Source organism: Marmota flaviventris, chromosome 13 (assembly GCF_047511675.1).
Source record: "Marmota flaviventris isolate mMarFla1 chromosome 13, mMarFla1.hap1, whole genome shotgun sequence".
Taxonomy (NCBI): domain Eukaryota; kingdom Metazoa; phylum Chordata; class Mammalia; order Rodentia; family Sciuridae; genus Marmota; species Marmota flaviventris.
Window position 1 is genome coordinate 66,896,060 of NC_092510.1, and position 109,340 is coordinate 67,005,399.

The window sequence follows — 109,340 nt, forward strand, 5'->3', positions numbered from 1 at the left end:
TGAGTGATATCCCCAGCCCCATTTTGTATTTTATTTAAAGACAGGGTCTCACTGAGCTGCTAAGTTCCTCGCTGTTGCTGAGGCTGGCTTTGAACTCGTTATCCTCCCATCTCAGCCTCCTAAGCCTCTGGGATTACAGGTATGTGCCACCATGCTTGGCCAAATATGAGACTATGTTGTACATGGTATTAGCTCTATTTTTTTTTTCCTGGTACCTGGGATTAACCCAGGTGTGTTCTACATTTAAGTTACATTCCCAACCCTCTTTATTTTTTTAAAAAATTTTACTTACTTATTTATTGAACCCAGGGATTGAACCCGGAGGTGTTTAACCACAGATCCACATCCCACCTCTTTTTATGTTTTGGTACTGGGAATTAACTCAGGGACACTCAACCACTGAGCCACATCCCTAGCCCTATTTTGTATTTTATTAGAGACAGGATCTCACTTAGTTACTTAGCACTTCATTTTTGCTGAGGCTGGCTTTGAATTTGTAATCCTCCTTTCTCTACCTTCCAAGCCACTGGGAATAGAGGCATGTGCCACTGCGCCAGGCTCCCAGCTCTTTAAAAAAAAAAAAAATTATTTAGAGGCAGGGTCTCATTAAGTTGTTTAGGGCCTTGCTAAGTTGCTGAGACTGGCTTTGAAATTGTGATCTTCCTGCCTCAGCCTCCCTAGCTGCTGGGATTACAGCCCAGCCCTTTTTAATTCTTATATTTTATTTTTCGACAGGGTCTTGCTAAATTCCTGCGATTGGCCTTGAATTAACAGTTTTCTGGTCTCAGCCATCTGAATTGCTGGGATTATAGAAATGCACTACCATGCCTGGCTTTATTTTTTATTTTGAGATAGGATGTCTCTAAATTGCAGAGGTTGACCTTGAACCTGTCATCCTCTTGCCTCAGCCTCCTGATTCACTGGGATACAGGCATGCACCACTATGCCTGAGTGACTACTTTGGTTTTTAGTCTGGGGCTTATGATAGGAGTTCATCCAAACTAATGGCCTCCTGCAGTTTTATTTAACATTAGCTTAAATCCACAGTTTAAAGTTCTATCTTTGTGTTATATAGTTCTGTGGATTTACACAAATGCATAATATCACACATTTACTTGCAGTATCAGGTAGAATAATTAAACTGCCCTCAAATACCCTATACTTCACCTATTCAGCCCACTTCTTCAATCCCTGGCAACCACTGATCTTCTCACTCTGTATATAATTTTGCCTTTTTTTTTTTTTTTGTGGTACATGGGATTGATCTCATAACCTACACCCCAGCTCAAATTATATCTTTATATAACATCCTTTTTAATGGCTGCATAATATTGTCATAGTGGATTATTCAGTCAATCTTTTTTATTGAAAACCGGTAGATATTAAGTTACATGACTTAAGACTAGAATGGTAACTCCAAATCTGGCATTCACATAGCATCAAATAAAATTTTGTTCACTTGGTACAGGATTCACTAGCCCATGTATTTATACTTAACTGTATAGTGACATTTCACTATCTTTTTAAAAAAATATTTTTAATTGACAGTGGGCCTTTAATATTTATATGTGTGCTGAGAATTGAACCCAGTGCCTCACACATGCTATGTGAGTGCTCTACCACTGAGCCACAACCTCAGCCCAATATTTCACTATCTTTGGGCAAAGGAGACTTTTAGATCTAATCCTGTATTGGAAACCAGAAGAAAACATCTGGCATTCGTCCTAATAAGAGAACCAAAGCATATCTGTAAACACTGTCTATTTTTCCTTCCAAAAGAGCCTTTCCAAATTTCTGGGAGTTTTCTTTGCCAACTTCTTGTCACAATTAGAGGCATTAGAAGCAAAAGTAACCTTTGAGGTCTCTCATAATGTTCTGGGGTGGGAGGCTGGATTCCCAGAACTTCCTGCTGTCCAGGAGCAGGTTATCATAGGATAACTCCACCCCACTTCCATAGATGCCAGTCTCTTCTCCCTCAAGCAAGGCAGCTGGGATGTGCACTTTGTCCTCTGCACAAAAATGCCTGACTGAGGGGTCCTGAGAGGACTGAAATCCTGTTGCAGTCAGCTAGTGAAGTCGTATACCCTGGCATTGAATCTACTCAAATGTCTTTTTTTCTGTCATGTACAAAGGCATAATTTAGTCTAATGGCTGACCTTGTCTTGGAGCTCACTGAGATTATTTAACTCTAATATAATTGTGTGTTTATGTGCTTCCTCCTGAGATTCTTGATTGCTGAAACCTAGTCTTATTTGACCTTTGTTCCTTGGCAGCACAGGGCTTGGTGTATAGTAGACCTTGTTATATTAATCTTAATGAAATTCTACAGATGAGTATTTTGTCCTACTATCAGGACAATCTACTTACTCCATTTACAAAAATTTAATAAAATTAATTGCTCTTAACCATTTTACAGGAAATGATTCTTTCTAGGCTTCCTTTTTACCCCCCTTTCTTTTACTAGGTTTTTTTCTTATCTTTCATATCTAGTTCTGCATCTCACTGACTATGAACTACCCAATAAATTTTTCTCTTTTTTTTGTGTGTGTTACTGTGGAATTGAATCCAGGTCTTCTTGCTAGGCAAGTGCTCTATCACTGAATTATATCTTGGCCCTAGTCAGTACCTTTTTAGAGGTTACTACATCTTGTTTTCATACCCAGTCTCTGCTCCTCTTCAACATCCCTCAGCTCCTTTGCCAAATGGATGTGTACTATCTGATTGAACTATGGAGGCACTGGCAGAAGACTGAAGGTGGCAGGAAGAGAGAAGTCAATGTAGTTCTTCCTCTCTTTTGTCTTTGGGAAATGTCCAAAATGTTCCAGCAGGAGCTACATCTCCTACATGGTTGCCACTTCCCCTCCTTTCTTGGTCCCAGATCCTGCCACCTACCTTACTCTAGTCAAGTTCTATTCTCTCTAAAGCCATGATAGATTGGTGTGTAGCCTTTCAGTCTTTTATCTGTGCACAAACACGTATCTCTATAGGTAATATCCACACACATATGTGTTTCTTCTTTGGTAATCTGCTTCTTTTTTAAATTTTTTAATATTTATTTTTTTAGTTGTAGTTGGACACAATACTTTTATTCCATTCATTTATTTTTTATGTGGTGCTGAGGATCGAACCTAGGGCCCCATGCATGCTAGGCAAGCACTCTACCGCTGAGCCACAATCCCAGCCCGGTAATCTGCTTCTTGACATGCTACATCCATTCTTTCTCTTCTACTGAGTCATTCTACTATTAATATGTAGGTGCCTTTTGTATATTGGGAAAATTAACCCTTTTTCTGTTACATAGGTTATAAATATTTTTTTTCTGGTGTTGAGGAAAAAACCCAGGGCCTGGAACATGCTAAGCTAGCACTCTACTACTACTGAGCTGCATCCCCAGTCCTGCAAATATTTTCTTCTAGTTTATTTTTTCACTTTGTATATGCCAACTATTTCCTTTAAGGCTTCTGAATTCAGTGTTATGATTAGACAATTTTTTTTTCCTGCTACTGGATATTGAACCTAGTGTTGCTCTACCACAGACCTATATCCTAGCAACCCCCCCAACCTTTTTTTTTTTTTTTTGAGATAGGGTCTCACTACATTGCCAAGGCTGGCCTGGGACTTGCAATCCTCCTGTCTTAGCCTCCTGAATTCATTGGGAATCATAGATGTGTGTCACCACCCTTGGCTGTGATTTTTTTTTTTTTTTTTTTGCAAGGGCAGGGGAGGGGGTTGGGGGGTACTACTGAATGCAGGACTGCATCTCCAGTTTTTTTTTTTTATTAGTTGTTCAAAACATTACAAAGCTCTTGACATATCATATTTCATACATTTGATTCAAGTGGGTTATGAACTCCCATTTTTACCCCGTATACAGATTGCAGAATCACATCGGTTACACATCCACGTTTTTACATACTGCCATACTAGTGTCTGTTGTATTCTGCTGCCTTTCCTATCCTCTACTATCCCCCCTCCCCTCCACTTCTTTTTGAGACAGGGTCTTGCTAAAGTTCTGAGGCTGGCCCCAAACATGTGATATCCTCCTGAGTCGCTGAGATTATAGAAGTGCACAACCTTGCCTGGCTGTGATGGTTAATTTTAAGTGTCAATTTAACTGGATTATGGAATTCTTAGAAACCCGAAAGGCATTATTTTGGGTGTGTCTTCGAAGGTGTTTTCAGAGGATATTAGCATGTGAGTCTGAGTTGACTAGATGAGGCATACTGCCCTCAGTGTGGATGAGTACCAACCAATTGCTGAGGGCCCAGAGAGATAAATACAGAATCTCTGTTATGTCTGTCCCCTCTTTGCTGAGAATGGGGACATGCTTAGCTCCTGCCTTGGACATCAGAACTCCAGGCTTACTGATCTTGAACTCTAGGACTTAAACCAGTGGTCCCCTCATTTTCAGTATTGGGGATTGAACCTAGGGAGCTCTACTACTGAGGCACATCCTTAGTTATTTTTATTTTTTAAATTTTGAGACAGGGTCTTTATAAATTGTAAAGGCTGACCTTGAACTTGTAATCCTCCTGGCTTAGTTTCCTGAGCAGCTGGAATTACAAGATTGAGCCACCAGGTCTAGCCTAGAATCAGTGTGTGTGTGTGTGTGTTTATATCTTCATTCTTCTGGATGTAAAAGTCATCTTTATTTATTCATGGTCATCAGAGTAATTTCATCTTCATATGATGGTCATCATGTAGGTCTTAGAATTGGAAAGAACTTCAGAGGTGACCAGAGACCTAAATCCTTCATTGTAACTGTAAGCTTCTGGGGAAGGGCACAAGGTTTCAACTTGACCTTCAAGGTTCTAAGAATTCATTCTGACTTTTCTCTTAGTTTTCCTCAGATAAAAGATGCCTTTGCCAAGGATTCCAGTGACTGTATTTATAGCCTTAGAACTGTTAAACCCAAGCCAACCCTCCTCCCACTTCCCTCCTGGTTTCTCCAACCTTATCTCCCTCTACTATTCTACATATATCCTTTGTTCTACTTACTGATTCTGAATTTTCCTAAAACTTCCCTATATCCATGTCTTTGCTTAGACTACACTGGACACCCTTCATTCTTCTTGTCCTTTAAGCCTAACTTAAATGCTTCAATTTTTCATGAAGTCTCCCTTGATTTCTCAAGTCTGCCTGAACTATTTCTCCTTAGTCCTTGTGCATGAATTATGCTACTTAGGGAGCTCACGAGATTATTTTTTGTCAGATACCATCATTATCTATTCACATGTCTGACCTCTCATTGGACCTTTGTAACAGTATCTTTGTAGACTCATGCACAGTGCCTGGCACATGGTAGGACTTAGTGAATGCTGGATGGAAATACGAATTAAAGACTACAGGTACTTGTCTGTCTTTCGTATCTCTTTCCTTAGACATCTCAACTGCATAGTGTATGAAAGGAGGGAAAATAAAGTGAGAAAGAGGAAGGGATATAAGCTGGTGTCCCTTGGTATGAAGTGCTATTGCAGGCCAGCAGCAGCAGAAGAGGATTTGACATTTTCTTCAGTCTCTTCTGGCTCCAGGTGAGTTACCTGAGATTCACAACTAGAAACTGAAGAAGTATGAATCACTTGTAGGAAGGTCAAGAGTTTTTTTTTTTTTTCCCAATACTGGAAATTCAACCCAGGGGCACTCTACCACTGAGCTACATCCTAAGATTTTAATTTTTTGAGACAGGGTTGTAATCCTTCTGCCTTAGCCTCTGAGTAGCTGAGATTATAGGTATGTACCACCACATCTGGCTGGTATTTGTTTTCCTAGGGAAATGTCCCCATTTTCTTTTTCCGTTTGATGCTGGGGATTGAACCCAGGATCTTGTTGCATGCTAAGCATATACTCTATTACTGAGCTATACCCCCTACTCCCACTTCCTTTCCATTTCTTAAAGATAGGCAACCCCCATGGAGGGTGGTGGGGGTACTTAGCAGCCTGATCCTCACTTAAAGCAAGAAGGCAGAAAAGGAAAAATTATTGGATCAGGAAACATAGGCTGATAGGGAATCTCAGAAAGTCCCTGTCTTGTGGGGGAGTCTTGTCCTTGGTCTCTGAGAGGCACAGGATTGGCTTCTGAGGTTTTTTCCTGTCCTATTCCTTCCTGGCACAAAAGTCTTCTGATTTCTGCTTCTGTAGCCACTACTTCTCCATCTTTTTCTCTTCTCTTGCTCTATTTGTCAACGTTCCAGAGTCCTATTTTCAGAATATATATATATATATATATATATTTTTTTTTTTTTTCCCCAGTATGGGAAGGTTGTGCACTTCTATAATCTCAGCACTCATCATACTAGGTCTTATGTATGCTAGGCAAGTGCTCTACCACTGAGCTACCTTCAGATTTTCCACTCATTCAGCCAATCCTGGTAAAATGTGACTCAAGTTTAAAGCCTTAAAGACAGGTTGGAATCCTAACTCAGTGGTAGAATGCATGCATCTCTTGCCTGGATTACTACAGTAATAAAGATGGCCTTTCTTCCACTTTTCCACCTCTTTATTTTATTTTATTTTAATCTCAACCCAGATCCTGGCACCACATAAAAAATAAAACAAATAAAGTACAGTGATTGTTCTAGTCAGATTTTTCATCTCTACAACCAAAAAGACTCAACAAGAATAATTAGAGGAAGAAAATTTTATTTGGCTCAAAGTTTTAGGGGTCTCAGTGTGTACAGACAGCCAACTCCATAGCTCTGAGCCAGAGGTGAGGCAGAACATCATGACAGAAGGGTGTGGTAGAGGAAAGCAACTCATAACACAGTCACCAGGAAGCAGAGAATTTGGCTTATCAGGAACAAAATGTAAACCCTAAAGGCACGCCCCCAGTGACCTATTTCTTTTAGTCACATCCTACCTGCCTACAGTTGCCACCCAGTTAATTCATATCAGCGGATTAATGCTCTGATTAGGTTAAGGCTCTCATAACCCAATCATTTCACCTCTAAACTTTGTTGCATTGACTTACACATGAGTTTTTGAGGGATACCTCATCTAAATGATAACTGTGATCCTGTAAAAAACTTGGACCTTGTCCCTTCTCTGCTCAAAACTCCTGTGGCCTTTGTCTTATTTAAAGTAAAAATCAAGCCAGGCACAATGGCGACCACTTGTAATTCCAGTGACTCCAGAGGCCGAGTCAGGAGGATTGCAAGTTTGAAGTTAGTCTCAGCAATGTAGCAAGACCCTGTCTCAAATTAAAAAATAAAAACAAAAAGGACTGGGGATATGGCTTAGTGTTTAAGGGCCCTTTGGTTCAATACCCAGTACCAAAACAAAACACACAAATAAGTAAAAGTCAAAATCCTTAGGATAGCTGGGCATGGTGGCTTAGGTCTTTTTTTTTTTTTTTTTTGGTGGTGGTGCTGGGGATTGAACCCAGGGCCATGTGGTGCATGTGAGGCAAACACTCAACAAACTTAACTATATCCCTACACCTCTGATGGCATAGGTCTTAATCCAACTCCTCCCTGAGGCAGGACAATTGTTAGTTTGAGGATACCCTAGACAACTGTGTGAGATCTAGTCTCAGGAAAAAAAATTCTTAAAATGATCTACCAGACTTTATTTGCTTTAGCTAGCTGTTATCTCTCTGACTTCATCTCTCATTATACTCTTTGCTCACTCCATTCCAGTCACCTTGGGTTACTCACTGTTCCTACATCATAAGAGGTGATCTTCTACCTTAGGGCCTTTTATACTTGCTGTTCCCTTGCCCTGGTATTATCTTCTAGATATTTGCATGGTTCATTTCTTTACTTCTTCCAGGGTTTTTTCTTTCTTTTTTTGTACTGGAGACTTTTTTTTTTTTTTTAACCCAGGGACATTTAACCACCGAGCCACATCCCCAGCCATTTCTTATTTTGGGATAGGGTCTTACTAAGTTGCTTAGAGCCTTGCTAAGTTGCTGAGACTGGCTTTAACTTTGCAATCCTTCTATCTCAGCCTCCTGTGCCACTGGGATTATAGCCATGTGACACAGCATCTGGCATCTTTCAGATCTTTATTTAGATGTTACCTTTCCAGTGAGGCCTTGTCACCATTTCTAAATTTCAACCATGAATATTTTCATGTTTTGTTCTTCCTAGCATTCATCATTTTTTTTTAAAGAAAGAGAGAGAGAGAGAGAGAGAGAGAGAGAGAGAGAGAGAGAGAGAGAGAGAAGTTTTAAATATTTATTTTTCAGTTTTCGGTGGACACAACATCTTTATTTTATTTTATGTGGTGCTGAGGATCGAACCCAGCGTCCCGGGCATGCCAGGTGAGCGCGTTACCGCTTGAGCCTCATTTTTATCTATTAGCTATCTTCCTCTAGAAGAAGAGTTCCTATAAGAACATGGATTTTTTTTTTAAGAGAGAGAGAGAGAGAGAGAGAGACAGAGAGAATTTTAATATTTATTTTTTAGTTTTCGGCGGACACAACATCTTTGTTTGTATGTGGTGCTGAGGATGGAACCCGGGCCGCACACATGCCAGGCGAGCGCGCTACCACTTGAGCCACATCCCCAGCCCAGAACATGGATATTTTTAATTTGCTTTATTATGTTGTCATACCCCCAGTGCTGAGAACAGTGACTGGTATAGTAAAGATACTCAATAATAAGTATTTATTGAATGAATGAGTAAAGTCTATTTGTTCAAGGAGTACCAATATAGTACACATCTATTCCTTACCTTTATCCTGATTTCCAGGCTCATATTCCTTCTTTTACATCCCTCCAGAAAGTTCTGCCATTATCTTAATCTCAGTGTGAACTCATTATTTCCCTTACCTAAGCAAGGCTCTACTTCAGTTCCAGGTGATTCTTGTTTCTGTTAATAAAGGACCCTCAAAACATCACCTTTTCCCCTTATATTGCACATTAAAAAATTTTTTTTTCATTGTCAATGGATCTTTATTTTATTTTTTACTTATATGTGGTGCTGAGAACCGAACCCAGTGCCTCATACATGCTAGGCAAGTGTTCTGCCACTGAGCTACAACACCAACCCCTATATTGTACATTTCTAAATCTAGTTGAATCTATCTCCCAGATTTCCCTCCAGTTTATCAACTAGTCTCCATCACCCACTGCTTCTGATTTAGTTTAGGTGTGAATATTTTACTCAATATAAGTCTACCAATAATCTACTTTATTCCCTGCTATCATTTTAATTCTAATGATGAAAAGTTTACTCAGCTTGGGCTGGGGTTGTGGCTCAATGGTAGAGCACTTGCTTAGCATGTGTGAGGCACTAGGTTTGATTCTCAGTACTGCATATGAATAAAGTAATAAAGGTCCAACAACAACAAAAATTTTAAAAAGTTTACTCAGCTCACTGTTCTTTTCACAAATTTGTGCCTGACCATTACCTGCTTAACTAAGTAAGCAGATAATTCAGAATTGTTGTCCTGTGCTCACTTTGACCCTCCTTTCTGGAATGCTGCATCCAGAGTTAAAGTTGCGCATTCTTACAAATATTATTTTCTCTGCTATTTAAGTTCTGGAGAAAAAAATACACTGGAGAAGTAGACATGGGAGTGAACATATGCCTTCTGCACCCAGAGTGATGTAAATCTTTCCTAATCCCTTAGGCAGAAGTAAATTTTTCAAAGCAAAAATGGGGGCTGGGATGAAATTCAGTGGTAAAGAGTTTGCCTAGCATGCACAGGGCCCTGGGTTTGATCCCACCACCTGTGACCCTTTTACTGGATTTAACTATTTATGTTTCTATTCCTCCCTTTGATTAGAAAATTTTGAGAACAAAGATTCATCTTATTCAGATATGAATCCTCCTTGCACCTAATTCTAGCAGACATGCAAAAAAGTACAGAAGGCAGTGAAGGCTTGGGATTGGATTATCTGGTTTAAACCCACTGAAAGTCAAAACTAGAGATAGATTTATTCTTTTGTATTTGTGGTATTAGGGATTGAACCCAGGGCTTTGCGCATGTTAAGCAAGTACTATATCACTGATCTACATTCTCAGCCCTTGGAGAGAGACTTAGTGGTCATTTTCTAGTTTATTCATTTATAGAGAAAAATGAGGCCCAGAGAGAGTATGACTTGCTGACCCAGGAAGAGAAGTTAGACGTTTTGATTTTCAAGTAGGACTCACTGCTACGTCTTTGTGCACCTTCAGCGAGTCAATGTTCTTGGGCTCTCCGCTTTAATAAGTCTTACCCTCTTAGTGACCCCTCTATTTTTCCTTCTCCTTGGGGTCAGCACAGCTCATCCACTCCAATTTCAAAGCTCTAGGTTGCGGGAGTAGCTCAGCTCTAGAAAAAGGGATTAGTTACGTCACCGTCGGCTCCTCCCATTGGTCCCGGCGGGTGGAGCGCGGCGCCATGACGTCGGACGCCTAAAGGGGAGGAGCGGTGAAGGGGAAGAGGAGGGAAGTAGGACTTCAACATGGCGGCCGAGGTACTGGCGGTGGCTACGGCCTGGCCCGGGGCGGACAGAGTTGGAAGTGGTGTCTTTCGCTTTCCCTAGGGGCGTCGGGAACTTAGCGGGGACTGAGCCTGGGAGGTCGGCTGGTGCCAGAACCTTTCGGCTTTTGGGACGGCGGCGGCAGCAGCGTTCAGGTGAGGGGGCCTCTCTGGGGGAGGAGGAAAGAGGGGCGGAGTTGGGGGGAGGGGGCCGGTACTGAGCGACCTACCGTGGAGGAAACCTGGGGAAAGACTGGAGGCCCTGCGGGTTAATTGGAATTAATGGGTGGGAGGGAGAAGGGGTTAGACCAAGATCCGAGACTTGGGAGGATTCTGGGAGAAGGGTCGGAGTGACGGGAAGAGAGTTAAAGGGGAGGAGGGCAGAAGAGATGTGGGAAAATGAGTTCGGATTACAAGCACTAATACTCTACTAGAAAGATGGGCGTATTGGACACCTATCGGGTTGAAGGGAGAACTCGGTGGGAACTAGAAAATGTTGAGGAGAGGGACCCAGGTTTTAGTAAAGAAGCTGAGCGCTGGGGAGTTGCGAGTGAGCTGGAAATGTGTAGATTTAGATATCTGTGAGGCAGTGAGATTAGGGAGAAATGGAGACCAGACCAGGGTTGAGTGTTTTTTGGGTATATCTTTGGCATCATCTGGTCTTCTCCAGGTATTACTTTTTTTGTTTGTTTCGCTGGTGGAGATTTATCTGAACAGCCCCAAATCTTTCTTGTGACACCAAGTTACAGTTCACTTATTTGATTTATATCTGTGATCTCTGACCTTTGTGTTCTTGCCACATGTAATTGTTTACAGACTAACGTGTTAAAAGTTATGGCTGGGCGTAAAAATAGACTTTCTGTTAAACTAGATTAACATTTTGAGAGTCTTTAGACACCAAGGAGTGCAGCAAAACCAGATTTGGTAGTTTACTTACTAAACATCTTCTGTGCTAACCTTACATTGTAATGCTTTATCTCTTTCCTCAGTTCTCATTATTAGTATCTGAGAATTTGAATAGATGTGATGGATATTTCTCTGCTGAATTTTATTAGATTTGATGGTGGGGGGAAAAAGACACTTAGTTCTCAGGGACAGATAGCTTTTTCTAGTTAACGTCCAAACCTAGTTAAACTGAAAATTTTAATTTTATCCTATAGGAAAGAATGTGAAATGTCCAAAGTCTAAAACAATTACAGTGTTTGCATCAAAGTAGAATTTTATATATTAAATTTTGCTTTGGTCTATTTTATTCAGTTTCTTATTTATTGAATGCCTACTTGTGCTTCATTAATGAGTCATTGTAATTATGGAAGTGGGAAGTTAGAAAATTAATGTTTCTCTAGTGAGCATCTCTTACAGCACAGCAGATGTGCTGATAACTTATTAACCACGCTGTGGCTTCTTTGGAGTGGGGGGAGTGTTAGAAATGAAAGCAAAGGAGAAAAATTAAGTATATGTATATAAAAATGTCTTGAATGTCTTTTGCTTAGTATTTAAGATTCATTACTACATTATAACATGTTTTATGTTTGTAACACATTATCATTATTTTTGCAGCACCAGGGATTGAACCCAGGAGCATTCTAACTTTTATCTACATCTGCCACTCTTTTTTTTTTTTTTTTTAATTTTGAAATAGGGTCTTGCTTAATTGACCATACTTTCCTCTTAATTTGTGACCTTCTGCCTCTTGGGTTACTGGGATTACTGGCATGTACCACCATGCCTGGTCTGATATTTCTTTTTACTTTGAAAAAGGTAGTAACAGTACTCTGATAAGATAATATTAGGTCTGTAAACAAGTCTCATCAATGGTTGTTAAGTGCACTTTTTTGACTGGCAACTTCACTTTATCTTGTGTGTCTTGTCTTTTGTCCTCTTTACTAAGGTATTTAAAAGGAGAATCCTATAAGTTTAATTTAGTGACTAAAATTCTTTTCAAGTAATTTGAATTAGCATAACTCCCGGAGTGTACATACCAGTATTCTAGTTTTTCTTGTTGTAGTGTTGAATGCATTATGATTGTTCAAATGTAGATATTTCAACATAAACTAATATTTTCCCCCATAAACTAATCAGAAAAAAGGATACCATTCATTGGTCATTAGTCAGGTGGTTTTCTTTAAATAGTCTTTCTCAAGAAATGTATTTCTCATTAGAGACCATTATATTAAGTGAAATAAGTCAAACTCAGAAGATCAAGGGTCATATGTTTTCTTTCTTGTGGAAGCTAGAGAGGACAAAGGAAAAGAAAGGTGTGTGTGTAGGTGTCTCATGAAATTCAAAGGGAGATCAGTAGAGGAAAGGGTTAGGGGATGGGAGATGAGGAGGGAAAGGAGAAAGACTAGGGAGTAATATGGGCCAAATTATATTGTGCATGTATGAATATATAGTAGTAAATCCCATCATGATATATAACTATAATGCACCAATAAAAAAAGAAATGCATTTCTCTAAGAAATGATTGTTTACAACATTAAGTTTTTCTTAGAATCCTAGAGTGAAAAGAAACTTAGAAATCACTTTGGTTTTGTTTCCCACACAGCATGGAAATTAAAGATCCATCTTTTTTTTTCAGATATTTTGTAGAAAACGATGGTGGGACGCAGGTGTACTTTACCAGTGAAATACATTGCCAGCCCTTTAAAAGAAATTTTTTTTGAGAGAGTGGCTTTGAACTTGTGATCCTCCTGCCTCAGCGTTTGGGATTATTGGCCAGTACCTCAACTCTAGGCTCTTTTTTTTTTTTTTTTTTAAATGAGTAGCAGAATAAGAGATTTATTATAAAGGGACAGTACACTAATGGGGAGCAGGCAGTCACACCAGACAGTGAATCACTGAGAATTTCTTATGGGAAAAGTACTTTCAGTTAGAAAAAGAACAAAATGTTTTGCTTTTCCAACAGTAATGTGTAGTGTACAGGTTCCTGTAATAATGGAAATAACTTGAATATAATAATAATATTTTTGATCTGGACATAGTGGTGTATGCCTGTAATTCCGGTGCCATGGGGAGCTGAGGTAGAAGAATCCCAAATTTGAGGCCAGCCTAGGCAATTTAGTGAGACTGCCCCTCAAAATAAAAAGGGCTAAGGATGTAGCTGAGTGGTAGAGTGTCCCTTAGTGAATCCCCAGTACAACCCAAGGCAGGGGAAAGTATTTTTTTGTGGGGAGTAAGGCCTGTGGGATGTAGCTCAATGGAAGAGTGCTTGCTTAGCATGCTTGAGACCTTGGGTTTGATTTCCAGGTGAGGGACAAGAGGGAAGGTGCTAATCCTGGGTATATATTAATTAGCCAGTAACACTACATAATCTCACAGTTTGAGGGGGAAGTAGGTTGATTATAATATATATATTTTATGTTTTGAGGAATCTGAGGATCAGAGAATTGGAGTAACTAAGTTTTTTTTTTTTTTTTAAGAGAGAGAGAGAGAGAATTTTAATATTTATTTTTTAGTTTTCGGCAGATACAACATCTTTGTTTGTGTGTGGTGCTGAGGATTGAACCCAGGCCGCATGCATGCCGGGTGAGCGCGCTACCTCTTGAACCACATCCCCAGCCCGAGTAACTAAGTTTATAGCTGTAAAATGATAGAATTTGAATTTAGATCTGTCTGATTTGAGTGCTCATGCTGCACATGAGCTATGGAATGGTCACAGGGCCATAAAGTATAAGTAGTGGTTACAAAGTAATGCCTTTTAAAACTACTTGTTTTCACTGAACTACTGTAACTGGAATGAAAATGGCTCACTGAAATTTTAGTACTTCATAATGTCATTAATATACTCGGAGGAAATAAATACCTGAATATTTTATTCTTCACAAAATAAACTGGGTAAGTTTTTTTTTTTTTTAAATGAGCTGTGTACAGTGTCATTCTATTACTTTATTTATTTTTCTTTTTGTGGTGCTAAGGATTGAACCCAGAGCTTCATGCATGCTAGATAAGAGCTCTCTATCTACTACTGAGCTACATCTATAAACTCCCCCACCCCCACTTTTTCTCTAAAGGGCTGGGGATGTAGCTTAGTGCTAGAGTGCTTGCCTAGCATGCACATGAACCTGGGTTCATTAATCAAATTGGATTTTACTTTTGTATTGGTGAGTCAGATTGGACTTAGTTCATTAAGGGTCAAAATTTGTATTTGGCAGTAATTTGCATGTGTTCTCAAAATGCTAGATTGGTCATTATTAGTTGCTTAATGCTTACCAAACACTTCTAGTGTTTGAGTCACTGAATTGGCTCATGGCAGTTGTCCATCTTGTGGTTACTGAGTCAAGCAAGAGCAAGGTGTGTGTGTGTTTTTTTTTTTTTTTTTAAGGTTTCACTTCCTCCCCAACACTTGAAATTATGGACTTTTACATATTTTCTTATTTTTTTTTTTTTTGTTACCAGGGATGGAACTCAAAAGAACTTTACCACTGAGCTACACCCCCAGCCCTTTTCATTTTTTATTTTGAGATAATGTCTTACTAAATTCCTGAGACTTGCTGTCTTTCTACCTCAGCCTCCCAAGTTGTTGGAATTATGGGTGTGCTTCACTGTGTCTAATGATTTTTACATATTTCTGTCTGGTGGGTTTAAAATGTTGTGGGGTACATGGGTCCATTCCTGTAATGCCAGTAACTTGGGAGATTGAGGCAGGAGGATTGCAACTTTGAGGTCAGCTTGGGCAACTTAGCAGATCCTGTCTCAAAAAATAAAACAAAAAGGATTGGGGATGTAGTTCACTGCTAAAGCATTTGCCTTGCATGTGTGAGGCTATGGTTTCAATCCCTAGTATTAAAAAAAAAAAAAAAATCTGATGTGTTTTTTGTATTTCCTGAAGCTGAACATAGGTTTTTTTTTTTTTTTAAGAGAGAGGGATAGAGAGAAAGAGAGAGAGAGAGAATTTTAATATTTATTTTTTAGTTTTCGGCGGACACAACATCTTTGTTTGTATGTGGTGCTGAGGATTGAACCCGGGCCGCACGCATGCCAGGTGAGCGCGCTACTGCTTGAGCCACATCCCCAGCCCCAAAACATAGGTTTTCATAGGTTCATTGGTCATTTGTGCTATTGTGAAGTGTGTATTAAAGTCATTGTCTTTTTTTTAATATTTATTTTTTGAGTTGTAGTTGGGCACAATACCTTTATTTCACTTATTTATTTTTATGTGGTGCTGAGGATTTTGATTATGGTGCTATTGAATCTGTAGATTCTTTTGCAGAATGTTAACATATAGTGTTCCAATCTATAAACATGATACATCGATTTATTTAGGTATTTAACTTCTCTTAGCATTTTTTATAGTTTTCATTTTATACAAAGGTTTTGTATATTATTTTTATGCAGTAAATCCCTAAGCGTTTAATAATTTTTGGTGCTATTATATTATTAAAGAAATGTTAACATCTGATTGTTTATTGTTTTTGTGTGATACACACACACACACACACACACACACACATACAGACACTAGATGTGTATGCAAGTATGAGAGGAAGCAGAGAGTCAGTGTACTTTGTGGTCAGTATACAGTATTTTTGTGGTGCTGGGGCTTGAACCCCAGGCCTTGCTTGTGCTAGGAAAGTACTTTACCACTGAGCTACATCCTTACCCCTTTCATTGCTAATATGTTAAAAAACATTTTTTAAAATAACTTTTATTTATTTATTTATGCGGTGCTGAGGATCCAACCCAGGGCCTTGCACATGTGAGGCGAGTGCTCTACTGCTGAGCCATAACCCCAACTCCTAAAAAACATTTTTTAAAAATGTTTTTATTGTATATCCTGCAATCTTGTTGAACTCATTTATTAGTTCTAGTACTTTTTTTTGTAGATTACACTAGGTTTTCTACAGGCCATGTCATCTGTGAATAAATATAATTTGTTTCGTAATCTGAATATCTTTTGTCTTTTTTTTTAATCGCTGGCTAGCTCCTCCAGTATAATGTTGAAAATAAGTGATGAGAATAAACATCCTTGCCTTATTTGTAAACTTAATGGGAAAGTATGATTTTTTTTTTTTTTTTCCTGGTACCGAGGATTGAACGAACCCAGGGGTGCTTAATCACTGAGCCACATCCCCAGCCCTTTTTATGTTTTTATTTAGAGACAGGGTCTCCTGAAGTTGCTTAAACTTTCACTAAGTTGCTGAATCTGGCTTTGAACTTGTGATCCTCCTGCCTCAGGCTCCTAAACTGCTGGGATTACAGGTGTGTGCCACTGCGACTAGTGGAAAGTATGATTTTAACTGTAGTTTTTTATGTGTCCCCTTTGTTGAGTTGAGTAGTATACCTTTTATTCTTGGTTTGTTGAAAGGTTTTTGGTTTTTGTGGGGTTTTTTGGTACTTGGGGTTTAACCCAGGGCACATTTATGCTAGGCAAGGGCTCTGCCACTGTAATAAATCCCCAGCTTGTTTTCATATTTTTTTTATATCTTTATTTCATTTTTACATGGTGCTGAAGGTTGAGCCCATGAGCTAGGCGAGCGCTCTACCACTGAGCCACAACCCCAGCCCTCAAACTTTTCTTTTGAAGCCATGCATGTACCTGTAAACCCAGCAACCTGAGGAAGGAGGATTGCAAGTTGGAGGCCAACTTTTAGCCGTTTAGTGAGACCCTTAGCAACTTACAGACAGGCTGTCTCAAAATTAAAACAAAAGACTCGGTTTGTAGCTGAGTGCTCCTGTGTTCAATATATAGTAGTAGTAGTAGTAGTATTACTTTTTAATTTTTTTTAAGTATTTATTTTTTAGTTGTAGTTGGACACAATACTTTTATTTTATTTATTTTTATGTGGTTCCGAGGATTGAACCCAGGGCCTCACAAATGCTAAGTGAGTGTTCTACCTCTGAGCCACAACCCCAACCTCCCCCCAGTCCCACTTAAATTTTTTTTTTTTTTTAAGAGAGAGAGAGAATTTTAATATATATATATTTTTTTTTTTTAGTTTTCGGCAGACACAACATCTTTGTTTGTATGTGGTGCTGAGGATCAAACCCGGGCCGCACGCATGCCAGGCGAGCGCACTACTGCTTGAGCCACATCCCCAGCCCTTAAAAAATTTTTTAAAAAATATTTTTTAAATTGTCAGTGGAGGGGCTGGGGTTGTAGCTCTGTGGTAGAGCCTTTGCCTAGCGTGTGTGAGGCACTGGGTTCGATTCTCAGCACCACATATATATATCAATTAAGGTCCATTGACAACTAAAAGAAATATTTAAAAAAATAAAAAAATAAATTGTCAGTGGACCTTTATTTTATTAATTAATTTATTTATATGTGGTGCTGAGAATCAAACCCAGTGCCTTATACATGCAAGACAAGTGCTTTACCACTGAACTAGAACCCCAGCCCCACTTTTTAAAATTTTGAAGCAGGCTTTCACTAAGTTGCCCAGGCTGGCCTTGAACTTGGCAGTCCTCCTGACAGCCTCCCAAATAGCTGGAATTACAGGCATGTGCCATTGTATGTCTCTCTTTTTTTCCCCCCCAGTGATACTAGGGATCGAACTCAAGGTCTCCTGAATGCTAGGCAAGTGGTCTACCACTGAGCTATATTGCCAGCCCATTTTTGTTCTTTTGTATTCATTTCTTGCCCCCTTTTTCCATCCTTTCTCTGTAATTGTCAGATGTTTGTTTGAATCAGAATTTGGTACTTACATTAGAATTGTGTTTTGCGTGTATGTTGCTGGAGGTTCTACCACTGTGCTGCATCCCAGTTTCTTATAATAAATATTGAATGATCAAGTAGAAGGTACTTATAGTTTATAATTGAAGTAATTTATTTTTTCACAGTTTGGCCAATTCAGTCAACTTAAGGTAGCTGAGGCGCATTATTTATCTTAATCAGCTTTTGTTTTAATTTCCTGAATAAGCTGTTATTATGTGGAAAAATTAGGAAAAAATCATCTTTATTTTACCACCCAGAAATGTTCACAATGAACTTCTTTTTGTGTGTGTGGGAGTGGTGATGAACCAGGACTTTCACATGCTAGGCAAGCACTCTACCACTGAACTCTATCCCCAGCCCTGAGAATGAAACAAATGATTCTTCTCCTTATGAGGTAAGATAGGTAGAAAGGAGACTAACAAGGAAGGGAAAAGAAAATGTAATTTTAAATTTGGGAAGCATTATGAGCATCCTCATCTTTATTCCCCAAGCCTTTTCCTCCGGAGGTAAATTTTTTTTTTTTTTTTAAATATTTTATTAGTTATTCATGAATCTTTATTTATTTATTTGCTTATATGTGGTGCTGAGACTCGAACCCACTGCCTCACACATGCTAGGCAAGTGCTCTACCACTGAGCCACAACCCCAGCCCCCGGAGGTAAATTCTTAAAAAACCCTTGAATCTTAGAGTACTGTGAGTTTAGTTAATTTATTTATATATCTATTGCCAGCTTACACAATGTATTTTCTTTATACCTAAATAAAACCAAGTGAAAATATTGCTGGAGACTTATGATATGGGTATATTCCAGACATTATCTATTGACTGGATGACATTAGCTTAGTGATCCTGAAAGAACCAAACCACCATGACCTGCTCTGTGTATTTAAAGAATTGTGTTCACCAGGCTGACATCACCCTTTATGCACTTCTCATTCTCTATGTGTTAAGTTTCTTTTAAAATGAAGAACCCACAGTTCAAAAGTGCATCTTAACTCGGAGAGTACTAGTTCTTTCTTCCTTTGAGTGTGTATACTGCTCTGTTATTTGCTTTCCAGAATAAAAATTGCTTTTCTAAATAAATGTTTGTGCTGGGTGCAATGATGCTTCCTGTAATCATAGCTAATTGGGAAATATAGGCAGGAGGATGACAAGTTCGAGGCCAGCCTGGGGCATTTAAGAAGATTCTGTTTCAAATTAAAAAGGCTTGGGGATGTAATTCAGTAGAGCACTCCTGGGTTCAATCCCTAATACTGTAAAAGAGGGAAAAACAAAACCCCCCAAACCTTTGTGCCTATTTTTTAAAATTTTTTGTTCTGGGGATTGAACTCGGGGGTATTTAACTACTGAGCCACATCCCCAGCCCTATTTTGTATTTTATTTAGAGTCAGGGTCTCATTGAGTTGCTTAGTGCCTTACAGTTGCTGAAGTTGGCTTTGAACTCTTCATTCTCCTGTCAGCCTCCCAAGTGACTGGGACTACAGGCATGTGCCAATACACCCTGAGCCTTTTCCTCTCTGGGTGACCTCCTGGGACCACGTATCTGGTGCTAATTAATAGTGACTAAAGTGGAAGACAGACAGTAAATTCCCTATATAAATATGAACTTCAAAGGTATATTTGTTAGTTTTTGTTTTATTTGTTTAGATAAAATGGAAACATAGAACCTTAAATAGATCTGGTATTTGTATTAACATAAAAATATTTTACTTTCTTGTAGAATTATTTAGCCCTTATATTCTCATTTTAAATCCTTGACATTCTGTGAAGTTGTTTAGTTTTTGTATTGTTTGTCCCCTGGTATTTTACAGTGTTCCCCAGGAGTTTGAGTTTCTTATTTGGTGAACAAGGCTCTGTAACTTGTTTCTACAGGAAAAAATCATTCAGATTTCACGTGACTAGGCCAGTCAAAAGAATGTAATTCACTGGGTTTGGAAGACTGCTGTGAGAAAGAAAAGTATATTTAATCTTTAGTTTTTTTTATTTTTTAATTTAAATTTATTTTTAAATTGTAGTTGAACACAATATTTTATTTATTTATGTTTATGTGGTGCTGAGGATCGAACCCAGGGCCTCTCACGTGCGAGGCAAGTGCTCTACCGCTGAGCCACAACCCCAGCCCCCCCAATTTTTTTTAAAATAGTTATTTTTTTTAATATTTATTTTTTAGTTGTAGTTGGACAGTACCTTTATTTCACTTATTTATTTTTATGTGGTGTTGAGGATCGAACCCAGGGTCTCGCACATGCAAGGTGAGCGCTCTACCGCTGAGCCCCAGCCCCAGCCCCTTAAAATTATTTTTTAAGATAGAGGGACAGGTGTTTTGCTGGGTTGCCCAAGCTAGTCTGAAACTCCTGGACTCTAGGGGTCCTTTTGCCTCATCCTGCTGAGTGCTGGGACTACAGGTGTCTGCCACCACACTGGGCTAGTTGACCTCTTTTTATTTTAAAATCAACCAATTAGTATTTCATTAGTTGCTTGTAGAGTGAAATAGCATCAGTAGTATCAAACATCAAGCATTTTCTTCTAAAAAGCAAAATGGATGTGGACTGCAAAGTGATTTCATGTGCTTATGTGTTCTTACTAAGTTAGACTTAAAGGTCTTGCAATATCTTTTATTTATTTATACAGGTATTGAAACCAGGGTTGCTTAACCACTGAGCCACATCCCCAGCTCCTGGCCCTGCCCCCACCCATCCCCCATTTTTTGGAGACAGGGTCTAAGATGCTTAGGGCCTTGATAAGTTGCTGAGGCTGGTTTTGAACTTGTGATCCTCAGCCTCCCGAGCTGTTGGCATTACAGGTGCACCCGGCTCTTTTTTGTAAGATTGTAAAAACTATTGAAAGCCATAGTTAGAAAAAAAATGAATCTGAACCTTAATTCTGAAAAGGAGGCCAGATTAAAATTTACTTCAGGCTGGCCTACAACCTCTGAGCTCAAGTGATCCTTTTGCCTCAGCGTCCTGTGAACCAAGTAGCTAGGCTTACCAGCATGTATTGCACATCTGGCTCCTTGGAAAAAAATTTTCCCTTTCAGAGTTTTAAAAAATATTTTTAGTTGAGATGAACACAATACCTTTATTTTGTTTATCTTTATGTGTTGCTGAGAATTGAACCCAGTGCCTCATATATGCTAATCAAGTGCTCTACAACAGAGTTATGACCCTAGCACATCTTTCAGAGGTTTTAACTGCTTCTAAATCATCCCATGTTGATGGAAACCAGGACTAGAACAAAGTCTCTTTTTTTTTTTTTTTTTTTTTTTTTGAGAGAGAGAGAGAGAAATGAATTTCTTTTAATATTTATTTTTTAGTTTTCGGTGGACACAACATCTTTGTATGTGGTGCTGAGGATCGAACCCTGGCTGCATGCATGCCGGGTGAGCGCGCTACCTCTTGAACCACATCCCCAGCCCAAGAACAAAAGTCTATAACTGTGTGGGATGTCTTGGTTTTTCTTGCTTTTTGGCATAAGTTATGATTTTTTGAAAGATTTTGAAGGAGATGTTATTTTTGAATTAACTTCTTGAATTTTTTTTTTTGGACACAGGTTCTAAGTTGCCCACACTGGCTTCAATATGTGATCCTCCTGTGTTAGCCTCCTGAGTAGCTGGGGTTACAGGCATCGGCCACTATGCGCAGCTGAACAACATTGTCCCCCCACAGTGTTTATTCTGTTAGAAAAGTTAAACTGATAGGATTGTGGTTAGATTTCCACCTGAGAATATTGTGCTCTTACTCTCTAAACTCTAAGTCTCATTGAAGAAAGCATGTTAAACTTTGAATTATAATAAATTGGTTAAAATTCTGACTTGAAATTTCGAATTGGCCAATGATTCTATGTCATGACTCCCATTCTCTCTCTCTCTCTCTCTTTTTTTTTTTGGACTGGGGAGTAAACCCAGGGGAGCTTTACCATTGAGCTATGTCCCAGTCATTTTTTGTTTTTGTTGGTAGTTGTAAATGGACAGAATGCCCTTTATTTTATTTGTGTATTTTCATGTGGTGCTGAGGATGAACCCAGTGCCTCACACCTGCTAGGCAAGGGCTCTGCCACTGAGCTACAGCCTCAGCCCAGTCATTTTTAATTTTTATTTTGAGATGGAGTCTCAATAAGTTGCTAAGGGCCTTGCTAATTTGCTGAGTCTGGCCTCCAACTTGTGAACCTTTTGTTTCAGCCTCTTCAGTCACTGGGATTGCAGGTGTGTGCCACTGTGCCCAGCTCCCATTCTTCTAACTAACTAGTCAGTACTTTCCTGTTCATCTGTTCATTAGTCTCACAGGCTTTATAATTTTAGACTTTTCTTTTTGATAACTACAAGGGACTCTTATTATTTTCATTTTAAGGGGATTAGTTGTATTTCTGAATTATTTATTAGCCAGAATTAGTTATTCTAATAGTAGAATTAATAATATGTAATTTCTAAATTATTTTAACTTAGAATTATTATTTTTAGGATTATTGATTTAAATTTTCAGAAAATTTGAGGAGAGAAATTATTAGGATATGAAAAGCCAGTGCTGCTAAAAAGATTAGACACTGTACTAGGTAAGTGAAGGATTAAGAGGAGTTTCCCAGAGTTAAGGAAAATCTGTGGGATTAGCTAGAATTTTTTTTTTCTTTTAAGTTGTTGATGGACAGCATGCCTTTATTTTATTTTCTTATTTTTGTATGCGGTGCTAAGGATTGCCACTGAGCCCCAGCCCCAATCCCAGCCCCAGCCCCAATCCCAGCCCCAGCCCCAATCCCAGCCCCAGCCCCAGCTAGAATTCTTCACTGTAGTTTTGTTTTTTTTAGTTGTAGATGGACACAATACCTTTATTTTATTTTTTTATTTATCTTTATGTGGTGCTGAGAATTGAACTCAGTGCCTCACACATGCAAGACGAGAACTCTACCACTGAGCCACCAACTCAGCCCCACTGTAGTTTTTAACAAACCTAGATGGGTCAATAATTTACCTTATCTTTGTATGTATGGTTTGTCACTTCTTAAATTTTAGTGAGATGCAATTCAGCTTTAATCAGTTTTTAATGAACTATATGAAATGGTCTTTTGAGTCACTAGTTGGATTTCTTGGTTTTGGTTGTGTCATGTGTTGTTATCCATTGTCCACCCCTTCCTACCTCCCCAGTAGTGAGCATTGAACTCAGTCTGGAGCATACAAAGCAAGCACTCTGCCACTGAATTACATCACCAGCCTTTTTTAGAATTTTGTTTTGGGACAAGGTCTCACTAAAATTGCCTAGGCTATCCCTGAACTTTCAATCCTCCTGTCTCAGCTTCCCAAGTAGCTGGGATTACATGCATGTGCCATTGTGCCCAGCACTTCTCTTGGTCTCGAGTGTGTCTTATAATTAATAACTTAGGGTATTACAGCATCTTGACTTTTAAAAATAACCTTCATTTTCTGAGTTTTCTATAAGGCATAAGTCTCAGAAAGTTATTTTAGCTCATTAGTTTTCATGTAGTATGAAATAGGATCTGTACATTTGGTTAGTTGCATAATGTTACTAAACTTCAGATCCATCTGGAATTTATTTTGGTACGGAGTGTAAGGTGAGTATCCGATTATACTTTTTCCTAGGTACTTTTTCCTTGTCATCTTTCCTTTTTTGCTACTTGTTTTTTTTTATTTTATTATTTATTTATTTTTTTTAGTTCTTGGCGGACACAACATCTTTGTATGTGGTGCTGAGGATCGAACCCGGGCCGCACGCATGCCAGGCGAGCGCGCTACTGCTTGAGCCACATCCCCAGCCCGCTACTTGTTTTCTATATAGAGCAACCATCTATACATCTATCAACTGATCAGGACACACAAACATATTTTGTTCTATCACTTTAAGATTTTAAATAGCAGCTTTAATTTATGTCAGATTTTCATATTTTAATAATTTCTGAGCTCTTAAACTAAGCTCTAATTTTTACTGGTTTAGAAACCACTGATTTTTTTCTTTGTTCTTTTTTTTTCCTCTTAATTTCCTTTCTTTTACTGTGGATAGAATTTAGGGGCACTGAACCACTGAGCCACATCCCTATTTTGTATTTTATTTAGAGAAAGGGTCTCACTGAGTTGCTTAGAGCTTCGCACTTTCTGAGGCTGCTTTAAATTTGTGATCCTCCTGCCTCAGTCAAAATTCTGAGTCTCTCTGATTATAGGGGTGTACCACCACACCTGCATTGTGTTTTTTAGTCCTTTTATAGGTACTTGTTTTGTTTAGTTTCTTTGCCCTATTTTACTATTTTTCACTGTCATTACAAAGTATGTTTGTGTGTCCTGATCAGTTGATAGATGTATAGATGGGTGCTCTATATAGAAAACAAGTAGCAAAAAAGGAAAGATGAGGGGCTGGGGATATGGCTCAAGTGGTAGCACGCTCGCCTGGCGTGTGTGTGGCCTGGGTTCGATCCTCAGCACCACATACAAACAAAGATGTTGTGTCTGCCGAAAACTACAAAATAAATATTTAAAAAAAAATTCTCTCTCTCTCTCTAATCTCTCTCTCTCTTAAAAAAAAAAAAAGGAAAGATGACAAGTTCAATTTATAATCCCACCAATATGTTTACATGGGTTGTTTCCATATCCTTATAAACATATTCCCCACTTTTCAAAAATGTCAGGATCTGATCTTGTTTCTGCAGGTTAATGACTCAAATTTTCTTTTGTAGTTTTCCATAAAACAGTGGTACTCAGAAAAGATCTAAATATGCAGTATTCTGCCTGAATTGAAAGAAGAAATTAATGCATAAAAAGACTTTCCTGAACCAAATGGGTTGGCGTACAGCTGTAAGTTTTAAAGAGTGAGGCAGGAGGATCATAAATGCAAGGTCACCCTGGGCAATTTAGCAAGAACCTTCCACAGGATACATTAAAAAGGGCTGTCGGGCATAGTGGTGCATGCCTTTAATTCTAGGAGTTTGGGAGGCTGAGACAAGAGGATCACAAGTTTGAGGCCAGCCTCAGCAGCTCAGCAAGACCCTGTCTCAAAACAAAAATAAAAAGGGCTGGGGATATAAGCAGGAGTAAAGTATCTCTGGGTTCAATCCCTAATACCAGAAAACAAACAAAAAATGCTGGGTGTGTAGCTCAGTGGTATAGTTCTTTCCTAGCACTGTGAGGGCCTGGGTTCAATCCCCAGTATTGGGGCGGGGGGAAAGAAAGAGAAAATGCTTATTGGGGTCATTGAGTATTCCTCAGTATCTCAGTATGAATCAGGACTTTATTTTAATGGCCTTCTACCTTTAGCCAAATATGCAGATGTGCATGGGGCATCCAGTAATAGGGGGCTTACTTTGGCAAAACAGAGTTTGTAGTCTAGACAGTGGTAGATTATGAAATTAGTATCTAATTCTCAGATCAGTATAAACTGAATGTAAGGTCTTACAAACTCAAGTTTTCACACAACCACAGTCTTTTAATTCACAGTTCTAATACACTGTCAATGTTCAAATAAAAATTTAAGTTTTTTTTTTTTTTTTTGTATAGGTATACTAGTGTAGTAGTAGCAGTAGTACTTGGTGAAATGGTTTATTCTCTTTTAATTTATATTCAGTTCAACTTATGCTGAGCTCTTATTGCATGTCAGGCAGTATGAAAACAGATGTTTTCCTAATAATGAGATTATTATTTTACATGTGGTAGGAGAAAATGTTTCCAGGTTCTGAGTTTCAGGGATTAGTAAAATTAAGGAAAAAAATGTAGGGAGTATAACCAATATAATTCTGCAACCTGTACACTCAGAAAAATGAGAAATTATACCCCATTTGATTCAAATGTATGATATATCAAGATCATTGTATTGTCATGTTCAACTAATAAAAAAAATATAGGGAGATTAACATGGTTGCCAGTTTTTTGCTTTGTCAATAAAGACATTTAAAGGGCTGGGGTGTGGTTCAGTGGTAGAGCATGTGCCTAGCTTGCATGAGGAGCTGGGTTTGATTCTCAGCACCACATTAAGTAAGTAAGTAAATAAAGATTAAAAAAAAAAGACATTTAAAAAATGTTACTCTGAGGTGGGTGTGATGGTACATGCCAGTAATCCCAGTGGACTCCAGTGGCTGAGGCAGGAGTATCGTATCACAAGTTCGAGGCTAGCCTTAGCAATTTAGCGAGGTCTTGAGCAGCTTAGTGAGACCTTGTCTTAAAATAAAAAAAATAAAAGGGACTGGGGATGTGACTCAGTGGTTGAGTAACGTTGAGTTCAATCCATAGAACCAAAAAAAAAAAAAAAAAAAAAATTACTCTGTGTATAGTAAATGGTTGATCATATCACTTACCTTGAATACTCAGCATTTAATTCGGAAACATGAATGTTTTTCCTTCATTATAGAGATCTCAGAAGGAACAAAAAAGTTCTTTTGCAATGAATGTAATGTAGCCTAATATTTATTAATAGTGATTACACATGTAATTTTTGTCTTATGTGTGTTGGTTTGAGTTGTAGGGGTGTTAACTTTGTTTTCAGACTTGAAATGTGATGGTTCTCAAAGCATTTTTTCTATAAATTAGAGAATTTCTTTGGTTAATTTGTATCTTGAGAAATTCTAGATTGCAACTATTATTGTAGAAGTGTGCCTGATAGCTTACTGATATATTGAATCATCTGTATTGGGAAGTTGTTCATAGAGTGTAATTTCATATTGTTGTTATTTGATGATATGGGAATAGGAAGAAATAGAAAAATTAGAACATTAAAATGATTGCCCTTGGGCTTTCTTTTCTTATGGAAGGGCCTAGGCCTTGCCAAAGTGTTTGTTTTCATTTTCCTGACTCCTCCTTTAATTTTTATTCCCCTGCCCTCTTGACCTTTTCTTTTTTCTTTTTGATAATATAGATTGAACCTAGGAGTTCCTTACTACTAAGCTGCATCCACAATTCTTTTTTTATTTTTTTAAATTTTGAGACAGGGTTTCACCAAGTTGCTTAGGGACATGCTAAATTGCTGAGGCTGGCTCAAACTTGTAATGTGTGCCTTTCCTTTTTCCATTCCTTAACCTAGCTCCAGTTCTTTCACTGTTTCTCTTCCTCTTTCCCTCTTCTCCTTGCATTTCTCTTCTTGTTGCCTATTCCCCAACTTTCTTATTTTTAGATGTCTGTTATAAAACTTCAGATTAAAACTTTAAATTATTATATTTTGTTCCTGTATTATTTGAACTGAAGTGAGACTGAGCTGCAAAAGATAGAATTATAGGGCTGTGGCTGGGGCTCAGCAGTAGAGCGCTTGCTGTGCACACGTGAGGCACTGGATTCAATCCTCAGCACCACATAAGAATAAGTAAACAAAATAAAGATATTGTGTCTATGTATAACTAAAAAAATATTAAAAAAAAGAGCTATAACTTAATTGCTATCAAGGTCTTAATTTTTTCAAGTCTTATTAGTATAAAAAGTCCCAGCGGCTCCTGAGGTTAAGGGAGGAGGATTATGAGTTCAAAGCCAGCCTCAGCAATATATTGAGGCATTAAGCAACTCGGTGAGAACTGGTCTCTAAATGAAATGCAAAATAGGGCTGGGAATGTGGCTCAGTAGTTGAGTGCCCCTGAGTTCAATTCCTAGGACCAAAAAAAAAAGTGGGCTGGGGTTATGGCTCAGAGGCAGAGCTACTTGCCTGGCACATGTGAGGCACTGGGTTCAATCTCCAGCATCACATAAAAATAAATAAACAAAATAAAGATATTGTGTCCAAAAATAAAAAGATACTTTAAAGAAAGAATATGTATTATGGTTAATTTTGGCTTTATGTTTTCCTTTTTTTAAAAAAAGGATTAGGGGTGTTAGCTTAGTGGTACAACACTTGTCTAGCATACATTAAGCCCTGGGTTAGATTTACTGTGCCACAAAAAATGGCTCTAAATTGAGTAAACTATACAAACTAAAGAATACTTAGGTGTAATAATAATATTGTGTAATTGGCAATTGAATCCAGGGCCTTACACATACTAGGGAAGCACACACAACCATCAAGTTATAATTCTAGACTTTAAAAAAATTTTTTTTGAAACAGAGGCTTGCTAAATTGCTCAGGTTGGCCTGGAGCTTGTGATTCTCTTAACTTGGCCTTCTGAGTAGCTGGGATTATGAATTGCCCAGGTTGGCGTCAAATTTGCAGTCTTCCTATCTCAACATCATGAGTAATTAGGATTATAGTTGTACACTGCCATGCGTGGCTGAGACTTTTTTTTTTTTTTAAAAACAGCTGTATTGATATAATTTATATACAGCTCATCATTTAAATGTGCCATTCAGTAATGTTTACTACATTCTCAGATTTTTAGAACCATCACCACAGTCAATTTTAGAATATTTTTATCACCCTAAAAAGAAATTCAGTGCTTGGCTAACTATAGAGGACTGCATTTTGAAAACTGTTTTAGGCTTTCTCTTTTTTCTTTTTGTGGAACTGGGCATTGAATCTCTACCACTTAGCTATATCCCAACCCTTTTAAATTTTTTTGAAAATTTGAGACAGGGTCTCACTATGCTGGCTTGGAATTTCTAATCCTTTTACCTCAATCCCAAATTGCTGGGATTACAGGCATCTGCCACCAGGCCCAGCTAGGATTTATTTATGTCTGCTAAGTTCAGCAGGTATTTTAATACTTCTATATAGTATTAAAATAATGTTATTTCAAATCTGCATTTTTCAACTTTGTGTGTGTGTGTGTGTGTGTGTGTGTGTGTGTGTTTGTTTGTATCGGGATTGAACCCATGAGTGCTTAACCACTGAGCTACATCCCCAGCCCTTTTTATTTTTTATTTTGAGACAGGGTCTCACTGAGTTGCTTAGGGCCTCACCAGGTTGCTAAGGCTGGCCTGGAGTTTGCAGTCCTCTTATCTTAGCTTCCCAAGTTACTGGATTACAGGCATGTGCTACCACACCTGACAGTTTGTAAACTTTTGAGTCTTTTTTTTTTTTTTTTTCTTTTTCTGAGGTAATGGGGATTGAACTCAGGGTCTCACCCATGCTAGGCAAGCACTCTATCCTTAGCTACAGCCCTATCTCTCATCTGTCTTCATTTTACTTTCCTGATGTATTTGAGATTCTACACCTTGTGGTGGTGTATTTATCAGTGGTTCCGTGCTTTCTGTTACTAAGTAGTATTTCATCTTATCCATGTATTACTTCAGTTTATCTTTTCACTGGTTAGAAGGACATTTGGCTTATTTACAGTTTTTGGCAAGTACAAATAAATTTGTTGTTAGTATTTGTGTATAGGTTAATTTCACTTAAGTGACTTGAAGTTATAAGAATTTTGTCATTTTTTTAGGAAGTTTTATAGTTTAATTTTTTTTTGCATTTAGGTCAGTGATTTCTTTTGGGTTAATTTTAAAAAAGATTGATATAATTAATATACCATAAAATTCATCTACTAAGTCTATTTTAGTGTATTTGCAGAGGTGCAGTCATCCTATACTCACTTTGAAACATTTTCATCATCATCACCAAAAGAAACTTCCACATAAACCATACTCCCTCCATTCCCTAGTTGTTGGTGCAAGATATTTACTCAGGTTTACTTAGTTTTTGCATACAATTTGTTGAAAAGACTATCCCTTTCTTTTATTTTTTATTTTCTTTTATTTATTTATTTTTTAAAATATTTATTTCTTTAGGTGTAGATGGACACAACACAATGCCTTTATTTTTATGTGGTGCTGAGGATCGAACCCGGGTCCCGCCTGTGCTAGGCGAGCGCTTCACTGCTGAGCCACAATCCCAGCCCCTATTTTTTATTTTTATGTGGTGCTGAGGATCGAACCCAGTGCCTTGCACGTGCCAGGCAAGCGCTCTGCCGCTGAGCCCCAGCCCCTATCCCTTCCTTTTTGAATTGCTATTTCATCTTTGTTGAAAATCAGTTGGCTGTGTCTATGTATATTTATATGGATCTATTTCTGACCTTTGTTCCATTGATTTATATGATAGCCTTATGCTATTGCTACATTGTTTTAATTACTGTAGCTTGGTAGTACTGAAATTAGTCGGTGAATTTTTCAACTTTATTCTTTTAAAAAAAATTTTTTTTGGTTGTTGATTGACCTTTATTTATTTACTTATATATGGTGCTGAGAATCGAACCCAGTGCCTCACACATGCTAGGTAAGCATTCTACCAACTGAGCCGTAACACCAGCCCCCAACTTTTTTCTTTTTTTTTTTTGAGAGAGAGAGAATTTTAATATTTATTTTTTAGTTTTCGGCAGACACAACATCTTTGTTTGTATGTGGTGCTGAGGAGTGAACCTGGGCCGCATGCATGTCAGGCGAGCGCGCTACCGCTTGAGTCACATCCCCAGCCCCAACTTTATTCTTATCTTAAAACTTTTCATTATTTTCTTTGCCTCTCTGTAAATTTTTTATTATTTTGTTTGCTTTCTTAATGTAAATTTAAGTCATCTTGTCAATTTCTGGAAAAGAAATCCTGTGTGGATTTTAATTTTTTTATTTTTGTGTATATGTGTGTTTTGTTGTTGCTGTTGCTGGGGATTCAATTCTGGTCCTGGAGAATACTAAGCATACATTCTACCACTGAGATACACTACCACACTCTTTAATTCTATTTTGAATGACTTTTCACAAGATGGTGCAATGTGCTTTTTGTTTTTTTACTTATAGTAGAAAATAACTTTTTCCGTATGATATCTTATAATGTACTGTGATGCAGGCTAATAGACACCATAACCATAAATTCATGTAATTGTTTAATATTTTTCTTGCTTATGTTTTAGATAAATTAAATATATAAACATGGGCTGAGTGTTATAGTATGTGCCTGTAATTGCGTCCACTCAGGAGGCTGAGACAAGAGGATCATAAGTTCTAGGCCAGCCTCAACAATTTAATGAGAGCCTGTCTTAAAATAAAAAAAGAACTTGGGATGTAGCTCAGTGGTAAAGTGCCCCTGGATTCATTCCCAGTACCCTTCTCCCCAAATAAATGAAAGAAAGAAAGAAAAGAAAAAGATAGAAACATCATATAAAGGGAGATAAACATTTAGGTTGAAGAGCTCATACTAGTTTGTATGTGCAGGAAAGGACTTTGTGTCTTTTTTAGTTTGTTTTGGGTACTGGGGATTGAATCTAGGGGTGCTTTACTACTTTTCTACATCCTTAGCCCTTTTTTAAACTTTGAGACAGGTTCTCTTTGTTTTTTAGGGTCTTGCTAAGTTGCTGAAGTAAGCCTGGAATTTGGAATTCTCCTGCCTCAGCCTCTTGAGTTTCTGGGATAATAGTTGTGTGTCACTGTGCCCAGCTGTGCTTTTTCTTTTTCTTTTTTTTTGGTACTGGGGATTGAACTCAGGGGCACTTGTCCACTGAGCCACATCCCCAGCCCTATTTTGAATTTTATTTAGAGACAGGGTCTCATTGAATTGCTTAACACCTTGCTAAATTGCTGAGGCTGGCTTTGAACTTGCCATCCTCCTGTCTCAGCCTCCCAAGCCACTGGGATTACAGGTATGCACCCCCACACCTGTTTTGTGCTTATTTTTGAAGAGACTGAAAGTACAAAAATAATATTGAACTAAATGTTTGATCTTATGGGGATTTCCCCTTCATTTTTTATTTTTGAATTTTATACAAAGTTGAAATGGTTCATAAGATTATTCCCCATTTTAAAAATTTGTCTAAATTATAACTAATAATTAGTATTTGCTTAGCTGAATACAGTGAGATCTTTTTCTTAGTATTTACATATTAGTCATTTTTAGCAGGAAGATATGTACCCAGTAATTTTTTCATTTGGTAGTGAGCATATAAATGGTGTACTTTTCTCTGATTTTTTTTTTTAGATGTAGATTTAAGAAATATTTAAGTTTTCTTTGAAAAACTCATTTATTTTTCTCCATTGTGTCTTTATGAGACTTTAGAGCCATTGTCTTTTTTTTTTTTTTACCAGGTATTGAACCCAGGGGTGCTTAGCCACTGAAATATACATATTTCCAGCCCTTTTTATGAGACAGGATCTCTCTAAGTTGCTTTGGGCCTTGCTAAGTTGCTGAGGCTGGCCTTGAACTTGTGATCCTCCTGCCCCAGCCTCTTGAGTTGCTGGCATTACAGGCATGTGCCATCACGTTGGCCCTATTATGGGACTTTGGGAATGAGATGTGAGGACCATGTCAGTCCTGAAATTGGTCTTTTGGTTTCTTTTTTGTTGTCTTTATTTTTGTATTTGTTTATAGTCCCCTAAAGCATGTGCCTAAGAAATATTTCCTTGTTTTTCAGGTTCTAAATGGCTTCTAAGAAGTTGGGTGCAGATTTTCATGGTAAGTGGACTATTAAATATGGTTTTGGTTATGATTTGATCAGAGAATTTGAAATCACTTAGCATAATTTTCAGTGCCGGCCCTCTTTTTGCCCCTTTAAATGAACAGGTTGAGGAAAATAAAGTTGTATAGCATGTAAATATACATACCAGGGTCTTCAGATACCTTTAAAGTATTTCTTCAATTGGATATTTAGATTCTCTGTGGTTATTGTAGTTGAAACTAATAGAAATGAATAATGGGCTTATTTTTGTTGTTCTTCAGTGTTTTGAGGGAGTTGTCCTTCCGATTTCTGTCCCTTGGTCATAGCTCTTCTCATCATCTCCATCTGTGTGTATGAAAAATTTTAACCCTTTATTTAATGTTTGTTTTGGTTTCATTCTCCCATTGGCCACCCCTCTGCCAAAAGGAAATAATTAAGTTACTAGGAATCACTATTATTAGAGTGATATCAATGGTAGTAATTATAGTTTTGTACTTGAAACTAACAGTTTCTATATCATCTTTTCCTAAGATATATCCTTCCAAATGTAATTCAATATTAATACTTTATTAACTGCGTTTGGGATAAATTGAGGTGTCTTAAGAAGTTTAAGTTAGACCATCTTTTCATACAGTAAAAGAATTATACATCAGAAAGATCCAGACAACACAAATTGTTTTAAAGCTGATCTTCCACTCTAAAACTGGTATCATAATATTATAGGAATGATTTACGAGACTATCTAGCAACCTGTATTGGTATGTTTTCTGAGCTAAAAGTGGTTGCTTAATAGTAATCACTCAACTAAGTCAGGGTGATGTAGCAGTTGTTGTGTGTGTGTGTGTGTTTTTTTTTTTTTTTTAATTGTACCAGGGATTGAACCCAGGGGATCTTAACCACTGAGTCACATCACCAGTCCTTTTTCTATTTTATTTATAGACAGGGACTTGCTAAGTTGCTTAGGGCATCACTAAGTTGCTGAGGCTGGCTTTGAACTTGCTATCCTCCTCCCTCAGCCTCCCAAATGGCTGAGATTATAGGTGTGTGTCACTGTGCCCAGCAGTCATTGTGTTTTTAACTTGTTTGTATATTTTATACAATAACTTTAAAAGTTTGAATTGCCATTATTTACATACCAGTATACATAACTTACATATATTTTGTTAAATCTTTATGGAGTTAAGTTACTCAGCCTCTGGAATTAGCAGTCTGTAACAAGTCAGGTACCAGATCTTCCTGGAAAACCATCTCCTGTTGTTTAAGGTTCATTGTAAGGCTCTTTCACAGTATTTGAATGATAATAAAGAGGCATATCTGAAGTTGCCTGTGGATCACTTTTTCAAGGGAAAAAGAGGACAGAGCCAAGAACAGAGAAAAGGCCTAGAGAGAAAATTGCACAAATGAAAATTCTAAACTTATAATCTTATTTCAAAAGATAAGCTTTCAGTCTTTGGAAACTCCAAATCAGTTGGATCCCAGGTTATGTGTCCCATCTAAACAATCCAGAGAAAAAATATTATAATTCTGAAGGTATCTGAATAACAACTTTTTTTCAAAAATCATTTTCTCTGTCTCCTTAAATTCCTAACCATCGTTTAAATGAAAACCTTAACTTGAGTAAGAAGAAAGATGATCTTTTGTTTCCTTTCAGGTTTCAATAGGGCTCTGCTTGCTGAGCTCTTGGTTTAATTTCAGTGGCTTTAGTTAGGTTTTTATTTTTCTTTTTTTGGTACTGAACCCAGGAGCACTTTACCACTGAGCTACATCCCCAGCCCTTTTCATTTTTATTTTGAGACAGGGTCTCACTAAATTACTTAGGGCCTAGCTAAGTTGCTAAGGCTAAGCTTGAACTTGGGTCCTTCTGCCTCAGCCTCCTGAATTGCTGCACTTACAGGCATGCGTGACCATGCCTGGCTAGTTGGGTTTTTAGAGTAAAGAATTATATTCAGGTAGTTTAAGGAATAGAAATTAAAAGGAATAGGTGAATAATTTTTTATAACAATTTTCTAGGCATATAAATACAGGAAAAATCAAGTTCAGAATAGTTTTTACAAGACTGAAATTTGAGAGCCAGGAAGCTAAGGCTACTTCTTCCTTCTCTTGGGAAACTGTTTAGCTTTTTCACACTGCTTTTCTCTGTGACTGTGCTACATTTTTATTCTTCTATTAATATACTTGGATTTTTGCTCTACTTGTATAGAATGTACAGGGCCCAAAATGGCCACTGCAGTTAGGGTGCTGCATGTCATTTGATCTTTGTTTAAGTGGCCAATATCACAGAGCAAGAGTGTTTGTATCTTTTGGTCAAGGAAATCTGATGGCCTGGCCTAATATATGAGCCTATGGCTTTGGTTTTCGTAAAGTTAGATATTATCTGGTTAATCCATTAGGGGTTTGGTTAACGGTTATATAGGTGTTATTTTTCTAGGGCACTTGGGGTGTGGATGAGGAATAATGACTGCTTTTATGATTGGATATTAGAATGCCCTTTTTTTTGTTGGGTGTTGTGGTGCACACCTGTAACCCAGATGACTTTGGAGGCTGATGCAGGAAGATAGCAAGTTCAAAGCCAGCCTCAGCAATTTATCAAGGTCCTAAAGCAATTTAGCGGACCCTGTCTCAAAATAATGAATAAAAAGGGCTGGGGCTGGAGATGTGGCTCAATGGTTAAGTACCTTTGGGTTCAATCCCTGGTTAACTCTCTCTCCCCTCAAAAAAACCTTTTTTAATTTTCTGTTTAAATATTTGGTCTAGGTCTTGAGCTATGCTATCTATGATTACCATTTGATTTACCTTCAAGTTTATTCTTTTAAACTAAATTTCTTTTACTATTTGTAACACATATCCCTAAGTAACAAAATAAAGACTACAAAAGTCTTAAAATTCTTTTCTGTTGGTGGTGTAGGGATTGAATCAGGGCCTCCTGTCGCACATTCTAGGCAAGTGCTCTACCACTGAACCACATATACTCCTAGCCTCTAACAAAGAGTTTTAGATACATTGTCCATATATAAATCACAAACTCTTGGCTCAGTTTAGATTAGGATTTTTTGGATGCTGGTGATTTAATTTTTAAATTAAAATAATTTTTTAAGGTGTTGATAGACATTTATTTAATGAATTTCTTTATATGTGGGGCTGAGAATCTAATGCAGTATTCCACACATGCCATGCAAGCGTTCTGCCACTGAGCCACAACCCCAGGCCCCTAATTTTAAAATTTTTAATTCTTTTGTTCTATATATATAAAAAAGTTGTTTTCAAAGTGTTCTTTCTTTCTTTCTTTCTTTCTCTGTCTCTCTCTCTTCTCTCTTTCTTTCTCTCTCTCTCTGTCTCTGTCTCTCTCTCTTCTCTCTTTCTCTCTTTTTTCTTTCTTTCTCTCTCTCTTTCTTTCTTCTGGGGATTGCACCCAAGGGTGCAATCTATACCCAACCCTTTTTGTTTTTTGAAACAAGGTCTCATTCTCACTCAGATTGGTCTTCAACTTGGAATCCTCCTGTTTCAGCTTCCCAAATTGCTGGGATTACAGAGATGCATGCCTGGTGATTTTTAAAGAATTTTTAAAAAAGTTTCAACAAAACAATTCTTTTTATATCTGAAAAAATATCTTCAGATTCTAATTCAAGAAAAAAAATAGGTCTTTGCAATAGGACTTTATAATTAAACTCCCACTCTTTAATCCACTTTATTGGGATATATTGGCATAGGAAAATGTATACATACTCAACATAATGCATACATACTCAACTATGTATACATACTCAACTGAAAATAATTTTTGTTTTTTGAAACAGGACCTCACCAGACTACCCAGGCTAGCTTCAACTCACAATCCTCCTACTTCAGTCCCCTGACGTAGCTGGAATTATTAGGTGTTCACCACCATGCCCAGTTGTTGTAGATTATTTAAAAAGTGAATCTATAATTGCTTTGTAGTTTAATGTGTAGAAGTTGGCCATCATTTTAATCATCATTCTATTTATGTATCATCCCTCTTACCCACTGTACCTGCTTTCAAGGTTTTCCCTTTATTTTTTGTTTTCAACATTTCCTTGGTTTGAATTTCTACATATTTATTCTGCTTGGGTTTGGCTAATTTCTTAGATCTGCATGGTTGATGTCTTTTTATTATGTTTGGAAAATTCTCAGACATTATCTCTTCTCATATTTCTTATGCCCCATTTCTCTTCTTTTGAGACTCACCTATACATTAGGTTATTTGGTATTGTTCCAGATGTGTCTTAGCACTCTGTTTTTTTTTTTTTCCCCCTAACTTTTATGCTTTTTTTTTTTTAAAGACAGAGTGAGAGAGAGAGAGAATTTTAATATTTATTTTTTAGTATTTGGCGGACACAACATCTTTGTTTGTATGTGGTGCTGAGGATCGAACCCGGGCCGCACGCATGCCAGGCGAGCGCGCTACCGCTTGAGCCACATCCCCAGCCCACTTTTATGCTCTTTGAGGTTCCATTTGGTTGCCGTTTTTTGGGGTTGTGGTTATTGGGGATTGAACTCAGGGGCTCAGTCACTGAGCCACATCCCCAGCCCTATTTTTAAAAAAACATTTATTTTTTTAGTTGTAGTGGACAAAATACCTTTATTTATTTATTTTTCCCTGTGGTGCTGAGGATCAAACCCAGTGCCTCACGCATGCTAGGAGAGCACTCTTCCTCTGAGCCACAACCCCAGCTCCCCACCAGCCCTATTTTGTATTTTATTTAGACACAGTCTCACTGAGTTGCTTAGCACCTTGCTTTTGCTGAGGCTGGCTTTGAACTCCTGTCTCAGTGGTTGTCCTGTGACCTAACTTCACATTCACTGAGTCTTTCTTCTGCTAGGTCTTGTCTTCTTGAATAGCCTAATTTATGAGCCATTAACATTTTTCTTCTCTGATATTACATTTTTCATTTTTAGCATTTCCATTTATCTCTTTACCTTTCCATCTCTGCTGGCATTCTACATCTGCTCATACTTGATCTTTTCATTAGATTCTTTAACATACTTATTATAGTTAATTTAAAAGTACTTGTATGAAAATTACAGTGCTTGGCTATCTTTGGATTTGGGAGTGATGCCTGTTTCTTCTCTTGATGATGGATCACATTTTCCTTGCCTATTTTTTCTTAGAATTTTTAAATAAATGCTAGATAATATGTATTAAAAAGCTGATTTTGTGGGTCATTTGTCTTGTTTTGTATTAGGGTATAACATTTCCTTGTGACTTCACATCTTATAGATATATCTCTGTGTTTATAATTTTGCAAGTTTTACTGGACTTCTGGTTTTAAAATAGTGATGATTAGCCATGAAATTAGTTTTTCACTTAATTTTAGGTTTGATCTGTCCTAGTCTTCTTTCTCAAAAACCTTTATTTGTATCCTCTCATAGTAAAATCTGAATTTAAACATAATCCAGTTGCTCTCCATAGTAGGATTTTTTTCCCACCGTCTGTAATTGTACCCCACTCCCCCACCCCCAAAAAAATCACATAAGAGAGAGGATCATAACATACCCGTAAATTAGAAAGAAAACAGAACCAGTCTTCCCAGAATTTTTCCTGAGTCATTACACATTTATCCCAGTCTACTCCATCATAGCATAATGCAAAGTTATGTGCAAAACCTGGCTTCAGGAAATTCCCACAGAAATCAGAGATGCACTCCACCACCTCCTCAATAGAACTTGGGAAAATAGGTTCAGATATTTAAGGAAGAGTTTCAGAAATAGGAACTGAAACTAAAAGGTCTTTGGAGTGAGTCACAAAATTGTTAGCTATGTTGCTTAATTCTGTGAGCTGAGCGGCTATTGAGTTTTTATTGAATTTGTTTTAAAAAATGTATTTAGAAACAAGAGAAGTTGATAACTTGTATACTTATATACTTATATATCCTCGTGTGTTGGATAAAAATGGATAATTCCTAAGACATAGTAGGTTACATTGGGGAAAAAATAATTCTTTGATCCTCACAGCAGCATCATTAATAGTATTTATGGTGATCTTCATTATTTAAAAGTTCTTTTTGTTTGTTCCCGTGTCTTTATTCATTCATTCATATATATATATATATATATATATATATATATATATATATATATATATATATATATATATATAATGTTGTAGTTGGACACAAATTTATTTCCTTCCTTCCTTCCTTCTCTCCCTCCCTCCCTCCCTCCCTCACACATGGTAGGCAAGTACTCTTATCACTGAGCCACAACCCCAGCCTTTGTTCCCATGTCTTTACACAACTTTTTGCCTTTATCCCTACCATTTCTTCCCAGTAACCACACAGTTTGTTCATTACCTGTTAACCAAGTTTTTAAAGGACTAAATATGATCTTGGGTAAGAAATATGCTAAATCACCTTGGCATTGGCTTTGTTAGTGAAAGGAAACTGCTTTTTATTTTTATTTTTGGTACTAGGGATTGAACCCAGGGGTAGTCCACCACTGAACCACATCTCCAGCCACTGTACTACCTGCTTTCAAGATTTTGAAAGGCCCTAAGCAACTCAGTGAGACCCTGTATCTAAATAAAATACAAAATAGGGATTTTAACAAATATTTTATTTTGAAACAGTGTTCACTAAGTTGCTGAGGCTGGCTTTGAACTTGTGATCTTCCTCTCTCAGCCTCCCTAGTCACTGTGCTGGGCAGAACTCCTTTTTAAAGCAGGTATTTGTAATTGGTGCTAATGAGTGGAAACAGCAGTTGTTTAAAGGTATTCTATTTTAATCTTGTCTGTACCTAACCCTAGAACTAGTTCCATTTATAGAATATGGGTCTGTCAGTGTATTTCACAGTGTGTAATAGTTTCCTAACTGAAAGGTAGGTGAGGAAATGGAATACCTTTCTTGGAAGGACATTCACATTTGGTTCAGATAATCTTTAGCCCAGTACCTTTTTGTAGATGCCCACCCCCCTTTCTCTAGTCAACTCTTTACACTAAACTGCAGAAGAACTATTTATTTAAGAAAATATAGTTAGTGTTAATGTGATAGTTTTCCTCTCTCCTTCCCTTATTTCACTTTGTGGTATAATGGATTGAAGCAATGGGTGATCTATCACCGAGTTACATCCCCTGCTCTTTTTATTGTTTATTTTGAGACAGGGTCTTGCTAAATTGCTGAGACTGGCCTTGACCTTGTGATCCTCCTTCCTCAGCCTCTTTTTTTTTTTTTCTTGGTGGGGGGGAGGGGGATTGAACTCCAGGGCACTTGACACTGAGCCACACCCCCAGCCCTGTTTTGTATTTTATTTAGATACAGGGTCTCTCTGAATTGCCTAGCACATTCTTTCGCTGAGGCTGGCTTTGAACTCAAAATCCTCCTGTTGCAGCCTCCTGAGCCACTGGCATTACAAGCATGTGCCACTGTGCCCAGCCTGCCTCAGCCTCTTGAATCTCTGAGACCATAGGCATGCGCCAACCCCCTGACTTAATAAACCTACTTTAAGTGAATCTTTTTATTCAGCAAAAGACTTAATATTTAAGGGCTGGGGTTGTAGCTCAGTGGTAGAATGCTTGCCTAGCATAAATAGCATGTGTGAGGCACTAGGTTCGATCCTCAGCATCACTTAAAAGTAAATAAAATAAAGGTGTTATGTCTATCTACAGCTAAAAAAAAATTTAAAAGAAACTTAATATTTCAGTTGTTAACTTGGCTGTACATCTCTTCGGTGATTCTTAAGCAGTGCTAAAAGTTCTAGCTTGGGCTTCATTTTATCAGGGTACCAGCCATAGTAAAATATGAACATCTATTTTTACAGAAAATTGATAAAAAAGTTTGAAAGTAAGATGAGTTTTGCTTTTCATCTTTTTCATACAAACCATTTTATAAGTGTCAGGGGGTTTACATGTTGTAATGAACAATTTTCTTGGCAGCTGTGAAGGCATCTGACTTTTTTTTTTGTCATTTTTTTTTTTTTTGATGGTGTTAGAACAAGCACCTGCTGTATTTTTGTCACTTTATCCAGAATGTTAGATAGTATCTAGTATGAGTACTCACTCTGTTAAAAAACAAAAACAAAAACAAAACATTTTTATGACCAGCCTTGTCATTTTGGGTAAATTATTTTAATCAAATGTAAGTGGGGTTAGGGGTTAGAGTTGAATACAAAAGAAATATAAAACCATGTCTTACTTCATTTGTTCTTCATTCTTTGAATTAATTTTATCTGGCAGGCTTTATGGTGAGTTTGGGAGATGCACACATGAAACATTTCTACACTGTTAGTTCATTTTCATGCTTAGAGTCTCTAGAAAATGAATAAGGAAACAAATTTTTATTTCTATTTTTCCTGTGTTGGGAATCCAGTCCAGGGTCTCATGCATATAGGCAAGCTGTCTACCACTGAGCTACACCCCTAGCTCTAGGAAACAAACTACTAAACGATGCATAGTGGCAAGTCCTGAAATGGTGGTATTAAAACTGTGTATTTTATGAAAGAGAATTCTTGAGTTTATTCTTAAAAGTAGTATAAATAATTCCCTAGGTAATTTATTTATTTATTTATTTATTTATTTATTTATTTTAGAGAGAGAGAGAGAGGGAGACAGAGAGAGAGAGAGAGAGAGAGAATTTTTATTTATTTTTTTAAGCTTTCGGCAGACACAGCATCTTTGTATGTGGTGCTGAGGATCGAACCCGGGCCACACGCATGCGAGGCGAGTGCGCTACCGCTTGAGCCACATCCCCAGCCCCCTAGGTAATTTAAAGTAACAATGAGGTAGACATTGCTAGTTTTAAAAAAAATGAAACCTATAAAAGAATGGCTATACTTTGAAAATTTCCTAAAGGGTTAATGATTTTGATTATGCCATAGAAAAATTATTAAATAAACACAGTTGTGGATTTTTTTTTTTTTTTTTTGAGAGAGAGAGAGAGAGAGAGAGAGAGAGAGAGAGAGAATGAGAATGAGAATTTCAATATTTATTTTTCAGTTTTTGGCAGATACAACATCTTTGTATGTGGTGCTGAGGATCGAACCCGGGCAGCACGCATGCCAGGCGAGCGCGCTACCGCTTGAGCCACATCCCCAGCCCCACAGTTGTGGATTTAATTTACTAGTTATGTGAAATACAGTTTTTGGCATTACTGGGATGGAATCCAGAGGTGCTCTGCCACTATCCACACCCTCAGACCCCCAGTCCTTTTTTTGTGGGGGGAATTGCTGAGTTCTGGAGACTGGCCATGAACTTACAGTTCTCCTGCTTCAGCCTCTTGAGCAGCTGGGATTATAGATGTGCACCACCATGCTTGCATGTTCAAATGTTTTAATCTGGATTAGAAGTTAGATGGGAGGGGCTGGGGTTATGGCTCAGTGGTAGAGTGCTTGCCTAGCGTGTGTGTCATACTGGGTTTGATTCTCAGCACTACATACAAATACATAAAAAAATTCGTCAACAACTAATAAAAATATTTAAAAAAAAGAAGAAGTAGTTAGATGGGGGAGAGAGAATTTCCCAAGCAGGAGAACAGGGCTTTCTTCCTGGTAAAGGATATTGGGTGTATAAGAAGAATATATACCTCAGGGAATGGGATGATGACATGATATCCAGTATATTCTGGCGTTTAAATCTTAAGATTCATAGTTCTTAGAATGAATGATATCTTCATGGAAGAGGAGTAATTGTGTTACTCTGTGTTCATCAATACTCAAGAAAATACAGTAGTGTGAGGTCCCACAGATAAGCCTTTTTTAAAAAAAAAAAAACAAACTAGGTGCTAATACTGAAAAAGCAAAATTTATTTTATTAGTTTTGTTTTATTGTTCATGTTGGTTCTGCCAGTGCATTGGCCTGTCAGAATTTGTTCAGAAAAGAAATCATGGCTCAAGTCAGAGTGTATAGAAGTATTCCCTTTTCTTCTGACCCTGTAAATTTATGATCATGTCCTGATCTTTCTGTATTATTCAGCTGTGATAGGCACAGAACCATTAGGGGATTGAAGCAGTTTAGTTGTTTGTGGTATATGCCTCCAGATAATTCTGTTTAGATTCTCATGATCTTGTATGGTTATCTCTTCTTTTTCTTCTTCTTCTTCTTTTTATTGGGGTGGTGGTGGTGGTACTGGGGATTGAAGTTATGGGTGCCTTTGAGCCCTTTTTCTTTTTTTGTTTTGAGACACGATCTTGCTAAGTTGCTGAGGCTGGCTTCAAACCTCAAACTTCCTGCCTTAGCCTCCCGAGTTGCTGGGATTATGGGAATGTGCTTCCATACCCGGCCTTCCTTTTCTTATAAGTGCTGTGCTGCTGAAATATTTCCCCACTGGGGGAGGTTTAGTGATAGATTTGTACTTAGCATGTGTGAGGCCCCTGGGTTTAATTTCCAGCACTGCAAACAAACAAATAAACAAACAAAAACAAATGAAAATAAAAACCCACATTATTCTAAAATGTTATAGTTTATTTTAATATCTAGAGTAACTTTTTGTGTTATTTAAAAAATCATGCTATTTACAGCTATAGTGCACCAATGAAAAATATGAAAAAGAATGTAAAGAACTCCAAATCAAAGAGATTCTTTTGTGTAGTGTCTGTCATCAGTTCAGCAGTATTTGTTAAATGTGCTAGGTAGTGCTGTAAGTTCGAGGATATATTCTTGGATAAGATAGACTTAAAGTAACTTGCCTGAAGGAGATTACATTGCATTGGGGAAGACAGATGATAATAAAAAGTCAATTATATAATGTTAAAAAGTAATATAAGTGAGCTGGGCTTGTGGCTCAATAGTAAAGCACTTGTCTGGTATGTGTGAGGCACTGGGTTTGATCCTCAGCACCAAATATAAATAAATAAAATAAAAAGTCTTTGACAACTAAAAAAAAGAAGTAGGTTTGTCTTAAAAAGAAAAAAGTAATATAAGTGCTTCATGGAAAAGATAGATTGTAATATATGAATGCTGTAATAAAGGTGAGTTAGTAAATTTAAGTAGGGGTCAGGGCAAGCCTCACTGGGAAGGTAACATTTGCACAGAGACTTAAAAGAAGTGAAAGAGTGAGTCATGTAAATAACTGAGGGAAGAGCATTCCAGATAGAGGGAATATCCAGTATAGGATTTTTTAGCCTGTCGTCACTGGGGACAGGGCTGGGGATGTAGCTCAGTGATAGAGCACTTGCCTAGTATGCATAAGACCCTGGGTGCAATCCCTGGAACTGCAAGGGAAAAAAATCATTGAGAACAGAGAGCTCATGACTTAGTGTAGTGAACTAGAAGTTGACTGCTAGGGATATGAAGGCAGAACAGTTGTGGGCTGTGGGGAGACCTTTTAGGATGCTGTGAGTACTTTGGCTTTTATAGTAAGTATAATGGAAAATAAACCTTAGTAAGATTAAGTAGTCTGTGATGTTGGATTTTCTTCTCAGATCTAGGTTCAGGAGAAGGTAAGCAGTTGGAGAAGGAACTTTTATAACTTCTAGTCTTAAGATTATAGGAAAACAAATTAATAAAGTTCTTTGCTGATATTTTCTACTTTATTTTTGATTATAGGGACTTTCAGTTACCTTGATGATGTCCCATTTAAGATAGGAGACAAATTCAAAACACCAGCTAAAGTTGGTCTACCTATTGGCTTCTCCTTGCCTGATTGTTTGCAGGTTGTCAGAGAAGTACAGGTAAGTGGTGATTTTTAGTTAAAGTTTAGTGTATTTAAAAGTTTAAAGGATAAGAAATTGATGCATAGTAAAATGGAAAAAAACCCTACTCTTAAATCTCTTATTTGTATTTCTCAGAGCATCTGATAATTTCCTGGCTCACATCATTACACACATACTTCCATTTAGAGATTGTTTTTGTTAATTTCTTAGATTGTGTATTTTTGGGGCTCTGTGCCTTGCACAAAACAAATCCTCATTTACCATTATTCACCTCTTTTTTTTTTCTTTATCTCTTAATGTTCATATTATCATCTTAGTCACTGAAGTTAGGTAATAATTTTCTTTTGTTGTGTCTTATATTCCATTTCATCCCTACCTTATTTTTCAGCTGTGCTATTGTAGTAGTCTCTTCAAGTGACCTCTCTGCTGGGAGCATTTTGCTTTTATTTTCATGTTGTTTCTAGAATAATATTCTTTTTTCCCTACATTTTTATTGGTGCATTATAATTGTACATACTGATGGGATTTGTTGGTACATATTCATATATGCATACAATACACAATATGACAATATAATTTGGCGAGTCTCACTCCCTCTCCATCTCCTACCCTAGAATAATATCGTTGTAAATTGTCATACCCTTCTTCAAAACTATTAATTTTTAATAGTTTTAGTGATTTTAATAGTGTTTAGTGATTCACCAGTCATCATCATCATCATCATTATTTATTTATTTAATTGTAGATGGATACAATATCTTTATGTATTCATTTTTATGTGGTGCTGAGGATTGAACCCAGGGCCTCACACGTGCAAGGCAGGTGCTCTACCACTGAGCTACAGCCCCAGCCTCTCATTACTCAATTCTTAAGTGTAATGGTCCATAAATGTTAATTAGGTCAATTAGCCCCAGCTCCACCAATCATTATTGAATCAAGTATAGATGTAAAAAGCACTTTAGCTCAACTCTTCAGTGTTCCCTCCAAGCCAGGTTACCAGCAGTTTATTGAATGTACATTGTATGTTACTCTGTTATTCTACATGAGCTCCTAAGTCTATGCAAAATATTCTTCTCTTACTGTACTCAAAGCTATTAAAATCTATTCATTCTTTTACACTGTGCTTAAATGCCATCTCCCCAAAGGCTTCTTTCTCAACCCTCTCATCTTTAAAGCTTAGTTAATATAAAGGTACTGAATTACCTCTTGAAAGCAGCAAATAGCTGCTTGTAATTTCTTTTGTAAACATTTACTCAATGCCTGCTCTTGAGAGGTGTTATGCTAGTACTGAGGATAGAGATAAATGCTTTTATCACTGTCCTCAAGGTGCTTAGAGCTCAGAGTCATGTAGAAAACAGTGAAGTACAGGATAGTATTCAAAACACTTCATACTGTGTTTTGAAAAACACATTTATAAAACACAACTTTTGGGAAAAGATGTTTTGTTTCTGGGGGATTCCTGAGTCATCATGTTACTTTAGAACACATTCCATTTTCTCTTTCATAGTCTATATGCTATGAGTAGTTATAGTAGGAGAACTAGGACTTTTTCTCTTTTTGTACTACTGGGGATTGAACCCAGGGGCAGTGTACCACTCAACTATATCCTCACCTCTTTTTCTATTTTATTTTGAGACAGAGTTTATTAAGTTGCCTAGGCTGGCCTCTTAACTTCTGATCCTTCTGCCTCAGCCAGTATTTGGGATTATATGTGTATACAACCATGCCTGACTTTAGTTATTTTATTTTATTTTTATTCTGGGGATTGAACCCAGGGACACTTTACCACTCAGCTACATCCCCAGCCCTTTTTGTTTTTTATTTTGAGACAGTGTCTTTCATTAATATGCTGAGGGCCATGCTGAGTTGTTGAGGCTGTTCTTGAACTTGCGATTCTTTTGCTTCAGCTTCTCCCCTGGGATTGTAAACTTGGGTGACACATCTGCTTCAGTTATTTTTTAAAAATAGCTTTGTTCAGACATAATTCACAGACCATGAAATTCACCCTTTTAAATTGTGTAGTTAAATGGGTTTTAGTATATTCAAAGTTGTGTAAGCATCATTGCTATCTAATTCCAGAACATTTTCATTTCACTAAAAAAGAAACCCATGCTTGATGTGGTGGTCTGTGCTTGTAATTTCAGTGACCCAGTAGGCTTATAATCCTCCTGCCTCAGTTTCATTTAACATAATGTTTTCAGGGTTTATCCATTTGTATGAATGAAGTAGTATTAGTTAATTCATTTTTATATGTCAAATCATATTCTCCTTCATTTGTCAGTTGGTGGACATATTGGTACTTTCTACTTTTTTACTATTATGAATAATGCTGTTATGAACATTTGTATACAGGTTATTGTATGGAATATGTTTTTAATTCTTTTGGGTATATACCTAGGAGTGGTATTGCTGGGTCCTGTGGTAACTCCATGTTTAACATTTGAAGAATTGCCAGACTATTTTCCAAAGGTTTGCTGTGCCATTTAAATCCCCACCAACACTATAGAGGGTTCCAGTTTCTCCATATCCCTATCAACTTTTGTCACTAATTGTCTTTTTTTTTCAGTGTTGGGGGATTAAACCTAGCACGTTGTATGCATGGTAGGCAAATGCTGTACCACTAAGCTATATCCCCAGCTGTTAAGATTTTTCCCCCCAGTCCTGGGGATAGAACCAGGGGTACTTGATATCACTGAGTGACATCCCCAGCCCTGTTTATTTTTTGGGACAGGTCTTGCTAAATTGCCAAGGCTGCCCTTGAATTTGTGATTCTCCTGCCTCTCAGCCTCCTGATTATAGGCGTGTACTACCATGCTTGGGGTCTTTTTGATTATATACATCTTTGTAAATGTGATGTTATCTCTCATTGTGGTTTTGACTTGCATTTCCCTAAACACGGATGTTTAACCTCTTAATGTAATTTTGATTATGGAATTGATATTCCTTTGTGTATGAAGACTTCATTGGGCCAGAAGAGAGACTTATAAAAATTTTCCTTGTTCATTTGCCTAATAATTTTTTATTGGTAACAATAGAGTCATTAAGTACCTCTCTATGTGTACAAATACTATTAGCAGTATAATCTTTAAATATCTCTAGGACTGGGGATGTAGCTCAGTGTTAGAATATGTGTTCTGCAAGCATGAGGCCCTAGTTTTGATCTCTGGTATCACAAGAAAAAAAGAGGGTGTGGGGAGACAAAGAAAATAAAAGGGTTTTAAAAAATTATACAACAGGGCTGGGGCAGTAGCTAAGTTGTAGAGCACTTGCCTTGCAGGTGTGAGACCCTGGGTTTGATTCCTCTGTGCCACGTAAAAATAAATAAGTATATAAAGATATTTTTAAAAATTATATAATATACCAAAAGATAAGATGCAGTGATACATGCCTTTAGTCCTGGCTAGTTGGGGTTTTAGGCAGGAGGATTGCTTGAGTCTTAGAATTTTTTTATGTGTGACAGGGTCCCTGGGTTCAATTACCAGGATAAAAATAAAATAAAAATAACTAAAGCCAGGGATTAAGGATTGAATGCAGGGGAACGCTACCACTAAGCTTCATCCCCAGCCCTTATCTATCTATCTAGCCATCTATTTATTTATTTACTTATTCACTCGCTTATTTATTTATTTAGTTTTTAGTTGTAGTTGGGCACAATACCTTTATTTTATTTATTTATTTTTATGTGGTGCTGAGGCTTGAACACAGGGCCTTGCATGTGCTAGGCGAGTGTTCTACCTCTCAGCCACAACCCCAGCCCTCCTCTGCCTTTTTAAAAATTTTGTTTTGAGTCAGGGTCTTTCTAAGTTGCTAAGGCTGGCCATGAACACCTCTGTCTTGTTTCTCATATTAGTCACTGCTTAATTGATGAATTCAGAACACTTGTTTTGAGCTAGGCACAGTGGCAAATGCCTGTAATCCCAGCAACTAAGGATGCTGAGGCAGGATTGGAAGTTCAAGGCCATCCTCAGCAATTTAGCGAGGCCCTCAGCAACTTGGTAAGACCTGTCTCAAAATAAAAATGGACTGGGGATGTGGCTCAGTGGTTAAGTGCTCCTGGGTTCAGTCCCTGGTACCAAAAAACCCGCCAAAAAAACAAACTTGTTTTGAATCACAAATTGTTGCCATTTTAGGTTTTGTAGGGTATTTCTTATTTGAGCAGTGTGAGACACTGATAAATGTATGATATTATGTTCATAACATCCACTTTTAACCAGAGATTGAGGCTTTGGTCCCTATTCCTTGTGGGCAAGTTGAAATTTTTTTTGTTTCCTGATTGTACAAAGCACCTTTTAAATTTTGATTGCATGGGATTCTCCTGGGAGATTTGGTTGTGGTACTGGTGCTGGTTCCCTCTCTATGTAGAGAATAGTGAGATCTGGAGCCCTAGCCACATGGCTTGAAGTTTCCTATGAGTTTGTCATAGTTGCTCTTGCATTGGAACACAAATTCAGATTTTCAGTTAAATTTCCATTGAGATGAACCAGTAAAACATATTCTTGCATCTAGGATCCAGAAAGCTTCTATTGAATATGTAGTTGCTGCAATAGTAGTGTCAGGGTGGTCCTTTGTGTTACTTTTTTTTTTTTTAATATATTTTTTTAGTTGTTGATGGACATAGTATCTTTCTTTCTTTTATTTTTATGTGGTGCCGGGGATCGAACCTAGTACCTCAAACATGCTAGGCAAGCGCTCTACCGCTGAGCCACAATCCCGGCCCTGTGTTATGGTTTATAATAGATTCTGCTGTCACACATGGGCTGGAATTGTCATGTACTAACTGTATGATTTTGTGTAAATTTCTTTAATTCTTCAAGGCTCCATTTCCTCACATGGAAAATACTGATAACTAGCTTTTTTTTTTTAATATTTATTTTTTGTAGTTGGACACAACACCTTTATTTCACTTGTTTATTTTTGTATGTGGTGCTGAGGATCGAACCCAGGGTCGCGCACGTGCGAGGCGGGCGCTCTACAGCTGAGCCACAACCCAGCCCCAATAGAGTCTCTTAAAACAACCAGCTTTCAGGAAATCCTGAAAGATTGAGAAAGCCCTCCTGAAAGAAAAGGATTAATCCATTTAAAAAATATATTTATTTTTTAGTTTTAGGTGGGCACAACATCTTTATTTTATTCTTTTTTATATGGTGCTGAGAATCGAACCCAGTGCCTCACGTGTGCCAGGCAAGCTCGCTGCCACTTGAGCCACATCCCCAGCCCCAAGAATTAATCCATTTTAAAGTCCCAATCACCTCCTATTAGGTTCCACTTCTTAATTGTTTCAATACTTCAACAGTGACACACTAAGAATCAAACGTTCAGCACATTAACCCCTGGGGGACAAACTACATTTATACTGTAGCATCCTCCTTATCCTAAGGAGGATATGTTCTAAATCCCCAGTAGATGTGTAAACCTAAGATAATACTAAACTCTATATAAGATACTCTAGTACCACACAACAGTGGGGTTGATTACTAAGTGACTAATTGCTGGGTATCAGATACAGTGTGGATATGCTGGACAAAAGGACAATTCATATCCCAGGAGGACGGAGTAAGGTAATGTGCCAGATTTTATTATGTTACCCAGAGCAGCTTACAATTTGAAATGTATGATTTATTTATTTCTGGAGTTTGCCATTTAATATTTTTGGACTGTGGTATATTAAAGGTAACTGAAACTACAAAAAGGTAAACTACAGAAACTGTAATGCATTTATAATACTTTGTCTGTTTCCTAGTACTCCATAAATGCTAGATGCTATTATTATTTATTATCATACTCGCAAACTATGTTCTTATTTTCTTTTACTTTTGCTTTTTTAAAATTTCCAATATGTTTTCCTCTGTTCCATATATTCTGCATTACTTTGGTAATTAAAAAAAAATTCTAAGGGAAGATTTGCTAGAAAAGGAAAGACATTTCTAGTTATTGCTTCAAGTTAAACTTCAGAGTTCGTGTTTATAAGTAGAGGTAAATTGGTTATAGCCACAGTTTTTATTAGAGGAAACTGACTATAAAATTGGGTTTCCTCCAGATAGATGCAGCAGTCTTTGCCCAGTGCTCTTTTCTTATTGTTCCATAACTAGTAGAAATGAAGCACAGTGATTCCCCCACGTGTCTTTCTGAGGCATAGCAGCTGATTCAGGAATTTAAATTAACCTCTTGACATGTGCATTTATAGGCTTCTCTTGTTATTTGAAGCTGAAAAGGTTGGGGATGGCCAGAGCTCGTCATTAGGTTTCTTCTACTCTAAAATGCTTGTCTTAGCATGCTTCCCTTTGTTCTCCTCCTATTATACTTTTAATATGTCTCCAACCTTGAATATACATACACAGAGACATTGCTTAACTCTGTTGCTTTAGAGTGAATGCCAAAGATTTGTTTTTCTTCTGCCCTATGTGAATTTTGCTTTATATAATAATGTATTTCTTTTAAATGTGCAAATGAAATCTTTTTTTTTTGGAGAGAGAGAATTTTAATACTTATTTTTTGGCGGACACAACATCTTTGTTTGTATGTGGTGCTGAGGATCGAACCCGGGCCGCACGCATGCCGCACGCATGCCAGGCGAGCGCACTATACCGCTTGAGCTACATCCCCAGCCCCCAAATGAAATTTTTTACTTTAAGGTCTTGTTAAGGAACCGTGAAGCATATTTCCTTTTCAGTTTGTTCTGTACAGTCTTAATCTGAGTATGTCTAGACCTGCTCCCGCCCTTTTCTTTCCTTTCTTCCTCTCTTCCCTCCACCCCCCCCCCCCCTTAGAGCTTCATAAATGTATGGTCTACCATTGAGTCTATCTCCCAGGCACTCATCTAGATTACTTACACTTTCTGTGTTTTTGTTTTCTCAGGTGCTAGGAACTGGCCTTGCTCTGCTAGGCAAGTGCTCTACCACTGAGCTATATCCCCAGCCCTCTAGATTTCTTAAGAAAATTTCCTACATTTGGAGTATAACCTGTTCATTCTAATAGATGGTGGTTTAAGAGAACAGAATTGTCACACTGCCTGGATTCCAATCCATACTTCAACACTTACCAGTTTTATCACCTTAAGCATAGCCCTTTTAAAATAGGTATAACAATAATTAAAGAATTGAGAAAATCTAGAGAGTTGATACATAAAAATTGCTTAGAATTATGCATGGCATTGTGTTCTTAAATATTAGAAGATATTACTGATTATGGGATCTATTTAGGACATTGTACTAGATAATAGAGACCCAAAGAGGGTCTGTAGTTGGGTTGCTGCCCATAGGAGACTTGTGATATTGTTGGGGTAGTGCTAGGGATTACAGATTAAAGGTAAGTATAGTCACATGTTCGCCATATCAGATGACTGATAGAGACAAATGCTGTAAGATTTTAGAATAAAGATGAGTCACCAGGCAAAGTTTCACAGAGGATGTGACTGAATTCTGCTGGAGCCACAAAAATTTCTAGGGAAATAAATGGCCTGATGGATGAGAGGCAAAGAAAGTGGCAAAAGTCATTTTGCCTAGTATATAGGATTAGAGGGTGTTAATTCTTTGTAGTTAATTTCTAGTAATAATTTGGGAGTGCAGTTTAGTTAAGTCATATAAAGACATTGGAAATCTTCCTGAGCCGGGATCATTCCACATAAGTAAATACTGCTAGCCTACTTAATCTTGTGTAGAGTGAAGAAGGAGTAAATTGGTGGGGGAAGGGAAGCCCATGGGTTTACACCTTCTTTCTCTGCTGTATCTTTGCAGTATGACTTCTCCTTGGAAAAGAAAACCATTGAGTGGGCTGAAGATATTAAAAAAATCCAAGAAGCCCAACAGGAAGCAGAACGCAAAGCCGAGGAAGCAGAAGCTAAAGTGAATTCTAAGAGTGGCCCAGAGGGTGATAGCAAAACGAGTTTCTCCAAGACTCACAGTACAGCCACAATGCCACCTCCAATTAACCCTATCCTTGCCAGCTTACAGCACAACAGCATCCTCACTCCAACTCGGGTCAGCACTAGTGCCACGAAACAGAAAGTTCTCAGCCCACCCCACACAAAGGCAGATTTCAATCCTGCTGATTTCGAGTGTGAAGAAGACCCATTTGATAATCTGGAGTTGAAAACCATTGATGAGAAGGAAGAGCTGAGAAATATTCTGGTAGGGACCACTGGACCCATTATGGCTCAGTTACTGGACAATAACTTGCCCAGAGGAGGCTCTGGATCTGTATTACAGGATGAGGAGGTCTTGGCATCCTTGGAGCGGGCAACCCTAGATTTCAAGCCTCTTCATAAACCCAATGGCTTTATAACCTTACCACAGTTGGGCAACTGTGAAAAGATGTCGCTGTCTTCCAAAGTGTCCCTGCCCCCTATCCCTGCAGTAAGCAATATCAAATCTCTGTCCTTCCCGAAACTTGACTCTGATGACAGCAATCAGAAGACAGTCAAGCTGGCAAGCACTTTCCATAGCACATCCTGCCTCCGCAGTGGCATGTTCCGGAATTCCCTAAAGCCTTCCACCCAAAGCAGTGCCAGTGAGCTCAATGGGGACCATACTCTTGGGCTTTCAGCTTTGAACTTGGACAGTGGCACAGAGGTGCCAACCCTGACATCCTCTCAGATGCCTTCCCTGTCTGTCTTGTCTGTGTGCACAGAAGAATCATCACCTCCAAATACAGGTCCCACAGTAAGTCTTTTAAATATCACTTCACCCCCACTAGGTTACAGTTTCAAAGATTTCTAAATTCTACCTTGCAGTTGCCTTCCTCATATTATTTTCAAGGTTTATGGCAAGATTTGATATGGCATGTTGATTGCTTATATAATTTTATGTAAAATTCTGGTTATTCTTCTGAGGACCAGGATTATGAATTTTAAATTTAGGCTGGTTAAATCCTCCCCTGCCCCCATGCTGGGGCCTTGAGCATTCTAGTAGTTCAGTGCTCTACTACCACTGAACTCCATTCCCAGAATGAATTTGGTTAATGTTCACTGGTTCCTCCATGCATCTTTGGGTCTTTTCCTTTGCAAAGGTAGGGTGTGATGTGGATCTTGCAAATGGTATTTCCTGTCTGGTCGCTTAGTTTTTGTCTGTGTTGTCATGTCTTGTAAATTTTTTTTTAATGGCTTGTTTTATACTTACTAACTTTTTGGTATTATCCTTCTCTTCCTCCTTCATCTTCCTCCTCTTTCTTGAATGGTTCTTTTTATCGTGGTTTGGCTAATTTGAGGTTACATTTTTTTCATACTGGGTTCCTTAGTAACCAGCAGATAATTTGTCTTGGAAGTTGAAGCACAAGGTGGAAATTTTTGAAAGGTCTTTAAAAAATATGAAGATTTTAATCATGTAATTCTTTTCTTCCATTGGGAATTGTGCAGTTTTCTTCAAAGGAAGGGAGGAAGGAGCTTGGGATGGATTGATTAAAAAAATTGCAACTTGTATCATCTTGAAGAAAATCAAATCTGATTTTGCCACGCTAAAACATTGTAGATGCAGTGAGGTCCCTTTATTGTCACAAAGTGTAGGTTTAGCTCTTGGTATAGTTGTTTCAGCAGCACAGAACAATACATTATTGCATTCTAGAATAGAAGTTAAAGAAGTTTGCTATATCATCAGCTCATAATTCTTTTTTTAAATGACAGCACCTCAAGAGATTATTTAGAGCCGGGAAGGAGCCTATAATTGTATTGGTGTGATGTCTGTCAGATATCATAACAATCTTGCTATTAGTAAAGAAAAGAAACTTTGGCCTGCTTTACAAGTGCAAGTTTCAAGCAATAGCATTCTTTGTATATAATCATCTGTTCGAGTGCCTTCACTGTCAAGAGATCTCCCTGCTGCTTATAAACTTCCTGGACTCTGGCCCAGATGAACTAGATAGAGTGCAGAGCATCAATATTAATCTCTTGGAGTATGCTTCATCCTAATTCTCCCTAGTCATTGTTGGGCTTTGATCAGGACCATATCCCTTTTCATGATATACTGTACACTTTAGATAAATTAAAGCACCCTGGAAAAGATAAGGGATCCTCAGTCAATACTTCCCATTCCCATTTAAAGACAGATTAAACATTTAGAGATCAAAGCCAATGAAAACAACAAAGCTCTTTCTCAAACCAGAACACTTTTTTCATTCTTTGATTAACTTGATTTTTCTGGCCCATTTTTCTCTTGATGGGAAGGGACCTGCTTCCTGCTGACCCGAGAATTTACTGCTTTGAATGTGCTGATATAAAAAGAGCTCAAGTTCTTTTAAGTCATGACCCTATCCCCAGGGAGCAAAGCTTGATTCTCATCCTGGCCCTCTATGTTAATGTTCGAGTTGGAGCCACCAGTAAGAACCTTTCCTAGTGACAGAAGGACTAGTGAGAGAATAATGCCAATGGCAGGGGTGGTAGTGGTCATCTGGGCTGTGTACATTTTTCATATACTAATCCTAGAGAAGTGTTAGTGGAATTAACTGTTTATGTTGTAATGTTTCAGTTTCATTTTTCAGATTTTGATTTCGTATTTTACTTTTTACATAAATTTATCTTAGAAGTTGAGAAACTCATAGGCTAATCTTGAGAAGAACAGGTGCCCCCAGCCCACCAGATACTGGGGATTGAACCCAGGGCTACACACATGCTAGGCAAATATTTTACCACAAATATATCCCCAGCCCCACAAGTATTTTCTTCCAGTTTATCTCTTTTCATTTTGTCTAAAGTTATTTGTTTTGACATAGGATCTTGCCCAGCCTGGCTTTAAACTATGATCCTCCTTCTTAAATCTCCAAATGGCTGGGATTACAGGGTGTGTGCCATTGTGCCCAGCTGAGAGGAACAATCTTGAAATGTACTCTTCTGAGTCAAACCTAGAACTGACTGATTTTGATAGTGTCTCTTCCTACTGCTTCTTAGCCCTTCAGAGGCCTTGCTTTGCTTTGCTTTGCTTTTTTTTTTGGTACTGGGGATTGAACTCAGGGGCCCTCAACCACCAAGCCACATCCCCAGCCCTATTTTGTATTTTATTTAAAGATGGGGTCTCAAGTGAATTGCTTAGCGCCTCACTGTTGTTGAGGCTGGCTTTGAACTTGTGATCCTCCTGCCTTAGCCTTCTGAGCCACTGGGATTTCAGGCTTGCACCACTGCACCTGGCTACTCTGCTTTTGAGTTAGGCTAATTCTGCTGTTGGGTTCTGTTTCTCTAGGTATGTATACTTATTGCTTATACTTTCACAGTGAATTCAGGAGAACATTTCTGCCTTTCCTTTATATTTCTTAATTCTGAATTTACTAATTGTGGTCATTAAACAGTAGCATTAATTTGCCTTTAAATTTATGTTTAAAATTCTTTTTTGACATATAGAATCCCTTAGCTTTTTTGTTTTAATATATATATTTTTGTAGTTGTAGATGGATACAATTTTATTTTATTTATTTATCTTTATTTATTTTATTTATTTATCTTTATGTGGTGCTGAGTACACAATCCAGAATCCAGGACCTCACATGTGCTAGGCAACACTCTACCACCAAGCTACAACAGCCCCTAGAATCACTTAGCTTTTATGTATTCATATCCCATTCATCATTTGCAATTACTTTAATGTAGAATCCTTTTCTCTTTTAAAAAACATAAATTTATTTTTATTAATGTAATACAAACGCAATTTGCAAGATGAAGTAGCTTTTAAAAGGCTCACATTGTTGAGTGTGGTGGCATGCATCTGTAATCTAAGTACTTGGGAGTCCAAGACAGGAAGATCACTTCAGCCCATGAGTTCCAGACCAGCCTGGGCAACATTGCAAGACTTCACAATAAAACAAAAACAAACAAACAAAACCCCAAACCAAAAAGGCTTTTATTGAAAAATAGTACATCTCTATCTCACCTCTCCCTATTACCAGTTTTGTTTCCCACAGGTGCTTTGAACTCACTGAGCTTTTTCTTTCTCTCTTACCTCCCTCTGTTCCTTCTGATGAGATTTCACTATATTGCCCAGGCTGGCCTCATACTCCTGGGTTCAAGTGATCTTCCTCCCTCCATCTCCAGAATAGCAGGAACTATCAGCACACACATACCATTGCATCCAGATCTTTGCTGAAGTGTTTCTGCTGAGATTTATCTTTGTATTTCTAAATAGAATGTTTATATTGCCATTTTCTAAAGATAGAAGGTCTTATTCTTCCTGTTATAGTAGTTAAGGGTCTAGCTCTTATAACGGCCCCTCTCTCACTTCTTCCATTATCCTCCACCATATTTTCATACGAAATTTGGGTAAATAAATGTTGTTCACATTGTATTTGGATAAATATGTGTTACTGAGGGCATGGTGGTTCATGCTGGCAATCTCAGTGACTTGGTAGACTGAGGTGAGAGATTGTAAGATCAAGACTGGCTTCAGCAACTTAGTAAGACCCTATCAGATAAAAAGTAAAAAGGACTGGGGATATAGCTTAGTGGCAAAGTGCCCCAGGGTTCAATCCCCAGCACTAAAAACAAATAAACAATGTATTATTTTTCCCTTTTTGTTTATATGATTGTTTCTCAAACTCCTTATTGAAATTCAGTTTCTTGGGCTGGGATCGTGACTTAGTGGTAGAGTGCTCGCCTAGCATGGGCCGGACCCGGGTTCGATCCTCAGCACCACATAAAAATAAAGGCATTATTTATTTAGTTGTAGATGAACATAGTATATTTATTTTTATATGGTGCTGAGGATTGAACCCAGTGTCTCACAAATACTAGGCAAGCGCTTTACCACTGAGCTACATCCACACAGCCCTTTTTATTTTACTTGAGATAGGGTCTTGCTAAGTTGTCTAGGCTGGCCTTGAATATGGGGTTCTTCTGCCTCAGCCTTCTGGGATTATAGGAGTGTACCACTGCATCCGGATTGCTTAACTTGTTTTTGATACCAGGGATTAAACCCAGGGGTACTTAACTACTGAGCCAAGTTCCCAGCCCTTTTTTTATTTTGAAATAGGGTCTTACTAAGTTGCTTGGGACTTCACAGAATTGTTGAGGCTAGCTTTGAACTTGTAATCCTCCTGCCTTAGCCTCCTGAGCCACTGAAATTACATGCATGTGCCACTGCGCTCAGGTAGTTTATGTAACTTTTTACTTGGATAAAAGCTCCACTGATTTCTAGCATTTTAGTGCTATTCTGAGGTCTGTTTTATTCTTTTCCATTTCTAACTTTGGAAGCTTTGGCAATCTTTTCCTTCATCTCTAGAGATCTGAAATTTACCAGTGATATGCTTGTTTATTCATTGTGCTGGAGCCTCTCTTCTATAATGGGGGACAGTCCAATTTTTAAGTTCTGGAAATTATTTTTGTTTGGTATTTCTTTGATATATGTATACATTACCTGCCCCCCCACCTCCCCAAATTCCTATAAGCTAGATGTTTGTAATTTTGACTGAAGCTCTCACTTTCTGTCCTTTTCTGTTTTCTTTCTCTTTGTGTTTTGCTTTCTGGGACATATCCTTGTTTTTTTTTTTTTTTTTTTTTTTTTTTTTAATCTTGTGTTTGGGATTCAGTCCAGGGCCTTAGGATGTAGGCAAGTGCTCTACCACTAACCTGCAACTGCAGCCCTATCCTTGTCTATTTTATAAACCCTTTTTATGTTTTAAAATCTTCATCATATTTTAAATTCCCATGTCTGTTTCCTCTTATGTTTTGGTATCATTCATGTTGATTGCTATGACCTTCCTGTTCATGTTTAAGAGTAAGGCACAGGGCTGGGGTTGTGGCTCAGGGGTAGAGCGCTTGCTTAGCATGTGCAGGGCGCTGGGTTCAATCCTCAGCACCACATAAAAATAAATGAGATGAAGGTATTGTGTCCAATTGCAATTTTAAAAACAGTGTGGGTTAGGGGCATGCTGCTGATTGTTAAAGCTTCACTAGAGGTAGAAAGTTGACATTAAGGGGGAATGTCCCAAAATGTCAACTTGTGATTCTTTGGAATTACAGTTTTTCCAGAGAATTCTTCCTGAGGGCTAAAGAAGGTGGAGATGGCTGATGTAGACTTTTAGTTAATCCTCATTCTGCTCTATATTGTGCATGGAGTCCTTTCTATCTTTTTGTCTCAGGTTCATATTTTCTTTTTTTTTTTAAAGAGAGTGAGAGAGGGAGAGAGAGAGAATATTAATATTTATTTTTTAGTTTTTGGCGGACACAACATCTTTGTTTGTATGTGGTGCTGAGAATCGAACCCGGGCCGCATGCATGTCAGGTGAGCGCGCTACCGCTTGAGCCACATCCCCAGCCCTCAGGTTCATATTTTCTAAGAAATAAACTTTCTGCCTCCTGTAGAGTGAGGCAGATGGGATGGGGAAGGTTTTTACTCCTCTGATCAAGGACCCTTTGACTTATCCCAGTAGTCCTTGGTGTTGAGTCCTATTAAGAGCGCCTGAGTACTGAGGGACCCCTAGACTGACTCTGCTCTTTCCTACTTGGCTCACTTTATATTTCCTTGCTTCTTTATATTACCCTCTCTTCATGAACTTTCCACATTTTAAGATTTCATTGGAACTTATTGTCCATTGCTTTCCCTTTTTATCTTATCTTAAAGGTAAATGCAGTTTTAATACTCTTTTAGTGGGCTTTTGGGGAGAGATGGTAAAGGCATTTGGTTGATTTGCTCTGTTACGAGTTCTACTTTGAAAATCCTAATCAGCTTCCGTTTATTACATAACTGTTGATTAGAGGGCCAGTAAGTTCCAAGCCCAAAGCCAGGCCTTGGGAATTTGGATATGTATGAGACTTGGTAACTAACCTCTAGGAATTCATGGTAATGTACTATGTGCCAGCAATGGGACCAGAATGCTATAGGAACACAGGCTGGAATGTACCTGCAGTCTGTGGGGTGAAAAAGAGGCATTTGGGAGGACTTGCCAGAAGAACCTTCTTGATTTGAAGGCTGCATAGTTATAAAAAGAACTGCTACCTCTGAAGCCTAGTAGTATGCCCAGGCTCTTTAAGAAACATTTCTTTTTTTTTTTTTTTTCTTGTTATCCTCTCCCCCTGCCCCCCTCCCATACAAAGGATTGGACCCAGCGGTGTTCAACCACTGATCCACATCCCAAGCCCATTTTATTTTGAGTCAGGGTCTTACTAAGTTGCTTAGGGGCCTTGATGAATTGCTGAGGCTGGCTCCTTTCTCTGCTTCCTGAACCTCTAGGATTATGAGTGTGTGCCACCACTCCTGGCCTTTGAGAAGCTTTGAAACACTAATACTCATATCCTCTTAATAACTTGCTTTCCCTCAAACACTGATGTTTGGAAAGGTATCTAAATTTCAGTTTTTTTCAAGTTTCTACTTTTTCTTGTTTGTTATGACATTTTAGTCAGTGAATATGAAAATACCATTTTATACCGGCGTTAACCCCTGCCTCCTCCAAGAACTAACCTGTCTTTTTCCTAAAAAAAATACTTAATGACAAAAGTCTGCTATGAATATAATAATAGTATTTAATAAATCCTATATGGGACTCAGTGGTAGAGTGTGTTGTTTGTTTAGCATGTACAAGACCCTAGCTAGCTTTGATCCCCAGCAAGACACACACACACACACACACACACACACACACACACACACACACAAGTTGTATCCATATTATAGGAGTATTATATAAATTTTAAAGTTGTACCCTGGATTAAATAGCTTCGGTGAATGACTCCATAACCTAAATACTTACTGTGTTATAATTCTAATGAAGGATTCTTAAAAAAAAAAAAAAAAAAATTTTTTTTTTTTAGTTGTAGTTGGACACAACACTTTTATTTTATTTATTTATGTGATGCTGAGGATCAAACCCATTGCCTCACACGTGCTAGGCGAGCGCTCTACTACTCAGCCATAACCCCAGCCCCTGTAATGTGTAACTTTTTTAGAAGCCATGAGGCATTCAGGAGACTTTATGAAAGAAAGTTAAGCATTTGAAGAATAGTTCTGAATCCTGACTAGGCTCCTTTTGTGAGAGATGGCATTGTTCTTTGTTTTTTGAAACTGGAAATTAAACCCAAGGTGTTTTGCCACTAAGCTACATCCCCAGTCTTTTAAAAAAATTTTTATTTTGGGGGCTGAGTTGTAGCTCAGTGGTAGAACACTTTCCTAGCATGTGTGAAGCACTGGGTTCTATTCTCAGGGCCACATATAAATAAATGAACAAAATAAAGGTTCATCAACAATTAAAGACGTATTTAAAAAAAGATAAATTTACTTTTGAGACAGAGTTCCGCTAAGTTGCTTAGAACCTGAGTTACTGAGGTTGACACTGAACTTGCAATCCTTCAGTGTCAGCCGCCCAATTACAGGCATGTCCCACTGTGTCTGGCTAGATATTGGTATTCTTGAGCCCAAGTAGAGCCTGTCCCTAAGAGACAGACACAATTGTAGGGCCGGCAAATTGGCTAGATTGGCATGATACATTGTCCGTGCCCTGCCAATACTCCTGTAACCTATAGATTACCCTGTGATTAGGCTGCTAAGTGTTGTGGGTGAGATGGGTATGTGGAAACAGATTGAGCTCAAGACTGTAGTCTTCCTGGTTTTCCCCAGCAAAGTTTAAGAACATCTGGTTATAGCAATATAATTTTGGACTTACTTCTAGGACAGAGGACTCCCTTTCCTAAAAAAGAAAATAAAATTACAGAACATCTTCTTTCATTCTTGGGAGCTGACCCAAACTGTAGAACAGCTTGTGACCTGTTCCCATGGTGGATGGGTTCTTTGACCTGGGAGTGAGCTGTCTTTGTGCCTTAGACTTCATTAACAGAGGTGATAGGAGGAACTAAACTGAGGAGCTTGTACACCAGTCAGATGAAGCTTATTAGTAAGGTCAATTAGTAAGGTCTGTTGCCAGCACAGTAGATTGGGACAGGGTCTTGGAGTGCACATTCCTGTCCTTGGGGTCCAGACTGGTATGGCTAATACTCCCTCTGTCCTGCTCTGTAGGACAGAAACTTTAGTGTGAAATGAAGCTCTGAGCTGGCCATGTGTGGGAACAGGACTTTCAGCCTGTGCCTGAACCAGTGAAAAAATAGGCTGAGGGACAGCGTCAACTCCAGAATGGGAATGTTTGGAGTGAGTGATCCCTCATGACACTGAGTTACAATAGCCTAGGAGAGCCCTGGAGAGAACTGATTGCAGCTAGCTTGGACACCAGTCCTGTGAGTAGTATTAGGGCTTCTTTATCCATCTCAAGCCCAGGTGATTGGGACATAGAAGGGCATATGGCTATTTATGAGCTTTCTCATTCTGTAAGATGGGATGAGAGTAGCCACAGTTGCAGGTGTCTTCCCAGCTTTTCTCTCCCTTGGCTGGTACATCACCCTGTCCCTTTTCATACCTTTTCAGGATGTCTGGTACTTTGTTTCAAGTTGACTGCTCAACCTGGGGCTTGATTACTATCAGAAATGGAAAGCTTCTGGATTAGGCTGCCTCATTGGTATGTCTTCTGGGACCCAGATTGTCCTTCTTGATCTTCTTGTTTCTCTATCACCAGGTTACCCCTCCAAATTTCTCAGTGTCACAAGTGCCCAACATGCCCAGCTGTCCCCAGGCCTATTCTGAACTGCAAACACTGTCTCCCAGTGAGCGGCAGTGTGTGGAGACAGTGGTTAACATGGGCTACTCCTATGAGCGTGTCCTGAGAGCCATGAAGAAGAAGGGAGAGAATATTGAGCAGGTGAGTGGCTGGTCTACAGCAGAGCGGGTGGTGAGCCAAGAACATTTGACCCCTAGAACTGGGATAGTACCTCTTATAGAGGCCCTTGGACTTATAGCATCAGCTTCTCTCCTGTGGATTAGTGGGGACTGACAGGGTACTATATGAGGGAAACCAGCAGTTTCAGCAGCAGCACTTCTTTTTTGGGGTCTGCTCTTGAGACCTAGGCTGAGGAAAAACCTTGGGAGTAGTGAAGCTATTGGACTCTTATCCAGTTATCCCCTTTAAAGGGGCAAAACTGGGTTGTTCTAAATAGGGTACTGGAGCCCTACACCTTTGAAATATTTTGTGACTTGGTCTGTTAATAAGAGGACTCTCCTGCTCAGGCTATGGAGTTGACATTCTAGGAGAGGTGTCAGTTTTGGCAGCATCTCCTTTGGCAAATGGCTGCTCATGTTTAGAAGGGCATGTCTGTTTAGCAAGTAGTCGCTGAGGTGCTGTGTTGGACACAATTCAAGGCACAAATCAAGTTCTGTCCAGAATCTGATGGCTCAGGTGTGTCAAGGAACACACTTCACACTAGCTAGTAAGACTCTTGGGAAACACAGAGGAGCAGCAGTAGGTGCTCAACTCTTTGTTTCTTTCCTTAGATTCTCGACTATCTCTTTGCACATGGACAGCTTTGTGAGAAGGGCTTCGACCCTCTTTTAGTGGAAGAGGCTCTGGAAATGCACCAGTGTTCAGAAGAAAAGGTGGGAACCTTTATGCTTCATGGGAACCTTGAAGGAGGGACAGAATAGTCTGTCCTGGTTTTCTCCCGTGGCTCACAATCCCCTTTCCTTGACTACAGGCAGAAGCAGTGAGGGGCAGAATCTCCCAAGTATCAAGACAGACTGAGGCCAGTGTTTGCCTCAGATGAAGCACTAGGTTGAAGACTATCTAGAATCCCAGGGAAGAGAAGATTGATTTGGGCTAAAAGCCAACTTTTAGACTTGGCCATTGTTAGTCTGACCTCCTCACTCCTTGGAGAGAGCAACTATGGATGGGGGTGGTGAGATCCAGAGAGAAGTCGGCAAAAATGAGTTGGGACTGGGCATGGCTCCTGAAAGACAGTGGGCTATGGCATCAAAAACCTGTCTGCCCTGGCTTCGGCTTATGAAGCAATGGTTAAAGGAGGCAGATGCCTCCCCAACAAGTATTCCTATGTACACACTGAGCTGTTTTGCGTGGCTGGACCTTTTTATTTAATTTGTATTCTCTTCTGTCTCTTAGATGATGGAGTTTCTTCAGTTAATGAGCAAATTTAAGGAAATGGGCTTTGAACTGAAAGACATTAAGGAAGTTTTGCTATTACACAACAATGACCAGGACAATGCTTTGGAAGACCTCATGGCTCGGGCTGGAGCCAGCTGAGACCAGGCCCTGCCCAGGCCCTGCCACGGAACCACCACCCCCCAGAGGCCCTGCAGAGCCCACATGTGGGGAAGAAGGGGCACACTTCTGGATTTTCTTTTGGGGATTAGAAGATCAGGTGTGGAGACTGTGCTTGCCAGTCTCTGTGAGCCTAGGCTCTGAGCTGGGGAGAAAATGGGGGAAGATTTGGGCATGCCCCAGACTTTTCCTGGCTCCTTCCATATTAAATGTATTTGTATTTGAGAAGTGTCCTTCCCACTTTGACCCTCCAGAGAGACTACTTTGGTCTTTCTGGGGGTCTCTACATCCTCAGCAGAAACCTGGTCTAGCTGCCAACAGGAGTGGGGAGAAAAGGGAGGGCTAGACTTAGTGCTGCTTTGGGGTTAGATGCTTCCCCCACTACGTGCACTGGTGGATTGAACTCTAATCCAAGTTGAGTACGAGAAGGTTCTTCCAGGGTTTTGTTCTTTCTCCCTTTTAATGAAGTCTTAGTGTTACACTGGTTCTGTAATGTCTCTGAGGTACAAGGAAAGCACTTTTCCCCATGGGGCCCAGTTTGCCTCTTCTGCCAGGCAGTCACCATGCTTCCCTTTCCAGCCTGTTTCTTTCAGCTTGGTTTGGACCACAGTCCTCTGCTGCCCAAGGTCTTAGAGCCCTGCTCTAGGAAACCTGTTGTCAGTTTGAGTAATCATTGGCCCCTTCCCAGCACACTGAATGGGTTGAGAAAACAGGCCACGACTTGGTGGCCTAGCACTAACCCTCCCCTGTTATCCTTGAACAGCCTCTTCCTCCAGCCCTGCTTTAGGATGACACATGAATAACACCTAGGTTTAGAAATCACTCTCTTTGGTTTCTTTTGTATTATGTTGTACATCATTATAGATCTAAATACAAAGGATATACAGCCTTGATGAATCTAAAATAATTTGCTAACTATTTTGATTCTTCAGAGAGAACTAATAATAAAAGTCTAAAAGGTATCCTGCTGTGTTAACTTCTTTATTGCCAGGAATTGTTTTACTGAGGAGGGTGGGCTGGTGGATGAGTAGTAAGGGGAATTCCTGGGGCTAGAAAAGGACGGAACACATGCTTTCCTGGTAGACTGTGCATTCAGGGAAGTCCCTTAGGAAATAAGTCCTTTTTCCTGTGAGCAACACCAGGCATTTATGTTTTGTGCCACAGGCAGGACTGCATTTTAAGTGCTTCCCTAGCTCTCAATGGTGCTCTTGTATCTGATAGAATTCATCCCTAATGTTTCTTGTCTTTATTATTCCTATTAAGTCTCTGGGGATCTTGGCTGGGAGTTAGTCTCTGGTTTTTAGTGATAATGTGAGGGGCTTCAGAGCCTTAAACTGGAAACAGAATGCCCTCTGGTGGTCCCATCTAGCCCCACCTGAGGCTGACAAAGGATGGCTACTACAATTTGGCTATTTAGCTTTCCTTTAGCTTTTTAAGTCCTCCTCTTATAACCTCAAAGTTATCCTTTACTTGAGATTGTTCATATGGTAGGACTTTTAAGGCCAAGGCTGTGACGTATGAATCTGTTTTATTCAGTGTGGCCTCTAGAAGTGATGGGCACCTGGAGGCTACTTTGTTTTCCTTGTCTTGAGCTTTTTCCTGATAAAAAGATAACGTAGGGAGCAGAACTCAGATGGAAGGGTGTGTGTGTGTCACTATAGCTCACAGCACTCAATGCCAAGATCTTAAATACAGGCTGTTGAATACAAATGGTCAACAAATACGTGAAAAAATGTTCATCTTTAGCAATTAGAGAAATGTGAATTAAAATGAGATTCCATCTCATTTCAGTCAAAATGGCAATTATCAAGAATGTAAATAACAATGTTGGCAAGGATGTGGGGAAAAAGGTACAGTCATACATTGCTGGTGGGTCTGCAAATTGGTGCATCTACTACGGAAGGCAATATGGAGATTCCTCAGAAAACTAGGAATGGAACCACCATTTTACCCAGTTATCCCACTCCTCAATATATACCCAAAGGACTTAAAATCAAACTCTGGTATGTATACACAATGGAATATTACTCAGCCACAAAAAAGACTTACTTTTGCCAGAAAATGGATGGATCTGGAGACTATCATGATAAATGATAAGGCAATCCCCCCCAAAATCAAGGGTTGAATGTTCTCTCTGATTTGTAGATGCAAACACAACACGGCAAGCGGGGGCAGGGAGGAGGGAAGAATTTCAGTGGATTAGAAAAAGGGGAATGAAACAAAAGGGGAAGGGATGGGAATCAAAAAGACAGTAGAATGAATCATATAATTTCCCTATGTTCCCTATGTTCATATATAAATACATGACCAGTGAAACTCCATATGATGTACATTTTAAGAATGGAATCCTAATTGGAATACGTTATACTCCGTGTATATATATATATATATATGTCAAAATAGACTGTACTGTCGTGTATCTTAAAACAACAACAATAAGGCCCTTAAGAGTGGCAAGCGAGTATGTCCTGGAAGATAGTAAGCCTAGGAGATAGACTTGCCCGAGATCCTCTAGCTCTTCAGGTTTCCCGAGAGGAGCAGGAAATCAGCTAGGCAACCAGGAACTGCCATAGAAACAAAAGGGCTAGCATAGGGAGGTGCTGATCACCTTAGCAAAAGGTTGAAATGGGGACAGAAAAGTACCTACCCTCTTCTGCTTCGGAACTGGATTGCTGGAAGGAAGGGTAACTATAAACACAAAGCCTGCCCCACATCTGCTATTAAAGACATCATCAAATCAAGGTTTATTCATTTTACATTTTCAAAAGTAAATCTACATTTCCAAATCAATCTCCAAGGGCCAATGGGGCAGAGCTCACCCTACTGCTGCCCTGCTAGCACCTATGTTTTAGGTTTTTTTGTTTTTTACTTTGAAGACTGAAAGGCACAGAATTCAGCTAATAAACACCCTCCCTGGACTCAGCATATTGTCTCCCTTAGCTTGTGTCCTCTGACCTCCAGGTTACCACTGATTACCCAACTCCCTGATACTCAAACTTAGGAACATCTATAGAGTTTTTAGACCCATGTGTTCCCACAGTTATGGGTCATTAAGGCAAATGCTCTTGGTGCCCCAAAGGAAAGGGAGAAGCATTAAGTTCTTCAGCCCGACTCTGAGGGAACGGAGCCCCATCTAAGGCCATGGGTGGCTGGATGAGGATAGGACAGGTGGGACCAGCGAGTAGCTTCTGGTATGTGCAGGGAGGACGTGGCAGAGGCCTCCACCAGCCCCTGAAAGCCCAACACTGACTCCTATACTACCTCTACTATCTGGTGTAAGATTTTTCTCTAAGACACTACTGTTCTCTCAGGGGCTACAGCTGGCCTGTGGTAGGTGAGGTACAGCTGCAGCTGGCTCCTCAGACTTTGGATGCACTTGGATTTCAGAGCCATGATTTCATCCAGCTGGGTCACAAAATCTTCGAAATCCTGAGAAAGGGAACACAGGACAAGTGGAGGTTTGTTGGTTCTCTGTAAGATCATCTTTTCTAGTCCCTTTCTCTTCAGGAAAACTCAGAACTCAGATCCTCCTCCAGTTGAAACACCTGCAGGACAGCTGCTATGGCACTGGATAGGGCTTACTTCTCTGCCTTTGAGACACTTTATAGGAAGAGAGGTATGTTGTAGAACAAAAGGATATTGAGGTAGAAGTACCTCGTCTGTATATTGTAGGCAGCAGGCTGGTCACTGTTCAGTCACAGGAGTCCCAAGGCCACTAGGGAGGCAGAATGACTAGGGACAGAGGCTGGAAACTTTTAGTCTTGTCAATGGGCAACGTGGCACCATCTCCCACCTGGGGCCAGACCCTCTTAAGCTATCTCAAGAGAAATGGCAAGAGGAGGCACAAGGCCTTGATAGTGGTTAGTGCGTGACAGCAGACCCTTACTCACAAGTACCACATCAAACTGGCCACAGGCCAACTTCCCAACAGCCCATGATTGTTTACCAAGGCTACTTACATTAGAAGACAGTTGGCTTATTAGGGTCTCTTCCCTGAAGCCCAGCTTTGCCATTTCATCCAGTTGTTCTTGGTGTGCTTGGATGACCACCTGCCTGGAAACACCAGAGAGGAAACTGATATTCCTGGCCTCCCATTTTCTCGGGGCAGCTTTCTCACATTGGTCCTTACTTCCAAGTTGGGAACTGACTCCACCTAAAATTGCCAAGGCTTTGACTAGAACCGGCTCCCCACCCCTTCCATCTCCCCTGTTCTTTTCTCTGGACTAGTCAAGGTATTAAGGAGACCAAAAAAATACCAGGAAAGAGATGGGCTTCTTAAGCTGTCCCTGCCTCCCCAGCTATAGTGAAGGAGAGGGCTGGGTGCTGCTTCTCCAAGGAGCTGCCCATTTCCCATGGCTTCCCTGAGAAAGACTCTCAAGGCTATGACCACTGCAGATGGCATACTCGGCATAGAGTCTGCTTTCATTTCTACTTCCTATGCAGGGTCCAAGACCAAAGCAGGAGGCTGGAGATAGAAGCTGAGGGATCTGAAGTGTTTTATTAGTTATTGATAGACCTTTATTTATTTATTTGTTTATATGTGGTGCTGAGAATTGAACCCAGTGCCTCACACATGTGAGGCAAGTGCTCTACCACTGAGCCATAACCCCAGCCCGGGATCTGCCTTTTGTCAGACTCTAATGATGGGTAGAGGACCACAGAGCAGCAAGGTTGTTAAAGCCTCCAGAAATAAACATGGAGAGGCAAGCTCCTCACTGTGCATCTCTGCATGACCTTAGCTTTTTCCATGACAAATTATTACCTGGAGCAGAAGTGGGGATGACAAAGGAGCTCATGTTTTAGGGAGAAAGTCCAACTTACTGTGCTTGTTCCAGGGTGGGCTGATTGAATGTCCCTATGGTCTCAGGAGGGCAGTTAGGGACCAGAAGAGAATCTGGCGATGCTAAGCACCTTGAGATTGGCTTGTGTTTGAGCCACATAATGTCCTCTTTGTAGCAGGGCAACTTGATGGAGTCTGTAGACAAACCAACCTCCTGCCAACTGAGCCCTGTAGGATGTTTACTCTCCTGGGTCCAGGGCTGATCAGCCACATCACTGCTTCCTGTTCGTGTGGTAAGTACAAGTCCAGAATGGGGTACACTAGTATGTATGGTGGAGAAGGGCTTTCCTGGGAAACCCCAGGAACCATCCAGCTCTGTCTCCTCAGCATCAGTATCACACTGCTTGCCACACACATGTTCCTGGGAGAAGAGTGCAGTTTCTCTACTCTGGCAGGCCTCTCCCAGGTTTGCCTCCCTGTTGGGCAGCTTGTCAGGTAGGTGCTGGCGGATAGGTGATGGGGACAGAGCTGGAAGACCACTACCAGGCTTATTGTCAGGGGGAGATGAGGACAGCCACAGGTGCCCAGTTGTTGAAGACACTGGCAAGGCTGCCTCTTGATCATTAGATGATACCGTGTGGCCCACAGCTGGTCCCCCTGTGCTCTCTGCCACTAGACTGTGCACAGCCCCCTGGGCCAGTTGTTTCAAAGGAGAAGGGCTGTCATTATCTGGGGTCTCTAGGAGGGACACAGTGAGGGGAGCCATTAGTCTTGAAGGATATTCATAGCATGTGCCTAATTGCCCTCCAGAATCTTCTCCTTGTACAGGGATACTATTTTTTACTATTCTGGTCATCTGAGTGGGGTTGTCTTTACTGACTTCTCTCAGTGGGGTGACTGTATCTCTTTGGTCTGGGGATCCAGAAACTGTAATGTGGGATGGCGAGAAAGAGAAACCATCTTCCAGGGATGGCGAGCTGTCTTCAGCCTGCCCAGGAACCTTACTGCTGAAGGTATCCTGTCTTAAGTCAAAGGCTGGGCCTTCACCTTTTTTCCCACTGTATACAAAATCTACCCGTGAGCAGAAAGGCTCCTCTGCTGGGTTGTCTCTAGAAGGCCCGATGGAGGTAGAGTTCTCTCTGCTCCAGTCCAAGTGTACCTTACTTGGGCTTTGGCTATGATTGAGTGCTTCTCTTCTATGGCTTACTGGGTCCTTGGAGTACACCCAGCTTTCAGTTAGATCCTTTTCTTCAACATCTGACCTGGAACTAAAAAACAGGCTCTGCTGCCTTTCTGCCACCAGTTTCTCAGGACCTTGATCTCTCTTCTGATGAAGGAAGAATGAGCCTTCACTTTTCTCCAGGGTATTCCTCTGCTTTGTGGTTCTCTGATTGGAGACATGTGAAAAAGAATCTTCACTGAAATCACTGTCATCTAGGTCCTCAGCTTGGGCTCCATCCTGACTCTCAGAGAAAGAATGGGATGGAGGAGGGGTCTCATTCTGGAACTGACACTCTGGGGGCCTGTATTGGCATAAAAACTTTTCCAATGGTTGGTATTTTAACTTCTGTTGAAGGAGAGGTGGCTGCTGGAACTGCTGGTGATAAAAACGCAAATGTTCCTCCCTCTCTTTCTGATGTGGAGGGATGTTTGTCCAAGCTTCAGAGGTAGGCCTGGAGGGCATGCTCATCTTATTGTCCTGACTGCCCTCCTCAAAGAGGTGGCTATTGCTAAAGGAGAGTTCAACGCGTGACACGAGCTGTTTTTGTACTGGCCGCACTGGCTGCACTTTCTTGCATTTGGCAGGCAGCTTTCCAAGCCCTGGGCCTTCTCCTAGGCCTGGTATCCTGCCTCTCCACTCAAGGATGGTCTTGTTGCCAACTTGATTTTTCTCAGAGCACAATGGAATTGACTCTTCTGCCCCCTTTTTGACCAAATGTTCAGACCGCAGGGTTCCTTTGACAGGGCTAGTCTGCATGACCCACTCCTGGGGAGGACTCCCTCTGGAGCCACCCCTTTTACCAGGGACTTTTGGTATAGAAGCAAAAGGGATGTTAGGGGTATGGCTGGCCAAAGGATGGGTCTTCCCCCTTGTAGAACCAGGTGCCACTGTAACTGACTGCTGAAGCCCCAGCTTGACTTTTTTTGGAGAACACTTGTCCCCTGGCAGGGCCACAGGGGAGTTCTGAATTCGTTTTGGAGAGGAGTTTTCAGATGTCTGATTTCGACTGGTAGCTGAAGTGCAACACTTAATGCCTTTCTTTAATTCTTTGACTCTGTGAATAATAACATATTTAATAGTAAATATATGTTCTATAATTCCTTTTCCATATTTTCAAGGAAAACACAAAATAAGAAGAGTATTATAAGGATTGGTAGGTTTTTTGTTTGTTTAAATCTGGGAGAGAATAAGAGGAAATGGGAACATTCTATTTTAGCATGAGATACCCCTCTGAACTTTAATAAAAAAAAGCAACATCTTCTCCGAGAATATAAGCATGCACCCAACATTCCATGATCAGAAGATTTTTGGAAATTGACACAACCCCATATAAGGGACAAGCCAGGGATGCAAGTCTCAGAACTACACTGTTCACACAGGGCCCATCCTGTGTGTCCTGAAGATGGGCCAGATCAGCAGTTCATGTCTACCACTCAGCTGCAGTTCCACAAACAGAGCTCTTTTTTCCTGAAAATTACCCCCTTGCAGGCTCCTCTGGGAAAATGAGTTCCCTCAAACCAACTAGGCATTTCAGAAGTCAAAACCTCAAAAAATAAGCAGGACTGTGCAAATTCCATTAAGGGAAAAATGACTTGTCTATTTAAAGGTTTCTCAAATGTTAGCAGTTGACATTTTGCACTAGGTAAATTTTTTTTTTTTTTGTATTGGGGATTGAACTCAGGAGTACTCGACCACTGAGCCACATCCCCAGCCCTATTTTTGTATTTTATTTAGAGACAGGGTCTCACTGAGTTGCTTAGCCCCTTGCTGTTGCTGAGGCTGGCTTTGAACTCATGATTCTTCTGCCTCAGGCTTCGAAGCTGCTGAGATTACAGAGGTGCACACCACTGTGCTTGGCCCAGGTAATTCTTTCTTATAGGGTGCTGCCCTGTGTACTGTAAGATGTTTAGCAGCATCCTTGATCTCTGGTTTCTACCCACTAGATGCCAGTAGCATTTCTTCCCAGTTATGACAATCAAAAATGTCTCACCCAGCTGTGTGCAGTGGTGCATGCCTATACTCTGGAGGCCGAGACAGGATTGCAGGTTAAACATCAGCCTCGGCAATTTGAGGCCCTATCTCAAAATAAAAAAATAAAAAGGGTTAGGGATGTAACTCAGTAGTAAACACCCCTGGGTTCAATCCTAGAACAAAACTAAAAAAAAAAAAGTTCAACCCACTATAAGAGACACATGTGACAACAGGCTAAAGAGAGGAGAGATACTAGCAGATACCAAAGTCATCTGAGAAAGAGTCCTGACCTGCTGGGTATGGTGGAAAATGCCAGTGATTTAGGAGGCTGAGGCAAGAAAATACAAGTTTAAAAAATTTTTTTTTGTGTGTGAGGACACTGAGAATTGAACCCAGAGGTGCTTTAACACTGAGCTACATCCTCAGCCTGCCCCCTCTATATTTTAAGATAGAGTCTCACTAAATTGTTTAAGGCCTTGATAAATTGCTGAGGCTGGCCTCAAACTTGCAGTCCTTCTGCCTCAACCTCCTGAGCCTGTGGGATTACTGGGCCTGGCAAGAATTGCAAGTTTGAGGTCAGCCTCTGCAATTTAGTGAGACCCTGTCTCAAAATAAAAATAAAAAGAGGCTGGTGATATAGCTCAGTACGAGAGAGCTCCTGGGTTCAATCCCCAGTACTCAAAGAAAAAAAAAAAAAAGAGAGGCCTGACCAGGCATTCAAGAGGTACTAGCTCTGCCACCAACTTCTGATGAACTCTTGGAAAATTCCTGCCCTTCTCTGGGCCTCAGTTTATATATGTCCAGGTTAGTCCATTCTAACATAGCTCTAAGTGATTCTGCCTTCACAAGTAATGTCTATTTTTGTGTGTGCAAGTGGTACTGGAGATTGAACCCAGGAGTGCTTTACTACTGAGCTACATCCCCAGCCCTTTTAATTTTTTAATTTCAAGACAGGGTATCACTATGTTGCCCAGACTGGTCTCAAACTTGTCATCCTCCTGCCTCAATTTCCTGAGTAGCCAGAATTACAGGCATGTGCCACCATGCCTGGAAGTAATATGTATTCTACCTTTTACAATTAGGGCTGAGGTCAGGAGGAAAAAAACTCATTGAAGCAGGAATAATGGCACACACCTGTAATCCTGGCAACTAGGGAGGCTGAGGCAGGAGGATCACAAGTCCAAAGCCAGCTTCAGCAGCATAGCAAGATTCTAAGCAACTTAAGTAAGAACCTGTCTCAAAATAAAAAAAATTAAATAAAAGGGCTGGGGATTAAGCTCAATGGTAAAGTGCCCCTGGGTTAATCCCCAATACTAGAAAAAAAAATAATAACAACAACAACAAAACTGAGCTGACCAACTCAGATTAATATTTCACTTTCCAGTAGCCACTGAAAAGCCACTTATGGAGTCAACTCCCAAGTAAGGGGATATATCATCTTCCTCTTATCATAAGTGCAAAAGCAGGGCCTACCAGGTCACATTCTTCAAATCACCAGTTTCTCCAAGAAGGTTGGAGAGCAAAGTGAGATCCCTTATTTGTGTGAGACATGTGCACAAATATCCCCCCCCTTTCTCTCTCTGTCTCACACGTGCACACACACACATTCTTACCTGTCAGCATAGCGTAAAGTATTTAGAGTGTGTTCAGTGGCCACATGGCTTGGTGAGATGTTAGCAATCATACAAGTTTTGGCATTGCCAATGAAAGAGTCCTTCAGAACCTGTCCAAACCAGAAGGTGGGTTAGTGAATGAAGTCTACTAACAAAAGGCATATTGACTACTTGTGTTCAGGACACTGGGGCAAAAAAGGCAACTCACAAAAGAAGAAATACAAATGATCAAATGCAATAAACAGAAAAAGGTACTAATCTCACCCTTAAGAAATACAAAAGAGCCATTTAAAATATTATATACTTTTACCCATAAAATTAAAAAAGACTGATGAATATCCTGCCCTGGTGCAGATCCAGATAAATGGGTACTCTCCTATTCTCCCATATGCCATGTACCATGACCTGGCACAAGCTTTCCAGAGGGCAGTGCAGCAATATGAAATAAAAGGTAAAAAACATGCACATCAAGGTTTTTATACTGAGGGACTTCTCAGTTGACAAAAAAAGTATACATGGGATATTCATTACAACATTACTTAATAACAATTCTAAAACAACCTGGGAGTTTGTAAGTAGGGAACAAACTAATTACAAATTGAATGCAACAATTACAAATGATTGTGTATATCTGTACTCAGGCACATGAAAAAATAATTAAAATATAAATCCCCTTTTTTTGGGGGTGGGCAGAAATCAAAACTATGGCCTCACACATGCTAGACAAGGGCTTTTGTCACTGAGTCACACACCCAGGTATCTTGAGGCAAAGTCTTGTTAAGTTACCCAGGCTGGCCTAGTTCTTCCAATCCTCCTGCCTCAGCCTCCTAAGTAGTTATAATTAAAGGCATATGCCATCCTAAACTTAAATCTTTGAATAACAAAACATATGATCCTATGCTTATGATTAGATCGACATGCGGAGTTAAGTGCATAGAAATGTTCACTAAAGCTAGGCATGATGGTGCACACCTATAATCCCATTGACTCAGGAGACTGAGGTAGGAGGATCACAAGTTCAAAGCCAGCTTCAACAAAATAGTGAGGCCCTAAGCAACTCGGTGAGACCCTGTCTTGAAATAAAAAATAAAAAGAGCTAGGGATGTGGCTCAATGGTTAAGCACCCCCGGGTTCAATCCCTGGTATGAATAAAAGGGGGGAAATGTTTTAAATGTCACAGTGTGGGAATCAAATTCAGAGAACACCAATTCTGACTAGCATGGAGTTGTATTAAAATAGGTTCTGTCCCACGTCCTATGGTGTTACCAAGATCCTCTCCTACTTGTCTGTCCTCTAATGTGCACCATACATAGTGCTGAAAGGAATCAGGGAAGACATAACTATCTTCACAAATGTTTGTACCTAGGCAGATCTGTCCTCATGTAGCTCTTCTGCAGTTATTATGGATGCTGATTTAATATCCAAACATTTCCATGATAGGAAAAAAAAAACCAAGAAAAAATAATTACCAATATTTCCAACACTTAGAATAAGAATAATCACAATTAATGCTTGTGTAGTTTTGTTTTTATTTTTTCATTGTTTTAAGAATGTATCATTTATTTCATGACACATTGCCTCTGTTTTTACACAATTCTTAGTATTATGCTATAATTTTAATAAAGAGCAAATAAATCTCAATCCAATTTTAAAATAAAGATATACATTAAAAGTATTTATTAATTTGTTTAATACATTATGTTGTCTTTGAACAATGAACTTAATTTTGGTACATAGCACATTTGTGTTTTGTTATTGAAATGAAGAAAGACATACTGCACCTGAAAATCTGCCCTAAGTGATTAAAACCATGACAATGACAGATTTCAATTAGCAAAATCAAAATGTTCTAGAGTTTTTCTGATTATTTATAATAAAAGTGAAACAAGATTAATACTCAACAGGAGAGAATGTTTCTGTTTTTTGAGACAGGGTTTTGCTATGTTGCTATGTTATTCCTGTACTCAACAAATCCTACTGCCTTAGTCTCTTGAGTAGCTGGGATGATAAGCAAATGCTGCCATGCCCAGCTGTCATTTTTTCCTTATTGCCTTTTTTTTTTAGTATTTATTTTTTAGTGTAGTTGGACACAAATACCTTTATTTCACTTATTTATTTTTATGAGGTGCTGAGGATGGAACTCAGGGTCTCGGTGTGAGGCAAGCGCTCTACCGCTGAGCCACAACCCCAGCCCCGCCTATTTCTTAAACTATAAAAACAGCAAGCGGTCAAATCATACATACTCTCATAACATGTAAAGTTACAGTTCCATCTTTACCCCCATTGTTATTCTTGAGATAATCCAATGCTGTTTCTTCTGCATTTTTAAAAATATTTTTCCCTGTGTGATTACACATATAGTAGAAAAATGCTTTAAGATCACACAGGCAATCAGATTATTACACTGTTCTACAGCTTGCTTTTTAACATCATAATAGATCTTGGTTATCTTTCTTATCAGTACATGTAGAAAATCTCAATTTTAAAAACTGTAGCCATTATTTATTTATTTATTTTTGTACTGAAAACACTGGCCTAAATCTTATAGCCAAGAAATTACCAACTATAGCTTATACCACTGTCTTTAAGGGCTCAGAGGCTCCACTAAATGATGAAGTCTTGGACTGGGGTTGTGGCTCAGTGGTAGAGCATTCGTCTGGCATCAGTGAGGCCCTGGATTGGATCCTGAGCACCACATTAAAATAAATAAGTAAAATAAAAGTATTGTGTCCAACTACAACTAAAAATTAAGTATTTTTTTTTAAAAAAAGATAAGTCTCACTGTATTGCCTATTCTAGTCTAATTCATGAGCTCAAGCAAACTTCCTGCCTCAGCTTCCCAAGTAGCTGAACTATAGGCACATGTCACCACACCTAGCAATAGTTTCTTTACTGGAAATAAACACAAAGGTGGTAACCAGAGGGGCATAGCTGCCTCCTGGGGCCCCAGCTGCCCTGTGTTGAAGGTATCTCTGCCTGAGTGAGCCCTCACTAGAGGCTTAGTAGGTTTGAATGTTCCTGGAGGGAATGTAGCACTTCTCTTCTCCCCACTATGTCTAACTTGTGCCTTGCTGGCAGTGGACACTCTTCCGAATGAACACAGGAATGGAAGAAGGAACAATGAATGAACCAGAAAAAACTTGAGGTTCACATTTAACTTTACCTGAGTTAATTTGCTCTGCCTGAAGGGAGTATGGGTGTGTTCCTGGTCCAGTGCTCGGATACATTCCTTCAGCTGCAAAGTAGAAGAATAGCAAGCACATCAAATATCACAAAGTGAGTAACAGATTATTTATTTTTTTATGACGGCGGAATGCATTACAATTCTTATTACACACATAGAGCACATTTTTTTCATTTCTCTGGTTGTATACACAGTATATTCACACCAATTCGTGTCTTCATACCTGTACTTTGGATAATAATGATCATCACAGTCCACCATCATTAATAACAGATTATTTTTCTTAAATAAAAAACACTTAAGACAAGCTGGCCCTAGGGAAGAAACTGTCACTTGTCCCTAGACATGGCCCTTCAGTAAGAAATATTCATTGCACGTTACTGGGGTCAGCATAGACCTGGATTGAGCAAAATGCCCATTAGAAACGGTGGGGAGGGGGCTGGGATTGTGGCTCAGTGGTAGAGTGCTCGCGAGCACGCATGAGGCACTGGATTTGATCCTCAGCACCACATAAATGTAAAATAAAGATACTGTGTCCACCTAAAACTTAAGAATAAACATAAAAAAAAAAAAAAAGAAAAGAAAAGAAATGGTGGGGAGGGGTGGGCTAGGGTTGTGGCTCAGTGGCATGAGGCACTGGGTTCGATCCTCAGCACCACATAATGCAAAATAAAGATAATGTGTCCAGGGCTGGGATTGTGGCTCAGAGGTAGAGCACTTGCCTAGCATGTGTGAGGCACTGGGTTCGATTCTCAGCACCACATATAAGTAAATGAATAAAGTAAAGGTTCATCAATAACTAAAATATATTTAAAAAAAAAGATATTGTGTCCACCTAAAACTTAAAAAAAAAAAAATATATATATATATATATATATATATAAAAAGAAAGAAAGAAATGGTGGGGAGGGGGCTGGGACTGTGGCTCTGTTGTAGAGCGGTTGCCTACTACATATGAAGCGCTGGGTTCAATCCTCAGCACTACATACAAAAATTAAATAAATAAATAGATAAAGTTATTATGTCCATCCACAACTAAAAATCGTTTTTGTAAATTATTTATTTATTCTAATTTGTTATATATGATAGCAGAATGCAATTCCATTCATATTACACATATAGAGCACAATTTTTCAAGTCTCTGGTTGTACACAAAGTAGTTTCACACCATTCATGTCTTCATACATGTGTTTAGGGTAATGATGTCCATCTCATCCCACCATCTTTCCTACCCCCATGCCCCCTCTCTTCACCTCCCTCCCCTTTTCCCATGTGTCCTTCTCCGTCCTTAGCAGTGGACATTTGGGTGGTTCCCCTGTTGTGGGTGGTGCTGCAGTGACCATTGAGGGCAGGATCCTTCGTACCCGGACATGACCTGCTCTGGATCTGTCTAAAGTTCCTCCATTCCTCTCATGCGCCCCACCCCATCCCCATTATCAGTCAGCATCTCAAATCAAAGAAAAGATTCGGTCTTTGGTTTTTTGGGATTGGCTTACTTCACTTAGCATAATATTCTCTAACTCCATTTACCTGCAAATACCATGATTTTGTTCTCTTTTAATGCTGAGTAATATTCCATTAATATTAAGTAATATTCCACAGTTTCCCTATCCATTCATCTACTGAAGGGCATGTGGGTTGGTTCCACAATTTAGCTATTGTGAATTGTGCTGCTATAAACATTGATGTGGCTGTGTCCCTGTAGTATGCTATTTTGAAGTCCCTTCAGTATAAACCAAGGAGTGGAATGTCCATTAGAAATGGTGTGGGGGGGGCTGGGACTGTAGCTCTGTGGTAGAGTGCTCGCCTAGTATGTGTGAGGTTCTGGGTTTGATCCTCAGCACCACATACAAAATAAGTTAATTAATTAATTAAAGTTTTTATGTCCATCCACAAAAAAAGTAGTTTTTAAAAAAAGAAATGGTAGGGAGAGTGGGAGAGCAAGATGAGGAAGGAAAGACCTTCTATTTCTGAGTCAAGCATATAGGCTAAAAGGCAATAAATGAGAAAGAGGAAAGAGGAAGAAAGTAATCCCTTGGAAGTATCAGTGAGGGATTCTGCCAAGAGGAGGAAAATTAGCCTCCAGAATTTGCTGTGGCTGTTATTGGCAGCAGTCATAAAGGCCCATCATTGCCTAACCTCTATCCAGGAAGCTGCAGGACATAAAGTATAAGGCAATATCTTTCTGTTTTAAAAATCAATCCAGTATCCCCCAATTTTAGCACTGGATAGATTTTCCTGAAGGAATGAAAAAATAACTAAACCCTGCCTCTTATACCCATCCCTTACATCTTCAAATCCAAGTGGTACAATCAATACCTATGAGAGTCCTTGGATCCTTTTTAGCCCTGCTCAATCAGAATGGAATGGTCAACAAAGTTTACTAAACACTAAGGAACCAAGGGAAATGCCCAGGAAAGAAATAAGGCTACCTTTGTATACCTTACAAAGCACAATATTTTGATACTATTCTAGAAGGTCCAGGCCCCTTTGCATGCTTGTTCCCCATATGAAATAGACAAAGTCAAGTCACAAAGGGCATATGACTTCATAGATATTTCTTTCCATGTTTCATAGTTGATTCCTAGACCATTGTTTAAAATATCAGAATCACATATTTTTTGGTTAGAGGTGGTGGATCCTCAGATAATTCAATCCATCTGAACCTGGGAATCCTAATCTATAAGGTAGGAATAAGAGAATTTGCTTAACTTGCCTTACAGAGTTGTTGGGAAAACTACATTTGACATTTAGCAAATGCTAAAAATATATTGGTTTCTTGGAGAAATGGTTGGTGGCAGGTGAAATTAATGGTACTCACATATTTTATTTAATCACTATATCCAAAATATAACTTTGGCGGGGGTACCAAGAATTGAACTCAGGGGCACCCAACCACTGAGCTACATCCCCAGCCCTATTTTGTATTTTATTTAGAGACAGGGTCTCACTAAGTTGCTTCGCCTCACTGTTGCTGAGGCTGACTCTGAACTTGTAATCCTGTCTAAGCCTCCTGAGCTGCTGGGATTACAGGCATATTCTATCATGCCCAGCTCAAAATATAATTTTGCATGCAATAAACATGCAAAAATATTAGTGAGATTTTTGCATGCTTTTTTTGGTAATAAGTCTTCAAAATCCAGACTAGCCACACTGAACAGCACAGACAGATAGAGATTTAACCACATTATAGGAAATACAGAGGGAAGAATAACATATTAAACATCAGCATGGGGATGCAAGACAAGTGACCGTTTTTTTTTTTTTAAATACATAGATATAGAAAAAAATAAGAGGGAGGGAGGGAGAAGCAATGTAGGATATTGTTTGCATGTTAATTTGAACAAGTTGACAGTAAAAAGACATTTATGGGAAACCTGCAGAAATTATAATATATACTGAAAAACAGATAACATTAAAGGTATGATGTTGGTATTATGGTTATATTTTTAAAAGTGTCCTATTTTTGAGGTATATAATATTTATAGAAGAAATGACTTGATGACTAGGATTTTCTTTAAAATAATTTGACAAGGGGAAAGTTGGGATTGTTTACTTTTTCAAATGTTGATAACTGTTGAAGCTGGATAACAAGTATATGGAAGATCATTATGGTATTTAATCTACTTTGGTAGATTGAGGAATTAATACAATTTTAAAATTTAGAGAAAAGGAAAAGCTTACTAAGCTAGTAACTTGCAGAAATATTTTTATTCCTACTTGGCAGGGATTGACCAAAAAAGAGAAGGCAGGGAGAGAAGAGTTGTCTAGCATTGCTAAGAGCCCAACTTTTCTCCAGTCCAGGAATTCTTCTGCCAGATGAGAACACACCTGTTGCTCTAATTTCACTCCATTCTCACCCATTCTGGTTGCATGTAAGAGGTAACATCTCTCAAGAAGGATTTTTAGATTTTGAACAACTTACAGCCAGAAGACTCTGGTTTATTTCTGCACCTTCCATCTTTGTCTGTCTATCTGAGTCCCTGGCATCTGCTGCTCTTTCACTGCCAGCCAAGTCAATAAAGGAGATCCTAGAGAAAAGACACACCAAAAATGACTTTGAGGTTTGGGTTTTTTTTAAATTTTTAAAATTTTTTTAAATTTTGATATTAGTTGACATTCTGTAACTTCAGGAAGAAATTAACACTGGCCATCCTCAGGAAAGAAAAAAACATTACTGTCAGCTTTCCAAAAACACGGATCTGTCAGCTGCTATTGGAGCTGTTCACATAAACACTTCTATTGGTTCATTTGTGAGAAAGTATGACTGAAATTGATAAAGTACTCTTCCCATAAGGCTAAGTGACCCTACTACAAATCAGTTTGGTTATCATTAGGTAATTAAATAGAAACTTTTGTAGCTGCTTTCCAGCAAAAAAAAAAAAAAAAAAAAAAAGAAGAAGAAGAAGAAGAAGAAGAAAAGGAGGGAAAGAGAAAGAGAGAAAAAAAAAAGACTCATTATTCAGAGGTGAGACAGGCTCATCTATCAGCGTGGCAGAGTGTTTGCTAAGCACCAGAGAAGCAATGAATGTATCCAATTGTCTTATGGCTTTTTCAAGAAGAATGGATTAAGTCCCCCCACCCCCTGACTTCTTTTATGGCTTGTAAGCTTTCTGAGATGCATTCCTTGCTGTTTCTCTGATACTGTGTTTCAAGTCAGAAGCAATCAATGTCCCTTTCAATAACTTAGGATTGACCAACAATAGGTCATTATTTCATGGTCAATCAATTGATGGCATTTTGGAACAATGATTTATTTCAGGGCTAACAACTCTTCTCTGTATCCTCCAAAATGAAGACTTCCATGATGGCATGGTGTCCTGTTGTTGATAACAAATATTTCAAAATCACATTAAGCAAAGGCAGACAATGCAATTCCCTGAATATTTCCAGCTCACCTGCCAAATGTCCTCTTGGCTGAATCTTTGATCTGAATTTGGATGATAGCATGAGAGCGGGAGGAGTCCGCATTAACTCCAGTGGCCCCAGTGCTACGCTCCTTGCTGCCCTTTAAGATCACCTGAAAATAAAACACATAGAATAACTTCCCCAAGGAGCAAACAAGCCCTCTGGCTCCAAAGAGTTGGCAAGTAAGCAGTACAGACCAGACATATAATTTTGTCAGTATGATGCAGTTTTTTCTGTCCAGGTCGAAAGCTGCCCAAACACTAAATCATACAGAGCACGTACCCAATGGCAATGAAAACAATGTGGAATACTGATTTCGTGGGAGAACATTCAATAGCTCAAGAGCTAATTTACTTCTTGATCTCATATGCTCTTTTTAATAGCTTTGATGGATTTAGCCTAACTAAAATCCCCGGGGCATACTTGGCTCCAAAACAAAGTCTCATAATATTCATCTATCTTAGTAACTGAAGGACAGAAATGCATAACAAGGAATGACCAATCATATCTACCTGTTCTGTCAGGATGCAGGCATGAAGCATGCCAGGCCTCATATGTAGGAATAGGGAAGTGATGAGTTATTTTGATTATCATGAGCCCATGACTTCCCTTGAGACCAATCCCCTCACCCCCAATTGGAATAAAGACTAACTGCAATGTGTTTCAAAAAGCCTAACATGTTGAGGTGAACTTTTCTGGCTAAATGCCTATTAGGGTAGGTGTGAAGGAATTTCTGGTTCTAGGTCCAGTTTTTTTCAGTTTCAATAACTGTCTACTATCACCATACCTTTCAGAAACTGTGGAATAGCTGGGTGTGGTGGTGCATACCTATAATTCCCACAGCTTGGAAAGCTGAGACAGGAGGATTGCAAGTTCAAAGCCAGTCTCAGCAATTTAGCAAGACCCTGTCTCAAAATAAAAATTTTAAAAAGGGCTGTGGATGTGGGCTGGGGTTGTGGCTCAGTGGTAGAGTGCTTGCCTAGCATGCATGAGATGCTGGGTTTGATCCTCAGCACTACATAAAAATAAAAAATAAAGATATTGTATCCACCTAAAGCTAAAAAATAAATATTAAAAAAAGGGCTGTGGATGTGTCTCAGTGATTAAGCACCCCTGGGTTCAATCCCCAGTACCAGGAAAAAGAAAGAAAGAAACAAACTGTGGAATAAGGAAGCTAAGAGGAGTAAAAACGAGGTAGTTTGTGAATATCAAACATCATCAAACTTTTGGAAATTACATACAACTGAAGTGTAGAGGTTAAGTGAAATCTAATATTAGACTGTCAGGGTTCACATGCCAGCTCTACTATTTGTGCAAACCACCTGACTTTTCAGGGCATCAGTTTATTATCTATAAAATGAGAATCTTAAATGTTAAGTTATGAGGACTAAAAAAGATAATATATGTAAAGCATTCATTACTACTAAATTGGCACATGGTAATAATAAATGTTAATTAAAAAATATACTAAAGAACATTTTTGTGTAAGTTTCCCTAACTTAAAATGGTTTCTTTCTATAAATGTAAAATACAGCTTTAGAGATCAATGTGAGATGCCACAAGTTCTCCAGTACAAGCTAAACAAAAAGGAAAGGAAGGAAAAGAGGGAGGGAAAGAAGGAAAAAAAGATAATTTACTTGGGAGAAATAGAAGTCTAGGAACTGAGCAAAATTAACGCAAACACCTTAAAAATCATTAGGCCCACTTTTCCTCTATGTCCTTCTCAAACTCCCCCCTCCCTATCTAAGGTCTACTGGACAAGTTTCAGTATCTAGGTTCTTTAGAATGTTATATGAGTAGTGAAATGGGAACTGCTGCAATAGAAAGTAGAGACAACTATTGAATTCTATGGTGCTGGGAAATATTCAGAGACTTTAGAATAATATATGTGAAAAACAGAGCCACTATCATAGTAATTAAGCACCTCTTGTACATTATCTCAATTCCTTCTATCATCCAACCCAATCATCTGTTATCCATGTTTCAAGCTCAGAAAGATAAAGGATATGCTCAAGGATATATGGCACTGGCACCCAGATCCATCTGGTTATAAGGCTTTAATCACTAAGCTTTCCTATGCAAATACCAAAGAAGGGCTATGCCCTTCTATGTTAACAGAAGCAGTATGAAGACAGGTGCAGTCAGCTGAACTCTAGGGACTTGTGTTGCTTTGGAGGCATGGCCATACTTGTATTTTGCATTCTTCATATGTAATCATATTGCCAAAGACAAACTATTTCATCATTTATTGGAAATAATACTTTCCCCCAGACCTATCATAAAGTTTCTGTGATGTATTGTCTTCAAGTTGCAATAGAAACTACTCACTTGCATCAGTTAAAACACACACACACACATATTAAAAAAAAAAAAAAAAAACAACCCAAACCCAAAACCCTGCAAATCTCTAAATTTAAAAACATGCTCATTGGGGCTGGGGATGTGGCTCAAGCAGTAACGCGCTTGCCTGGCATGCGTGGGATGCTGGGTTCAATCCTCAGCACCACATAAAAATAAAATAAAGATGTTGAGTCCACCGAAAACTAAAAAACAAATATTAAAAAATTCTCTCTCTCTCTCTCTTTAAAAAAAAATGCTCATTATAGGCTGGGATTGTGGCTCAGTGGTAGAGTGCTCGCCTAGCATACGTGAGGCACTGGGTTCAAACCTCAGCACCACATAAAAATGAAATAAAGATATTATGTCCACCTACAACTAAAAAATAAATATTTTTTAAAATGCCCATTAATTGACAGAAAAAAAAAAGATCTTGATTCCAAATTTGGGAACTGTGATGAAGCAGTGAGTCCTCTTTAAAGTCAGGGAAGTCCTGGTCCCTATGTTGGTAAGATTGGGTAATCAAATACACATGAAAGGAGAAATTTTCTAGAGGAAAGATAATCCTATATGAAAAAGGAAGCTGCTGCTGCACAGGCAGGCAACAAGTGGCCATGCCTGAGGACCTGAGGAGATCTGAGAGTACCACCTGAAGAAGACACTTCAGCAAACATGTGAACATGTGCGCAATACCTGAGACGTCACAGTGACACCTGAGTCAGCAAGTGTAGTTTCCAGTCAATAAATGTTTTATGAGGGTAACTGTGTCAGATGTTTATAATTTATGTCAACTTTCCATCTTGATCTTTGCTATTTTCTTGCTAATACAATACCCTAAGTATCACAGACTGAGGGTGTCGTTAGTGATAAAATAATAATTTGTTGACTAACAAAGTTTTTTCTGCTTTTCTTAGGAACAATACTTTAGAACAATGTTTTAAACTCTTTCAGGATACAGAGGGTGACTTGAAATACACAGCCCCTTAGCAGCACAATTATGGCCCACAGACAAGGAAAATGGATTTTCTCATAATGTTTGTTCCTGTCCCATTTAATTAGTGTAATCTCAGGGACAAAGAAAGCACGAGGACCAGATTTACCCAAAACTCCTATCAAATGAAGGATTGGCTGGGGAGAAGTAGGAAGAAAACAACCACAGGGAATAAGTGTGGGATAAATAATTTTCTTAGGATTCCATAGTGAAGGGAGCTCCAGACAACTTAAGAAAGCTCTCAGTCTCAAGGAAGCCCCAACAACATGTCCCATACACTTTTGTTCTGTGCCTTCCTCTGCAATCACAAAAAAGGGTCCTTAAAAACCAACCACAATCAGATGCTATCCTCATGTTTTGGATCCTAAGACACAGGAATCTGATAATCACAAAATATGAGGTCTCAGGCCTCATAGGTAAGCAAAACTTACCTATTTGTCCCAGGAAAAAGAAGTATACCAATGGTGGGCCAACCTGTCATTTCACTCACCCAAGTCCCAACTCTTAGCTTTGAAAAACCAATAATAAAAATTTCCATAAACCCTGTTATTTGAGGTTAAACAGTCCTTTAAATATCCATTTTTTTAAGCAAATGATCTCAGTATCCTTTTTCCTACTTTTTCTTTTTTTGGGGGGGCAGAGGTACCACTCAGGGGCACTCGATCACTGAGCCATATCCCCAGCCCTATCTGTATTTTATTTAGAGACAGGGTCTCACTGAGTTGCTTAGAACCTTGCTTTTGCTGAGGCTGGCTTTGAACTCATGATCCTCCTCTGCCTTAGCTTCCTGAGCTGCTGGGATTGCAGGTGTGTGCCACCATGCCCAGCTTTCCTACTTCGTTAAGAAGAAAAATTTATCTCTAATCAATAATCTAATGCCACTATAGGTAGTATAGTATAGTGAAAAGGTCTTTAGAGTATGGAAATGGGCTTTAGACTATGATTAATCTGAGTCAGAATTTAGTTCTGTCAGCCACTAGCTATGTGATAGTTGTCAATTTCATTCTCAGTTTTTCTCATCTGTAAGATGAATTTTACAATATTTACCTGATTTTGTGATAATTAAAGGGAATAATATTTGCAAAAATCCTTAGCCAAGTTTTCAGTAGATAGTACCCAAAATGTTTGCAACTATTATTAAAACATAGTGAGAAAGAAAGCAGGAAAGATATAATTAGCCAGAGAGGCTTTAATTTTGGTGCTAATTGAAGGCATTTCTACAATACCAAACCTGTCTGCTTTCCCTGGTTCCTTGGGCTTGGTCAAAGCCTCAGATATTTCTCCCTGGAGTGGCATACTTGAAGCTATACTAAATGTAAGTCTTGTCAGGTCCTTCCCATCCTAGCCATCCCCCCTTACTCGAGCCAGGATTGTTGGATGTACTAGAAGAATGACTATGAGGGTGGTACATTATAACCACCTGAGGAGATTCTAAAATAATACCAATCCTCATATATTGCTGGTGGGAGTGCAAAATGGTACAGTTACTATGGAAATCAGTGTGGCAGTTCCTCAAAAAAGTATGTCCCAGTAATTCCATTCCTAGGCATACACACAATAAAACTGAAAACATGTCCACACAAAAACTTTTGTACATGAATGTTCATAGCAACACTATTCATAATGGCTAAAAGTGGAAATAACTCGAATGTCCATCAATTGATGAATGGATAAATAAAATGTGGCACAGCCATATAATGGGCTATAAATCAGGCATAAAAAGAAATGAAGTCCTAAAAAAAAAAAAAAAGAAAGAAAGAAAGAAAGAAATGAAGTCCTAGATGGGTGCATGCCCATAATCCCAGCAGCTTGGGAAGCTGAGGCAGGAGGATCATGAGTTCAAAAGCCAGCCTCAGCAACTGCAAGGTTCTAAGCAACTCAGTGAGACCCTGTCTCAAAATAAAATACAAAATAGGGCTGGGGATATGGCTTCAGTGGTTGAGTGCCCCTGAGTTCAATCCCTGGTACCAAAACAAACAAACAAACAAAAAGAAATACATGATATATATATATATATATATATATATATATATATATATATATATATCATGCTATATATATATCATGCTATATATATATATCATGCTATATATATATACATGCTATAGCATGGGTGAATCTTGAAAATTTTATACTAAGTGAAAGAAGTTGAGACAAATGGTTGTATGTTATGAGATTCTGTTTATATGACATAGCCAAATTAGCAAATCCACATAGATAAAAATTAGTGGATGCTAGGCACTTGGTAGGAGAAATAGGGAATGACTGCTAACAGACACAGGGTTTCATTTTGAGGTGATAAAAATTTTCTGGAATTAGTGGCAATGATCACACAACTTTATGGATCTACTAAAAAAGTTACTGAATTGCATACTTTAAAAGGGTGGGTATTATGGATCTAAATTATATTTCAATAAAAAAGCTATATTTAAAAGCCTACCAAATTATACAATTAGGTGAATTTTGTGGCATATAAACTATATTTCAGTTTTAAATAATTATCAAACCTGTGCCTGGGCCCCACCACTGAGAAATTCTAATTTTATTGACCTAAGGAAGACTCAAGGAAGCTGAGTCTTCAAATGAAGGCTGGGGATGTAGCTTAGTGGACGAGTGCTTGTCTAGTATACACAAGGTCCTGGGTTCAATAACTAGAACTACATCACCCTGACAATAAATAAATAAATAAAACTAATGAAATAATGAAACTGGAAGACAGGCCACTGAATTAGACCACATGCTTATGACATAAAATAACTGAAAAAAAGACTCAAATCCAAAATACATAATAGGTAAGGAAAAGACCACCTCAACATGAGCAAGACCCAAATTGGCATCCCCAAAAGAGGAAATTCAAATGATAAATTAAAAATATACGGGATAGGGCTGGAGATGTGGCTCAGTAATAGAATACTTGCCTAGCATGCACAAGCACTAGCTGAATTCAATCCCCAGCATAGTAAGAAAAAAAGAGTAGGGGTTCAGTGGTAGAGTACATGCCTAGCATGTGTGAGGCCCTGGGTTCAATCCTTAGTACTTAAGATATTCAATTTCCTTCTTGATCAAAGAAATAAAAATAAATAAATTAAACAAAGGTATTATATTCATCTACAACCAAAAATAAAAAAGTATTGGTGAGCTGAGCAACGTGGCATACACCTGAAATCCCTGTAATTTGGAAGTTTGAGGAAAGAAGATGGCAAATTCAAGACCAGCTTGGGCAACTTAATGAGTTGAGATAAAAAGGCTGGGAATAAGCACAGAAGTAGAGTGCTTGCTTAGCATACACGAGGCTCTGACTTCAATTCCCAATACCAAAAAAAAAAGAGGAAAGCGTTGGTGAAGTGAAGAGCAATGGGATTGCTCACATACTGCTTGTGGGAATGCACATCTTTTTGTAAAACAGTTGTCATCATTTAGTGAGGCTGAAGATATGCATGTCCTCGGATATAATCATTTTATAACCAGACAACCAAAATAAACGTTAAAGATAAGGACATCCCCAGCTGTGCTGTGCAGAATAACCCCAAAACAGAAACAACCCCACTACCCATTAACAGGAAAATGGATAAATAAATTGAATAAATTGTGGTATTTTCCTATGATGGAATACTACACTATAAATCAGATAAGAAAGAACAGAACTACATCTATATGTAAAAATCATAAATGAAATTCAAAAGCATAATTTTGAACAAAAAAAAGAATATATATAGTGTGGTTCTATTCATACAAATCTCAAAAACAGGTGAAAACTCAAAAAAATGTGAAAACTAAGTTATATAGTTTTAGGAAAGAATACAAAGGTGGTAAAACTATAATAGAACAAGAAAGCAATTAGTGTAAAAGTCAGGACAATTGAGATGTGTGACTAGGAAGTTACACAGGAGATTTTTTTTTAGTACTTTTATTTTTTAGTTGTAGTTGAACACAATACCTTTATTTTACTTATTTATTTTTATGTTGTGCTAAGGATCGAACCCAGGTCCTTGCCCGTGCTAGGCAAGTGCTCCACTGCTGAGCTACATCCAAACCCCCACAGAAGACTTTTGAGGTACTAAAATGATCTATTTCTTGATCTCCATGGCTGATTGCTAGAGTGCTTGCTTCTTTACACTGTTCACACTTAGGTTTCATGCATTTTTCTGAGTAGTGCTATTTTTTTTCCACAATAAAAAAGGTTAAATCATTTTTAAAGTAAGGAAATAATAGTATATAAGTGATCTAATGTAAAGCCAGAGGACCACTGCATTAAAGGAAAGTTCACCAGAAATGTATTTATACATAAGTTAATAAATACCTAGAACAGTGGATATCTCAGGGGGATAGCAAGTCAGTGGTGGGATGGGGTCTAGTTGTATAGAGTAAGTTAAAAGGATCTTTATTTTCTATTTTCTTATGTGTTCCTATAATGTTCAGATTTAATAATAAGCAAGTATTACTTTTGTTATAATAAAAGGATAATTTTTTAATAAAAGGAGTAGATTTTTAAATTCTTAGCTAGGCATGGTGGCATGCAATCCCAGCTACTTGGAAGATTGAGGCCAAAGGATTGCAAATTCAAGGCCAGCCTAGGCAACTTTGTGAGACCCTATCTCACAATGAAAACAAAAAGGGCTGGGGTTGTAGCTTAGTGGAGTAGAATTCTTTCTCAGTATGTGAAAGACTCTGAAAGAAAAAAAAAATCTGTGGTAGGATATTTAAAAACCTAATAAAATTAGTTAAAACCTAATTAATTAGTCTCAGGAAAAGGGAATTAAAAAGATAAGGCAGAAGAATCCATCCAAGTTTGAGGCTAGCTTCAGCAATTTAAGAGAGGCCCTGTATTTAAAAAAAAAAAAAAGAAGAAGAAGAAAGTCTGGGGATGTAGCTCAGTGGCAGAGTGCCCTTTGGGTTCAATTTCCAGGACCTCCCACCCCCAATTTTCTTTTTTTTTTAATAAAAATGTTTGTCTCCAGCAGCATTCCCCAGAGTTCACTGTCACAGAAAAACACAAAAGCAGTCTTTGAAACTGGTGCAGGAGCAACTTTGCCATGAATTAGCTTTTCCTACACGCCCTACCTCCCACTCCATAGCATTGGAACATCAACTCTGTTAAGAAACAAGCCATCCTCTGAGAAGATGACTCACATTTTACAATTTTGAAGTGGTGTGCTTATCATTGTCCTTTGCCTAGATCTGAGAGCGTCTACCTACTAGGTAGCAGAATAAATTCTTTCCTGGACTTATGCTGCTATAGGGGAGTAATAAAGAAGAATTAATTACCTCTAAGAGGACCTCCACACTATCCACCTGGAGCTCCTGCAGTCCCACTATCTGTACCACATGCTTGCTATCTTCTCTTGCGAAGAGCCTGCAGATGCAAAAATATGGTTGGTATGTTGGCGCTGCTTTAACGGACTTTGTTCTTGTCTCCCCAGAAACAATTTTCCCACTCCCCATTAAGTAGCAGTTTTGCCACTTGGGTGGAATAGAAAACTTCTTCTCCCCAGTCCTACCCTCCTGACCTCAGCCTCAGACTTCCATAATCTGTAATCCCACCCTATAATTCCAGCTACTCCAGAGGCTGAGGCAAGAGGACTGCAAATTTGTGACCAGACTAGGCAACTGAGCAAGACCCTGTTTCAAAATAAAAAATTAAAAGGGACTGGGAGGGCTGGGGATGTGGCTCAAGTGGTAGCGTGCTCACCTAGAATGCATGAGGCACTGGGTTTGATTCTCAGCACCATATAATGTAAAATAAAGATACTGTGTCCACCTAAAACTAAAAAATAAATATTTTTTTTTTTAAAAGGGACTGGGAGTGCAGCTCAGTGGTAGAGCACCCTTAGGTTCAAATCCCTAGTTTAAAAAAAAAAAAAAAAAAGAAAGAATAAGCATATAATCCAGACCTATGCCAATCAGTGGATGGTATGGTATATTCCCAGCTATAATGATTGTCGAATGAAAATAAAGACCTGGTCGGGCGTGATGGTGCAAGCCTGTAATCCCCGAGGTTTGGGAGGCTGAGACAGGAGGATCGCGAGTTCAAAGCGAGCCTCAGCAAAAAGCAAAGCGCTAAACAACTCATGGAGACCCTGTCTCTAAATAAGATAGATAGAGTCCTGATCTCTTATTAGGTGCCTGGTGGTGAGGTACTCTGCTTCTCTCTCTAAAAGTGAAAGCATATAGTCTTGGGAGCAGTGGCAGACATTTTTTTTTCTATAAAGAGAACTAGTTTTAAGATGAAGCAAACACCATAGAAGAACAGAGAAGCAAACTTGGTCCTTCTAACATCCCTGAGCTGTTGGAGTAAACTAACCCTGAAGTCTACACATTTCCATGGTAGACAGGAAGAGCTAATGTGAATGCCTCAGACCTGTGAATAAGGTAACAAAAGGTTATGGACTCATGGACTCCATTATCATTAAACCAGATATATCAAGGGCATCAAAGATTCATCAAAGGATATTTTTCCCCTTAATAAGATACCGATTAAGGTGAATAATGGAATTCCACTTTACAGCAAACCCTGTCCCCCATACACACAAAGAAAGAAAGAAAATGACTATCTCAAAAAAAAAAAATTTTTTTTTTTTTTCTGCTGGGTGTGGATTGCCTATAATTCCAGCTACTCTGGGTCTGAGGTAGGAGGATCACAAGTCCAATGCCAGTCTCAGCAATTTAGAAAAATCCTGTCTAAAAAATAAAAAGGCTGGGAATGTAGCTCAGTTGGTAGAATGCTTCTGAATTCAGTCCTTAGTATCACCAAAATTGCAAACTTTTACAGAAGAATTGGACGAAAACAGTCTTGCCAACGCCCATGATCTCTTGGAAAGAAACTACTGAGTAGTCCGCCTTCTGGAATGAAAGAAGGATCTAGTTTTCAGATTCCTCATATATGCTAGACCCAATGTCCTAAGCTAACCCCAGGGAGGTTCTTAGTGGATAATTAAAAATATACTGCTAAATTTTTAAGTCACATAAGCTAGAGTTATATTACTTCACCCTTTATGCAAGGCTCTGAAAACAACATCCTCTACTTTTAGAAATTTGACAATCCTTAATCTTTGTTTTCCAGTTTAAGAATCAGACTTAGCATATAAATCTTGTCAAAGTCCCTGCATTATAAAATATATATATTTTAAAAACAAGATAAAACATAACTATGAAACCAGGAAACAAGACATCAGTAGACCAGAACATTTCAAAAGTCCCATAAGGTAGGAAATAAAAAGATCATATTAAGCCAGACACAGTGGGGCACACCGGTAATCCAGCTACTTGGGAGGCTGAAGTAGGAGGATCACAAGTCTAAGGCCAGCCTTGGCAATGTAGGGAGACACTGCCTCATAAAAAGGGCTGGGGATACAGTACCTCTGGGTCTAATCACCAGTACTGAAAAAAAAATTATATTGTGGGAGACCAAGTGACTTGTGGGCAAGTGACTGAGTTACTCCCCGGCTGAGTGTTTTGAGGCATCAGTAGCAGAAAATGCGGCAGGACTTCCCTGCCCTTCTTGGGTTCGAGAACGGTGTCCTTGTAGAGGCATGTCTCTCCACTACCCTAGGGAACCAATCATCTCACCTGACCTTGCAACACTGTCCCCCTTGACCTTCATTGGATGGGATTTTCCCCAGAATTTAGAGTTCCCCAATAAAAGCCCACTCCCAAGCGTGCTTGCTCTCTCTCGCTAGCCTCTCCTGTAGACCCTTGCTTCCCCCAGGGAGCTTGAGGCAGAGAGCACAAGGAGCAGTCCTGGAGCTTGGTTTAAAGGTAAAATTGTGTGTCTGTGTTTTATTTCTAACTCCCTGAGAATTTCCCTGTGTTTACCGTCTGCGCTGGCCACAGACTAAGTTATATTAGCCAATCAACAGAGATATAAAATCAAACAAACAGGGCTGGGGTTGTGGTTCAGTGGTAGAGCACTTGCCTAGCATGTGTGAGGCACTGGGTTCAATTCTCAGCACCCTATATGAATAAATAAAGGTCCATTGACAACTAAAAAATATTTCAAAAAAAAAAAGGGAAAAAATAAAACAAACAAAATTACATATAGCTCAAGACATCTGCAGAGTAATAAGTGTGATTCTTCCCTAGTAAGCCTCACAGAAGCTTCAAACTTGGGAGTTATTATAGTCCCATCCTCCTATCTACAATTAAAGAATGTAAATATACAGGGAAATAATCTGGGCAATTCATTAAATAACTGTATTCAGAAAAAGCTAGATATCCTAATTGGCCTTTTGCCCAAAGAAACACATACATACATAAACACACACACACACACATACACACACACACACACACACAGCACAATAGTGACTTTTATTCTCATGCCAACTCTCTTTAAATAAAATGGGCATTCTGACTGGAAAGGACTTTTAATAGGGACATTGGGCTTGGAAGAGAAGCCATGATTGAGCTAATACACAACTTTGACACCAACACAGGTAAAAACGAAAAGCAACTCTGGACCAGCGCATCCCCAGAATAGAACCTTTTTTTGGCAGTTGTGTGCCTGGACAGAATTCTAGATACCTACACATTCTCTCAATTGTGGCATACCCAAAGGCCCCTTTTTTGATGGAGTAGTCCAGAGGACAATAGTCTAAGCCTAATTGCTGGCTTCTTCAGTTGCTCAGTACCCTAGTGGCCCTCTTTGATGAGGGCCTGCCGTATCATGGCCTCCCTATTTGAACAGGAACTGCTTTTCCAAACCTCATTCCACTGCTTGCCTAAAGCACATGAAACTTGAACATCCTATCAGATACCTTTGCTGGGATTCTAGTCTCATGCTGATTAAGTTTTCCTAGTTTTCCACCATGCTCAGCCTCAACTCACTCCTCCCCACATGCATCAGGTCTGGTTCATTCTGTAATGACAATTCATATCCAGTACCTTTTTCTTCTATTTAGGAGGTCATAAAGCTGTCCACAGTAGATTTCATAAAAGCTGATCCACACAAAGAAATGCCTTCTTGGCTGGGACATTTCTAGTTGCCTGAAGATATCTTTGGCTGCCAGAGCATACAGTCCTGGGTTCTGATGAGTTCCTATCATAGTGTAGGTCTTTCCAGCACCTGTTTGTCCATATGCAAAGCAAGTAGCATTGCCTCTGGGAGAAGAATAATTTGAATCATTTATTCATATTAAAAGAAGTGCTAATTTACATATAGATTTTTAATGACAAGTCAGGTATAAACAGAATCCTATAAACATACAATTCTTTAAGGAAAGAAAGGTTTTATATTATGAAAACATAGCAAAAAATTCTCAAACAAATGTGTTGAGTTTTCTTATAGGAATTTTTTGTGGAAGTGATATAATTATGTAAAACAACTATGGAAGATAAGGAAATGAATACTTTAAAAAAAAATCACTTGATGATGTCAGGCATGGTGTTACATGCCTATAATCCAGAAAGAAAGAAAAATCAGTGGTTTGGAGGAATAAAAGTTTGAGGCTAACCTTAGCAACTTAGCGTGGCTCTAAACAACCGAGTGAGGCCTGTCTCAAAATAAAAACACAAAATGGGCTGGGGATGTAGCTTAGTGGTAGAGAACTCCTAAGTTCAATCCCCAGTATAGGGGAAAAAAAAAAATCACTTAGTCAACAAGCATTTCCTCAGTTCCTACCCCATGGTAGGTGCTTTAGATAATCAAAAGAAGATTTCACCTTATAATTTAGAAAGATGTGGAGAAAGACGTAATAGAGAATTAAAACAAACATAATAAGTAATAGAAGATCATATAATAAATAGGATAGTAGTGACTACACTCATATGATAATTAAGGAAGTTTGGACAAAGATAAAATCAATGTAAGCAAAGCATCTGAGGAAAGACTCACAGGAGTAGAAAACTAGACTGGGCCTTGAAAGCAAGCTGAGAAGGCAGAGAGCCACTACTGTGAAATAGGAACAGTATGAGCAGACCACAGTAGTAGCATAGATTTGGTGTGGCAGACATGTCAAATATTGAAGCAAAAAACTTGGGTTTTGGACTTTGCCCTGCCGTTAATTAACTACAGGCTTTAGGAAAGTCACTTTACTTCTCTCTGGGTGTGAATTTTCACTTTCACCAGTAAATTTATGGGTTACCTGGTTTCTAAAAATCCCTTCCAGTCCTGATGTCCTTATGATACTAAGTGGAAAAAAATCACTATTCTTGCATGTGGGTACATGTGTGTGCACACATCCTATATGAGAGTGAATAACTATAGAATAAGAGGTAGAAAAGGGAGTTCAGGAGGCCAGATTGCCAATTATAGTATGTTAAAGGAGGAGCTGGAGGCCAAGATTATCTGAGTATTATGGGACCCAGTTATGCAGTGCTAAGTAGTGACTTAATATAATATTGGTATGAAGAGCTATTACAGACTCTTGAACACAAATCATATGGGTTACTGATAAAAGCAGATGCTTGCAAAAGAAATAAAGTCCATGTATTGAGTAAGAATAAGAGGAAGCTAGAGGTGGGCAAAGAGACAAGTTCCCAGAAAGGCACTTGAAGTCAGGTAGAAAATAAAGAATGAAATGAGAAAAGCAAGGAAACCTTGGTGAGAAACAAGACATGGGAGCTAATCAGATTTAAGCTGTTTCGAACAGAGACCAGTTATTCCTTGTCTTTTGAACCCTGGCTCCCAGAAGCATAGGTAGTTTATTTTTTTATTTATCTTTTTTGGTACTGGGAATTGAACCCAAGGGTGCTTAACTACTGAACCACATCCCCAGTCCTTTTTATTTTTTGAGGCAGGGTCTCACTAAGTTGCTTAGGGCCTTGCTAAGTTGCTGAGGTGGCTTTGAACTCAAGACCCTCCTGCCTCAGCCTCCTGAGTCACTGGGATTACAGGCATGTGCCACCAAGCCTGGCAGCATAGGTAGTTTAAATACACTGGCATGGGACATAGGTACAGTTAGGAAAAGGAATACAGGAGGAAAATCTGAACTTACTCTAGAAGATCCAGCAGAATGAGAGTGAAGAATAGTATCTATCTTCTAAATATTTTAGGGATGATTTTTTTAAAATAACAAATACGGGTAAGAAAATCTTACTACATTTTACATATTGGATGCACTTAATTTGCAACTATATCTTTTATTACTAAAGTCTTGATGTTCAAATTCAAACTTGTTTTAGAAACTTGCTCTCTCAAAAAGCACTCCCTATCTTTAGTGCATAAGAAATTGAACATGAAAGATATTTGTGCTTTATTAGCCTGCTTAGAAAAAAATTTTTAATTAAAAACTCTACAAAATAACAATAAAAAGATAACACAAAAAATGGGCAAATGAAGATATTCAAATGGTCAATATGCACATGAAAAGATGGTCAGTAGTGCTAGGCACTAGAGAAATTCAGATTAGAACCTTGGTAAGATATGATTTCATACCTATAAGATTGACTAAAATAAGAAAGACTGACAATACTGTCATGCAGAAGAAATATCTCCAGAAAGGGTCCCAGGATTTCCTAGAGGAAAGGGGAAATTCAACTCAGGATCAGTGGAGTTATTGGCATTCTTGATGGAAAAGAATTTCAGCAAGAGCCAGACAAAGACATAGACCAAGGATTCTTAGGAGGTAGAGAAACATTCAAGGGAGAATGTGGGCTATCTTGAGAGTAAGATAGTAAAGCAGGTCGATGATAACATAAAAACCTGGAGAGAACATTCTGGGGTGATGGAAATGTTCTATGTCTTGTTCAGGTATGAGTTACTTATGTATATACAGCAATCAAACTCCATCAAACCTGAATACTATATGTGATTTTTATTGTATGCAAATCATAACTTTACTTTTAAGTTATTTTTTTTAAAATAAGGGCTGGGGATGTAGGCCAGTGATAGAGTGCTTGCATGGCATGAGCAAAAACTTGGGTTTGATTCCCCCAGTCCTGCAAAATAAATACATAAATAAAAATTATAAAATTAAAAGTAAAAATTATCCAGAATTAGTGATTCTATCAGGTTATTTGGCATTTTCCTCTAGTACACACCTACATTTCAAATATAAAACAGGCTCCTACTTACTTTTTTTGTCCCATTTAATGTCTGTTCTCCTCCCCCTCATTAATGTTTACTAAGTGTGAATAACAATTTCAAATAAATACATCTATGAGAAGTTGATAAATGATATTTACTTATCTATCCTACTCTGATAAAAAAAATCAACTGAACTGTAGCCAGAATACATAGTTGTTTCTCTATTATCAAAACACTTAAGCCTTTTAATTATGAAGATTTTGATAAAATTAAGTTGTTTACAGATTGTTAAGAGACCATATCATGGGTGTAAAAGGAAATTCTGCTGCAAATTTCTGAATGCGTGGTAAATCCTATAAATTGAGACAGTGTACTCTTCTAGAATCTGAACTCATTAGATCAAAACACAGAATTCATGTTCCAGTCAAAAGAAGTGAAAAGCATAAATGATATTTGTACAGAAATATGACTTATGGAAAATAGAAAACAAAAAGCAAGAGAAGAAAATAATTTTTCTCACCCATTGAAAATATGCTGAATGAGTGGGTAAGTAGTCTTCATGTATACATCTCCATTGGTACATGCCTCACCAAAGACTTCATCAAAATAAAACACATGCTGAAAAATAAATTTGATTTTTTAAAGAAATAGACATTTTCTGTAATTTCTTATTTATTTTTTAGTTGTTGATGGACTTTTATTTTATCTATTTATACACAGTGCTGAGAATCAAACCCAGTGCCTCACACATGCTAAGCAAGCATTCTACCACTGAGCTACAACTCCAGCCCCTGGAATTTCTTAACTACTATTCTAGTTAACACATAATAATGGTCTAAATATATTTTTACATAATAGTAACTGACCATGACAAACTCAAATAAATAAACAATAACTGGTAAATGACAGTGCTTTTTTTTAACTTGAGATCTCTGTAGCCATGTTCTAACAATGTAAAATCTAAGACATACAATTTCTGCTATCACTTAGATAAGTAAATCAATGAATGAAAATGAGTGAGCCAATCAATCCTCTTTAGGTCTGGGAGAGTAATTGAATTCTATAGGGGATTATACTTATAGTCCGGTTAAGGCCAGTATATTTGAAAATTTGGGGAAATTCTAGGGAAGATTTCCATTCTGTAGGTTATAAAACTTAAATTTTAGTTCCATAAACATTTATTGTTCAACTGGTAGAATGCATATTGCAGTAAGCAGATGTAGGAACCCAAAGATATAGACCACCTCCTAAAGATGTTCTTTAACACAAACATACAAATGACTATAAGGCAGCAGAAACTTAAAAGAAAGTATGTGTGGAAGTCAATGGAAAAAGACATGGTCTCTCTGACTGGGAAAGATATTATGAAAAAAGACTGTACTGAGACTATACCATGCAGGGGAAGAGGAATTTGAGAGGTAGAGATGGAGAGAAATTAGGGGAAGTATGAGCAAAGATTCAAAGCAGAGAAGTTGAGGAATTAACTGTTAATCAATTTTTTAAAGAACAGCAAGAATCCAAGGAGTCTGAAAAATAGGACCTTTATAAGGAGGAAAGTAAGACAAGGAAACAGAGTTATGACTATACCATAGAGGTCTTGGAATACTAGCTTTAAAGGAGTTGACAGAATGCTCATATTCCATTCAGTAAATGGGGGAGACAGTAAAAAATGTAACAAAGGAGAATGACAATCTGAGTTATTTCACTGAAAGATTAATTTGGCTTTACAATATGAATGGACTGGGAAAAGGAACTCAAGTAATAATTCAGTGGTGCCAGGTGTGGGGGTATATGCCTGTAATCCCAATGATTTCAGAAGGCTGAGGCAGGAGGTTTGCAAGTTTGAGGCCAGCCTCAGCAATTAGCAAGGCCCTAAGCAACTTAGTGAGACCCTTCTCAAATAAAAAATAAAAAGGGCTGGGTATGTAGCGCTGTGGAAAAGCCTCCCACACCACCCTGAGTTCAGTTCCCAGGACCATAAACAAAACAAATCAGGGCTGGGGATGTAGCTCAAGCGGTAGCGCGCTCGCCTGGCATGCGTGCGGCCTCAGCACCACATACTAACAAAGATGTTGTGTCTGCTGGAAAAATAAAGTAAATAAATATTTAAAAAAAAAAAAAAACAAAACAAAACAAATCAAAACAATTCAGTTGTAAGTTAGGAAGGATCTAAATTAGATGATGATAATGGAAATAAGGAGATGAAAACCTGGCAACTGACTAGATATGGGGAGAGAAAGGGTTCTAAGATGGCTTTTGAGTAAAAAAATCATGGTAATTTGGAAAAGGAAAGATGGGAAACCCTGTTACATTGAGTCTGGAAAGCATTAATTCAGCAGCTGTAATTATTTGCATAATTTAGCAGCTTACCATATTAGCAACCCAACTATATCTGAGTTAGAAATGCTAATAAATTCCAGGCTCACTGTAGTATGAGAGTCCATACACAATGAATGAGTGATAAGGCCCTACCTTCTGCTAACTTTTCATATAGCTCTAAATATCCAGTTAAGAAAAAAATTAAATGGGCAGATCCAGAAAACTGGACTTGGGCTATTTAATGTGGGTCACTCTATCCCATTGCTTTGTGTACCATTATATTACATAGAAAGCTTGTTAGATCATTTAAAAGAAACTGGCACCACAAAATCAAGTTTATCAATTAGAAAATAATTCCAAAAGTCAGGTGGTAAGAGAATAATGAATCTGTGAAGAATGATAAAAAGATCTGTGAACTTTTAGTCTTTTGAAAGATGTGATGAGATTTTTAAAATGCTAAGCTGTTAACAACTATTAAAGGGGGGGTAAGTACACAGGGTTCATTATACTTTTGAGTAAGCTTTAAAAGATCAATAATAAATTTAAATATATTTGTAAAATATGGCTTTAATGAACATTATTTATACCTGACTCAATAAAAATCACAACCAAATGTAGGAATACTTTTGTTTCCTTTTATTTCACTGAGAATATGGAAATTCTTCCTCTCCCTCAATAAATGCTCATGAATAACTTTAGCTTTTGATAGAGTACCTAACAAAGTCTTTATTAACAGCATCAATATCTTGCCTTTCATAGGATTTATTTCTCCCCTCCTCTCCCTGCTTTCAAGAGGAGATATGTGTGTGTGATGTGTGTATAAATAGGATTTAAATGTTGGTTTTTCTAATACTTTTGTAAACATTCTTCATAAAAGATGTGTAAATATGAAAGATACTACTGTAGTTAACATAAATATATATATATATACACACACAATTCATATTGTTTTCTTGTCTTCATTTGTGTTGATATTATAAAAGGTAATCGTTAAATCAGATAGTACAACTACATGTATATGATCATATTTACTAAGCAACAAGATTTGAAAAGATACCATATTTAATTAGATGCACAAACCTTTTGCTTTAATCCCTGAATAAGTTAAAAAATAAAACAAAGAATCTAGAATCGATATTTATTTAGCACTACATTTGTTATAAACCTCCCTTTTCTTCACTCTTTGAGGAAAGAAAAGAGAAAAAAAAAAGTCCTTCCAATATTTTTATATTACAGCATTGACAGGTAAGAACTTTGACCTATGAAAGCAAAGGTCCAAAGTTCAAACAGCAGAGAAAATGCCATAGAAACTAATGGTATTCAATAAATATTGATCAATGGCAATGACAAAGAAGTAAGGTTATTGTGTTTGGGGATAATGGAAAAATACTAAGATAAGATGATGCCTCCCCTTAAGGGAATTACTGTGACTGAAGCATCATTAAGGAAATCTTGGGTAGATGGTAATTGGTTAGAGTTATTACTATGGCTATAAGTAGCTATGGAACTAGATAGCATTACCACAAATTGGTCATTTAGACCATCTTCAAAATAAATACCTCCCACTGAAACCTAATAGACTGTGCATTGATCAGCAATCGATATGGCTGTTAAAGTGATTGGGTTGATTGTACAGTGGCCTGGTAATTTATTGCCCATAGAAAGAATTGGTGGAATAAGCTGAATGTCACTGTAAAACCAATTTTGGTTACCAAAGAAAAAGAAGAACAAAGCAAGTTTGAAAGAAGAAGAGAGTCTTAAAAACTTGACTTCAGTGTTAAGATTTTTCCCAGTAGAAATAAGATCTCAACTGACTAAGGTGAACTGCTAGCACATCAGATTACTCACCACTTTTTTCCCCCTCTCCCAAGTCACTGGGTTTTGAGATAAGAGTGATAAAGGAAGAGAGAATGAAAATAATACAAATGTTTAAGGAGAACTTAACTCTGAATTCCAAAATCTTAACATTTAGCAGATTATCAATTCTCTGTTTTAGATTATTCACAATTGTTTCACAAATTTAAAAGTACCGAAAGTTTGATTTCTTCCATCTGTGGAGTTGGTTGATTCTGTATGAGAATGAAGAGTTACTACAAGGATACCTATTAGCTTGGAATAAGTTCCATTCAATACCAAACTCTCTTCATAATCATTTTAGCAGGGAACATTTTTTATGTGTCTGAGCTAATAGTGCTTTATTTAAACCCTTATGTTAGATTTGAAAACATATTCCTGGATTATATTTATTCATTGCAATCACCCTACATACAGTAGCCTTCTGAGAGATCAATTTCCACCAATTAAGTCTAAGTTCAAGACAGTTGGGAACCAAAATAAGAATTTGGTTGGCAATCTAGTGCCTTGTAATTAAAAAAGATACTGCCCATCATTAAACTCACAATCAGGAGAGTAGATTCACACTGCAAGATGTAGGCAAGAGGGGCTGGGATTATAGCTCAGTGACGGAGCACTTGTCTATCATGTGTGAGGCACTGGGTTTGATCCTTAGCACCACATAAAAATGAAACAAATAAAGGCATGCTGTCCATCTACAACTACAAAAAAAAAAAAAAAAAATGCAGGCAAGAATAGAGATCAACTAAGTGACCATCCCATAATCACCCTGGGGCTTATATAAGTTCAGTGACTGGTACTATGCACAATCACTCATTTAAATTCTTTTTACCCTCTCCTATCTCCCTTTTTGCTAAATACATATAATAAAAAGCATGTAAAGTATGTTAAAATATGTATGATGTAGCTCCATTGCACAAGAGTAGAAGAATTACATTTTTGTATACCCTATTACACCATATTTTTAAAAATTGAAGGTCCAAAGTATCAATGATTTAATGAAATATCACACCAAGAACAAATAACACTGAAACAGAACTGGATTTTACAATTTGTATGCATTCCACTCAAACAAAAAGCAGAGAATTGACATACTTGATAATATAAGTTCCAAACACAAAAGGAAAAAAATCATACCTGCAAAATATATTGTGTGAGGTCAAGTGCTTCTTTCTTCTCGTGTACAAGCAGAGTTTCTTTGTCTTCTACAATAATAATATTAATTTCTCCACGACGTACCTCTTTTATACTCAGTGGGCGTTTTCGAACACAGACTCTGATTTTTTCCACCTCAGTCCAAGGATTCTCTTTCTCTAAGGTGTTCTGTCTGATACATGGTTTATAAATATATTTTAATTTTTAATAATAGGATAAGGCTGCTTAAGAGGTAAAAACATCAGTACATTTTGTTGTATACTGGGCATAATATATTTTTTAAATTACAAAGTGTCAAAAATAACAAAATTCTTTTATTAACAATCCTCATTATTTTCATCTCTATCCCTATCCCACCTACTTCTTGCTCCACAAAAACAAACCAAATAAAACCCCTCAAAAAAACCCAAAACCCTAAAAATTATTTTAGCTGGTTTTTAGATGTGGTCTCCTAACAGTTTATGCTATTTTTTAAAATTATTTATTTATTCTAATTTGTTATACAGGATGGCAGAAGGCAATTCATTTATATTACACATATGGAGCACAATTTAAGCCACAATTTTTCAGGATTGTACACCTATGCTCTCTCTTTATGTCCTCACAACTCAGGATGATGAATTCTCAAAATCTAATGCAATATACTGCCATCAATCTGCCAAGGTTTTTACAAAACCCAAACTTATGTTTCTTGCTTCCTTTTAAGCCAATTATTCTTGTGTGTTTACCATTTTCTCGATCACTAATCTAAATTATCTTTTAACCTTACAAGGGTTTACTAAATTCCTTGAAGTAGGTGGTCGATTTCAATGTACTCTTTCTCTGGTTCCTTGTATATATATTCTGCCCTGCTCTATGTTCCATTTTTTAACTTTGTTCTTTTTGTTCCATCCTGATATGGATTTATTCGTTTGTTAGAATTATATATTTCTTCTTCCCAAGACAATTTTATGACTGGTCCTGTCTACCACTAATTCAAACTTTAATTCAAATGCATTCCTTCACTAGCTTCATACTCAACACTCAATATCTGAAGCAATATTCCATGAGTTAGGAATACAAAATTTATCAGGTTCACTTGCTGAGTCTCATCATGGTGCATATTATCTAAGAATATCCACTTACTTGTATAAAAACTAGGTAACAAGAAAATTGTATGTGTGTTTGCAGGTGTGTTTGGTGGTACTGCAGATTTGAACATGCTAGGTGAGTGCTGTACTACTGAGCTATATCCAAGCCCTTTAAAGATTTTTTTTTTTTTTAATTTTGAGTCAGGATCTCACTAAGTTGCCCAGGAGGCCTTCCAACTTGTGATCAGGGTTTTTGAAAAAAAATGTTTTTACCAGGTTCAATCCCTTTGGTCCATTTACTAAGAATGCCTTAGCAAGACAAATTATTTGCTCCTTTACACTTTATAATTTTTTGATAGTCCCTAAAACACCTTTCATAATACATTTTACACAAGATACTAATGCTATGTAATTTTTTCATATCAATTCTGATTTTCTGAACCCTCCAATTGGTTAGAATTTTTTTTTTTTGGGCCAGGATCTCAACTGGTGAAACAAAATTGTAAATAAAAATTCTAGCATAATACATAAGACATTACTTTTAAAACTTCTTTTAAAGAATGCTTTGATTTTCAACCAACATATAGGAGAATTTTAAAAAGCATTAATTTGTGCTGAGGACATAGCACAGTGGTAGAGGGTTTGTCTAGCATTTGCAAGGCCCTGGGTTCGATCCCCAGTACTTTTGGGGTAGGATGAGGAGGTGAAACAACTATGATTTTGAGATAAGTATGGGAAATTATTTATTTATTTTGGGTACCAGGAATTGAAGCCAGGGGCCCTTAACCAGTGAGCCACATCCCAAGCCCTTCTTTTATTTTTTATTTTGAGACAGGATCTTACTGAGTTGCTAAGGCTGGCTTTGAACTTGCGATCCTCTTACCTCAGCCTCCAAAGCCACTGGGATTGCAGGCATGTGCCACTGTGCCTGGCTTCAAGTATGGGAAAATCTTGATAATTATTAAAAAACAGATAATAGGCATGTGGGGGATTCATTGTTCTATTCGCTCTTCTTTTGCATATGTTTAATTTTTCACAAGAAAAAATAAAATTTTAACATCATTTTAGCATCATTGAAGATTTTGGGGTCAAAATCTCTAGCTGTTGTTGAGTATTAATAACCTAATCAGATGAAGCTAATCAAAGACTAAAAATGTTTAGCCTTTTTAAAATTGTACAGGAACTCTAGGACAAGTTATGCAGACAAAAGGTCTACGGTTTTAAGTTCAAAGGGCAAAAAGGAATACATTATTCTCCTAAAAGGCACTGGTTTTAAATTCTGATCTTCCTTAGGGGGAGTAAATGATCTATTTGACATGAAAAGAGTTAAGACAGGGGCTGGGGTTATGGCTCAGCAGTAGAGCGCTCGCCTAGCACATGTGAGGTGCTGGGTTCCATCCTCATCACCATGTATAAATAAATAAATAAATAAAATGTATTGTGTCCAACTACAACTAAAAAAAAAAATATTTAAGAGTTAAGACAACTGAAGTTAGGTATATTCAAGATCTTTTTTTGTTTGTTTGTTTCATTTTGTTTTGGTTTTTATACCAGAGATGGAACCCAGGGCACTTAAACACTGAGACATATCCCAAGCCCTTTTTTAAGTTTTTGAGATAGGATCCAGTAAGTTACTTAGGACCTCGCTAAGTTGCTAAAGCTGGCTTTGAACTTTCTATCCTCCTGTCTCAGCCTCCCAAACTGCTGGAATTAAAGGCATGCACCAGCAGGCTCAGCTCAAGATCTTAAATAAGTCAGTGCAATCGGTTTCCTAAATTTTGTTAGACTTTCACTAAAATTCCAAGCCAGGCAATTTATTTTGAACTTCTGGAATATCTGAAAAGCAAAAACCTGATTTTTTTTTTTTTTTGGGGGGGGGGGGTACCAGGGATTGAACTCAGGGATACTTGACTACTGAGCCACATCCCCAACCCTATTTTGTATTTTATTTAGAGACAGAGTTTCACTGAGTTGATTAGTGCTTCGCAGTTACTGAGGCTGGCTTTGAACTCGAGATTCTCCTGTCTCAGCCTCCCAAGCCACTGGAATTACAGGGATGTACCACCGCACCCAGCCAAAAACCTGATTTGAGGTAACAAAAGAGAATGCTTTGGATAGGATGACTCCCTATTAGTAAGACTCCCTATTAGTAATAAGGTGGTTTTTCAGTGTGCTAGAATCCTGATTACTATCTAGGGTCTGGGTGAGAAGATAATATTGATGGTTACTGAGGAAATACTTTCTTACCTTCAGTTTTCTAATATAATTCCCATTCACCCTGTCTCCTGAGAATCTATGAGCCCCCCAGATATCCTAATTATATCTAGATTCAGGCCAAGTAGATAGTACTTATTATTTGTCAAATAAATGTAATGGTAATATTTAAACTAAAATATGCATTCTATCTTTGATTGTATTAACTAATGCAAAGTATTATTCTTATTAACAAATAATTTAAATTTAGATTGTTATGTATTATTCAATAAAAGACAAGTTGCTGAGGCTGGTCTCAAACTTGCAATCCTCCTGCTTCGCCTGCCAAGTAGGTGGGATTACAGGCATGTGTCATCACATCTGATACAGCATTTTTTTTTTATTATTTTTAAAGAAAACATGGCTTAAGAAAGAATTTTGTGGGCTGGGACTGTGGCTCAGCGGTAGCGCACTTGCCTGGCATGTGTGAGGCACTCAGTTCGGTTCTCAGCACCATGTATAAATAAATAAAATAAAGATCTATCAACAACTAAGAAAAAAATTTTTTTTAAAAAGATAGAATTTTGTGCTGGGTGCAGTGCTGCATGCTTGTAATCCCAGCAGCTTTGGAGGCTGAGGCAGGGGGATTGCAAGATCAAAGCTAGCCCCAACAAGTTAGTGAGGGCTTAAAGCAATTTAGCGAAAACTTGTCTCTAAATAAAAAATTTATTTTAAAAAGGGCTGAGGATGTGGCTCAGTGGTTAAAGGGTCCCTGCATTCAATCCCTGGTACAAAAAAAAAAAAAAAAAAAAAAAAAGAATGAATTTTGTTTTCCTATAATTCAACATATCATTTTTTTTTTTTTTAATTTTTTAGGGGTACCAGGGATTGAACTCAGGGAACTGACCACTAAGCCACATCCTCAGCCCTATTTTGTTTTTTATTTAGAGTGAGGGTCTCACTGAGTTAGTGCCTCACTTTTGCTGGGGATGGCTTTGAACTCATGATCTTCCTGCCTCAGCCTCCCAAGCCACTGGGATTATAGGCATGCGCCACCTCACCACATATTATTTTTAAAACAAAACAAGAATATAATTTTTCTAAAGAACACATTTTCTATTATATCATTCTTTTTTAAAAAATATATTTTAGAGTTGATGGACCTTTATTTTATTCACTTATTTATATACAGTGCTGAGAATTGAACCCAGTGCCTCACACATGTGAGGCACGTACTCTACAGCTGAGCCACAACTTCAGCCCCTATATCATTCTTAATATTAGGGATTTCTCAATATTTCACCTCTTAGGGAATGTATTTTAACTTGAAACATTAGGTGAAAATAACATTATTATCTGGACTTAATAACTAATCTCCCCCAAAAGTGTCTTACTCTTTGTAATCACTAAAATTTTCAGAAATGGACCCACATAAAAAGCACTCAAAATCAGGATCACAGACTGAGGATGTAGTTCATTGATAAAAGTGCTTCCTAGCATGGTCAAGGCCCTGGGCTCAAGACCCAGCACTACAAAAAAAAAAAAAAAATCAGGATATTTCAATGTGTGCAGATGAACTAACTGCTCCAAAGACCTACTTAATTATTTGTTCTTTATTTTTAACTAAGCTATAAGTTTCCTGGTTGGTTTAAGTGAATTTGATACCCTAAAAAAATCTTATGAGTTATATAATGTTTTTCCTATTGAAGAAGGCCAGTTAACTATTTTTACTTTCATAGATGCACTAGACGCATCATGTTATGTTATAATAAATAATGAAAATAGGTCTGCTAGAAGAATAACAACAGATACTGGCAAGAGGTAACTCTTTGATGCACATGAACAATATCTTTCTCCCATCCAGAAAGTTCCAATTCCTCATTAATTTCCCCACATCCAGGTATTTCTATTATTGATGCAAAAGCTGTTCACTTATCACTTTTATGTGACATTCATCTGTTGTTGTAAATAAAAAGTAGCTGCTTTCCTTTGGCCAAGGAGAGACTTTCCCTTGCCTGAGGCTACCTTCCCTTAAAAAAAAAGAAAGGAAAAAGCAAATTATTACCTGATACAAGAACGAGGGATTCCATAGTTATACCCTGAAACATGAGAGACTCTTTGAATAACGGGAATATCACAATTTCCCAGTATTGGAGAAAAGAAATTTGATGAAAAGAGTGAAGTGTTAGTTTCTGTTTGCACATAGGAATCAGCAGTTGTGGCATTCAGAGTTCTTGCTTTTGCGTGGTACTGGTAATCATCTGAGAGCATGTGATCTAGCACTTTTAGGTAAGTGGACTTCTGTTCATTTCCAGAAGAATCTGACATATTGCACATTTCAAACTCATTGTTGCTGGCAGTTCTGTTTTTGTTGTCAGTAGGAGAATCAAAATGTAGTTGTCTGCGAGGGCCAGATCTGAATTCCTGTGGCTTGATGTACACGCTGCTTGTCTGAATAGGATGCTCTGGGCTACTGACTGCTTTATCTTCTTCCTGCATAATCTTAATAATTTTGATAAGCTGGAAAAGACGTTTACGGTCATTCATGTCATGCACTCCCAATTTGGAGTAGTCCTTCATTGTGACCTTGGCTAATTCATCTATTTTCTGAAGGCCAAGGGCAGTAAAATGAGGATAATACTGTGCAAGTTCAGCTTCACAAAGACATTCATATAACCAGGATGCCATTTTTGTGAAGTTTTTTAAATTCTAAAGAGAAAAAGAAAAAAAGTCTTTCACTTAAAATAGAATACATGTAGTACAATTATTCCTTTAAAAAATAAAACTTGAAAAAAAATGAAGAAAAATGTCATATTTTCTCAATTTTATTTATTTATCTACATATTTATTCATTTATTTATTCAGCAGTACTAGGAATTGAACACAAAAGCATTCTACCACTGAGCTACATCCCAGCCCTTTCTATTTTTTGAGATAGTATTCTCACTAAATTGCCCAGGTTGACCTTGAATTTGCAATCCTCCTGCCTCACCCACCTGAGTCACTGGGATTACAGGCATGTACCACTATGCCTGGCTCTTAAATTTTTCATAGATATATATTTCTTCTGAAATTGATTAAACAGCATGGTATAGAAGTAAAGATGTTTTTTATAACATATGAAGACTCTGTAGCAATAGACGTAATTTATCCATCTACTTAATAAAAAGAGACCGTCAATTATCTATTTATTTAAGTATATGGCCATACACATAACCCAAGTCACTTACTTGTTTCTTGGTAGATCCTTCTAACCTTGCGATGTCTACTTAAGACATGTCACAAACTACTGGAAACCTTGTTCTCAACCACTGATTGTAGCAGAACTAATTTTAGACTGTTCTACTTAATGTCAAGGCATGTCGCACAACTGTTTCCCATGATTAATGAACAAAGGCTAAGAACTCTTTCAGAATAGAAGGAAGAATTAAATAGCAGACCATGGAAGATTACATTAATACAACTTAGAGGCAAGTGCATTTGTATCTATTAAGAACTGGCAAAAGTTATTCAGAAATAAAAAACACATTGATTCGGAATCAACTAATTCAGTATTTCAAATCATTCTAAAAGGTTGTCATCAATGTCTATCTGTACAAAATATGAATCAAATCACTACCTAGGAAATTAAAACTACAAGTCAAGATTTTAAATGGTTACACATTAAAATGTTTAAACACTTTAACAACAGATATTTGATTAAATACAAATGATGTGGTAGTAAAATATAATCCTAGTCTACTATTAAAGTCAGGCTCTGAGTAATTTTCTATAGCATTGTTAATCAAATTCAAGTTCATGAGAATATTAAAAAATAAATTTAAAGCATATTTCTTTTTAGTTGTTGATGTACTTTCATTTTTTATTTATTTATATGTGGTGCTGAGGATGGAACCCAGTACCTCACAAATGCTAGGCAAGGGCTCAGCCACTGAGCCACAACCCCAGCCCCAAGTTAAAAGCACTTTTTAAAAAATGGTATTCAATTCATTAAGTAACTGGTAACACTTTTGTTTTCATTTGAATTTATATTTTGTCTCCTCTCTAGGAGAAACAGAGTTGAGGGCAGGGTAATAAATGTAATCAAAGAAGCTCAAATAACTCTGGAGGAAGTACTACTTAAGCTAAAGAAAAGGCTAAATGGAGGATTGGGGATTTAGCTCAGTGGCAGAACACATGCACTGAGTTCCATCCTGGGCCCTGAAAAAAAAAAAAAAAGGCTAAATGGACTAGGAAAAAAAAAAATTCCTTCCACCAAGAGGTGGAGACTATTTGTCCTTTCATTGCATCTAGGCTAGCCAACTTGTTTTGGCCAATAGAATATTATGGAAACAACATTGTGTGACTTCCATGTCCACATATCAAGAGTCCTTGTAGTTTTTACTGCTCTCTTAGAATTTTTCTCCTGCTACGTGAAAAAGTCCGGCCAACAGCCATCACCAAAGCTCGATATACAGGAGAAACCATCTTGATTATCCAGCTCCAGTGGTGCCACTAGATGACTACAGTCACAGTAGAGACCCCAGATGAGATAAGGTGAAGAACTACCTAAGCCCAGCCCAAAAAATCTGACTCAAAGAGCTGTGAGCAAATAAAATGGTAATTGTTTTAAGCCCCTAAATTTTAGGGTAGGTTGTTACATTGCAGTAGATAATTAACAATACCACTTAGAGTTTTTTTTTTTTTTTTGGTGGGTGGTGGGGGTGGGGGTGGGTGGGGGTGGGTATCAAGGACTGAACTCAGGGGCACTTAATCACAGAGCCACATCCCCAGACTTTTTTTTTATTTTAAGGCAGGGTCTCACTTAA

The 109,340-nt window shown here is 38.3% G+C and overlaps 2 protein-coding genes and 1 long non-coding RNA gene across 5 annotated transcripts; 2 read left to right on the forward strand and 1 right to left on the reverse strand.

The window, feature by feature from the left end:
• Positions 1–10,368: 10,368 nt before the first annotated feature.
• On the forward strand, positions 10,369–63,935 carry Ubap1 (ubiquitin associated protein 1). Of its 3 annotated transcripts, XM_071600711.1 has the most exons (8): positions 10,369–10,564; positions 15,323–15,392; positions 32,293–32,333; positions 43,808–43,932; positions 51,648–52,571; positions 61,381–61,563; positions 62,193–62,294; positions 62,815–63,935. In XM_071600711.1, exons 3-8 carry the CDS (start codon positions 32,300–32,302, stop codon positions 62,953–62,955), a joined length of 1,509 nt encoding a protein of 502 aa, XP_071456812.1. In that variant the 5' UTR covers positions 10,369–10,564; positions 15,323–15,392; positions 32,293–32,299; the 3' UTR covers positions 62,956–63,935. The 3 variants fall into 3 exon arrangements, with proteins under 3 accessions (XP_071456812.1, XP_071456813.1, XP_027786693.1); XM_071600712.1 differs by lacking the exon at positions 43,808–43,932; XM_027930892.2 differs by lacking the exon at positions 15,323–15,392.
• On the forward strand, positions 21,329–21,876 carry LOC139701591 (uncharacterized). The gene is made up of 2 exons (XR_011704129.1): positions 21,329–21,445; positions 21,616–21,876. It is a non-coding gene; the product is annotated as an uncharacterized lncRNA (long non-coding RNA).
• Positions 63,936–65,717: 1,782 nt separating the features above from the next.
• Positions 65,718–107,220, reverse strand: Kif24 (kinesin family member 24). The gene is made up of 12 exons (XM_027931051.2): positions 106,598–107,220; positions 101,252–101,441; positions 96,462–96,559; positions 92,860–93,075; positions 89,245–89,332; positions 80,642–80,763; positions 79,669–79,774; positions 75,723–75,794; positions 72,560–72,669; positions 67,795–70,029; positions 66,933–67,026; positions 65,718–66,402 (listed from the first exon to the last, which is right to left on the reverse strand). The coding sequence occupies exons 1-12, from the start codon at positions 107,218–107,220 to the stop codon at positions 66,262–66,264; spliced, it is 4,095 nt and encodes a 1,364-aa protein (XP_027786852.2). The 3' UTR covers positions 65,718–66,261.
• Between the last annotated feature and the right edge of the window lie 2,120 nt (positions 107,221–109,340).

Bases quoted from the DNA above. Each gene is read 5' to 3' on its own strand.
- Ubap1 (XM_071600711.1), top strand. From the start codon at position 32,300: ATGGCTTCTAAGAAGTTGGGTGCAGATTTTCATG. The intron at 43,933-51,647 runs GTAAGTGGTGAT...GTATCTTTGCAG, and splicing joins AGGTTGTCAGAGAAGTACAG to TATGACTTCTCCTTGGAAAA. The intron at 61,564-62,192 runs GTGAGTGGCTGG...TTCTTTCCTTAG, and splicing joins AGGGAGAGAATATTGAGCAG to ATTCTCGACTATCTCTTTGC.
- Kif24 (XM_027931051.2), bottom strand. From the start codon at position 107,220: ATGGCATCCTGGTTATATGAATGTCTTTGTGAAGCTGAACTTGCACAG. The intron at 101,442-106,597 runs GTAATAATTTGC...ACCATGTATCAG, and splicing joins ATCCCTCGTTCTTGTATCAG to ACAGAACACCTTAGAGAAAG. The intron at 67,027-67,794 runs GTAAGTTGGACT...TGGTGTTTCCAG, and splicing joins CCCACCCTGGAACAAGCACA to GCAGGTGGTCATCCAAGCAC.